Source organism: Pseudorca crassidens, chromosome 14, assembly GCF_039906515.1.
Source record: "Pseudorca crassidens isolate mPseCra1 chromosome 14, mPseCra1.hap1, whole genome shotgun sequence".
NCBI classification, from domain to species: domain Eukaryota; kingdom Metazoa; phylum Chordata; class Mammalia; order Artiodactyla; family Delphinidae; genus Pseudorca; species Pseudorca crassidens.
The window spans coordinates 2137984-2282162 of NC_090309.1; the positions used below are offsets into that span (position 1 = coordinate 2137984).

At 46.6% G+C, this 144179-nt stretch overlaps 1 protein-coding gene and 1 pseudogene across 5 annotated transcripts; one reads left to right on the forward strand and one right to left on the reverse strand.

Moving 5' to 3' along the window:
* Positions 1–29812: 29812 nt before the first annotated feature.
* LOC137205775 (transmembrane protein 14C pseudogene) lies at positions 29813–30536 on the reverse strand (annotated as a pseudogene).
* Positions 30537–47631: 17095 nt separating this feature from the next.
* Positions 47632–111563, forward strand: ST6GAL2 (ST6 beta-galactoside alpha-2,6-sialyltransferase 2). 5 transcript variants are annotated; one of them, XR_010934301.1, is made up of 7 exons: positions 48023–48339; positions 84033–84956; positions 92284–92381; positions 93830–93931; positions 96498–96672; positions 106767–107721; positions 107943–111563. XR_010934301.1 is itself a non-coding variant. In XM_067704012.1 (6 exons), the coding sequence occupies exons 2-6, from the start codon at positions 84089–84091 to the stop codon at positions 107018–107020; spliced, it is 1497 nt and encodes a 498-aa protein (XP_067560113.1). In that variant the 5' UTR covers positions 47632–47909; positions 84033–84088; the 3' UTR covers positions 107021–111563. The 5 variants fall into 5 exon arrangements, 4 of the variants coding, with proteins under 4 accessions (XP_067560113.1, XP_067560111.1, XP_067560114.1 ...); XM_067704012.1 differs by lacking the exon at positions 48023–48339 and adding an exon at positions 47632–47909 and having other exon boundaries at positions 106767–111563; XM_067704010.1 differs by having other exon boundaries at positions 106767–111563.
* Positions 111564–144179: the final 32616 nt, after the last annotated feature.

Consider the following 144179-nt stretch of genomic DNA (forward strand, 5'->3'; position numbering starts at 1 on the left):
GCTCCCATCAGGGTTCACCTGAAAGGCTATCTGGCTTGTCCCCCTGTCCCCCATGCCCCGTAATGTGACATGGGTCCAGCCACCACCAGGCAGACTGTCTGCACCACTGACAAGCCTGATGTGCCCTGAACGTCCCTGTGCAAAACCCGGATTCCTTAAAATCCCTTATTTCCAAGACTCAGAATCCTAAAAGGGGTGACATCGGCAGAAATACTACAAAGAAATTCTTGAATGTTTTCAAATATGAAATCTGACTCTTATTAATCATCAGTAAGTTAAAAAATATAACTTTAAAAATGTTTCTACTATAAAATTATTAAGAGGTAAAAACTACTATGGATGCAATGAATAAGCTACAAGGATATATTGTACAGAATGGGGAATATAGCTAATATTTTATCATAACTTTAAATGGAGTAGAGTCTATAAAAATTGTGATCACTAGGCTGTACATCTGAAACTAATATAATATTGTAAATCAGCTACACCTCAATAAATTATGTATAAATCTAAGCTGACATACCATGTAAAGGCAGGCTTTTCCTTTCGGAAGTACCCCCTGCAAACCTGTCATTGAGATTCTGTGGCTGTTTCTACCCTAGACCTAAAAATGCCTGGAGAACAGAAGCCGGGATCTTGTCTCTGTTTTGACCCGGAAGCTCAGGAGCTGGGGGCTGGGGTTCAAGGGCATCAGCCACTGAGACCGGAAACGAGAAGGGGGTGTGTTACCTCACCCGTCCTTTGTCCAAGATTTTGCCGGATAGCCTCAATTACGACAAACGGAGCAAGCACTCTGTACCTTGGTTAGACTGTATGTCTGCCGGTGCTCCTATGTACGGTTCAGAAGATAGGAAAATATTTTCACTGTAGGTACGAAACGTAGTGAGAGCCCTTTCCCTAAAATCTCCCCTTCGTGATCATATTCGTAGAAACTGTGGCTCTTCACCCATTGAGTCACACCCAGCGATGAGAATCTGATGCGTTCCTCTCTCCACAACCAGGCACAGGGAACCTTCCAAAATTTCAGACACTTCCAGGGGCCTCATTGGCTTCAGGAGTTCCCTGCGCCCCTTGGAGCCCGGGACGAGAATCCCAAGCTCCCCACCAGGGGAGCACCCCGACTTTCTCTGACATGTACAGGAGACAGTGTCTGCACCCACTGTGCCCTGTGCCCTACGACCTCCATCACTCAGTCGCCTCGGCGACATTTGGAAGCCCAGCGGCCTGTAAATAGATTTAGGTGCATGAGCACTGAGTTTCACAAGCTATTATCTATTGCATGTGTCCCCTGTCATGGAACATTGAATGTGTCATTATAAAGCTTTCTGAGATGCTTTCCTCCCAATTACATATATTTTAAGAAATAAAAAGGGGACAAGCTAAGTATAATCTCATCACAGCAATTGATGGTAATGTTCTACTGACAGTATCTACCTAATCAACCAGCCTGCAAAGATCCATGACAAAAAGCGATGTCTAGTCTCCCAGTAACCCAGGTCTTGTAGACTTTTCATTGTTAGAGAAGAAGATAAAACTCTGCCGTAGGCGCGAGAGTTGACATTTGGTTCCGACCTACCCATCTTTGGAGAAAGTTCTTCAGGTCTAAGTAAGATTATTTAGAGAATATCACACAGGAGATGATTCTCACCAGGCTCATCACTTAAGAAACTCTTGTTCCTCCCCATTCAAGAAATCTCCCTGATTCCCTTCACCCGTGTAATTCCTGCTGTGATGCTATAAGAACAGACAATCCTGCCAGAGGAAAGTCGAGCTGTATTTCAGGAACCATATACGTTCAGTTGCCTCAAGGAAGCCACCCACGAAGGTGCAACCCGCACATGCTCTCTCTCTAAAATTCCTAGGCACCCAGAGTTCACAGCATTCCTTCAAACACTGAATTGTATAAAATTTGGTTTTAAGCACGGCTACCATGAGCCCAACCCATTTGTATATCTCTTGAAGACTGAACTCCAGCTATGGAATTTCCACTTCAGGGATATTCAAATAATTAAAAATGAATTTCTGATCATTCAGAAATGTATCAAGAATAGAGAGTTCGTCCACAATGCTATCAATTTATTTTATGAACAATAATTGTGAATTTTTTATCATAATGGATGTGAATTCTCTCAATGCTGACCCAAGTTGAATTGCTATCTTATTTAAAACCATTCTTATAGTATGATTTAGTAAAATATGGTTTAGGTACTATATATATATCTACTGTGGCCTCCTGAATATATATAGTATCCTGGTAAGCATAGGCTAGAGATGTATGACTAATTAGGTTCTGAGTTTGACAGCCTACTAAGAATTGGTAACTCATTTATATAGCATTCTGGAAAGCTCCCTTCCCTAAATTAAAAGTTATTAAAACATGCTACTTATAAACCAGTGTATGGAAAAATAAGAAAATAAATATTTTTATTTTAAAGTGTAATCTGCAGAAAACAGAGATGAGCTCGAATATTTATACATAAGAATATTTGTTGTCAGATTATATATGATTAAAAAAATGGAAAACATAAATTTTCAAGAAAGAGTTAATACAATGCAATATTATACACTCTTGAGAGTTTTAGATTTTTTTTTTTTTTTGCGGTACGCGGGCCTCTCACTGCCCTGGCCTTTCCCGTTGCGGAGCACAGGCTCCGGGCGCGCAGGCTCAGCGGCCATGGCTCACGGGCCCAGCCGCTCCGCGGCATGTGGGATCTTCCCGGACCGGGGCACGAACCCGCGTCCCCTGCATCGGCAGGTGGACTTTCAACCACTGCGCCACCAGGGGAGCCCTAGGAGAATTTTTAATAACGTGGTAAAATGTTCGAAATTATATTAAGTTTTAAAAAGTAGGTTATATTGGAAATTCCCTGGTGGTCCAGTGGTTAGGACTCAGCGCTTCCACTGCAGGGGGCCTGGGTTCAATCCCTGGTCCAGGAACTAAGATCCTACGAGCCGCACAGCACAGCCTTAAAAAAAAAAGTAGGTTATAGCATTATGTACAGTATGGCTTCTTATTTATTTTAATAATAATAAAAATCCAAAGGAAAACAATATTTTAAATATCAACTGTGATTAGCACTTGCAAATGAGAATTTGTATTTAAAATCTGTATTTAAACATTTTTCCCCAGTGCACATATATGACTTTTGTAATCAGAAAAGAAATAGCAAGCATGTTTTCAAAAAAATTGATATTCTGTATTGGAAATACAGTTTTTAAATAAATTCTGATTCTAAAGCATAATTTCTATTAACAGCCAGAAAAGTGTGAACTCATAAAATTTTCTCTGAGATTTAAAATAGATAAAGTAGAATTCACCTAGCACTCTGATTTTGTTTTCCAAATACTATTCTCCAATAAAAGAAACCAGGTATTTTTAGGGGTCGAATTCCAGGGACTGAGACAGGGAAAAGTCAAGATGAACTCTGAATATCTTAAAAAAATTTTTTTTAATTTTCATTTTGCACATATTTTTATTCTTAATTTCATAAGCATTACATGCAGAAGTAGTGCTTTGAATGAAACATATCCGAGAGTCCATACTGACATAAAGATAGATGATATAGATAGATGATAGACAGATGATAGATAGATAGATAGGAAAACGAGGGGGAGGAAAAACGCTTCCTTACTGTAGAATTCCAATTAATAAGTGAGCTTTTAGTAACTGTACTGTGGTTACAGAAAATGCTAACATTTGAGAGGTTTGATGAAGGAAGACAAGAACTCTTTGTTCTAGTTTGACAACTTCTTTGTAAACTTAAAATTATTTCAAGATGAAGGGTTTAAAAATTAGGATGATTTAAATAATAAGGTATAATTATTTTATATTATTAAATTAATATGTCATGGTTGTAGAAAATGGAATAGGAGACAAAAATATCACAACTCATAGATCAGTCAGAGAAGGATTCATTTCTATTGTCTTTACTCTTTAATGGATAGTTTTGAAGACACTTGAAGGCAAGAGCTGTGTAGATCTAATGAGAAACTTGCAATGCCTGCTGGGTTTATTCCAGTATCTGACCCTGAGCTCTTACAAAGGACCCTAGACAGACATCTTTGCAAGTGTTCTGACTCGGAATTAAAGCCACATGTTGAAACATGCGAGGACAGTGGGCCAGTATCAGACATGCCAAAGAGGGCCTCTTCCCAACCACGCAGAGCAAGCTTCCGGCCTGGAAACCACCATCAGCCCACCCCATCTGGAGAACATTAGCAGGAATTTCCATTGGTAGCATCAAAACTCCCCTCCAGGCATGAAGGGGCCTGAGGACAACCAGGAGATGCTAACAAGATTTCCAGCAGAAGAGAAAGGGCAAAAATTATGTTTAAATTATGTAAAACTGCTTGTCTTAATATAGACTCTTGATCAAAAACCAAGGCATCTGAAGTAATTACAAGGCATCTACCTGGTAAGGCATCGTTACTAACTTGGAAGGAAACAACAAGAGGCAGCAACAAGGACATGCCTTCCATTCAAGCCACCAGAATTTTGGTACCATGTTACACGCCCCACTAGCAATGACGGTTTATAGCTGGACGGGGAGGGGAAAGCAAGCTCAGAGTCCCATGTGAGCCAACACAAGGGATCTGGTCTCTCCAGCTGGAACTAGGCTGTTGCTGTAGCAACCACCAGATGATGGACAGATTTTTGAATGTGCAGGGGTCTGGGATGATAAGCGCTTCCGGGTTATCCAATAAGCATTTTCAAACCTCCTAAAATGTGTACACTGTGGAAAGATACTAAATGCTATGTTTCAAGATCAATTTTAAATGCTTTTCTTTTAAAAAAAAAATTGAAAGGATGGACAATCTGAACTGTTTTTAGTCCTAAATAACCATTTGCGCTAATACCAGTTTTATTCACATGTCAAGTCAAAACTCCCATTCTTTGGGCAGCTCTGCTTACTTGCTTTCAGGAAGGTTGGACAGAATTAATGAAAAAGTATAGTAGCCCTAGATCACAGGAAGTTCTTTCCGAGGTGAATTTAATGCCAGGAGTTGGACAGGTTCTAGAAATCAACATAGTAAAAACACAGTGGGATGCCTTTGAACTTCACTTGCTGTATATACTTGACTCATTCCCTTAAGAAAATACTGTATCCACAAAGCAATTTCACTTTGGTTGAAATAGGAGTGAATAATGCCCATACTACAGTAGCATTTCCAGGCAACCAAGATTCAATTCTCTGAGTTTTATGCAAAATACCCTTGACTTCAATACATCTAAAATGCTTTTGACACTCAACATTTAAAAAATGCAGTGAGATGCCTAGAATTACTGGAATTTGGAGCAAGTGGTTTCCTCAGATCCTGCCTGGAGAAGACCCTGGTAATCACGTAACCCACAGCCAACGTCTGAAGGAACAATCTTAAAATCCAGGCAAACCTTTTAGTGGGTTTATAATTATAACTTAAGCTTCTTTGATTGAATGTGGATTGGCTTTACTAAAAAACCTAAGCTAAAAGTCATCTATTTCAATGACCTTTTCATGGAAGCATGTTATATTCAGGTAGAGGGATGTACCTAAGTGTAATCAGCTCAACACCTGTGTAACCAGCACCTAGAAGAAGAAACAGGATGTAAGAGAGAACAAGAAGGCAGAGGGACCTCTGCGTTCCTCCCCGTCACCGTTCCCCAGTGGCAACCAGACCCTGACCCCATAAACTAGCTCCCCTGCTGCGAGCTTTACACAAACAGACTCACACACTGTGCGCTGTGTCTGGCACCTTCAACTCAACTGTTCTTCCATGCTGTTGCTCGTAATGATAGTTTGTTCATTCTCATCCCGATACAGCATTTGATCTATCCTTTCCATTAAAAAGATGCTCTGGATCTACTTTCACATGACCCATTCTAGGAAATAGTTACAATTTTCAAAGTAACTTCTTCTCAAGCTGAAAATCAAACAAGATAACAGAGAGCGGGGGTGGGGGTGGGGTGACACAAATGTGTTTTTCCTTGAAATGTGAGTGATGATACTTCTGTCGTGTTGCTTTAATGGGATTAGAATAAACATCAAACACGATTGCCTCTGAGCACTGAAAAGCACTGAGAAACAGTATTTTCAAAAGTCACCATAACTTTCTGTGTACAACACGTTCAAATCCCGTATATTTTCTTCCATTTCTGAAACCCACCCTCAGATTTGGTGGAACCGTTTCAAGGAGGTGCTAATTGATTCCGTCTTCCTTTTTTTTCAGTCTAGAAGGTCTAAAATGATTTTTGAAAGGAAATTAAAACACACTGCCAGCATGCATATTTTCAAATATATGACCAGTCGGAAGAGGCAGAAATTCCATGCCTCTGTACCAGGAGCATATTTTCAGAAAAGTCCCCATTTTTATTACTGCTGGGGTAGTACTGGGACCATCTGCAGAAGCCCTCGAGCAAACACATTATCTTGAGAGCCTGCAACATCTTACCCAAAGCACAGCTCTGCTTTCAGATTGCTTCCCGGGAAATGCTTCCGCACACCTCCCCACGTCATCCAGATGAGAGCTTAACGTGGTCACCGCATCATTCAAACGCACGATCTTCTCAAGCTCATTTCCATGAAGAAAAATGCAAGCTCTGCCTCTAAAGGCAGATACAGACCAAGGCTTAAAAGTCCAAATTAATTCTACGTTTTACACTCTGCTGCATTAACTAACGAATCAAACCTAGATGACCTTTTCTTTTGAAAAGGAGTTTTAGGAGCTTTGACATCTGAGGAGAAAGAAACCAGCTAAAGCTTTTATCTTACATTTACTCCAAAAGATTGAAAAAGTAGTTCAGAATGTTCAAAACTTAGAAGTATGTCTTTTTAGCCAACTGATATTCCTTTACGCCTGCTAACCCTTACCCGAAAACATTGTGTATAAAACACGAGGAAGATCTAAGCTGATTTCAGCCTCAAACTTCACACGAACACACACGCACACTTGTGGTTCTGTGTGTATGCACAAGACATATAACACGAAATCTAAAACCGAGCTGCTGTCAGGAGTGTCCAGCTGGTCGAGAAGGGCCAAGACCAACCTTGACAGCCAGGTCTGCAGGGGGTGGGCCGGGGCACATCTCCCCAAGGTCAGGATTAGCGCTGAGCCCTCCGTTTCTCTGTCTCTGTTTCATTTTTTATACAACTCAAAAGGATCTGACTACACAGTCTAAGTTTCTTTCCAGAACTAACAGGCTTTGATTCTTCTTCAGAAATAAATCAAATGGTGAGAGGCAAGAAGGACGTCAAAGCAGAGGCCAGGAGCTGGGTGATCAGAGTTAGAGGAGGTTGGAGGCCTGGCTGCTGGTGAGGAATAAAGGATCAGATCCCCAGGGATTTCTGGAAAGGCCTCCGGATCTAGGAACAGCAATAACCCACAGCAATGGCCCAATCCTCATGCCTTTGCATTTCCTGCTGACTAAGGGCAGGTGGGGGAGACAATACAAGAGTCAGAGTCTGTCCAGAGGGAGGGCAAGTTCAGGAGATGGGCATCGCCAGACCATGGGGCTCCCCACCCACTTCAGAGAAGGCAGCAATTCAGGGGAGAATATGGTATTTGGATTTTTAAATAAACTTTTAAAAATTCTAGAATAGTTTCAGATTTACCTAAAAACTGCAAATTTTTGCACTCTGCTCAATGATGGATAAATAATGTGAATGAGTAATAAACCTTTGTTCAATTCAGTTAGATTAAACTAAACCCCTGCCATTTTAGGGCCCCTTTTACTCTGTTTCTGTTGTAGGATTTACCTTTGTTTTTTCCCAGATGCTTGTCCAGTAGTATCATCTCAAATTGTTGAGTAGTTTGTCTCTCTTCAGTTACCATACACAAAATTTGAATTAGGGTCAGGTGCTGGACTGTTTCTTTTCTAACTGATTTTGTTTTCCATTGGTCTGTCTAGTTATGCAGCAATACCATGCTGTGTTTTTTTTGTTTTTTTTTTTGCGGTACTCGGGCCTCTCACTGTTGTGGCCTCTCCCGTTGCGGAGCGCAGGCTTCGGACGCGCAGGCTCAGCGGCCATGGCTCACGGGCACAGCCGCTCCGCGGCACGTGGGATCTTCCCAGACCGGGGCACGAACCCGTGTCCCCTGCGTCGGCAGGCGGACTCTCAACCACTGCGCCACCAGGGAAGCCCTACCATGCTGTTTTAATGTATCTGGCTTTACAAGTAACTTTTTATGTCTCCTAAGCATAATTCCTGTCCATCAGTCTTCTTTTTCAGAGTTTTCCTCAAATTCTTTTTTAAAATTTTTTTCCATGGGCAATTTTGTATCTTTCCCTTGTATCTTACGTCTACTCCTAAATATGTCAGTTTTAAAACTGTGATCCTTGGACTCCAGTTATTACAAATAAGATAGCTAATTTTTCTCAATTTCCTTTTCTCTTTTAACATTTCAATGAGTATAAAATCCTTAGCTCACTCTTCATTTCTTTGGATGTCTTTGTCCTGTTGCAAAAGTTCCTGTGGAAAAGAACAAAATAAACTTCATTCTCCCCCTATGTCTTAGTTTGCCCTGCTGCATTAAAAGTTCTTTCTTTACCCTTGAAGTTATGTTTTTAATACATTTTTCAATTCTGTTATTTTGGTTTCCTTTTTCAGCAACTCACATGTTGGATCTCTTTTGCCTCTCATCTATATTTATTTTTCTCTTTATAATTTTTTTTCTGATAAAATTTCAAGCATACAGAAAAGTTGCAAGAGTTGCAGTACTCTTATTTTCCCTTTACCCTGGTTCACCCATTTTTTAAATATTTTGCCCCATTTGCCTTATGGTTTGTGCATTCTCTCTCTCCTCTCTTTCTCTCTCTCTCTCATATATATATATATATATATATTTATTTATTTTTATTTTTTATTTTTTTTTATTTTTTTATTTTTTTGCGGTACGCAGGCCTCTCCCGTTGCAGAGCACAGGCTCCGGACGCGCAGGCTCAGCGGCCATGGCTCACCGGCCCAGCCGCTCTGCGGCATGTGGGATCTTCCAGGACCAGGGCACGAACCCGTGTCCCCTGCATCGGCGGGCGGGCTGTCAACCACTGCACCACCAGGGAAGCCCCTCTCACATATATTTTTATTTGCACTCCTTTACCTTAAATATATCAGTATATTCCCTGACAACAAGGCTATTCTTTTATAAAACCACAAAGCAATGTTCAAATCCAAGAAATTTAATATTGATACAATACAGTTATGTAATTCACAGTCTCTGTTCAAAGGTCATCAACTGTCTCAATAATGTCTATCATAAAGACCGCCCCCCAGCCCTGCCCAGCCCAGGGTTTCATAAAAGGCCACACATCATAGTTCATCATCATCTCTTGCGTCTCCTTTAAACTGAAGCATTCTTGCACTTCACTTTCTTTAATAACTTTGACCAGTTGTCTTTGAGAACATCATTCAGTGTGGGCACTTGGATGTTTTGGTGTGATTAGTTGCAGGTTTTACATGTTTGGGGCAGAAACACCACAGAAGTGATGTTGTGATCTTCGCAGTGAATCATAGCAAGAGGTACTTGATCTCGCTTTGGTGCAAAGTTAACTTCCATCCTTCAGGGAATATGGTGTCTGCAAGGTTTCTTTGTCTCTAATAAGTGTCTTGTGGGGAGACACTTGGATGGAAACAAGATGTTTACAGGCTCAAACTTTCTCCCCCTGGTTTTGACCCGAGTCAATGGCTGTCCAACAGTGATTTCCTAAGGCCACTGTCCCTTCCTCTTTTCTCTGTTGGTTTTCTACATGAAGAAGGAGTGTTTCCTTCTCATTCATTCAGCGATTGACTGATTCTCAGCTTATCTGATGGATAATACTTTCCTTCCCTTGTTATTTATTTTGAGGCTCAAATGGTTTCAGAATGGACCGGGGGAATGTGTGTGTAAGCTGGCTCGTAGGGCCTTTTGGCAGGTCTCCATTCTCTGGCTCCTTTCTTACTTTGAGCACAAAAGGATGCTCTGTTCCTCATCTTGTACTTTCCTTGCTGCAATCCTAGAATCAGCCACTTCTCCAAGGAAACCATTTTTTTCAAGCCTTTTGTTAGAGGATGGTTTGCAGAGCTCAAGATGTGGGTGCCTCTGGTGCTGAGAGAGCTGGGGACTCTATGGAGAGAGTCACACATGTGTGCACCTGCACATGTGCGTGTGCATGCACACAGTCGTGAGGTTACAGACACCTCCAATTCCTCTGCCCACAATGGGGTCCGTTTTAATTTCCACCCTCTCTGTACTTGTAGCTCAGCCATCCAACAGGACATGAGAAAGTTGAGGCCAAGTATCCTCAAGATATTTACTTATTTTCTCAATCCTAAAATAATCAGAGGTAGTTTCAGAGTTAGTAACCGAAATGACTGTGAAAAACACAGTCGCTAATCAGGATTCCATATGTATATACCATTTTTATCTTCAGGCTGAGGTAAATAGTCAAAATATCGTGTTCAAAGTTTTTTGGGCTAGTTTCCTGCTCGCCTTTGTCCTGTAATGTTTTTAACACTTTTTCCCCTGTTTTCTTTTGAGCTTTCTCATTTCTACTCTTCATGTCACTTCATTTTTTTTTAGTGTTTATTTGCCCTTAGACTCTATCCAGTTCCATCCTCCTTTTGGCGATGATTTGTGTTTCATCATCTTTCACCTGAGTTCTTACATTTCTGCTTCATTGTATACCTTTTAAAATAGCACTTATTTTAAATTAATGAAAATTTTATTTTTTACAATTTTCATCTCTTCCAAAGCAATGATTTTCTGGAGAATCCCCTTCCTCTGTTGGTTGTCTTCACTGTCTTTTTTTTCTTTTGCAGCATCTTTGTACGGGTGCTGTACAGAAAGGTTCTCCTTCTTTTTCCATCATGCTGGTCAAGTGAGTGGGCATTTGGAGCCAGTTGCCTGCAGGACTGAGTGAGGGTGAAGCGGGTGTGTTTCCACAAAGCACGTGCTCTACTCCTTGGCCTCCACACGCAGCTCCTTCTGCAAAATTGCTGTTTCTGTGCAGTTCCACACACAGTCCACCTCCTCTGCTTTTCTTTGTATTGTGTCACCTTATTCCTGTAATTGTTTTTCACAGTTTTTCCCTCAGGGTGAGAGCCACATGTCCTCAAACTTCACTTTTGTGAGCCTCTTGAAAATCTGCTGACACTGGGCTCTGTCTTTGCGAACATTCACCCACAGGTCGTTAAATCGATAGGCTTGGTCTCATAAAAATTCTATTTTCTTAAGAGCCCGGCCACTCATGTTTACAGCTGCATGCTGCCACCAGCTAGTAGTTTTTTCCCAGGGAACTCACTGAAGTGCATTCAATGGATTCCCCTAAGACAGGTCCGGGCGTGCTTTTTACGGACGTGAGTGTTCAGAATTCCCTTAGCCTGGTTCCTCAGAGAGCTTACGTGTTACTGCTTTGTTAGGAAGTGAGATCTCTGGAATCAGAAGTGGGAAAAAGGAAGAGGAAGCAGGGAACGGGGGAGAGGCCAGCAGAGTGCATGGCAGAGCTGCCCGGCTCCACAGCAAGCTTGCTCCACTGTCCGTTCATCCACCACCGTCTTGGAGGGGCCCTCTTCCTACATGTGTCAGGGAAGGAAGAGGAAAGACAGCGCGCAGGCTCCCATTCCCCAGTGATCACCGCTTTGCCCCACCAGTGGTACTTTCTCACATTTCCAAGCCGAGGCCACGATTCTTACACCTCAGAGTGGACAGGCAAGCCCTGATAAGAGCTGCAGGTGGGCAGGCAGGAAACACCACTTTGTGCTGACTTAGCTTGGCCGTCCGTCCTGGTTCCCCAGATGTTCCCCATTTGAGTCTTCGGTCCCAAAGTACTTATTAAAAGCACCTCCTGTGGTTGAAAGAAATGTTTGGGGATGGATGACAAATGACATGGTTACATGGCTGCACCAGGAACAATGCGCCCAGCTCCCTGGAGACCGGTGAGTCTGACAGGTCCCCTGTACGCAGAGGATGTACACAGTCTGCAACATGTGTCTGGAGGTCTTGCCTTCAAGTACGCTGCCTGGTCAGTCACTCGCTCTGAGAGGTGAGGATGGCTTTCTCCTTTGCTCAGAAATGTTCCTCTTGATGTTCTGGGGACCTAATTCTCTCCTGCATGTGTCTGCTAATATTCAGATATTCAGATATAAGAAAAATGGCACAATGCATGGGATGGTACTGACCTGATAATCCTCAGAGGAGGAGACGAGGTGTTTATTTAGATGAGATATCCAATATGACCTGAGGAAATAATGGGGAATGTAACATTCGACCTGAAAATTGTCACCTGTCAGTGTCACTTCAGTGGTGACACGCATTGATTGAGTTTAATTAACTGGCCCATAATGTACTATTAAAAAGTCTCTGCTCAATGCAAACTAGTTTATATAGGATGGATAAATAACAAGGTCCTACGGTATAGCACAGGGAACTATATTCAATATCGTGGGATAAACCATAATGGAAAAGCATATGAAAAAGAATGTATATATGTGTATAACTGAATCACTTTGCTGTACAGCAGAAATTAACACAGCATTATAAATCAACTATACTTCAATAAAATAAATTTTTTAAAAAGTGTGTGCTCAAAACTACTTCAAGAACATGCATGTAATTTAGAAATTGTTACAGGGTGCTAACTTCAGCCACATCTAAAAAGAGCATTATCACACAAAATTTATCTTCCTAAATAATCTCTAAATATTTTCAAACAATCCAGTCCTAGTATCCAATGTACCGTTCTGCTTCTTGTAATTTTGGCTTCAAAGGTAAAAGTTAATTGGATATACTGAAAACCTCAGTGACACCCCAGAGGTAAAAGTCATCCATTTTAATTATGAAATGTTCAGAGCACATCATGTGAGCTGTGGTCAGCCAACATCCGAAATTCAGATCATGAGTCATCCCAATATGCAAATCACAAAGCAAGGGGCAAGGTTTTTCCAAATGTTTTCTCTCCCACAGGACTGAACTTGCATCTAAAATCACAAAAATACATTTCTGAAAGATTCAGTCACAACACAAGCAAGAGACACATTAGCTGTAAACTGTTCTTTGCTAAGGCGCCAACAAGAGAGCTGGGAGGGGCAGGCCACGGAGCCCCTTCGCTCAGTGAGGTCAACAGATCCAACAAGAGAGCTGGGAGGGGTAGGCCACGGAGCCCCTTCGGTCAGTGAAGTCAACAGATCAGAAAACTGGGATTTGAGTTTAGAAGAAAATGATTATAGACAAAATACTGGAAAATAAAAACTACAAGAAGAGTCTGTGCTTCCTTATTATACAGATGTTTGCTATCTCCTTGATTCTCTGACACCCTCAAAAAGAAGCTGCTTCATCAACTTAGTAACAGACTTTCGGAGAAAAAAAATGTACATATGTTTGGGTTTTGTGCTTATTGTTTGACTAAACAAAAATAACATACATACCACCTACTAACTCATTATTCTTTCCTTCTGTTGTTACAAGTTTCCCTACTTTCAGAAGTGAAAGATTATTCTAGAAGACTTTTGGTCATCACTAGCCATAGGTAAGATTATGGTGGCACATTGTCTTACAAAATCCATCCTTGTTAGTGTTTTTGACCAATTTAGCTGTTTTAGAATCAACAGCATAATTTTGAAACATGTCCAATAACATTATGGTTTTGTCTGAATTTCCTACGATTAAATGTATAGCTTAAGTTTTTGTCTGACTTGAATCATATTCTGCTGAAAGTTAAGCAGCTCTTCCTGACAGACATTTTGACAGACAGATGTTCACTGAGTGACAGGAATATGAATTCATTATGCCAACCATCCCAGATTCCTACTATGAGACTCCTGGCAATTCCTACAACCTTTGATTATATTGCCTGTAAGGTGACAGGCATTTTTTGGCATAGGAAGTGGTTGTATTCTTAAAGTTATAGTTGTAAATTTATGTTTTAATATATCTTAAGCAATGAATTCCAGATCCAAAACTGAGTTAACTTTCAAAGGCTTCTACTACTACCATTTCAATTGCCAATAACTCTACATATGTAGAGGATGGACAGTACTTTCTAGGGCAAATCCATGAGTGATAATAACCAATAATCAATTACAGAGAAGTTCTACTTCTGGTTTGTAGCAGACCCATGCTCCTACCTGCCTACAAGATCTGGATTAAAATTCATTGAAAAATCCTTCTGAAGGAACTGGGGAGCAGCTGTGACAAGATTTGAGAGGCCAGATCTTGGAGAGAAGGGAAGTTCTTAAGGGGTACTTACCTGTCTGCGCGTAGCTCTTCTTCTCAAAGCGTGTTTCGATCCATGGCTCATGGCAAGCGTGTGAGATGCTGGTCAGTGGGAAGGTGTTGGGAGGCTGAGAAGCCAGTAAAGCTTTCAGCAGCACCCTAAGCTTAAAGGACAGATGTGGAGTTTGGGCCAGCCAAGGTCGCTGAGGTGGGTTCCAAAGAAGCAACATTTGAGTTGGCCAATTGTCTTTATCACTTGCCTGTTTCCGTTTTCAGTGATTCCTGCTCTGCCTGCTTTCTCTCATTAAGTAGCATAGAGTCAGCTCTGCTTTGTATCTAGTCTGAAAATCTCAGCCTTTTAATTGGAGTGTTTATATCATTTACATTTAAAGTAATTATTGATAAGGTTAAGTCAAGGTAACCATTTTGTTATGCCTCTTCTATTTTCTTTTCTGTTTTTGGTCACTCTGTCTCTTTTCCTGTCTTCTTCTAACATTGTTTTGTTCTCAGTCAGAGAAAAAGCACTTTAACTCAATATGCAATCCAGGAAGCTATGAAATAAATAAATGCAAAAGGGCTTGAGTAGAAAAAACTTAGAACCTATAATGCATTTGCCCAGGACACTCTTATCCTGGAGAGAAGAAGGGTGTCAGAAAGGGAACGGGGAGTAACCAGGGACTGACTCCTACACCTAATCATTCCACCCTGTTTACAGACCTTCGCTCAAAGCCAAAGTAAAAATACACTTTGTGGCAGCCATTAGTGCCATTTAGAAATATCCTGGTTCTTCTCCTTATAATGACACGGTAGGACTGTACTTCCCTCACCCTTTGAAACTGGGTGTGGATGTGTCACATGCTTTGGTCATGAAATGCGAGTGGAATAAGTATCACTTCTGGGCAGAAGCTTTAAAAGCCAGTGTCTGAATCACAACGCTATCCCCCCTCCGCCTCAGGAATCACAAGCTGTTTGAAATCAAAGTCTGCTGGGATGAATATGTGAGCGAATGTGACAAATCTGCTGACTGTGTCAGAAACGAGTGTAGTGAGAAATAAACTGTGATGTGGTGAGCCGGTGAGATGTGGGCTTGCTTGTAATGCAGCACGACCTAACTTATCCTGATACACTATCTACAACTTTTTAGATGAGATGATGCAGATTTTATAGCTATGCATCCGCACATATGTACACATGAACACAATGTGAGTGTCTTCTTAGCTGCGGTTGTATGTTTTATTAATATTCAGGTTCTGATTTGTACTTCTAGCCTCAATTTTATTTAACACAGAATTTAGTTTTTGCAGTACAGTAGAAATTAACACACAACCATACTTCAATAAAATAATTTTTTTTAAAGAACTTAATTTTTTTCAAAATTATCATATTATATGTAGAATCACATGCTTTTGATTATCATTAGTGGGTTTTTCCAGTCTTTTTTTATGATTACACCTTTTATTCTCAGCATTTAATCTCAAATTATTCATTTTGGGAAAGACTTGGGCTAATCCGTTAACAGGGAAGTTATGGGAAGGCTACTTAATATATATCCTTATATAATGTTTTACATTTCCTCAAACTCAAGCAACTTACTAGAAATGGATTTTGTGGATGAAAAAGGCTAAGTATTGGGTTCATTAAACAAGGGACCCGGACTCTATCTTACCTGTTATTTTTATCAATGATTTTTAAATTGCAGAGTAAAATCCCTTGGTTCACACCTGCCTAAGATCTGCTCTGTAGATAAGAACAAGCATCCAAACCAATAAAAATGACTTGTATAAAATCATAAAATGATAACCCTTTTTTTACTAACTCAACATATATTTATCTGACATCTGCTCTATGCCGGGCCTTGGGGACACACTAGCAAATCAAAGCCTTTGACCTCATCTGCTTGCATTCTTATAACAAATTTATATTTTTGTATAGAACATACAATATAAAATCTCAAAGATCCTAGGAAATTATATACGCTCAGAAGTGTGAGTTTATCTCCACTTTGCCTGCACTGTGTCCACTGTGCTTCTGCTCCCGTTCACATCTCTGGCACGTCCCGCCCTCTGACAGCTGGCTTTCCTCCTCTTCCACCCAGACACTGGCTCTCCACCACGGCTCTGGTTAGTCATAACGTTTGTTCCTCAGAATATCACCTTCCTCCAGGCTCACAGTCTATCTCACGGCCTTTCTTGAAGCATCCTAGTAGCCTGGTTCCAGCTACCTGTATTTCTCCGTATTTCTCAGCTTAAATTCCCAAGACACCGATTCGGACTTGTCCAGCGAGCTGTGGCATAAGCCACTTAAAAGGCACGTAGACCCACCCAGATGTGGAGGGAGTGCCCACCCCAACTCAGCCAGGGCCTGAGAAACATGCCTTCCCGCTGCACAAGAATGGACGAGGACGTTTCCTCAAAAAGCACCAGGAGTGGAGACGGTTCCCTTGAAGAAGCAGTAAGCATGGTTCATGATTATTTTGCTATTTACAAGTGTTAAAAAAACCCACTCTATTTAGACCACAGGTTCTTAGCTCTTAAATCCCCAATAAGGATGAAGAGTCAATATAAACTCCTTATGTTACAAAGACAAACTAAACTAACATAGACAACACTCAACTAACATAAATTGAACTAAAATTAAATTAAGTTAAAGCCAATGCAACGAATGTTGAGGGTGTGGAGAAAAGGGAGCCCTTGTGCGCGATTGGTGGGAATATAAATTGGTTCAGCTCCTATGGGAAACAGTATGGAGGTTCCTTTAAAAAATTAAAAATAAAATTCCCATATGATCTAGTAATCCAACTACTGGGTATATAGTCAAAGGAAATGAAATCATTAACATGACGAGGTATCCACACCTCCAAGTCCATTGCATTACTTAAAATAGCCAAGATACAATGTGGAATGTGTTCACCGATGGATGAACTGATAAAGAAAATGTCATATACGTATGGCTCACAGCCTCTCTCAGAGCACCCAAGCCCTGCACTTTATTCCACCATAACTCTTCCCCATTCCTCTCTCTGCCTCCGAGTCTTGAGTCTCTGCCGAAACACAGTGACAGTGCCTAACTCCCAGCCATAAAAAAACAGCCTCTGTTTTCATTCAGTGACCTTTGTTTACTACCACAAGAAAAAAAAAAAAAACAAGTTTGGGAATTAAGATGATAAATACCTATAAAATCAGAAAGGATCTGAGTAGGGCAAGCAGAGACTTAACCAGTACATTTTTGTCCTTTGAGAAGGACGTCGTAAGTTACTCAGTGTCATTGAAACTTAAAGTCAAGGTCAGGAAATGTCCCCTATGGAAACAATCATAACAAAACAGACATGTCAGGTCACCATGAAGGAGCCCATCTTAGGAGATTATTTGTAAAGTTGATACTTACTAAGTACAGTGTTGCCTCTGTTTCTTCCAAGGTCCCGCTATCAAAACAATTTGACCAATAGCTGAGTAAGTAAGAAATCCACAGTGAGAGGCAAAAACTGAGATATTTGAGGGTCGGCTCCCATCCACATCCCGCCTCTTCCTTGAAGCTGGTGCAGATCCTTTAAGCACACTCAGCTCTCTGCTTGCCTCCAGTATCACCCTCACAGCCCACGAGAGCCCATGACCCTGAACTCCATGTTCTGTCTGATGCATAGTTAAGTAACTACTGTCCCTGGTCTTGCTAGGGTTCCATGAGTTAGTATCAGATCCCTCAAGCAACGGTTAATTTTCTGAGGGCAGAAGTATAGATGTACATCCTGGACCACTCACTGTGGTAGCAACACAACTGGACTGACCACAGTCACAAGTCCTCGTGAAGCGCCTATGTCTTCCTACATCATAGCTCTTCCCGTAGTGTGTGCAGCTGCCTGTTTTCTTAGGTGTCCACCACCCAACTAGAAAGACCCTAGGGCAATAATTGCGTTCTTTCATCTTTACATCCCTGGTGTGTAGCATAGGAGCTGGCTCATAGTAGGGCTCGATGCTGATGTCTCCTAGGCTGTCGACTCCCATCTGAGAAACAGCTACACGTGAGTCAGCAATGACCTGGCCGAGGTAGCAGTGGCGTGTTTAATATACCAGGGGTTGCAAAGTTTTCCTTAAAGGGACAGATGGTCAGTTTTACATGTGCAGGATACGGGGTCTCTGGTGCAACTACTCAACTCTATCCTTTTCAGACAGAGCATTCCCTAGACAACAGAACACAAACGAGCATGGCTGTGTTAATACCACTTCCTTCACAAAAACAGACAGAGGGCTGGATTTTGAGACCAGCCACAGACCTACCTTTGACATAGAATGTCAACACCTCAAAGGGCTACGAGCATCTTAGAAACATCCAACGAATCCAATACTTCAGCCCAAGGCTCTGTCTCTGGACCAACCTCAAAGGCGATGTGATTTGTTGCCTGCATTCACAAAGGAAGGAAGCGCAAATTTTCACATCAGTTAGGGCAGAGGAAAGTGGAGGCTGGGCGAAGAGCCTGCCCAGGGAGGAGCAGAAGGGACCGTGGTCTTCAGTCTCCACAACGACCGTGAGTGAGGCTCCGACCCCCTCACTTAATGCTCAAAGGGCACACTACAAAGCAGGCATTGTCATTTCTAGTTTGCACCTAAAGAAACAGTGATGCAAGTTTGCAAACTGTCTTGTTTGAGAACACAAGGCTCCTGGGAGGAAAAGACAATGTCAAGTCCAGGTCTACCCACTTGCAGTAGCCCTGGGCTCAGCTCCAGGACTGGAGCCGGTGTCTCAGGACAGGAGCTGTGTGTATTTACAACCGTGACCTGCAGTGACCAGACAACCCTAGCCTCCACTCACAATATGACGTTTGATATTCTCTTAACTCTGGAAATCTGTCACCCAAAGATGAGAAGAAACCTTGTATGATGGAATTAAACAGCTTGGATTAGCAACTGCCCTGAAATTATCATTTCATGATCGATTATCAAATTCATGATCTCAGCAAAATGCAACCCATTGCACGTCTGTAAAGAAAGAAGTCTTCGTGTTAAAACGGTTCCATCTATTTCAAAAGTAGAGAATATAGTTTTTCTATAATTAAAACAGACTATTCTTATTACTTAAACACATTTTAAAGGTATATAAAAGTTCTAGATTTCAAGTTCTCACTAAGATGAGGCTGAGCTTATTTCTGGAATGAACGCAGATCCACAACTTGCTGTGTCCTCTATTTCTGGTGGACCTTACCTGTTCCTCCTGGCCACAGCCTTTCTTTATACAGATTCCATTAAAAAGAAGCATGAAGATTTGGGGAATCAAAATCACACACACAAAGCCTGTTAATATAACTGACTCAAAATATACACTAAAAAGATGATAAAAGTTCATTTGTTCTCCAGCGGATTTTGACCTAAGCTCATTGGCTGTCTCCTTTCAAAAGACGCAAACTTTTTAGAGGCAGTGCAGAAACAATGGCTAGATTCTCAAGTGTGCCAGTGGAGGTTTTCCTTTTGAGATGCTGATAAAGAGGTTGTTTTGTTTGTTTGTTTCTCAAGTTTTAAACACACACACACACACACACACACACACACACACACACACACACACCAATGGCTGGAACAAATTCCTTGTTTGAGTTCAAGGGCAGCGAAGCTCTCATGCTTCCTCTCAGAAAGTCTTTGCACTCACTCTGCCCCTGCCCCCAGACCCTCTCCTGTGCTCGGGCATCTCAGAATCTCCCCGCCACCAGCTCTCCAGAGGTTTCCTGGCCCTGTTAGCCTGTCCTGGAGACTTGAAGAAATTCTTGGCTATGGTGTTTTTCCTAGGGTTTTAAAAAGTCATTTTCTTAAAAAATAGCAATTTAACATTCAGGTTATTTTGAAGCCTTTGCAGTCAAAGACTGCACAAGCAAAGGTTCTTATAGCACTCTCACCCACATGTCCATATGTTATATGTTGGATAGCCAAGATGTTAAACATAAGCTTTAATAAATGCAGCGAGGCTAAATGAAGTCAGCAGGCATGACATTTGCATTTACTGCTTAACCATGACTTAGCCTCCCTGTTCCAAATGCAGACAGACAGGCTTGAGCGTGAGAGGGGAAAAAAATCAGTCTCCCTGGATTCCTACCAGTTTGTGGACATATATTATAATTTTCAAGTCTACCATCTCATTTCTAGTGTTTTTTTTTTTTTAGCTTTTTTCTTACCTCATTTTTCTTTCTTCATAACCTCATTTCGTGGCTCAAATGAACACAGAGGAAGTAGGGAAGGAATATTGCAAACAATACCTCTCAGGTATGTTTGAGATAAGATTAGAACGCAGAGGATCAGGCTTGCCTGGGACTCGTGATCACGTGATGTAAGTTACCATCCTGATGACTGCGGCTTGTTTTGTAAAACACAAAGTCTTCAAGAATACTCATATGATTGGGTAGTCAGAGGAAGAGCTACAGAAGAATACATCTTTGTTACTTGATTTCAAGTATAATCGCAAATAGCTTTCGACACTGACAAGGGAGCAACATTCACTCTCTCCTTGTGGAGCCGAGCCAAACACCTGGATGGAAACTGAAAAAGAAAAATCAAGCAAATTACCTGTCATTGAATTGTCATGAAGTGAAACACTCAGGTCTTTGGAGACATCAAACACAACCTTTTGATGAGTGGATCCCTCTTCAGAGCTAAAATTCTCTTTAAAACTGCCTTGTGTTTCTTACATAAAAGTCAGAGTGTCTTCAAATGAACTTATCTACGAAACAGAGACTCACAGACACAGAGAAGAGACTTGTGGTTGCCAAAGCGGGAGGAGGGATGCAGGAGGGATGGATTGGGAGTTGGGGATTAGCAGATGCAAACTATTATATATAGGATGGATAAACAACAAGATCCTACTGCATAGCACGAGGAACTATATTCAGTATCCTGTAATAAACCATAATGGAAAAGAAGAATATATATATGTATATACATGTATAACTGATCACTTTGCTGTACAGCAGAAATTAACACATTGTAAATCAACTATACTCCAATAAAATTTTTTTTAAAAAGTCAGAGCATCTTACGTCACAGAATGGCGCAGAGTTCCAGAGACATGGAACAGCCGTGGGGAGAGCACTTCGGGGGCTGGGCTGTCCTCCAGCAAGAAGACAGGAGGTGAACTAGGACACACCACCAAAGACAGACTGACAGCCAACATCTCTGAGGATTCACTGCAACAGGTGGGGGCCGAGTAATTCACCTCATTAAGCGTCTAAATACCCCCAGCATGTAATCTGTACTGCTCCTAGGATACTGCTAACGCTACTGCTAAGAGCAGCTATGCCTTACTGATTGATTGTTGTATATCAAGAACTGTTCTAAGCACTTCATGTTTACATCTATGCATTTAGCCCTATGGCAACCTACGAAATCAGTCCCACTTACTAGATGAGGTCAGAGACCTGCAGAGATCCACTCACCCCATCGACATGCCTGAAGCCGTGTGGAGGGGTGGTCCTGCAGAGGGCGACCATGTGGAACATGTCCCCTCGGTCTCTGAAAACCAGCAGCATTCCAGTCTGGAGTGTTCTGCCCGGGGATCCCTTCCTTCCACCCAACACGTGACTAGTTGAATAACTACTGTTTATCGCTCTAGGACGGAGCCTGTGCCCTGTCGGTCTTGTCTTTTTCATGGGTCCTGTTTATAAATGCAGACACAAACCATCTGATGACCGTGAACATTTCAGCTGTTCTTTTCCTCTGCTCTCCGTTTACATATATCTCAGAACCCACAATCCCACTGCTCAGCTACTAGCTGTCAGCAATAATGAATAAACTGAGAAGGACACAGAAAAATGCAGAGAAGAGAGGGATGCTACTGCTTACTTTATTCACCATGATCCTGGCAACTAAAACTTTTTTTTTAAATTTTTATTTTATAGTGGAGTAGAGTTTATCTACAATGTTGTGTTAGTTTCAGGTGTACAGGAAAGTGATTCAGTTATACATAATACATCCATTCTTTTTCAGATTCTCTTCCCATATAGGTTATTACAGGGTACTGCTAGAGGTCCCTGTACTATACAGTAGGTCCTACTAAAACATTTTTAAGTGTTAGCATGTGGTGCTCTAGCATTTGGTATTTTTACCCTGTAATACATTAATATAAGTTTTTTCATTCTAAGGATGAGACCTTCTGGTTTGACCTTTTAGAGAGAACCTTATTTCATTACAATGCTGTAACTATCTATCTTTTCTGCAAATGTCTTTCAAATATTTATATCAACCTCAGATTTTCACAATTCACGTAAAGTTTGGGAACAGGAGTTCATTGACCTGGAGAAGGTAGCATCCCAGCTCACTATAACCAATTAGACAACAAAGGCAACGCGAGTAGTGAGTAGAGAACTACGTTTAACACTGTCATCTGACCTCCCCATTTGTAAAGAAAGCAGGAGGATGACAAGGGAGGTGGTACCAGAACCATCCCTTCAGCTAGAGAAGGGATTGGAAGCAACACCTAGGCCAGCAGCTACCCCGACACTCCACAGCTCTGAACCTGCTAGTGTATGATGATGATGTTTTTCTAACTTAATTGTTAAAACCAAGGCAACATAAGCCATTTTTCCAAAAATGGTTCAAATCATTATGCTTTGAATTGTTTGTCTTTAACAATAAAGGGATGCATTATGCCACGTAATGCGAAATCAGGGGTCAGGTGGTTTGACAATTGGAAAACAGAGTCACAACAACTTCCCCGGAGATCTATGTTCTTTCCACCTTCTGTTTTACCATTCGGTTGTCTTTTACCCACATGCTTGTCCCCTCATGACTGCAGAAAGGCTGAGCAGGTCTGAGCATTCCATCTTTTTTTTTTTTGGCAGACTTCATTGTTGTTTTATTTTAAGAAATTTCCACAGTCACCCCAACCTTCGGCAACCACCACCCTGATCAGTCAGGAGCCATCGGCTTCAAGGCAAAGCCCCCCTACCAGCAAAAAGATTACAACTCGCTGAAGTGAGCATTCCATCTTCACACAGCGGTAGCCAAGACCTGGGGATGGAATGGTCCTCCTTTGCACCACTTTTTCATAAAGAAGAAAACCTTTTCAGAGACCCACCACCAGCAGCAGCAATGATGAATTCTGTTCAGAACTCTGGCCCATTTTTTTAATTGAATTCCTTGTTTTCTTACTGTTTTTAAAAGTCTGTGAATATTGTGAATACCAGTTCTTTCTCAGATATGTGTTTTGTACATTTTCTCCCAGGGGGTCTTTACATTCTCTTTACAGTGTCATTCACAAAGCTAATTTTATTTTAATTTTAAAGAAGTCCACCTTAATAATTTTTTCTCTTTCATGAATCATGCTTTTCATCTTGTACCTAAAGCGTCATCACCGCAGAGGGCAGTCAAGATGGCAGCGTGGGAAGACACGGAGTTGGCGTCTCCCCACAACTAGGGCGCCTGCCGGCCGCTGGTGGGGAATTCTGACGCCCAAGGAGACGGGAGGAACCCCAAAGTGAACCAGTAGGACGTGGGGTGACTAAGGGGGGAGGAGAAGTGGAGGCCAGGGAGATCAGGAGAGGCAGGTGGGAGGGGCCCTCCGCGACCGAAGGAGCAGGAGAGGAGAGGAGGGCATTTGCCCCGCCCACTCGAGCCCAGGAAGCCTGCTGGGCTCCCAGGTGAGGTCCCCTGCCCTCTGAGACCAGGGATGGGGGGCACGCCTGGGCCCCTTCTGTTCCTTGAGCCTAAGCCCCACCCCGGACACCCCCAGGAACTTTTCCAGCCCTGTGGGTCCTGAGTACTGGCCCCACCCACCACCCAAACCTCACCCTTGCTTAGGCCCCGCCCTCCACAGCTAAGGCCTCCCCCCCCTTTTCTTTCTTTCTTTTTTTTTTCTTTTCCCTCCTCCTCTTTTTTACTATTGTGGTACTGGTGTACTTTCCAGTTGTTGATTCATCTATATTTTTATTTTTACATTCTTTCTAGCATATCTGTTAGTTTCCTCGTCTAATTTTATTTTTTACTTTGTTATTGTCCTTTTGTTTTGTTTTGTTTTGTTTGCCACCCCACGCGGCTTCTGGGATCTTGGTTTGAGAGCCTGGGGTCGGGCAGAAGCACCTGTGGTGGGAGCTCTGAGTCCAAACCACTGGACTAACAGAGAACCTCAGACCCCAGGGGATATTCATCAGAGTGAGGCCTCACAGAGGTCCTCATCTCAGCACCAAGACCCAGCTCTACCCAACAGCCTACAAACTCCAGTGTTGGAAACCTCAGGCCAAACAACCAGGAAGGCAGGAACACAATCCCACTCCTAAAAAAAAAAAAATGAGACAGCAAAAAACTGTCACAGATGAAGGACCAAGGTAAAACCTACATGACCAATTAAATGAAGAGGAAATAGGCCACCTACCTGACAAAGAATTCAGAGTAATGATAGTAAAGATGATCCAGAATCCCGGAAACAGAAGGGAAGCATGGATTGGGAAAATACAAGAAATGTTTAACAAAGATCTAGAACTAAAGAATAAACAAACAGAGATGAACAACACAATAACTGAAATGAAAAATACACTGGAAGGAATCAATAACAGAATAACTGAGGGAGAAGAACGAATAAGTGAGCTGGAAGAAAGAATGGTGGAAATAACTGCTGAGGAGCAGAATAAAGAAAAAAGAATGAAAAGAATTGAGGACAGTCTCAGAGACCTCTGGGACAACACTAAACGCACCAACACTTGAATTATAGGGGTCCCAGAAAAAGAAGGGAAAAAGAAAGGGTCTGAGAAAATATTTGAAGAGATTATAGCTGAAAACTTCCCTAACATGGGAAAGGAAATAGTCACTCAAGTCCAGGAAGCATAGGGAGTCCCATACAGGATAAACCCAAGGAGAAACACACCAATGCACATATTAATCAAACTAACAAATATTAAATTCAAAGAAAAAATATTAAAAGCAGCAAGGGAAAAGCAACAAATAACATACAAGGGAATCCCCATACGGTTATCAGCTGATTTTTCAGTGGAAACTCTCCAGGCCAGAAGGGAGTGGCAGGATATACTTAAAGTGATGAAAGAGAAAAACCTACAACCAAGATTACTCTACACAGCAAGGATCTCATTCAGATTTGATGGAGAAGTCAAAAGCTTTTCAGACAAGCAAAAGCTAACCAGCTTTTTTTTAACCAGCTTTACAACAAATGTTAAAGCAAATTCTCTAGGCGGGAAACACAAGAAGAAAAAGACCTACAATTACAAACCCAAAACAATTAGGAAAATGGGAATAGAAACATACATATCGATAATTACCTTAAATGTAAATGGATTAAATGCTCCCACCAAAAGACATAGACTGGCTGAATGGATACAAAAACAAGACCTGTATATATGCTGTCTACAAGAGACCCACTTTAGACCTAGGGACACATACAGACTGAAAGTAAGGGGATGGAAAAAGATATTCCATGCAAGTGGAAATTAGAAGAAAGCTGGAGTAGCAATTCTCATATCAGACAAAATAGACTTTGAAATAAAGACTATTACAAGAGACAAAGAAGGACACTACATAATGATCAAGGGACCAATCCAAGAAGATATAACAATTTATATATATAATTTATATAATTTACAATTTATATTTTTTATTTTATTTTATTTTATTTTATTTTTTTTTATATATTTATATAATTTATAATTTATAATTATATTTATAAAATATAATTTATAAATATAATAAATATGTATGCACCCAACATAGGGCACCTCAATACATAAGGCAAATACTAACAGCCATAAAAGGGGAAATCGACAGTAACACAATCATAGTGGGGGACTTTAACACCCCTTTTACACCAAAGGAGAGATCATCCAAACAGAAAATAAATAAGGAAACACAAGTTTTAAATGACACAACAAACCAGATAGATCTAATTGATATTTATAGAACATTCCACCCAAAAGTGGCAGAATACACTTTCTTCTCAAGTGCACATGGAACATTCTCCAGGATAGATCACATCCTGGGTCACAAATTAAACCTCGGAAAATTTACGAAAATTGAAATCGTATAAAGCATTTTTCTGACCACAACTCTATCAGATTGGAAATCAATTACAGGAAAATAACTGTAAAAAACACAAATACATGAAGGTTAAACAGTGCGCTACTAAATAATGAAGAGATCACTGAAGAAATCAAAGAATAAAACAATACATAGAAACAAATGACAAGAAAACACGATGACCCAAAACCTATGGGACACAGCAAAAGCAGTTCTAAGAGGGAACTTTATAGCAATTCAATCTCACCTCAAGAAACAAGAAAAATCTCCAATAAACAATCTAACCCTACACTTAAAACAACTAGAGAAAGAAGAACAAAGAAAACCCAGAGTCAGTAGAAGGAAAGAAATCATAAAGATCAGAGCAGAAATAAATGAAATAGAAATGAAGAAAACAAAACGAAGATCAATAAAACTAAAAGCTGGTTCTTTGAGAAGATAAACAAAATTGATAAACCCTTAGCCAGACTCATCAAGAAAAAAAGGGAGAAGACGCAAATCAATAAAATTAGAAATGAAAGAGGAGAAATCACAACTCACTGCAACTAGAGAAAGCCCGCGCACAGCAACAAAGACCCAACGCAGCCAAAAATCAATAAAATAAATAAAATTTTAAAAACACTTTAAAAATGAAAGAAATCAAAGATGACATAAACAGATGGAGAAATATACCATGTTCTTGGATTGGAAGAATCAATACTGTTAAAATGACTATACTACCCAAAGCAATCTACAGATTCAATGCAATCTATATCAAACTACCAATGGCATTCTTCACAGAATTAGAACAAAAAATCTTATAATTCGTATGGAAACACAAAAGACCCTGAATAGCCAAAGCAATCTTGAGGAAAAAAACAGAGTTGGAGGAATCAGGCTCCCTGACTTCAAACTACACCACAAGGCTACAGTAATCAAGACAGTATGGTACTGGCACAAAAACAGAAATATAGATCAATGGTACAGGATAGAATGCCAAAAGATAAACCCACACACATATGGGCACCTAATTTACAACAAAGAAGGCAAGAACATACAATGGAGAAAAGACAGTCTCTTCAATAAGTGCTGCTGGGAAAACTGGACAGCTACATGTAAAAGAATGAAATTAGAACACTCCCTAACACCATACACAAAAATAAACTCCACATGGATTAAAGACCTAAATGTAAGACCAGACACTATAAAACTCTTAGAGGAAAACATAGGAAAAACACCCTTTGACATAAACCACAGCAAGATCTTTTCTGACCCACCTCCTAAAGGAATGGAAATAAAAACAAAAATAAACAAATGGGACTTAATTAAACTTAAAAGCTTTTTCACAGCAAAAGAAACCATAAACAAGACAAAAAGACAACCCTCAGAATGGGAGAAAATATTTGCAAATAAAACAACTGACAAAGGATTAATCTCCAAAATATACAAACAGCTCATGGAGCTCAATATCAAAAAAACAAACAATCCAGTTAAAAAATGGGTGGAAGACCTAAATAGACATTTCACCAAGGAAGACAGACAGATGGCCAAAAGGCACATGAAAAGATGCTCAACATCACTAATCATTAGAGAAATGCAAGTCAAAACTACAATGAGGTATTCCCTCATGCCGGTCAGAATGGCCATTATCAAAAAAGCTAGAAACAATAAATGCTGGAAAAGATGTGGTGAAAAGGGAACCCTCCCACACTGTTGGTGGGAATGTAAATTGATACAGCCATTATGGAAAACAGTATGAAGGTTCCTTAAAAAACTAAAAATAGAACTACCATGTGACCCAGCAATCCCACTACTGGGCATATACCCTGAGAAAACCATAATTCAAAAAGAGTCATGTACCAAAATGTTCACTGCAGCTCTATTTACAATAGCCAGGACATGGAACCGACCTAAAGTCCATCATCAGATGAATGGATAAAGAAGATGTGGCACATATATACAATGGAATATTACTCTGCCATAAAAAGGAACGAAATTGAGTTATTTGTAGTGAGGTGGATGGACCTAGAGTCTGTCATACAGAGTGAAGTAAGTCAGAAAGAGGAAAACAAATACCGTATGCTAACACATATATATGGAATCTAAAAAAAAAAATGGTACTGATGAACCTAGTTGCAGGGCAGGAATAAAGAGGCAGACATAGAGAATGGACTTGAGGACATGGGGTGGGAGGGCAAGGCTGGGGCGAAGTGAGAGTAGCATCGACATGTATACACTACCGAATGTAAAACAGTTGGCTGGTGGGAAGCAGCAGCATAGCACAGGGAGATCGGCTCAGTGCTTTGCGATGACCTAGAGGGGTGGGATAGGGAGGGTGGGAGGGAGGCTCAAGAGGGAGGGGATATGGGGACATGTGTATGCATATGGCTGATTCACTCTGCTGTGCAACAGAAACTGACACGGTATTGTGAAGCAGTTATACTCCAATAAAGATCTATCTTAAAAAATAAGTTATACAATGAGAAAAATGCAAGCACTGTTTACACCCTTGATAAGTATTTTACAAAGAAATAAAACTTTAAAACTCTAAGAAAAAAAAAGTTATCACCAAACCTAAGGCTATCTAGAATTTCTCAGTGTTATCTATTAGAAGTTATATAGGTTTGAATTTTACAGCTATGGTTCCTCGTACTGGTAATTGCTGTAGAAATGGGCAGAAACACATTTGCCTTCCTACAGCAATCTCTGGTCAGAGGTTGGCATGAACTTAATTGGTTTTCACTACTGATTTTAAACTTCCAACATTTGAATTACCTAGCATATTAGTCAGGTTGAGGTTGTTCAGAGAAACAAAACCAGTAATGTGTGTGTGTGTGTGTGTGTGTGTGTGTGTATGTGTGTGTGTGTGTGTGAATAGGAATTGGGTCACACATTCATGGAGGCAGGTGAATGCTAAGTCGGCAGTGTGGGCTGCTAGGCTGGAGACCCAGGATGGTACAGTTCCAGTCCAAAGGTAGTCTGATGGTCAGATTAGCCAAAGTTTAAAAAATCCATGGTATTCTGTGATGGAGAGAATTTGGGGAGAAAAGGGCATGTCCACTATTATCTGGAAAGTGTGGATTGTAAAATTTTTTGCAAAATAGTCAAACAATTTCTATAAATGTAAAAGTCACCTATTATTTGAACAAGCTATCATACACTGTGGAAATCAATTCCAGGAGTTTCGGACTGTAAACTTTTTTGTTGAAAAATTAAAGAATGAAAGACAGAATAAGGAAACAATATGTGTAAATACAGAGAAAGGTTTAGAGGAATATTCTCCCAAATTATTAAAAGGCTGTGTTGGGGGGGATATTGAAAAGATGATATTAAATTTATTTTATAAAAACAAAACAAACAAACAAAACAAAACAAAAAACCAAAGGTAGTCTGATGGAGAATTCCAATTCCCCCTTGCTTGGGTAAGCAGGTCTTTTTGTTCTACTCAGGGTCTTCCATTGATTAGATGAGGCCCACCCACCCTATGGAGAGCAATCTGCTTATTCAAAGTTCACCAGTTTAAACGTTAATCTCATCCAAAAACACCCTCCAAGTTGACACATAAGATTAATCATCACACCTGGGGAGCTTTAAAAAATACTGATGCCTGAGTCTCATCCCCAGTGATTTTGATTTCACTGGTCTAACATGTGTTCTCAGCATCCAGATGTTTATCAGGGGCCCCAATGGTGACACCTTACATTTTATCCCTGGAGATTTCACCTACAGATTCAGAAAGAAAAGCTAACACCAACATACAAGAATCAAACTGTATGCTTCTACTATAGGAAGAAGCTCTTGTGTTACACTCTACCCACCCCTTTAGGGTTGTAATGATAATAACTGCCTTTTTTCTCTGCAAAGTTGGGTTTTCTTGGTTTGTTTTTGTTTTAGGTAAAATGTCAGAACATGTGAAAATGCTGTACTAATTTATCTTAATATGCTAAAAATAGTGAAAATTTAAAATTCTTCATGAGTCCAAGCTGGGCCATGACTCCCACTGACGGGGCTTACCCAACGCACTAATTCCAAGTCTGGCGACCATCCTCAAACTGGCACCTGCAATTAAGGCTGCAGGCATACATTTTCCAGAGTGGTAGAACCTCATTCCCGTAATGCCAGCCAAGGTTCCAGATGTAACTAAGAAAACCCAAACGTTCCTTGGATCCTGAGACAGCTGATAGGCACGCAGGCCCACTAATCCACCCAAGGGGAGCCTGGCAGCCAGGGACGGGACACTGCCTGCTTCTGCATAGCCCATGATCCACCGGAAGCAACCAGTGCTACACAGCCAAAGCCAATCCAACGTAAAGGCGCCAGTGGGCCGGAGTCCTCTGCATTGCTCTTCACTCCGTCCAAACGAAGATCACACCAGGCCTTCACCTCCTTTCCCAAGGTCTGCATTTGCCGACGAGGGTGCACAGGCCTAGGAAACCTACTGTTTCTGCCACAAAGTTTAACAATATTTTCTTCTAATTCTATTCCTCATCAATTTCCCCATTCCTCCTTGTTTTACACGTGGCCACTTTAATTTATATTTGTGGTAATTAAAAATAAATTAGATTTAAAATTCAGTTTCCTAATCACAACAGGACTTTCAACGGATTCAACAGCCACCTGTTGGCTACTGTCCGTGGTGTCAGGCAGCACAGATACAGGCTCTTTCCATCTTCGCAGAGTTCTGTTGGGCAGCCTTGATCTAGAACAGCAAGCTTAGCTCAGCATGCTCTGTGCCAAAAACTGAGATTACTGACACACAATCCTGCCCTCACAGCACTTAATACACAACTGAAGAAATAATGCATGTGCATACATAATTATAATAAAATGTGATATTAACAATCATAACATATTCATGACACAAATACTTGGGAATCGAGATCCACTTCTTTTTTAACAATCCACCTTTTAAAACATTTCAGTCCCACTTTTCCCCTTAGGTATTAAAATTGTATTTCCATATACTTAAAAAAAATAAAGAATGTTTATAAGCAGCAGTAACAGGGGTAATGGGGTAAAGAGATGTTTCTTAAGGTAATTTCCTGCCCTATAAAAAGCGACACCCCCCGCACCGTCACCAGGTGTAGGAGGTGACCCAAAGCACCATGTCTGTAAAGTGTGATAGGACCGGAAGTACCGTAATTAAATGAATCCTCGAGAAGTGTAAAAGGAAGCGAGAAGCATGAATCCTGAAGTACGACGAGCAGAACCGGGCTTGTTGGTTCTGCCTTAGAAAGCCCACAGGGCACAGAAATATGCAGCCAGCACGCCAGCTCTCATATTTACAGTCAAGCAGACCACAAAATTATGTCAGCCCCACTGCTGAATTCTCTCCCCCTTGGCGAGTTGCACGAGAAGCCCAGACATCAGAAGTTCATTTGTGCACGTGGCATCAGAGTTATTCCTTGGAGAGTGAAGTGGTGGCCTGGGGTGTCTACAGCCCCAGAAAGGAATTACTGTCAGGCCGTGTAGACATGTCAAGGAAACAGGGTCTCAACACATGGAACAGAGGAGCTGATCAACTTCGGGGGTTTGGTTTCGGAGCCGCTCGGAAAAGTCTCTCCTTTACTCTTCTTCTGGTAACTGACCCCCTCTTCCCCTGGATCCCTCACCTGAGAACTGTGTTCAGAACCTGGGGAAACCCGTCTTCTCCTTGCTCAGCATCCGGACTCGCTCCACGGGCCCCTGCAGAGGCTACGGGGCAGTCACGTGACACTGGACCAGCCCATCAGCCTTGAGGGGAGTCCGCGGAGGCCTCGCCACCACCCGACCCCAGATCCCAACTCAGAACCTGGAGCCCTCGCCCCCTGCCGCCTGCAGGACGCTTACTGCACCACAGAGAACAGCAGGCATTTGATTTGGAAACCTTCAGACGGGTTTGTAAGCTTTTAAACAACGTCGTGTTCTCAAAGAGCAGAGATGCTGGAAAGGGAAAATGTAAATAAAGAATGAAAAGGTGTTTGATTTTCTGATATAGCCTCATTTTACTACAATTTTAATCCAGCGACACGTCTTTAAAAAAAAGAGAGAGATGCCCCAGTGGACTGAACGGTGGTCCCTAAGAAGATATGTCTAGGTCCTAACCCCCCCGGAACCTATGAACGTAACCTTGTCTGGGAAAAGGGTCTCTGCAGAGGTAGTTGAATTAAATATCTCAAGGTCATCCTGGATTATCTGCCCTAAATGCAATGACCGTGTCACAGAGGAGGCGGCCATGTGAAGACAGTCTTCAGAGTGGTGCGGCCACAGAAAGCAGTACCTGAAGCCGCCAGAAACAGACAGGTGAGGAGGGAACCTCCGCAGAGCCTTCAGACTGAGAGAGGCCCTTCCCAAACCTCATTCCAGACTTCCGGCCTCCAGAACTGGGAAAGGATACATTTCTATTGCTGTAAGTCACCACGTTTGTGGTCATTTGTTACAGCAGCCCCAGGACACTAATATAAATGCTAAATTAAAAACTTCATTGGGCTTCCCTGATGGTGCAGTGGTTGCGAGTCCGCCTGCCGATGCAGGGGGCGCGGGTTCGTGCCCCGGTCCGGGACGATCCCACATGCCGCGGAGCGGCTGGGCCCGTGAGCCATGGCCGCTGAGCCTGCGCGTCCGGAGCCTGTGCTCCGCAACGGGAGAGACCACAACAGTGAGAGGCCCGCATACCGCAAAAAAAAAAAAAAAAAAAAAGTATTTGCATTGTTTGGTTTTCATATTCTTATATTACAGGCCAAGATAAAACAAGAAGAATGGGTAAAATTGCTATTATTCCTTTCAGGAAATAGAGGACAGTCTCCTCCATACATTTAAATTGGCTTCTTCATATTTTTACATTTTTCTAAGGCTTCTGGCAACCAAGGAGCAGAAATAGTACTTCCCTCTTGTAAAGCATCACATGGTTCCCAGCAAGGAAAGCATCCTATTGATTATAGGGAAAATTAAACGATTGTATTTTCAATTGATTCTTACAATGCCCGAGTGCGGCAGCTCAAAATTACTTCCCACCAAAGCATTCAGTGGCTCAGGAAAGGACAGACCTCTGCCTCTCAGGGATCTGTATTAGAGCACCAGGATCTCGTGTGAATTTACTCATTCACATGGCTCCCCTGTTGAATCAGATCTTCGCAGGGGCGCTACTTGTCCTTCAACCGAAGCCAGGAGGCTGTTCCCAGAACAGCTGTAGGAGGAGACCCATTTGTACTTACCGCTGTTCCCCTCCCACCCTGCAGCGGGCAGCCTCTCTCAGCGGCTCCGGTGCCTGGAATTGCCCTTAGACACGCGTTCCTTCCCTTCTCAGCCTGGAGTGGTAACTTCTCAGCGTGGCTTTGTCTGAAGTTGCCTTAGAGAGAGGAGACCTGGGATCACTCGAGAGCCCTGGGACCTGTCCTCAAAGAAGATGGGAACAGGGAAAGTTCTCACAAGGGCAGTGGAGATGCTGAAACAAGACCCAGGGAAGATAAGCATCTTCCCGAACCGTGTTCCTGCAACAAATACAGAAGAAAAACAACATGGAGGGAGGGCCCCAGCTAAGAGAGGCATTTTTTTCACTGGGTGTTTCAGATTGTGCCCAAGTGCGCCAGTGCAGCATTAGGTCCCTTCTAGGTACCTGCTAGGCTGGTGTGAGGATGCTGTCAGCACTCTGCTTGTACCCATCAGCCCTGGCCACGTCAGCGCAGCAGGCTGACTTCCGACTGTCACCGTTTCATCCCTGTGCCCGGGGACTTCTTCTGGCAGCTGGAGTCTTGTTAGGCAGCATCAAGGAATTAACACCCCCTCCCCCACCCCTCCCCCACGCAGCCCTTGAACAGAGACTGGCAGAAACTAAAGCCTAAAACCCCTGGCTCCATCATGCTCTGAGCTGAGTGCGCTACGCTGGTGCCCACGGGAGCCCCGCAGGATTGAGCTCCGCGTGCCCACACTGGTTATCTTCTTGACAACGCACTCTTCACTGGCTGCCTCTGCGTACAGGCCTTCCTTCCCCAAGCCCCCTCCTACGGATGTCTCCTGGGCTCTCCTCCAGAAAAACTTGCACTTGTCTCAAGGTCTGCTTCTGGGGAAACCAAACTAAAACAACTGGCAAAGTTATCTGTAAGAAGAACCTGCCCTCTGCCTAGCGGCTGCTAGCTCTGCATTCACAAAAGCGCTCCCTGTCCATAGCACCATCTCATTCTCTCAAGAAAGAATCAGCCAGGATGGTTATCTGGTCTAAGTACATGGTTACCCCCTTGGCTTGTGAGTTGATTGTTGACAGAGAAGTAGTTTAGGTCATTTGCAGTACACCAAGAAAGAACAGTATACCAGGCACCAAGGTGGCATCAGCAAGAGTCCTAGGGGGGCTAAACCCTCACCCCCAACCCAGAAATCCAAGGAGTCAAACCCTGCCCCCAAGGAGGCCAGGTGGAGAATCTAGACTTTCACCACCACCTGGAAGTCACAGGGTAACACCCCCTGACCCCCACTGGAGTGGTATCAGAGGAGCCCTACCAAAACACTAGACTTAAAGTTAGATCCTGAACCATACACTGCCCCAAATATCCAGGTTTTAATTTTTTAAAAATCACTTTTCATACAAAACATCAGGAATATCTCAAACTACATGAGAAAAGACGATCAGTAGACATTAACACCAAGACGGCACAGACGTTAAAATTATCTGACAAGGATTTGAAGCAGCCGTCATAAAAATGCTTTGCTGACCAAATATGAAAAAGTCGAAACAAATTTTTAAAATTGAAAATCTCAGAAAAGATGTAGAAGATATAAAGAAGAACCAAGTAAAAAGTTTAGAACTAAGAAATGAAATAGCCAGAATAAAAAGCTCAGTGATGGGATCAACAACAGAATGGAGAGGAAATAAGAAAGGATCAGTGAACTTGAAGACGGAAGAATAAGAATTACCAAATCTAAACAACACAGAGAGAAAATAGATGGGAAAAAATTGAATAGAGTCTCAGGGACATGTGGGATTATAACAAAAGGTCTAACGTGTATGTCACTGGAATCCCAGGAGATCAAAGAGAGGATAGAAATAAAAAATACTTAAAGAAATAAAGACTGAACACTTCCTAAACTTGCCCAAAAGTGTAAGCCTACAGATCAAGAAATGAGCAATCTTCAAACAGAATAAAACCAAAGAAACACATGCTAAGACACATTATAGGCAAACTTTTGAAAACTAAAAACATGTGCGAGACACCGCTTCCTTCAGGCGTGTGCCTGACGCGCTCAGCTGTGCTTCAATGTTAATGGGTCGACAATATATATTAAACAAGATGTCTTTAAACAGAAACACAAATTTAAAAGGTTATCAATTGATCGGCTCATGAAAATGTTGTGGTCAGGAACTTGCAAGACCCAATCCTGTGTTTCACATGGCGCTGTGATTCAGTATTGCTAATCCACGGTTCGTGGGGACATTCTAAAACATTACTACTACAAATAACTGAGAACCGAGTGTAGCTATGTGAAAAACAATACCTATGGATGGAAGAGAAAAATACTTTTGCTTCGTTCCTCAATATCCACGTTACTTAATACTCTGTGTGCCTGGCAGCTGCGTGGCTTCCCAAGCTTGGGATCAGATGGAGGAAGGCTGTCTCCATTTCTGTTTCCACTTTGGTTCTCACATGATACTTGCTTTTAATCACAACAACTTCTGGAACCGCAATTTCTAAGAGATATGATATCGTCAGTGACAGTGTAGCACGCTGTAATGTTGAGGCTGTCAAACCGTGTTATCCCACAGGCATCAAGTATCACTGTGTTTCCCTTGAAATTTTAAACTATCCTGCAGCCTCTCAGTGAATTTCTGTGCTGTCCGGGTCACCTCCACACAGTTGGAGAATCACAGGTCTAATCAGGGAAAGAATAAAGACACAGTGAAATTGAGTATTTTATTTAATAAAGAACAAACTTTGTTTTTTTCCCAATATGGAAAAAATTGCATTTCCTTTTTTTTTTGCAGAAAATAGGCTGGGAAATGAGGTTTGAATTAGCAGACGAAGGGCTTTGAACAACACTTTAAATGTGTTTACCTTTTATTCTGAAGGCATTAAAGAACCAAAGATGGCCTTAAAGAGGGAAAGGCAGGTTGGCAAATCTGTACATAATGTTTATATAATATTGATATGTAGATTTATCTATGCATGGAGATAGATAAGTTTATATATATTTGTGTATAATATAAACATAATAGGCATGAATAGTATATATTTAATGTAAACAAACGTATAAATATATAAATAATGCCTGCATAAGTATATAAATAAATGCATATATAATTATATAAATAAATAAATATATGTATTTTTATATCTATTTATATAAATAAAATAAATAAATAAAAATAAATAAATATATATATATATATGTATTTTTTAGGAACACAACGTGGCGGCCATGAAGGACAGATTGAATTGGGGATAAATTAGAGGTAGGAATGAGGTAGGAGATAGATGGGCCCCTGGGCCGGACAGCTGGTGTTTCTCAAGTGGCGTTAACACAGAAGCTCTGTTCTCACCCAGACACTCCAAGGACAAAGCTAGTGGCAGAAGCTGAGCTCTGCTGAAGTAAAGGGATAAGATAAGCACTCCTGAGGTCAAGGGAAACTTCCCTGTCTGCACATGCGCAGGAAGGCTCCTTGGGGGTCAGAAAGGGAGGGGCGCCACCCCATAGTAAGTGTGGACATGCATCCACAGGCCACTGTGGTGGGATCCATCCTAGCAAAAAGTTGCACACACATGTTGGGGAGGGTCTTAGGACCCATCAGGTGTGAAAAAAGAAACAAGATAATTAGCCAAACAAAGACCTGGAAGGACTGTCCTATGTAAGTGATTTTAATCACCTATTTACTGGGCTCCTTATTGGGCGGACGCCCACACCCTTTCTCTCCGGGTGTGCATCTCTGCCTAGCTTCCGTCTTAACTAAACAAACTGCTTCTCTGTGTGTTCTCCCATAGGTTGTGCTGTCTCTCTGCAGTAAGCTTTGTACCTGTTTTTACAGTTTTTGCCTCCTTGAAACATTCTTGCTTTCAAACAGGGGGCCAGAGAAACTTTACCTCTAGCCTTTAGCCCCTCGTGGTCTAGTGGCGAGGATTCCTGGTTTTCATCCAGGCTACCCAGGTTCAGGTCCTGGGAGGGAACTAAATCTCCCTTCAGGACCACTCACTGCTGTCCCTCTGAGATCAGGAAGACCAGACTGTACAGTAGTTTCAGTGCAAGATGGGAATAATCCGACTCAAAGCAATACGCTTTTAAGAGACAGTGCAGAATTTAACTGGACCTTCGGGGGGTGTGTCTGACGTCCAGCTTCCTAGCTGGGGTAAACTGGATGGAAGAGGATGCCGTTCGCCTGGGCTGGGTTTAGATGTCCCTGCCCTAGTGATGGGTGAGCCGGAGGAGGTTTAGCCTGTGTGCCCGTCAGCTTGTCACACCACTGCTGAGACCCACCACCCTCATGCTTCTGTCAACGTGAACCCCCATTTAGTGCTGATGGCCTGAAACACTGCTGCTTTTAGAGTTTGAGAGACCTAAGCCTGAACATTCCAGGCCATCTTCAGATATTAAGTCAAGCCTCCCTAAGTCAAATCTCTGCCCCTCAGTGAATGCACTGAGGCAACTGTTCCGAGATTAGCTCACAGGGGGAGCAGGGACAACCCATCTTCCCTCAGGAGCACAGACTCTGATCGTGGAAAACAGAGATGGGTCACCTTGGGGAAGGAGCATGTTTATGGGGGGAGGATTGCTATGGACTGGGTCCAAATCCATAGGTTGAAGCCCCAGCTCCCAACGTGATGGCATTTGGAGGCAGAGTCTTTGCGAGGAAATTAGGGGTGGATGAGGTCATGAGGGTGGAGCCCCTGACGGGATGAGTGTCCTGATAAGGAGAAAGAGACCAGAGCTTCCTCTCTCCACCCTGTGAGGGCGCAGCAAGAAGGCAGCCGCTATAAGCCAGGAAGTTGCTCCCCCCAGGAACTGCGTCCGTGGCACCTTGATCTTGAACTCCCCGCTTCCAGAACGGTGCGAAAGAACTTTCTGTTGTTTAAGGCGCCCAGTCTATGGTAGTGTTGTGATGGTAACACCGGGGTGACTAAGACAAGAATGATGATTGACCCGTAGGCAGGAGGAGATCCAGACACCCTGAGGGCAGGCGCGTGCCCGGGGCGGGCCTGGGGAAGAGGTTAGTGGTGAGGGAGGAAGCATCATCTTACCGGCGCTGCTGGTGCCCTGAGGATGCGGGCTGGAGACTCCGAACCAGCCCCTGAGTGAGGAGAGCCTGCATTCAAGGACGCGTTGAGGGGCACGACCCAGAGAGATTACAGGAAGAGCAGCCAGATTCTGGAGCAAGAGGACGAGCAGTTGGTGACCGTGAAGATGCGCGGCGCGGGGCTGAATGCGGGGCGCGGAGTCCGGGCACAGTCAGCGCGTGCACGTGGCATCCCCCTACACAGAGGTTTACGCAGCGCTGAACGCGACACACGCGTCTTTGCTTCTGTTGATTCAAGATGTATAGTAAGTGGCTTCCCTGGTGGCGCAGTGCTTGAGAGTCCGCCTGCCGATGCAGGGGACGCGGGTTCGTACCCCGGTCCGCGAAGATCCCACATGCCTTGGAGCGGCTGGGCCCGTGAGCCATGGCCGCTGAGCCTGCGCGTCCGGAGCCTGTGCTCCGCAACGGGAGAGGCCACAGCAGTGAGAGGCCCGCGTACCACACACACACAAAAAAAGATGTATAGAAAGTCCACATACAGACAAGGTTTATGTAGAGATGCCACAGAAAGTACATGGTAGAGTATCCACGTCCTTACCGTATTTATTGTCATTGCGACTCGCTGTTGCCTCTCCTCCTGGTCCGGGTCCTGCTCTCGCTGGGTTTTGCGCGATTTGCTTCACAGTCTCGCGAGGCTTCGCGTCATCAGCCTGAAAGCACCGTTCCCAGCATTTTCCCTCTTCCTTCTCCGCTTTATGTGTCCCTATGGCTCTGGTTATCACCGGCCACTGTATAATGTAGGTATTTCCTTGCTTATGGTCTGTCTCCCCCGCACCCTGCACCAGGACGGTAGCTCCACGAGGCCTGGGATGCCTTCTGTGATTGCTTTCGAGCATCTAGAACAGGTCCCGGCATTAACATTTGACCAGTGTAATTACAGTTTTGTTACGTGTGACAAAAGAAAAGCACTATGTGGCATGAAGTTATACTTTTAAAGGACTTAGCTTGGTCTGGGGTGTCGGTGAGTTTTCTCTAAGCTGAGATGTGAAGGATGAGAAGAAAGGGGCTGCAGGGGGCGGAGGGCGGACACCAGGCAGAAGGCACAGCGAGCGGGGGAGGGGACGCAGCAGGACGGCCAGGCCAGCCTGGAGGGGCGAGGGCAGGGTCCGGGGCACTTCCGTGGCGGGGGGGGGCGGGAAGCGGTGAAGCAGAAGACAGACGGGTGGTGCCCAGGCTACTGTCCGCCGGCCAGGGAGCCCCGCCTTCGAGAACATTTTCATGGGCCAACAGGCTCCAGCCCTCCAGCAGAGGGATTCTCCACCTTTTTCATTTCAGGACTTCTTTCTGTTCTTAAAAACTATTGAGGATCCCAGAGAGCTTTTATTTATATGGGTAGACCTATGCATTTCAACCATATTTATTTATGTGGGTTTTATCTATTGCATATTTCCCATAATTAAAACTAAGAACATTTTAAAACACTGAATTCACTTAAAAATAACAATAACAATAAGCTATCACCTGTTCACGTAAGTCACACACTTTTGTGAAAATGTAACTGTTTCCCAAGACAAAGCAAAACAAAAAAACTAGGAAAAAGAGTCACATTGCTTTAAGTTTTGCAAATTGCTTTAATGTCTGGCTTAAAATACAACTGAATTTTCACAGCTGCTTCTGCAATCAATCTGCTGCAGAATCACGCCACACAGCCTCTGGAAAACTCCACCATACACTCACGAGAGAACGCGAGTTAAAAAGGAACCTAATCTCTAGCATTATTACGAAGATAGTTTTGACCTCGGGAACCCTTCTTGAGAGGGTCTTGAGGCCCCCAAACCTGAGCCACACTCAGGGTCTCCTGCTCTCATGTGGGAAGGTGTCCGTGCAAGACAACCTGCCTGCATAAGGACAACCCAGGATGCTGATGGCTCTGAACTCTTCCTCCAAGAAGGCTCATAAGTGGATGTTATCATTCTCAAAAAAAAGTAAAGTCACGAGTGTGCTTTTATCACTTTTCCTTTTATCATTTCTCAGTGATTCAATACATCGGGAACATCCTCTGCAACCCACGTAAACTATAAAGAAAAAGAAGATGAAATGTTTAAAGTGCTAACATTCTCAGAAGAACAAGTATGACATCAATGCTGCCACCGTAAGTTACAGCTGAACTAAAAGGCAAAAGAGATCAATCTGTCCCTCTACTATTTTTTCACGTCACGGGAGAATTGGTTCCCCTCAGATAAGTCACTCAAAAATTTAAAATTTATTTCTTGCATGTAATGTAATACCGTTTACCTTGGCAGTTCCTTTTGATTCTTGTTGCTGTTCGAATTAAGAAATGTATGGCTATCCAAATGTATGTGCTATGAATATATAACCTACCGCCCATCCCAGTTCTGTGAGAATTCTCTTGGGAAGCAAGTATTGATTTTTTTAACTTTATTTATTGAAGTGTATTTGATTTACAATGTTAATGTCTGCCGTACAGCAAAGTGATTCAGTTATCCATCTATTTACATTCTTTTTCATGTTCTTTTCCACACTCCCAAAGACATTCTGTGAAGCCACCAAGCCAGACAAAGACACTAGTGAGAAAGAAAATTACAGGCCAATATCTTTGATGCATACGGATGCAAGTGTTGATTTTGAACTGTGTTAAAGGAGACCTAGAAATATGTTGGAAAGAAGAGCTTGAGTAGAACAAGAGAAGTATCAGAAAACTTAGTACTTCTTTAAAAAAAAACTACTAGGGTTTTAAAAATGGTCCAAAGTTTCCACTTTGCATTCATGCTTCTGCTGTCTCTTAAATTCGTGCAATTATTACCCATTAGTTTCTACTAACTAAAGCTGTTTTGTACCATTTCTATCACTGGTTGAAAAAATTTTGAGTTGCTGTAGGATTTAGACTTCAGAAATGGAATACTGTTTTAAACTCGGTGGTAATTGTGTGCAGTACAGCCTGCTTCACCTTAAAATGATGAGTGTTTTGTGAAAGATAACAAACTGCAGAGCTCATCAACGGGAAAATTACTCAGCAGTGGAGGTGGGTTTTAATTAATGATACTGCTCGCTTGTTAGGAGAGGTCTTTGGAAAGGTAATCAAAGAAACATCACATATGGGCCATTTGTTCTCGTAAGACTATTTTTAAAAAGGGAATTTCTTGACTAGTTTTCGGTCCATCTCCAAATCCTCCTAAGGATTAAGGATGGAATTATGTGTCCCCTGGCAACTTTCTGATGGGTCTCCCCTCTCCCTGTGTGGAAATAAATGAAGACCACACAAATGAGAACCAGCAAAGGCTGATATGCAGAGCTGGCAATAGCGAGGGAGTCAGCCACCATCGCTAGGTTTTGACAGAGACTCAAAGGCAGGCAGAGGACTTGGAGAGCTTGACAGTGGAAAAAATGGAAGGTTTCAGGGATGCCCTGATTGGAGACTGCTGGTCTGGGGAGGCTGCCTGTGGGTGCATTCGTTTGCAAGAGTTGCCGTAGCGAAGTACCACAGGGTGGGCGGTTATTTTCCCACATTTTGGTGGCTGGAAGTCCAAGATTAGGGTGTCGGCACAGCTGGTTCCTTCTCGGGCCTCTCTCCTTGCCTGGTAGACGGCCATCTCCTGGCTGTGTCCTCGTGTGGTCTTTTCTCTGTGACATGGTATCGCTGGGGTCTCTCTGTATTATAATCTCCTCTCCTTATAAAGACAGCAGTCTTGCTAAATTAACACCCACCCTAACGATCTCATTGTAACTGAATCTCCTCTTGAAAAGCCCGATCTCAAAATACAGTCACTTCCTGAGGTACAGGGTGTTAGGCTTTACAGTACAAATTTTACGGGCATGTAATTTATCCCGTAGTCATGGGCTAACTAGAAACGGGGCATCCTCCGTGGTTGGTTAGGGGAGCATATGTGGCTTTCTAGGGATGCTGTAGGTCGGAAGTGAGGGCAAACATTTGAGAAGCTGGCTCTTATTAAGCCCTGACTGTACACAGGCTGGGTTTGGCTTCCTGGTCGGGGTGCTGCAGATGTTGGGGCAGAGTTTCATTGTCATATACGGTCTGCTGTCATGGGTTTGTATATTCAGTCTTCTGTGGAAAAAACAGAAGCACCTGTTCTGTTACGACGTCTGTGTCTGCCGGTCTGGAACTGAACCTGGCTGGCTGAGCGCTGGCACTCAGCAAACAGTGGCTGAAGGAGAGGACTTGGGTCAGAATGCTCTTCTGTAACAAGCGTCCCTCTCACCCTCTACCACCGGCTTTTCTTATCTACAAATGAGCACACTCCACCCTCCTAACAACAGCCGTTTACTGAACAATTACTAGATGTGCGATCGGGGTAGAGGCACTTTGAAGTCACACTGAACAGCCCTAGGGATGATTATTCTCATTTTACAGATGAGGAGATGGTTTCTGAGTTATTATCTTGCCAAGTTTCTTCCATCATTGGATGTGTGACCCAGGACAGTCCGCTCTCTTTGTCTGTGACCTTTCAGTTTCCTCTTTCAAAAGAGGGAGAAAAAAAACACTGGCATCAGAAGCTTGTTATGAAATCAAGAAGTGGGGGAAATGTAAAAAGCTCTTCCTTGTGGCAAAGTGCCAACCACTCCGTGCAAAGGGAGAATGGAACTAGGAAATCATCGTCATTGCAGGCGAGAATCACGATCAGAGGCTTAAACCAGCGAGTAAAAGTTTGAGGAGAAACGGAACATTTATATACTCTCCACGTATCTCCGTATCTCCGCACAAATTACTTTTAATTATAAAGAAAGGAACAGTAAATTCACTGTGGAGAAACCTGGCAGACGCCACCTTAACCATGTAATAAAAGTTAAGCTCATAGTATTGGAACAAATGAACCCAGTATGTAATTTTGAAAAGATGCTCTGAGAAGGATATAACACTGGGGTTATTTCTGGCCAAAAAGAAAAGAGCATAATCTGAGGTTAATCCGAATTTGATTGTGAGGAAACAACAGACAAGCCCAAATGGAGGGCACTTAACACAAGAAATAGTCTGAACTCTGCAAAAATGTTAAGGTTAAGGAAATTCTGTTCCAGATTAAAGAGATCGAAGAGAAGAAATAACTAAATAGAGCAGATGATTCTGGATCGGGTCCTGGGCTTGCTTTATTGTTTATTATTATTATTTGCTGTAAAGGACATTCACAGGACAGTTGGTAAAACGTGAATAAAGTCCGAGATTAGATCATAGTATAACAATATTATTTCCCTTATTATGTAAGAGAATGCCCCTGTTATTAGGAAAATAAAATAAAGCACAGTTGCCCCGCCCCGCCCCCCACTCTCTGAAAGTAGAGCATTCCCAAGGAAGCTTTCGTAAGCCAAAGAAGTTACCTTAGGACAGGTCTTGCTAGCTGGTGCACAAAATAAAGAGAAAAAGCACAGATGCTCACAGATGTGCTTCACAGCCCTGGGGGCTGGATGCTGAGTGTGGTTCCAGGAAGGAGATTGGCGGGGCCACTCGTGCAAAACACCTGGACGCAACTTTCACTTTTTGCCTTTTTTTTGTAAAAGTGAGAAATCCTCCTAGGATTTCTTCCTGTTAGTGAAAACAGGCACTAATGTAGGTTTTTTTCTAAAAGCGAAGTGGCTTAAAGCGAACTTATGGAAAGCGGGGGATCCCTGTATTTAGGGGGAAAAGGGCAGGACAAAGCAACTTGCCCTCCAGCAGTTCAGGACAAAACAAACAGAAATGAAGGATGATAAAGCAAACCTAGTCAAGTGCCAACCTTTGGGGAATCTGGGGGAAGGTATTGCTTATCCAATCTTCTGTGTCTGAAATTATTCCAAAATAAAGTTAAAAAAAACCACCCTTGTTATGAGTAGTAAATGAGGTAATATTTATAAAGGACTTAGAACATAGGCCTTAAAATGTCAGTGTTAGGTGTTATTACTGTCACACAATTCAGAAGTGGCAGGGCCACCTCTAGATGGCCTTTAACCCTCATACCTTCACTTGGTAATTCGGAGTTGCGGGGCAAAAGCCTTTACATAAACTGTGAAGTGCTGTACCCTTGTGCATGTCTGTGAGCTTGTGATGTGAGCTCAGGGTCTCGTAGGTGTTTGCAAAGCAGGCTTAGTCTGCGTCACTGACAAGGTCATTGAGGCAACACAAGGTTCAAACAGCTTCACGAAGGTGACAGGTTGGAGGAAAACCCAGATCTCCCAGATTTGAGTCCTGTCCCTTTCACTTTAGGTTGTGGACTGCAAGGGAAAGTTTAGGAAAGGGGAATTTCTTTCACAGCCGGACTTGTTTTCCACCGGCTCAGTCCTACAAGTGTGGCTGTGACCCCTGACCCCGCCGGAGGCCAGGTCTGCCTCCCAGTGGACCCCTAGGATGGGGAGGTGTGGAATGGAAGACAGCAACCTAGGGACAGCCAGTCACACCTCAGTGTCTTCTCATCTGTATCGGATGCTGAAAAGGCATCTTACATCTGATGCTAAAAAAGATCTTTTTCTCCCCATCTGAAAATACTGTAGGTGTTATTAGCTGGTGTTAGCTCCTGCACGTCCAGGGTTCTGGCGGCTACGTGCACCCAAGATCCTGAGCCTGTTTCTTCTTAATAGTGGTCATCTCCCCATTAACATTTCTAAAGACTACATGACAATTTGAGAGAAGAAAACCTATGAGTCGGCTGGGAAAAAAATGTTTCTTCACAAACAAGTGAGTATCTGAAATTCATGTTTGCACTGCCCACTAACAGATTTGTTTCACTGATTAAGTATGAAGAACACGTCTGTAGGTTATTTTCCTCCCTGAGGTACGAATTTCATTTACAAAATGGCAACTCAGGTAAATCAGAACCTGAAGACATTACACTTAGGGAAAATGATCCAAAAAAAATATATATATATATAAATATAAATATACACACACACACACATATATATATATGTCAGCCTCAGTTTCCCCATCTGTAAAATAATCTGGGGGCTTATTGTGAGAGCTGAATGGCATAATAATAGGAGAGAAATATTTTCTATGAACCGTAGTTAAGTGAAAACAAATACCCCAGATTCAGTTATGGTACCGTTAGAAAATATTTCCTCATTTCCTACACAAACCCAGATACTTCAGAGCTGGGAGACTCGCGGAACTTCCCGATTTGACTGCTAACCAAAGACAAGGTTCAGAAAACAGAAGGAATGTTCCCTGTGAGCACAGCCCATCATCCGTCCACAGTGGATTGAGAAAAAAGGACAGTGGTGAACGCTGAGTTTAAAAACAGAAAAGGAAATTCAGGTTATTAGGAGCAAATGGATAATACCAAGTGGGTTTCTGATGCTTAGGAATAAGTTTATTCGGGTTTTTTGGGTTTTGTTGTTATTTTAAGAAAGGAATATTAAAGTGACAGAAGAGGCTGGGAATTCCTAGCAAATCCGTAGACCGATAAAAAAAGTTACATAATCTGCTCCTACTTCGGGTGCCGCTAAGCAATTAAAGGGTGTCAAAACGGTTTATTTGCACAGAAACAATCATCAGCTGATAGCTTTATATATATCAACTATCTTTGCGATTTCCTTAGGAAGACAGAAATTAAGTCCATTTAGCCCCACGTCACTGATTACCCCAACCATAAATAATCAATTCACTTAAAATTTTACAACAGTGATTTGCGTATTTGCCCGCAGGTGGTAATTCTTCTACAAGCATAAAGTTATTGGGCCACCCTTATTGAACTTCTCATTAAATTTTCCTGAAGGTAATCAAGGCGTCAACTTCGGCAGCATTTAAACACTAAAAGAAGAGCATATAAATTATTTTTCTATTTCATGGTTAAGGCGTTTTAATAGTGGCACTATTATTTATTAATTACTACAATTATTAAATATCACATTCCAGGCACTAAGGAGACATGTCAACACCTGACCTCTACTCTTACCATAAACCTTGAAGGCAGGTGCTGTTACGCGCCTTACACAAAACACAAAACCAAGGCCCATAGAGTCTGCGACCTGCCCGGCGTCCCTCGGGGGATATGGGGCGGATTCTTCAGCCTTACCCCCATGCCCTCTAGCCCCAGGATTCTATCACGCCACTTTTCTGTAGCCGTATTGTCCCTATTTCACTGTTACGAAACACTCTTCCTTAAGTCCGTGTGCCAAGTTGTCCTCTGAATGCAGTTGCTCCGAATTCCGGGTGTCAGAAACTGTCACCAGAATTGGGGCAACACGGAGGAAGCGTTTTCGGCCCACACTTTTGATTGACGGCAGCGCGTTTTGCCCAGTCGGTTTTATCAATGGTTGAACCCCTGTGGCGTTTTAAATCTCCGCAAGCTTCTAGAGGATAAGGCAAGAGATTCTACTCACGTTCGCGTGGCTGCTACCCGACCCAGAGTCCCCAGCACACAGCGGGCACTCAAGTGCTGAATGAACTGGGTACCCAGCTCATTGCTTTTTCCTAAGAACCCTCAGTGAGGTCAATGAACGTAAATGCCTACGAATTTTAAAGTAGTATTTTTAATGAGGGATTTGTGTCTCCAAAAAGCCCTCGCAGCGGCCAGGGACGGAGGGGCCAGCGGTAACCTTCGTCCCTCTGAGGCGGGCACTACCTGGCAGTGTCACTCAATTCCGCAACACAACCTTGCTCCACCCGGGGGTCCCGTCAACCCGCACCCCAATAGCTCTGTCGGTCCGCGGGAGGACCCCCGCGCAGCCGCGGCCCACCGCCTCCCACGCACACGCTGGGAGCGCCTTGAAGTTCAAAGACGCGTGTTCACCAGCAAACAAAGGGCGGCGCGGCCTCCGTCCCGGGACCAGCTGCGGTCCCCTCGGAAGGGAAGAGGGCCGCAGGGACAAACGGGCGCTCCGCACGCGGGCAGACAGACATCCGATCTGCGGCCCCATCCGCGGCTCCCGCTCCGGGTTCTCCGCGCGCCGGGCCAGCAGCCCGGGTGCCGCGGTCCCGAGAACTTTGCCGGCCCTCCCGGGGCCGGGCGCGGGCGGCGGGGAGGCCGGGCAGACAGGGCACTAGGGAATTCCCGGGGGCAGGTGGCCCACTCCCGCTCCAACCCCGACCCCGGGCGCCTCGGAGAAGCTCCCGGGAGCGAGCGCCGGGCGGCGGCGCGGAGCCCCGGCCGAGCGGGCGGAACAAAGGGAGCCAGCGGGCCGGGAGGATGCTGCGCTCGCCCGGCTGCGCCCCACCCGGCCGGCTCCCGGGCTCTGCCTCGCGCTCAGGTAGCCCGGCCTTCGGCGCCGCGGGAGGGTGTGCCGGAGAGGGGCGCACAAAGACTCACTTCCGCGGGGCCAGGCGCCCCGACACCCTCTCTGCCACTTACAGCCCGTCCTCATCCCTGCATCCCTGCCGCCGGCGGGGCCCGAGTGCCCGCGGGTGCCACGCGCCGTGCCGGGCGGAGCCTGTGCAGGTGACCCCCGGAGGACCGGGGCTGGCAAGAGGCGGCGGCGGGGACAGGCGTGCCTTTTGAGGCCGCCGCGCCGCCCGAGTCTGCGATCGCTCTGTGTCAGAAGCGGGGCTCGGCGTGCACCCGCTGCGCCGCCGCGGCAGGCAGCGGGGCCGGGGGCGTGGGGAGCCGACGGGGAACTTCCCGGGGCCGGTGGCCGCCCGCTAGGTGAGCGGGGCCGTGAGGGGAGGCCGGAGGCGGCCGCGGAGGCGGAAGGGCCTGGGGGCGGGGCGCGGCGCAGGCTCGGCGCGGGGGCCAGGAGCCCAGAGCTGCCGCCGGGAACAATGAGGCGCGCGGCGCGGGCTGAGCGCAGCTCCGCGCCGGCCGCCGCCGCTGCCGGGCGCCGAGCGATCCGGACCCGCGGAGGCAGCTCGCCGGGGCTCCGGGGCGGCGTCGGGAGGCTGCTCGGCGGAGGCAGGCGGGAGCCGCTGAGCCGCGCGCGTCTGGCGCCCGGGCCCCGGGTCTCCGCTCCAGTTGGCGCGATTGTGGGAGCGCGTGGCGCGCGCCCGAGCGGCCGCCGGAGAGGAAAATGTGACACGCTCGTCCCCGGCTCCAGCGCCTCGGGGTCGGGCGCCAGGAGGCGCGGCGTCCGGAGAAGGTGGGCGACCGGGGGCTCGGTGTCGGGCGGTGCCAGGCGTCTGCCGCGGGGTCGCCGCAGCCCGGGGGCAGCTCAAGCACCGGGTTAGACTCGGCGACCCGCACCCAGACCTGTGGGCGGGATGTTGAGGGCGGTTTGCGGGGGAGAAGCAGGAAATTCTTGAAGAGGTGAGACCCCCGGCAGGCCTGCGCTTCGGGGACAGGAGGACCCAGTGTGCCCCAGTGGCTCAGTAACAGTGATCTTTTCTTTGGGCTCTGGAGGGGAATCGAGGTCTGTAATTGTCTTTCTCGACCCCGCCCGCAGGCAAAACTGAGCTTCTTAAAGCTTAAAGTGCGTTCCACTGATTTCTAGTTTTCTGTAGCTGAGGCGTTTAGGGGCAGAAGGGATCTTTAGAATCCTGAATACCCGGGTATTCATCCTTGCGCCCTTGGCGCGAGGAAAACTGCTTTTGAGTTGTTTTACTTTCCACTGTGTGCCGAGGGGAGATTTAATGCACTGGGGGTACGGAATGGAACATCCATCTCGTTCGGATTTTGCGATGCAGGGGGACAGAGTGAAGTTAAACTCCTGGCTTGAGTGAAGCAAGTGATGTCTCCTCCCAAAGCGATCTGAATAGCTGTTCGAAGAAGCCGTGCTTTCCAGGAATTTAAATGAGACTTTTTGTGATCGCCTTCCAGGTCTCTCCTCCTAGTACCATATTTGTTTTGTCAGGCTGAACTTTCAAAGCTGTTTTATAATCCGAGAAGCACTTTGGGAGAAAAGTAATGCTTGGGTGGATTTTTTGTGAACGTATTTTTAGTGGTCATGCTGAAAATTTGAGGAGAGACGAACCGTATTTGGACGAAATCTTTGCTTTCTGTGCGGTTGCTGTTCTAACGGTGAAGGGGCCAGCTGATCCTCAACGCGGCGGGCCGTCTGTTCGGTGAGGACATTGTTGGCGGACTCGGAAGGCATTTTAAGTACTTTCTGAACATTTTAAAAAGCCTCACGCGGGTTGCTTGCTATTTACATTTTTTGACATTTTGGTCAACATACTTTGCCATATTGAACTAAAATTCGTGACCCAGGAGTTTCAAAAAATTGAAACTCTGTTGTAGCAAACTCGGGGCTAACATTTTCTTTTCAAAGGAGAAGTGATGGCCTTGAACTTATTTTTACCCTGTTATTTTTCTGAAACTGGCAACCAAAATGTTTACAACACTTGAAGGCTGGCATTTCCCACTAATGCATCAGGGAAACTGTTGACAGCAGGGGAAGGATATTGTGATCAAAATGGGGAGTGTTCTAAAATAATGGGTGAATAATTGCCTTGAATTTTACAGCTAGGTTACAAAAAAGTCACCGAAACATGTCGGAATTCTTGATACAATTTTTGTTGTGCGTGATGGAAACGAGCATATTACCGTTTTGCTTGGTGCAGTTGAAGCTTCTGGAGCTCTGAGCTGAATCTCCGTAGAGATTGTGGTGTGAGCCTCGGGTCTTGGTGGGGTTCTGAGCCCCGCAATTTAGACAGAAAGGGGAGATGGTGGAAGAGAGTTCAGAGCGGAGACCAGCATTTGGTGAGCGTATTACGTACGCGATCTGGGAAGTAGAGACAAAGACATGAGGACATTTAGACTGGAGGATTCAAGCTGAGATAATTTAATATTTGAAAAAATGTGAATGGATTTATTATGCAGAGAAGGGCAATCAACTGTTCTCCGTCTCTGATGAGGGTAATTAAGAGGGATAGGGTTGCCTCACGGCGTGAAGACTTAAGTTGGGTCTGGGGAAGGATTTGTGGGTAGCCAGCGAGACTGGTTAAATAGGGAAGTGGTTGCTGAGAAATTCCTGTAGATGTTTGTTTCGGGAGCTCTTTTTCTGAGATTCTCCTCTTCCTGAGATGATGTAAGTGTGTGAGTATCTGATCTAATGGTTATACTAACTGAGACTTTACACTCTGGGTCTACAGTTGATCCAAGCGTTTCTCCAGGACTCCAGCCCGCCCTACAGTGACAAACTCATCTCCAGGCTTCTGTACCTATCATTTCGGTAAGCAAATGATTGGCTCCTTTCCAGAAACTTGGAGAGATTTGCTCGTTGAGAAACTTTTAATTAATTTTCGGATTTGGTGAATTTTCTATTCTAATTTTGAATAGAAATATCTTATGCATTGATAATTGGGACAGTCTTTGTTTTTTGTCTGTTTTTGCGGTACGCGGGCCTCTCACTGTCGTGGCCTCTCTGGTTTCGGAGCACAGGCTCCGGACACGCAGGCTCAGTGGCCATGGATCACGGCCGGGCCGCCCCGCGGCATGTGGGATCTTCCCGGACCGGGGCACGAACCCGTGTCCCCTGCATCGGCAGGCGGACTCTCAACCACGGCGCCACCAGGGAAGCCCCAGTCTTTGTTTTAATATTCACGTCTCTTTAAGTGTACAGTGTTCTTCCCCCTCCTGGACCTTCTGTTATGTGATCTTAAATTTTAATTGATTAATTAAGTGAACTACTTGCTTAAATGTCTTAGTGAAAGATAGTGCCTTCAAGGCAGGTGTATGTTAAGCTTTGAGATTTTAAGCATTGAAAGCGTCTCCTTAAAAAAGAACTATGGGATGAAATTGACAACTGACAGTAAGAGATATAATTACATAGAATCAGATACTAATTTTGGAATCAGTACAGTGCGGGTGTAATTTACACAACAGTTTTCAACGTTCTTAACAGACTGGTGTCAAGTCCAAACCCTGAATGTGCTGTAGAAGGTGACCAGCTACTGTTAGTGTATAAACGTCAGACTCTCGATTTAATACATCTGCCATTTTTCTACCTTTGAGAGATTAATTTGTAAATATTATGAAATACATAGTGCACGGGCAGCAACATGGATTTATTATGACTCTCCCCGAATCCGATCATGATCTGAAATTCCAAGCCCCGCCTCCGAATTGATGGGGTAGAGTTGCAATTCAGAAGGCTTGGAGCCCACCTGGCCTGCGGGTGCAGTGGTAGTCAGAGTATAAAGGGGTGAGGTGTGGCCTGGGCCGTCCTAAGCTAGTGGTTTGGTCCAGCACTCGCATCCGTCCTAGACCTGCCACTTGGTAAAAGCTGGGCCCCAGCAGTGGTCTGGCTACTGTCTTCACTCGGCCGCGTGCAGGTTGTGGGCTGTCCCCCAGCACCAAGTCCCTCCTGCTTTGGGGAGGAATTGCCCTGTGGATGGGAATGACGTCAGACCACTGCCCACTCTCAGGGACTTGTGTGCACAGACCTGTCTGTGCCCCTCCTGGTTTCTGCTGCCCGCTGTGGTCTTCTTGAGGAAGGAATTCCCAGTTCCAGGCAGATGTTGTTTCTGACAAGGGTGTGAGGACTGGGGCTGCGGATTTGCACTGGACTTTCTCAGAGCGAAGCAGCAAGGAGGCCTCCTGGACGCAAGTCCTGCGGTGACCGGCGCGTGGTTTCCAGGGCTGCGAGGTAAAGACTCAGGTTAAACCTTCTGCAAGGTGTCCTCCAGCGCCGGGATGGCGTGGAATTGATAACGGTGTATTCTGGCGTACCGAAAAGCGGATTCCCCTGCACAGAAGAGAACGAGCATTTAGTTTTCATGCTGGACATCCCTGCCAACACCACATAGCCCCAGGGAGAGCAGTGCTTCCAAGAATAATGACAGCCACTGCTTCGGGGTCTGCACAGGGCACCAAGGGGTACCTTGGCCACAACCTGGGGGGCGGGGGTTATCATCCCCATTTTACAGATGAGGAGACTGATCTCAGAAGGAGGAAGTGGCTGCCTCCAGAGTGGGAACGTGGCAAAGCTGGGATTTGAGCTTGGGTTCCTGTGTCTCCAAAGGCCGTGCAGTCAGATGAGGTCCCGCCGCGCAGAGGAAGGGGACAGACTTGTCTCGCTGTCCTGGAGCCAGACGAAGACTGACCGGGAGCTCCCAGCCTCAGCCTCAGAAGGTTTTCCAGGCTGCAGGTGGGGGAAGGGGAACCTATGTCTTCCAGAACCTGGAGGCCGAGGGAGGCTTGAGCTGCGGTTCAAAGGTGGCTCCTGCCACTTGGAATAGCCAGGCTGGCAGTGTTAGGATGAAATTCAGGCTCACAAGATGATACAGCAGTGAAATTTCCAAGGAAAAATTTAAGCTAAGATTCAAGAGAATTACCCCTGTGCTTTGAGTTATTGGGAAAGGGAAGAGCACAAGCTTAGAAAGTAGTCTCCTGGGACATTTAGAAATGGATTGGCTAAAGCATTAGAGAAAACACTGTACAGAAAAATCCTGCAATGTCTTGATCAGAAGCCTCTGTTTCCAGAAGTTTATAATTCACACATCTAGTCCTACGCTAGGCTGCTTCTAGGATTTGAGCCTGAGAGGAAAATGCGTTAATAAATTTAGAACAATTGGTTTTGCATGTTCAAATTATACAAATTTTTCAAGTAGAGGTTCTTGCATGTTGGTAATTGTGGCTTCTAAAATGACTTGGATGTAAATTAAATTTGGGAAAGAGTAAATCTCGTAGATAATCCAATAGCTTTCCTGATTCAGAAATAAATGTGGGGACTTCCCTCGTGGTGCAGTGGCTAAGAATCCGCCTGCCAATTCAGGGAACACGGGTTCGAGCCCTGTTCCGGGAAGATCCCACATGCTGCGGAGCAACTAAGCCCAAGTGCCACAACTACTGAGCCTGCGCTCTAGAGCCCTCGAACCACAACTACTGAGCCCACGTGCCAAAACTAGTGAGCCCGTGCGCCTAGAGCCCATTCTCCGCAACAAGAGAAGCCACCGCAATGAGCAGCCCGCGCACCTCAACAAAGAGTAGCCCCCGCTCACCGCAACTAAAGAAACCCCGTGCGCAGCAACGAAGACCCAGTGCAGCCAAAAATAAATAAATGTGTGAAAAGAAAAAAAGAGAAATCAATGTGAAAAGCAGCTTCCTCGAAAGTGTACTGGTGACTTTTTTGAAATATAAGTATATTATGTGTTAAAAACCTATATTTGTACCTCTGGCCACAAATAGGTAGAAAAAAGTACAATTAATACAGGATTTGTTTTCTAACTGATACAGTTAATACAGTGACAGTGTCAGACTCAAGGTGCATGATTAAACGAATGAATTTGTTTTTACTAGTAGAAGAGAGATCTTACTATGTAAATTATACTTCACAGTTGGGAAAACTATATCCCCTGAGAAATCTCAATACAAAAAAAAAGGACTGCCTTTTAAAAGAACCCCACGAGCACACACACACACATTTGCACACACTCACACTTCAGTGCAGGAATACATCCCTGCATTGATATGTTTTTACATCAGTGATGAGGGGAGAGAACTTGAATTGGGACACGTAAGTATTCATGGCTGGGATTCACAGCTGTTGAGAAACAAACGGAGGAAGCACTGAACACTGGCCTTCTCACTGAGAGAGCGTTCTTTATCCTATGTCACTAATCTCTGGAGAATTCCAAATTACCAGTGGGGTAGGAAGATCTCAAAAATGTTTAGTGTTTAAACTGTACTCTTAGTTTATTATAAGTAGAATATGTGTGGGAACACATTTATTTCTGTGTGTGTGCAGTGTGAGTGTTCTTATAACGTCAGAGTCTTCAGGTACCCAGGGTGGCCTGCAGGATGTGTTTGATCCTGGGGACTGACCACCAGAGGCATCTCTAGCAGGGCATCGGGGGCGCTGGGCCGGGCCAGGTGACTGGAATCCTGGTATCAATTAGCTCCTGGCTACCGTGAAAGAGGTTGGGCCATTTTAGGTGTTCCAGGTCAACTTGAAGTTGGCCAAAGTGGATGTAAGTCCTTCTCTCTCCTGGGGAACAGCTAACTCTTTCAAGTTACCCTGAATCGTAAAGTCCTCTAATCACTTCAGACTTTAGGTAAAAGAATTAAGACCATACGCAAAAGTGTTTTGTTCCTTTTTTTATTTTATTTTATTTTATTTTTTATTTTTTTTATTTATTTTTTTTTTTTGTGGTACGCGGGCCTCTCACTGTTGTGGCCTCTCCCGTTGCGGAGCACAGGCTCCGGACGCACAGGCTCAGCGGCCATGGCTCACGGGCCCAGCCGCTCCGCGGCATGTGGGATCCTCCCGGACCGGGGCACGAACTCTTGTCCCCTGCATCGGCAGGCGGACTCTCAACCACTGCGCCACCAGGGAAGCCCTGTTCCTTTTTTTAAAAAAAAATACTATACCCGCTAATTCCCAAGGTATTAATACTTTTTGAGCAAATGACAAATAATGGGAAGCTGACGGTGCAACATGGCTTACTTGATGTTAACATACACGTGTATGTACATGTATGTAATGTGTATGAAGTATATAATCTCAATATTCCACAGGGCAGTTTTCCCCCTTTGAGTCAATAGTGTGGTTACAAACTGTATTCCTCTGCCCTGTATTCAAATTTAGTAGCTGAGAGAGTTGAGCTAATTAAGTAATTTACCTGACTCGATGCTTGGTACTTTATAAAGACCGAATTCAGAGAGGGCCATTAAAGAGATGATCTCATTAACTCTCTGAGGGGGGAGAGTGAGTGTCAGAACTGTGTTGATAGTAGGAGCGTGTCTGTAAGGTGTGCTGGCTTCTGTAAGTTACCCCCAGGCATTTCTCTGCTGGCCTCACTCTATACTTTACACCGCAAAATTCAAACATACTGTATTAAATATAATCATATCCTAGTAATACCCCACATACTGCTATCTGATACAAACATAGGAAGAGCAGAATTAATTTTTGCTTTGAGGTCTTTCTCAGTATTTTCATGACTGGTAAGCATAAGGTTAGATGTAAAACCAGAAGTGGATTAAAAAAATAAAACTTTAAATTGTATTAATTATTGTGCCGCTTAAGGAATAGAGGAATCCGAGACCAGGGGGCCTTTGTGTTTCTAGATGGTTCGTGGAACCCAGTTATCACATGGAACTCCGTGGGTGTGATCAGATGCGTGGTGTGCATATTTTCCTGGCAAAATGAAACTTGCTTTGCCCCAAATCTCCTCCATGTGGGTCCCTGCTTCTCAGTTGCCCAAATAAGATCTGTACTGAACTTATCACACCGTATTGAAAATGAGAGGTGAGTTTATAACGTGGAAAAAATGAAGGGACCCTGCATGGTGGCCAACACATTTGGGAATAACTGTGCCCATGCAATGCAGGGCGACAGCCCTACATGCTTGGGGTGACGGCTCCAGCCGGCAGCCAGGTCCCTGCACCCCTGGACCCCAGCAGCTTGGCTGGAGGGCCATTCCTTAGAGCCACTGCTCGCCCAACTGAAAGGCACGCATGGATTGATTAATTTGCTTTCCAGGGCATATATTTCCTATAAGCCCACGGACTCTTTTCTCTCAAGTGAAAATTCAAGTTCTCTATGTGCGGAAAGGTGGACATAGGACAGGATTCTAGGAGGAAGGTCAGGTGTGTGTGTTGGTTTGCTTTATATTGTATTTTTACACCGTGGGTAAAAGCGGGATTGAAGGTTACAATTAGGTATGCAGACATGCCCCTTGTTACCCTGTGTACTTGCCAAGGACATTTTTCCTTAGAGAAACAGTCCAGTGCCTTGGAACGTCCAGTCACCCGTGTACCTCAAAATTAAATGTCCTTCCCTTGGAGCCGGCGGTGTGCAGGGTGGACAAAACACAGCGACTGTCATGGCCCCATTGCTTGTGTGGGGAGAACAGGGGAAAGGATGGTAAAGTTCACCCCAAGACGCTCAAAGCCTCATGCGTTTGTTGAACTCCAGGTGCCGAGGGGAATGACATGGAACACAATGGGTCTAGAGCATGTCTGTCTTTTCTCAACTTTTTTTTTTAATTCACAAAACTACGCTGACCTTCCTGTGACGTTGTTCCTGTCAGCTTCATGTATGCTCATGCATCAGATTTCATCAACCTCAGGTACAAAAGGTCGAGGGGAAACAATGTCCCCAGCCACCTCCTGGGATCTCAGAAGGATGGGGAGAAGCAAGCTTAGGGTCCCCTTGCCAATTGGAGAGGCCACGCAAGATTTGCCAAAGCATCCTGATTTGGGACACTGGCCTTCATGCCTCTTTCCTTACTGGTCCTCAAAGAAGGAGTGGGTGACATCCAGTGGGATTTGGGAAGAGAAAAGAGGTGCATAAAGACCTGACATCCCCATCTCACCTCACCTCCCGCTGCCACTAGTTTTTTCCTCCCAAGAGTTCAAAACTCGGACTTTCTTCTTCATTCCTGGGCTTCCCGCATCCATGTGTATAGTTGGGAGGAGGCTGTTCATTTCTCCTAGGTTCAGTTTTACGCCTGCTTCCTTCAGCTGTGTCTCTCTAACCAGAGGATTGCTACGTAGGAAAGTGAATTATTAAATCCTTTGCCAATGCCAGCTGTGCACACACAGATGAGAAGTGTAAAGTTTGTGACTTTCCGTCAACGGAATCTATGTGTGTCACTAGCTAGATCAAGAAACATTACCACCATCTCAGAAGCCTCCTTGTACCCCTGTCTGGTCACTGTCCCCCAAAGATAACCACTCCCCTGATTTCCAACAGAATAGATCAGCTGTGTGTCACCTGCTTACATTCAAGTTTAAACAAAGTAACTTTTTAACAATTTAGTGTATGTTTCTGGAGTCAAGGCAGAGTTAACCTGGGATGAAATACTTGTTATGCTGTTAAAGTAGGAAGTTTGACGTATGTTCATCCTTGAAACTTCTGTGCTGCATGGTGTGCATTTTGTTGTTAATAACATAGGAGCTTGGTTTCGCCATTTGTTGGGCGCTACAGACCTTTCTTTCAATTCATGTCAACCACAGGGTCCAGCATAAATTTTAAAATTGCTAAAAGCTAGTGAGTGCCTTGTGCTCCACCCTTGAAGACATATTTACCATATTTCAGTTTAATAAAAATAAAGGTGATTCTATCACATTTATATAGAAAAACAACTTTAAAATGAAGTTTTCCTGACTAACTGTACTTAATTTCATTTGGCGCTTGTAGCCTCTGAACTGTGAATTGGTATACTTTAATATTGCAAGTGGACACGGGTAGATGGGTAGTTCTAGGAAACATTTTAAACGATATCATTAGACTCTCTTAGGAAATGTTCTTAAGGAACCAGCTTGCAGGAAAGTTCAGCGGGATAAGCAGCAAGGTCCTCCCGTACAGCACAGGGAACTACATCCAATCTCCTGGGATAAACCATAATAGAAAAGAATGTTTAAAAAGAATGTATAAATGTGTAAAACAGAGTCACTTTGCTGTACAGCAGAGATTAACACAATGTTGTAAATCGACTATACTTCAGAAAGAAAAAAGAAAGAGGGACGGAGGAAGGAAAGAAAGAAAAAGGAGGGAGGGAAAGAAGGAAGGAAGGAAGGAAGAAAGAAAAAGAAAGAAAAAGGAGGGAAGGAAGGGAGGAAGAAAGAAAGAAAGGGAAAGAAAAAGGAAGGAAGGAAGGAAGAAAGGGAAAAGAAGAGAGAAAAAGGAAGGGAGGGAGGAAGGAAAGAAAAAGGAAGGAAGAAACGAAGGAAGGGAAAGAAATGAAGGAAGAAAGGGAAGGAGAAGGAAGGAAAATTCCACAAGACGTGGAAGATTAAAGTTCTATAGATTCTTCAGGGTTTTTTGTCCTCACAGAGATAGTCTACACTGCAATTTGGAAACAATAAATAAAAATCTAAAAACTAGAGAAATCTGAAACCTCAGTACAGGCTCTTAGTGGCCTGGGCTGCACTTGGAGTACCCGGAGCAACTTTGAGAGAGGTTTCCGCTGCACCAGATGCTCAGGTTCAAAGGGATGTAAAGAAGAGCTAGAATGATGTCTTCAAATGTGTGGCAAAGAAGAGAATAAGTGACTGAAATGTGACTTTAAAAGTAGAAAGGGTAACAGGCAGATGGCTTCATAAAGAGCTGATGTACTCAGACGGTATTGTGTAAGTTCGGGATTTCCCTAAAGCCAAAGAGATCGGCTTAAACCCAAGCCAGATGCCGATGGAGCCAGGTGGTGTGGGGCAGCCGCGCCCAGAGGGTGTGCAGGGACCTGCCCCTGACAATGCTGGCTTTTCTACGGGGCGCCCCTGGGCGTGTGCTGCGCCCCTGACAATGCTGGCTTTTCTACGGGGCGCCCCTGGGCGTGTGCTGCGCCCCTGACAATGCTGGCTTTTCTGCGGGGCGCCCTTGGGCGTGTGCTGCACCCCTGACAATGCTGGCTTTTCTACGGGGCGCCCCTGGGCGTGTGCTGCGTCAGTGGCTTCAAAATGTGTGACTCTGCTTCGCGTACCCGCCGGAATCTCCCTCCTGATGGAGACGCTGGCCTTTACAGTATCTGGAGGGTAAAGGGTGTCTATCATATTCTTTACAGAAAAGTGGAGGAGCCTGCAGTGTCGGTAGTGGAAGGAGCGTTTTGTCTTAGCATGCGTTTCACAGGTGTCTCATCCCTTCTCGCTCGCCTCCTGCACCCCCGTCCATCGTCCTTACTGGACAAACCCAAAGCGCGATCGTGACCTTCCCTCTGCTTAGCTGCCCCAGGAGCCCGTACTGCTTCCAGGACACAGTCTGGGATGTTCAGAGCATCGTGTGCTTCTGGATTGGCCCCCGGCTTATGGTCTCCGCCCTCCCACTTCTAGGCTCCGACCACATTAGGCTGGATGTAAGGACAACCCTGGTTCTTCTCCCTCCATCACCAAGGCTTCCGTTACACACGTGCGCGCGCACACACACACACACACAGTGAATGAGTCGTGCCCCTCCGTCTACAGCTCTCGCATTCCTCCTTACTGTGAGGTCCTCGCAGGCAGCCCTGAAGCCGCACCCAGAGCACCTCACAGACTGAGCTCCCATGCTCGACGCACGTCAACTGACGGCAGCTAAGATCCTATCAGAGTGAAAGGACCACCGTCCGCTCCCTAAACGTGATTTCTGGAAGCAGAGAAAGGGCAGGATCTTATGTCTTGTTTTCGAGTTGAGTCCCCACGTACATAACTCCTTCGGTTCTAGCGATCCAGTGGTAAACAGGACCTTGTCAGGACGAGGGACCGTGGGTCGGGTGGACCATTCTGTACATACATTATCTTTCGAGGTGCAGTTCATCCCTTTGGAGAAGCACATTTACAAGCTATGTTAGGAAGTCAGAGTTAAACCATTCAACCGTATTATTTTTATGCTTCTGTGAATCTCAAAGAGAAAACCTGAAATTCACCTTTCTTTTCATAATTATCGCAAATGGAGTTGAACATCTTTGTTCTTTTTTTTTTTTTAACAAAGTATTCAGAAGTGAGGGACATGTGTAATTGGTCAGTAATTAGTAAATAAATTGGGTAGGATCTGCCCACGGAGAGTTTATAAAAGCACTTGTCTCGGATTCATAAATATAAAATTCTAACAGTTAGAGCCACATATGTTATCAGCACCTGCTGTGATAATAAGGCTGCTCCCCAGTGATGGGCTCGGTGGTGTTTGTGTTTGGGCCGTGTTTTTTCCTGCCTGCCCACAAATCATCTGTGAATAGATATTAAAATTTGGAAAATGTCCCTCTAGGGGAAAGCATAAAATATCAACTGTCTGTGAAAAATTGTAAATTCAGTGCCTTGACCCTGAGTTCAGACCCACCAGGTGCATGTGGGGAAGCTGACACACACTCTCGGTGGGAAGCCGAGGACGGTGCTGTGTTGTGCCTCCCCTCCCGTGTGTCGTCAGACGTGGCCGTGACCTTAACCTGCCAGCGCTTCCACCCGGGCTGAGGGCACCTTGCAGTGACAGAGCGACAGCGTGTATTTGGGTCATTAGAGTCTAGACGGCGCTTCCTGTATTTTCAAAGCATCATCCTGGACTCACATCCTGTGTGCTAAGCGCTGTGCATTTCTCTCCCAAAAGGTCAAGTGAGAGCTCGCGGCAGGCCTGGGTGAGTCAGTTAATTAAAGGGACCCTTTCCCTCACTCTGAGCCCAACTAGAATTAAAACTAAAAACGTTACCAGTGGTGGGCTTCCCTGGTGGCGCAGTGGTTGAGAATCCACCTGCCGATGCAGGGGACGCGGGTTTGATCTCCGGTCCGGGAAGATCCCACATGCCGTGGAGCAACTAAGCCCATGCACCACAACTACTGAGCCTGCGCTCTAGAGCCCGCGTGCCTAGAGCCCGTGCTCCGCAACACGGGAAGCCACCGCAATGAGAAGCCCGCGCACCGCAACGAAGAGTAGCCCCCACTCGCCGCAACTAGAGAAAACCCACGCGCAGCAACGGAGACCCAATGCAGCCAAAGTAAATAAATAAAATAAATTTATTTAAAAAAAAAAAAACAACACATTACCAGTGGTTGAATTTAGGGACTTCAAGTGATTCTCAGTGGGAAGTAGAACACTGCAGTAATTTCATGAAAACACACGGAGTGTCAAAAAAAATACATGGGACATTTGAACGTACTGTTCTCTTTTTCCACTTACGTATGCTCCAGATACAGGATATCACTTGCAAATGAAGAGAGAGGAACCTAACTGGCTTTCCTCTCACCCAAGGAAATAATTTTTCAATCGCTTTCATAATCTAGTTAAGTGGATTTTAATGATTTCCTGTGTGTTGGCTATTAGCCGCCATGCTGCTGGCTGTGACACCTGGCGGTTCCACCTGGTGACACCCTCTCCCCACTGCCCGGGGTCTCCACAAAGTCACACAGACTGAGGTGTGTCCTGGAGACACACACCCGGCAGAGGAGGCTTTTGGGGTTGGGTCCCAGAGCATCAGGTGTTACTGACATTTATGGTAATATATTACAATGTGAAAAATCTGTGAAAAGTATTCCATTTTTAAGGACCTTAGCTCTCTGCACACCCTCGAGCCCTTTTAATTTTCCTTGTGAGTCACGCTGTACCAGCTTAGTAAGGTGTGTGTTATCGGTTGGTTTCTCTGCACTTTTTAATTATGTTGTTGTCCTGCGCAAGGTTTTTGATAACTGGATGTGGTTAGAACATTCTGTTACCGGTTTCTGGAATTCCGGTGCCAGCCAGGAAGGCCTAACCCTGTGATGAAACCAGCCCAGCTTCTGTTGTGCTCTTCCGGGGACTCAGAACCGTCGGGTAGTGAAACTGGTGTCCAGTGGATCCCAAGCTTTTAGGAGAGAGTGCGACCTCAGCCTGGACCTCGGCACCGGGCTAGCTGTTTTGCTTGTTTATTTGTTTGGTTTTCTTTTTTCCAACTGATTTTGACTCCTTGAGAACTTTACTCTCAGGCAGGGAGCCTCAAAGTCAGGACGATTTTGTGACCTCCGAGAAACTGATGATGAATAACTCGGATCTAACAAAAGCCTTTCCCTTGCTTACACTTCAGGAATATCTGAAGTAGGTGGAAGTTTCAACATTTGAGGCCCTCTTAGTGAATTACTGTGTTTGCTCACCAAAAGAATCGCGTCCGTTCTGTTTTTGGAAAGAAAGGCCTTGTTCTGGGTCCGGCGGAGGAGGTGATACGCACGCTGGCCTCAGCTCTCGGCCGGGTGAAAGGTGGGGCATCTCACTGTGAGGCGGTCGGGAGGGTTCTTCATCACGCGGTGGCCGAGTGACACCCCCAGCCCCCAGGTGGCTGTGCCGGTGGCTCTCCCTACCCCTCCCCACTGACCGTTTTGCAGACGGGCCCCCTGACAGGCACCCCAAGCCCGTTGACCACACCAGGCAAAGGGGGACCTGGCTCCACGCACGGTGGCCCCAGCGCAGTCCTGACAAACAGGTAAATAAGGGTGATCTGTCTCCCAGGCGCAGAGGCCCGGCATCCCCTGTGTCTAGACCTCCTGCGTGTCGGGGAGCGGGGTCCCCCGGAGCGGGGGGGGGGCTTCAGCGTCAGCCTCAGATCCCTGCACTGCTGAGAGCAAAGCCTTGGCTGTCAGTCGAGTGAATGAGAAGCACTAAAAAGCAAAGAGATCCTTTCTTCCCTCCCCAGGGTTCTTCCGCCTTCTGGAAGGGTCTGACTGACAGCTCTGAAGTTGCCCAGGGACGGGAGACGGCGGCAGGGGCGGCGGCCCTGTGTAAACGCAGCCTTTCCCTCCCTGACCTAGAAAACAGGGGAGGGGTCCCTCTGCCCCCATCTCAGCGGGCTCCCCGGGACCAGCACAGCACAGAGTACAACGGGCAAGTGTTGTTTAGGGGCTTCTGGAGGAAAAGATGGAAAGAGGAGGCAGAATGTGTTTTCTGTTTGCCGGAGGAAATGAACAGAGTCGCCTGGGTTTGGTATTTCCCGGAGTGTCTGAGTGGAAGGGGCGAAGCTCTGTGCGCAGGGAGCTCCAGACACGCGGCCGTCTTCCCCTGCTCCCCGGCCGCCCCCGCAGGACGGTGCCCTTCCAGACCCAGATCCTGACCCAGACCCTGATCCAGATCCAGAATCCTAGGGAGTCAGTTGGGACCTCCCTCCCCAGGACTGTCTCAGCGCTGTTCACCTCTCCTGTGGACCGTCCTGTGCTTGTGGGTATCCTGGCCACCTCCCCAAATCCTCTCCAACACCCCCCCACCGACCATTCCTAGATGTGGGAGCTTATCTAATTTACTTTTGTGTCACCAGGGGCTGGAAAATTCCTCCTGTAGATATTTGCTGAATCAAAGACATTCCTTTCATGGCGGGCATGGAGCTCCACCCACCGACTCTTTTTTTTTTTTAATGATTTTTTAAAATATTTATTTGTTTGTTTGTTTTCTTTATTTTTTGGGCTGCATCGGGTCTTAGTTGCTTGCAGAACGCAGGATCTTCGTTGAGGCATGCGGAATCTTTCATTGTGGTGCGCAGGCTCCTCTCTAGTTGTGGCCCACGGGCTCTGTAGCTTGTGGCATGCGGGCTTCCTCACTGAGGCATGAGAGCTCAGTAGTTGTGGCGCGCGGGCTCAGTAGCTGTGGCACGCGGGCTTAGTTGCCCCACGGCATGTGGGATCTTAGTTGCCCAGCCAGGGATGGAACCCGCGTCCGCTGCATTGGAAGGTGGATTCTTTACCCCTGGACCACCGGGGAAGTCCCACCCACCGACTCTTTGTCCCATGGCTCAGGTGTCTTAGAAAGGGATGGATGGCTCTCCTTCAAGAATTCTGCGTTTCATAGGGTCGTTTTTTACTGCACCCACTGCCTGATTCACGCTCTTCAGCCATAACTAACACATGTGGGAACAGGTACATTCTGAGGTTAGAAATTTCCTTCTTAAGAAGAGAAGCAAGTTGGCTTCTTGTGATTGTCTCTGAAGCCCCCAGACTCTACCCTGAGGGTGGGTGGGCGAGGCTTTTCGTCCTGGATTCTGTCCTCGCCTCCCCTCAGCCTCTCTCTCTGTCTTTCTCCGACACATCACGTCATCGCATCCGCATCAACACAAGCTCTGTGGAGACGCGGCCGGGGGATTCCAGGGACTGATCTCTGCTTTGGGACTTGTACACAGATACTTGGTTTCTTATGGCAAGTGCTAACAATTTATGACCTGTGAGAAGTTTCTCTGCAGTGTAAGGGAGGTCAGAATTGGACATTTAATCTGAAATCCACATGGCCCTCAGTTGAGAGTATGGGTGTTGGGGAAAAGAAGCAGAAAGACTTGGAAGTTACATGAAACTCATCAGTTCTTTGTTTTTAGTAGGATTTTTAGAAATGCCTCAGCCATCCTTGTCTCTGAAAGTAGACGCTTTGCTAATTCTCCGTTGGGTGACATAGTTGTGTGTTCCTGGGTCAGAGTGATGATTTGCTCAGTGAATGGAGAAAATGCAGCTTCAATGATGCAGAGAAAATAAGAAAAAAAAGGAAAAAGTCAAAGGGGGTACACACATAAGGGTCAGGTGTCCAGATCGCTAACGGTGGAATCACGACAAACATTTTCTGAAACTACGCGAATCCCGCGGCCCTTCGAGGGAGGCTGAGGGAGATGCTGCCAAAGCCAGTGGGATGTGAGGTCAGCCCGGCTCCACCCTGACTCTGCCACTTAGCAGCCATGTGACAGTGGGCCGGCTGAGGGACCCAAGGGAGATGAGAAAGGACATGGTATGGGCCCTTGGTCGATTGCGTTTCTTTCCACTTTTGGAGCAAGCTCTGGTTCTAACAGGAAGCTTGGCCGCCCGGGGCTCTGGGGTCCCCCACTTAGTTCCAGAGGTGACATGTCACCGTGCACGCACTCTGAGTCTTGCTGAACTGCCAGGCACAGTGGCGCCCGGGGATCCGTGCTCCTGGGGCATCACGGCTGCTGCATGTGGACGAGGCGCAAGGGTTGGTGGTCACACGTGGGACACGTGTGCTGTGCACGTCTGTTCTGCTGGAGCACATGCTTCGTGGTCCCGTTCTCCCATCCAGCTTCACGTAGAACACACAGACTCAAAGACACAGCTGTGAAGAACTCCAAGACAGGGAGAGGGAAGCAGAAAACCAAGGCTGGCCCTTTGCATGTGGGTTCCCATGGGGCTACCGGCCACGTGCCCGTGAAGCCGGCCCTGGTGATGTCGGACGGATTCTTAGCCTCTGTCTCCTCTTTGTAACATCGAGGCAGTAACAGTACCTACAACTCACAGGCTGTCCTCAGGTTTAGTGACTCCATTTACTGCTGACACAGTGGCACACTTGGCCCCGGTGGACTTTACCCTCTCAACTGCCAAGCGAGGCTTCAAACACAGACGGCCTGATGATGCAGCCTGGGGCACTCGGTGTCACGTCCAGAACCGAGCAGGCTGCACGGAGGCTTCCGTAAGTCACGGAGGATAAATCTCATTGCCCTTTGGAAATGAGTCAGTGTCTGTACAGATGAACAGCAAATAAAATAGAGCGCCTAAGAGCTTCCCTGGTGGCGCAGCGGTTGGGAGTCCGCCTGCCGATGCAGGGGACGCGGGTTCGTGCCCCGGTCTGGGAAGATCCCACATGCCGTGGAGCGGCTGGGCCCGTGAGCCATGGCCGCTGAGCCTGCGCGTCCGGAGCCTGTGCTCCGCAACGGGAGAGGCCACGGCAGTGAGAGGCCCGCGTACCGCAAAAAAAAAAAAAAAAAAATAGAGCGCCTTCAGTGCTTTGAAGAGCAAGCGGTTTCATATAAGTACAAGACCTGGCTTCCAGTCCCTGTCCCTTTCCCGGGGGAGCTGGCTTCTTCCTCTACACCTCAGCATCCTCACCTGCAAAGTGAGAGCCTCAGAGGCTTAGTGGATCCTGAAACTTGGACATCATTTATCTTAGGTCCAGTCTTACAAGGAGACTGGACCTAAGATAAAAGCAAAGACATAGCAGTGTATACAACAGGACGTGATGGGCACCAGTAAACCAGCTTTATCATCGCCGTCCTGTTGCCTGGGCCCTGGCAGCGGTAGAGCTGGAGACCCCCTCCCCACAGCCGGGGCTTTACCGGCAGAACCGACGTCCACGTGCGCCTGTCACTGCCATCCAGACAGCGGCTGTCTGTAGCTGTATCGTACCCACGTAGAAGGTCTGAGCTTGTACTTCCTGCGTTTGTTTAAAGGAGCCCGCGTGTGTAAAGCCCTCCAACAGGCTGCCCTGGCGTAAACACTGCACAGTCGGCTTTTTCTGGGTGGGGTGAGGTGTTTGCTACAGCTTCCTTGTCAATGTTCCGGAACTTCGTGAGCCACTTATTAAATTATATTAAAAACAAAGGTAGTCAGTTCTCAAAACTCATCAGTTCCTAATGATTTCGTCCCATTTCCTGTCCTCTCTCTTCCAGGAGTCCTTTACATCTATTTGCATCTGTGTGATACAAATACTGACCCGAGATGAGCTTCTGTGCATCTCTTCCCAACTCTGAGTTCAGTGACGACACGTCAGTAGTTTGGAATTGGCCGTGGTGGAAATACTTACACCACAGAAAGGGGCAGATGTTAAAAGTCAGATCAGGGCTTCCCTGGTGGCGCAGTGGTTGAGAGTCCGCCTGCCGATGCAGGGGACACGGGTTCGTGCCCCGGTCCGGGAGGATCCCACATGCCGCGGAGCGGCTGGGCCCGTGAGCCATGGCCGCTGAGCCTGCACGTCCGGAGCCTGTGCTCCGCAGCGGGAGAGGCCACAGCGCCCCGAGAGCCGATTTTAAAACTCTTATCAGCACATTACTGAATGGGGATGAGATTCAGAGAAGTTCCTTTTGGAAGGTTTGTTACAAGCTGTGTCTATTGTGGACTATTCCAGACCCACTAGAAAGTGTGGGAAAGGGGAGAAGGAAGAAGGGGATGAACGTTCTTGGAGCACCTTGCTGGCAGTACGCTGATTGGTATAGAATCTAATGAAAATCCTCTGGAAGTCCGGCTGAGCTGCACGATGGTACCTCAGCCGTGCAGGGGAGGAACCTGGTCTCTGGTTGGATAACTTGCCCTTATTTATACAGCTTATCAGTGAAGTCATGCATGTCGGAAAAGTATTTGAATTTAGGTGTTTGTGACTCAGCTCCTTAACATCTTTCTTCGGTAGAATGGAAATCTGAATATGTTTTGCAAAGGTAATAGTGTTCAGCGCTCTGGGAAAATTTTTCTAAGTATAATTACACTCTCTTTTTCCTTTCATTCGTTTATCTGTGCATCAGGCATGGAAAGTTCCGCCGTTGGTTCTGCCTGTAGGAGAAGCAGGCACCCGTGCGGCGCCGGGTAGCCCAGAAAGTGGCCAGGGAAGGATGCCCAGGCTGGTTCTTGAAAGGTGACAGCCCCAGTTTTCCTGCAGAGGAAACAGCCCTTGCAGAGGCACTTAGATGTGAGCTGGGCATTGCGTGTGGGGTGCAGGGTTGCAGGTGTCAAGGTGGAGGCTGGTTTGGGGAAAGGGGACGGGGATTGTGAGATTGTGGCCAGACAGGCGTCTATGGGTAGTTCTGTGGGTAGTTTGGGGCTTGCTGCGAAACCACCTCTTGACCGCTCGGTGGGGCAGAGGTGCAGGGCCTGTCCTGTCTCCCGCCCTTGGATTTCAGTCACTCACGCAACCCATCCGAGGGCCGACATCCAAAGGGAAGCTTCTGCAGTGCAGGTGTGTGGTCCCTGCCCCTGGGATTTTGGTTCAGCAAGTCTGGAGCAGAGCCCAGGAGGTTTCATTTTTAACATACGTGCAGCAGCACACACAGAAGTATCGTTCTACTTCAGTGTCTTCACCACCAGGAAGAGAGGACACACACGGTAATAATAAGGCTCTTCCCAGCTTCACAGCCCTCTGACACCCAGTCTCCATCTGTCCCCACGATCACCTCCTGAGATGTTCAGGGCCGTCGTTACTCCTTATCTTACAGTTGAGAGAGCAGAGACAGCAGAGGTTAATTAAGGAGCGCAGGTCCTGCCATGGCACCTGGGGGACCCACACGTCTCCCCATTTGCCAGTGTGTTTTCCTCGGGGACACAGGCCCCAGGAGTCCTGCCTGTGTGCCCTGGATGCCACCTCGTGGCAGTCTGCTCCGAGGCCAACCTCAGAACCACCGTGCCTTGAACGGGGGACCACCTGGGCTCCCCAAGATGTCTTGAGCTCCACTGGGATGATTCTACAGACTTTCCAGCATAGTAATTTGATTCTCAGTGTTCCTCCTATTCAACTCCCGCAGCATTCTGTTCAGCTACTGAACTTTATAAAATTGTGGAAGTAGAATCCATGGTCCGATCTATTTAGTATCATTAGACGACAAGGAGTGTGATGCTAGTAGAAGAGATTTCTGTGGGTTTTAGGTATTTCCATCTATTTCCATCTCTTAATGGCAGAGAACAAGACAGAATGAGGGTGTGAGCTTGAGCCCGGGGACCTGCGTTCTCATTCTGCCCACCACCAGCCAGCTCTGTAGCCGCAGATGACGCACTGCCTGTCCCCAGACCGTGGGTACCTCAATGCAAGAAAGAGGGAGTGGGAGTTTTTGTAAGGTCTCCCCCAGCTTTTGTGAAAGCTCCCAAGTCTCCCGGGTGGAGGGGAAAAAATTATCAGCACGCATTTCATGTTCTGTGGCTTTTCCAAGACAAACACCACATTTACATTGTGAACAATGAACTCATCATTCTATCATTGTGTTCCTCTATTTGGGGGGGGTAAAGTAGAAATATATTTTATTCATCAAATTAATTAGATTTAAAGTAGTTCAATGATGTATTTTCTCAAGTGTTGAGTCACTTTTCTCTCCTGCCCTTCTCTGCACCCCTCTAGAAACTCGTTCTTCTTATGTGACCCACCTGTTTAGTCCCCGCGTAAAGGCACTAAATGTAAAAGATAATAAAATTGCATTCATCTCGGTCCACGCTTCGCAGTTGTCTTCACTTACAACTGATACTTTGTTTTACTGTAGAAGTGGGACTAAAAATGTATACTCAAATGAGGAGGGCAACCAAGTGAGAGGTGCTTTTTTAGCGAGTAATGCAGAGTAGACCCACAGGGGCCATACATGGCTGAACTTGAACTTGACATTCTGAGAAAACCAGAACATAGTGTATTCTTTTCCTTTGAATTCAAGGTAATAACTGTACACTGTTCAGAAATGAATTCCGATACAGATTTTTATCAAACTCATCTGACATTTTAAATAAATTTTAGGCCGATGAATTCAGTGTTTCTGTGATAAAAATTGTAAACATTTTCCTTTTTCAAAAAGCAATCTGGGAGTGTATATTTATACTGGAGTTAATGCTGTGTTAAGTCATTGTAACATAGCTGCTGCAAACATTTGTAGAACAAAGAAAAAAGCCTTTATTTAAATCTCGCCAAGAGCAGAAATAAAATGAACAAATGCATACTGGCAGGCGAGGCAAAGGAAAGATTGGAGCTGTTTGATCACCGTGGTGCCGTGGTGCTGGCGTCTTGGTTAAGCTGCATGTACTAATATGGTATGACTGCTAATAATCTTAGGTCAGAGTGCTTTTTATAAGAGACGTTTGATGAGTGAATAAATGTTGGAGCAGTGATTTTATTTTTCTCTGCTACAGAACTTTCACTTAGTATGGAAAGTAGATACAGAGACCCTAATTATAATAGTACTTGTGTATTTACATAGAGTAAGAAAGAAGAAGAAATGAACATCATTTCCACTTAATAGTGAAACACTCTTGGCTGACACAGGCACCATGAAGACAGTGTTAGCGGTTATTCTCTCTAAATTATAGAATCACGGAGGGTAAGACTGTGTCGTATTGTCCTTTTAATCCCCACCGTCTAGCACAGTGCCTGGACATATAATAATTGCTCGTACATTGTGTGTGTGTGTGTGTGTGTGTGTGTGTGTGTGTGTGTGAATTCCCATCAGGAGTGGATGGGCAGCTTATATGCCAGACTTAAATAAGAATTAGAAGAAAGCTAGAAGAAAGCTTTTCCAGGCCAGAGAGAAATTACAGTAGCAGGAGGGAGGGGCTGGGCTGGGCTCGGGTGGGGAGATTCCCAGATACTTGTTTGGCACAGATAGTGAACCAGGATTCAGATGATGTGACCCCATCCATCACCTCAGAAACTCGCAGTTTTCAGACAGCATCCTTCCTCTCCTTTGCTGGACTGTTCCCCTGTCATCCTAGCTGGCTTTCGGTTCAGATTCCGATGACTTGCCACAGCTGCGGTCTCACCCTTCTGGTCTTCCTTGAACTTCTGCGCCTGACCTTTCCTGAGCTGGGCAGGCCTCTCGCCGGGGCGGGTCTGGGTTCCGGCGTTCGGCGTGGGTGCACCCTCAGTGCCACCACCCCGTCCCGCTGAAGCCCTGCAAAACTTTTGAGCCGTCGGTCAAGGCTGGGGCGTGTAGATATATTATTACGTTCACTTTTCTCTCCTTCCTGGTTCCGTATGTCACAAAGTAAACGTCCAGAAGTCGTACGTCTGAGTTCCCAAATCTCAGTTGTGTGTCGTTCGGTTTTAGCTGAAACGATCTGCGAGGGAAGGTTTTTACTGAGCTCGGACGGGGAGGTTGAAACCCACTGCATTTTACTGCTGTCACTGGATGTGATGAAGACACTAAAATTATAGTGTTTCTCACAAGTTCTTGTTAGCATATTTCACAGAGGCCGGTGTGTGTGTAGATTAAGGAACAGGTGGTTTGAACTTTATGGGAGGTCTGTGATCTACCCAGAGGCTACCCAGATTTCAGTCCTCAGCATGCTAACTCCTCCCTGCCCTGCCTCCACAGCTCTTGTTCGGTGTGTGATGCACCTGGCGGCTGGGTACCTGACTCCCCATCATCAGTTTATCCTGGGCTAATACCTCACTGCCTGCACAGGACCTCCCCAGGCCCCCCATCTGAGCCGTGCCCTGAAGCCCTGGTCTCCCAGTCCTTCATTCTTTACATTCCCCGAGTGGTTAAGCATTTAGAAAAGACAGGTCTGCCTCCTGGTGCTCAGGGCCCCCTGAGCCAAGTGTGGGAAGTGAGGTCAGAGAGACAAGCAGGACACGCACTCCGTGTACCTCGTGGAGGTCAAGACCGCACGTGTCTTACAGGGGGAAGAAGCAAGGAGGGTTGAGAGCAAGCAACCAGCTACATGAAATCTCCATTAAAAAGTTCCACTCTGTCTCCAAAGAAGACATCCAGATGGCCAACAGGCACATGAAAAGATGCTCAACATCGCTAATTAATAGAGAATTTCAACTCAAAACTACAATGAGGTATCACCCCACATCGGTCAGAATGACCATCATCAAAACATCTGCAAACGTTAAATGCTGGAGAGGGTGTGGAGAAAAGGGAACCCTCCTAACACTGTTGGTGGGAATGTAAGTTGGTGCAGCCGCTATGAAGAACAGTAGGGAGGTTCCTGAAAACACTACCAATAAAACTACCGTGTGATCCAGCAGTCTCACTCCTGGGCATATATCCGGAAAAGATGAAACTCTAATTCGAAAAGATACATGCACCCCCCAATGTTCATAGCAGCAGTATTCACAATAGCCAAGACATGGAAGTAACCTAAATGTCCATCAACAGATGAATGGATAAAGATGTGGTACATATATACAATGGAATCTTACTCAGCCATAAAAAAGAAGGAAATAATGCCATTTGCAGCAACATGGATGGACCTAGAGATTGTCATACTGAGTGAAGTAAGTCAGACAGAGAAAGACAAATATCATATGATATTGCTTATGTGTGGAATCTAAAAAACTGATACGAATGAACTTATTTACAAAACAGAAATAGACCTGCAGACGTAGAGAACAAACTTACGGTTACCAAAGCGGGAAGGTGGGGAGGGATAAATTAGGAGTTTGGGATTAACAGATACACACTACTACATATAAAATAGATAAACAACAAGGACCTACTGTATAGCACAGGGAACTCTACTCAATTCATATAGGGATAGAGATATATATACATGGATCACTGTGCAGTAACCTGAAACTAACACAATAGTGAAATCAACTAGACTTCAATAAACAGACGCACAGCACATGTGTCTCACTCTTCTGTTTCAATTCCTTTTCCATCAGCCCAGAGAGAGTTTTTATCTCCCCTTGGGCAAGAGAAACCGGCTCAGCAAGTATCCTTCCAAATTTTTGTCCTCCCCTTCCCCACCCCTTGAAATACAGCTTTTGAACTTAAACTCCAAGAATTTACGTACTGGGCTCCTGGTTCCTCTGTGACTGTCATCCTTGGGCATGGGAAGTCTTCTGTTTGTCCCTGTGAAGGGAGGAAAGTCAGGGGCAAAAGGGAAAGTGGAAACCATCAGTTAGGATGCACAGTGTCCTGCCAGACTTACTTAGGTACTTGGTGTCTGTCTTTCCCAAATCACTTTAGGCTCAGTGGGGGGGGTTTATTCTTTGATTTGCTCAGCATCGTACACCTGGAATCCAGCACGTAGCAGGTGTCCAGACATCTGTGGAATTTACGAATGAAGGAAGTAATGGAAGATCAGCGCTGTGCTCGTGGGCACACACACACCAGATACAAAAACAATTGTCTGGCTCTTGACATGGGCACAGTGACCCGGTGATTGGCCGTGACCCGGGGTGGGTGACAATTAGGGGATGTTGTAATGAGTGGCCAGTCCTCAGAGTTAGAAACTTCAGAAATGATTTCATAACCTGGAAACTTTTTACTGGTCTTGAAAATGAAAACTGGAGAAGCAAGCTAGAGAGAAAACATCTGAAGCATGTCTGGGCTGTCCTGATGTCCGCTGAGTCCACCCTAGCCCCTCACACCTTTGCACAGGGGGCTCTGCGGATGGAGAACTTGGCTTTGAAGCTCACAGGGCAGAGTTGAAAGCTCCACACTGAGAATTGTCTTTGAAGTCTCATGTTTTATATTAAATCTTCGGGTTGGTTTTCTATTTCACTCCGTGATATGTGTGTATAGGTGTTTTAAAACACAAAAATTAATGTGTTTCTCCCAGCCCACTGTGAGCTCCGAGCTCTTTTATGCCTTCGTAAATCACTTTAGCTTTTAAGTTTTTCTTTTCCAGACTGATAACATTGTCACATGAAAGTTTTAACCCAAGCTGGCATCTGGCGTACAATGTTCGATTTCTATTTTGTGCCGATGTATTAGCAGGAATCATGACCTAAAGGGATTAGGAAATAGAGACATAAGTATAAACACAATTAATGAGTTCTCTTTCTTGTTTTTACAACTTTCAGGACAAGTTTTATGTTGACAACTTTTGTTATGTTTAAAATCATAAGTACTTTAAGCCTGCGTAAAGTAGAGAAGATAGTAAGAGAGTTTCTGGTACCCAGATTGAATAGATATGAATATTTTGCCGTCTTCCTCCAGATCTTGTCTTGATGAGACAGTACGTATTTGAGTGATAACTCAGGATCTGCCCCTCCTGTCACCCAGGCTATTTCCCTCCCTCCCCAGCGGAGCTTCTAGCTGTAGCTTGTATCGGGTTGTCAGAGTTTACATAAACAGCAGGACGTGCTGTGTTTGTTTTTGCAGCTCCTGTCCTCCCGTCAACATTTCTCTGAGATTTATCCGCACTGGTCTTTGGAGATGAAGCTAGAGCAGTGAGCTTGGTTTTTTAAGAGGCGGCTTTTGCCCACATAAGACACTTTCCTTCTGACGGGACTCAAGTGCCGCGTGGGGTGTTTGAAGTCTCGCGAGAGGGGGTCTCCGAAGCAGCCTCTCGTCTCTGGGCTCTTGTGAGATGCCCCAGTTCCAGACTGCAGAGAGATTTTGGATTTTGAATCTTCAGTATACTTTTCGTTCCTTGGTCTGCTGCTCAAGAATTTAAATCTAATGCTCCCCCAAGAATGTACTTTATTTCCTCAAGGGCAAAGAATCAGGTGATATCTATTCAGTCTGACATTAGGTTTAATAAATATTTGTTGAATTACAGCTGCATAAATTAGAAAAAACTTCTGAGCAGGACGAAGCCATTAGAAGATATGCTCATCAGGTATTCAGTCCATGATGGGCCTACTTCTTACGACCGAAACGTCAGGCAGGGGGTTTACTGGGGCTCACTTAGTGCTTGTCCGCTTGATCGGGGCCAGGTGTTTATCTAAACCAGGGCACGTCCATTTGGGGTCATTGAAGGGATGCCCACCAGTGAACCCTCGAGGGTATATACATGGGACCAATAGTCACACAGTGAAATCCAGGCTTGGGTTACTTTTACAGAGATCCAAAACCTGGACTGAAAAATACTATTTCCTGAGCTCTCACTGTGAGCCAGTCACTGTGCTAAGTCTCGTAGACCAATGAGGACCAGGCTGTGTATGACACTCGCGGAATGCAGAAACTGAGGCTTAAAGGATTACCCAAGGTGACAAGGAGGATGTGAACAACCTGTCCCATCCCGGGGCCTCGTGGTCAGCCACACGCTGTAAAGGCATCCGTCTCACTGTGCAACGCGCAGAGTGTGGCCGGGGACGGTGGCCCTGAGCTGCCTCCTGCGTGGTACCAGCACCCCTCCCCACCGCGTCGCACTCCCTGCCTGCCCACGGTGATGCTCTGGACGCCTCTCGGGCGAGAAGGGGAGGCCCGCTCTTCCTAAGGAAGGGGGCTTCTGCTGGTACAGAGGCCTCCTTGTAAGAACCGCCTGCCGGACACCGGCACCCCCACTGCGAAGCCCACTTACATTTGAGGGATGGGGGGAAATTTTACATCTCAGTGGCAGGTACGCAGTCTCCCATCCTGACGCTTCAGCATGAGTGTGAAGCTAGTTTACTGCTGCAGCCGTGAGCCTTTGTGGCACATGGTTGGTACAAAGCGTAAATATTCCACTAATAATGATTGCAAAACAAACAGACCACCGTGTCTGCAACAGACGGCTGTGATGGAGGCAGCCAGAGACCCCAGCTGGCGGGCAGCTTGCACACCTCTGCACAGCCAGTGACGGGCATCAGGAACGCCTCCCCCTGCCCTGGAGCCCCTGCCGCCTCCCTGCAGAAAGCCCCGGAAGCTAAAAGCTGCCCAGAGCCGCTCGCCTTTGCCTTCTAAACCCTTTCCCATCTGCCCTGCCACCCGAGGACAGACCTTGGACTGCTGACCAACTGACCCAGAAAGATGGCCCCAGGACCTCAACGACAGGGCACATCCTTGTCTGGCTGGAGATCCCGTCGCTGCTGCTCACCCGTCTGCTCACCAGGCAGCCCTGGCTCAGGCACTGCCCTGGCTGGAGGTGGCTACCCCCTCCCACAGCGCGCTGTCCCTCAGTGCCCGCCTCTGGTCCCCTCCCCTTTGACGCAGCCCAGGATGACTTCAGTCCTGGTCGCTCCTCTGTACACTCACCCACCTTGGGACAGAGGAGGCAGTCAGAGTCATCGTTTGTCTTCCTACCAAGAGAGCAAATCCCCTGCGATCACGAGCCTTCACACCTGGAGCCTCTCTGGCAATGCCAGGGAGCCGGCCTCCCCTTCTGACTGGGCAGAAGCCGCGTGGTTGATGTGCCAGGCGAAGCTCTCTGCAGTGACCGCCAGCACGGAGCTGTGTGGTTCTGAGGCCCACCTGGGAGGATCGTGTATCCACTGAACGTAAAGAGGGATGTTAGGGAAAACGCGCGGAGCTAGGCTGAAATGCAGCATATGGTACTTTGTGGCAGAAGGGAAAAAAATTGCATTAAAATTTTAAGCGTGGTGCACCTTCCCTGGCTTCAAGATATAGTGCAAAAAGACAGGGTTTTGGAACAGTGTACGGGAAAGGAACCACTCAGAGCTGAATGAGAATAATAATGTGTGTAAAGGAGTTTGTTATAAAGGTTAAACTAAAAATGAAGAATTAAAATGAGACGGTGTAGATGAGGCCCTGGGTGCAGTGTCTGGCCCGTGGGGGCACCTGGTGACAGCAGGTCCACCACCCTGACAGCTACCGTTCATGATACCAACCTAGTCCGACCTGACCTAACCCGAGTGCACGACACCAGTTACTTTTGCTGGGAGCCTCTCACACAGCTTCAAGTAGCTCACACTCGTCTGCACTGACACTGCCCCAGCATCCAAATTTTGAACTAAGGGAAAGCCTGGCACTACTTTTTATAACTTATACCTTTGCCAAGCGACCTCCCTCAAGTGGTCCAGCCCTCGCGGCATCCTTCCCCCCATCCGGGACTGCTCCGTTCTTGCTGGGGCCTGGGGTCACGAGGAGACTGGCCAGAAGCTGCCAGCATTGTGGCTGCCCTTTCCTCCCCGAGGATGAATTGCAGTCCTGCGGAGGCGGGAGGTGCGGAGAAGGGGCTACCCTCCCACCACCACTGAGCTCTGCTCGACCCTGCTGACGTTTTCTTTCTGTTCTTGTAGACGTTAGCTTAAGAATGGGCTGGGATGGAGAGGGAATGCACTAGGGAGGGGACCCTTAGTGGCCTTGAGGACTCCTTGCATTTATAGAAAATGAAAAAAGAAAAGAAACTGGGTCCTTTGTGAAAGGACCCCCCTGAGGCGGTAAAGAGGCTGGGTCGGCACCCTCCCCGCGCTCTGCAGGCCGAGTGTGTTCTTGGACATGTGATGAGAGCTAATTTTAGAAAAGTGATTCTTGAAAGAAAATGACTCCTGAAGGCTATTAAGATCCATGAGTGCCTCACTATAGCTCACACACTAAATCTTCTTTATTATTATTTCAGAGCTAAAACAAATACTTAGATTTAACTGAGACAACTTCTATACACAAAAAAAGGCACGAGTGTTTCTCCAACCAAGAGAAAAGCTGGCCAGGTGGCAGTTGTAGCAGACGCACCAATCAACGTGTGTTAAAAAAAAAACTACATTCAAGAAAACCAGTGACCAAGCTTGTCAACCTCAGGGTGTAGGAAGGACATCATTCAAACGGGGCAGCCCGGAAGTAACTTCCTAACCTTTAACGAAATAAGAAGGTATTAATCCACAGCTGCATCGTACGTAATGTCTGTCTGTGGTGGTGCTTACATTTCATAATTTCATTGGACAGCTTGTCATAAATTGTGCCTTTTGGGGAATGTGATTTCTTTCTGAATGACTTGAAGAAACACTTAAATGCTCTTATGCTCCTCTAACATCTGTGCAGCAGTGGGACGCGTTTCTTTGAGAGTTAGTAGCTAAGATTTGGGCAGCGGAATTCCGGAGCAGGTAGAACCATCAAAATGATTTCTCACAGTGGGTCACTTTTTTGTTTTGTCTCTAATCATTGTCTCTGTGTTATCGTACAGGCTTCCTAGAGGCTTGGCTAGAAGGGCGACAGAAAGTGGGAGAAAGGTGCGATCAGAGAAAATTGGTTCAAGTAGGCAGAGACCATCCACTTGAAATCTGTGCCCTAGCACGGCCGGGTGGTAATGTTGGAATTGCTATGGGAGAGAAGAGAAAGCCACACGGCACAGACAAGGCATCTAACCTTGCCAGTCCTCTTCCCGGGAACCTGGCAGGACCTCGGAAGCCTCAGTCACTGTCTTCATCCCCGACGAGGCTGCATGAACCCGTGATCGGGGGCCCATTTTCATCATCGCCTGGGGGCCTCTATTTGTATCTCCCTGATGCAATTTATGTCCCCCTGCTGATGACGGAATGGAGCGGCAAGGGTAACAGATGCTACCTGTTTGAGCTGTATCATTACAGTATTTCAGATGTACTGTGCTAGTGGGGAAAGGTGTGTCTTTTCTGTTGTTTATCCAACATGTCTTCCTATTAGGCTCTTCGGTTATTTTAAGGAAAAGACTGGTCCGCGGCTCGGACTTGGACGGCATCCTCCACCTCTCTGTGTCCTGGATTTTTGCACAGATGCTGGTGACTGGGGCCATGACACATGTCCTGATTCCTACAGCATTTTGCTAGCAGAGGATTTGCGCTGCCTTGAGGTTTCCTCGTTTGGGAGGATGTTCCCGTAATTGACAGAGAGGTTTGCAGTGACAGAGGGTGCTGCTAACAGTTGAAGCCTCACCCGGAGCGGGGCTGCGAGCCCACGCCTTCTGGTATTACCGAGCACCAGGCAGGTCTCACCTGCTGAGAAGGCATCCTGTGCCTTGGTATGCTGTTCTTTTCTCAGCGTTCAAGGCCTCACAGACCCTGCCCTTTCCATCTCTCAGGGCACCAGGTGGAGGGGACCCCGTCTCCCCCAGAGTCCTGGCCCCTCACAGCCCCATCCGTCCTGCAGGGCTTTTCCTTTCCTCCCTCTGAGTCCCCTCCTCTCATTACTTCGCTCCCTTTCATGTCTCTCATCCCCCACGAAGGAGACAGCTTCTCGAGCCTTCGGCTGGGAGCCAGACGTTTCCGTGTAAAGCAGGCTCTGTGTGTGAGGCTCTGAGCCCTGCCCTGAGATGTGGCGGGTCCCCTCCCAGCCCAGTTCCCATGGCCTCCTGACCCCACTGAATGGAGGCAGCTGGGGGTCGGCTGGCCTAGGGTGCACTGGCCCCCAGCTCCTCCCGGCAGGTCAAGGCTTCCCCCACCACAGCCCTGAGTACACGCCCCACTTTGAGATTTAAAAATAGTCTCTCAAGCGAATGCTGGAATAAGAAACCTCTGTTTCCTATTCTTTAGTGATCCACCAGGATGAGCCTCAGAGCTGTTCTCAGTGCAGGCAGCCAGGTAAGAAGGATTCCAGCCAGAAAAGACTGCCTTTTAAATTAGCTACTACAACCTTGCTGTGCTGTAATGATTTCGTCTTTGTCCCAGTTCTAGGAATGGAGCTTCTAAAACCCTTGAATTTCCTGACTTACAGGAGTGTCTTTGTTATGCTACTGAAGTGACTCTTGGTGACCCCCAGGATGGGGGCCGATCACCAGAAAGGCAAACCCTGTGATGAGGGGCTTTGGGCCAGCCTGACCTCTGGGGATGGGAGGGGGACTGGAGTGCGAATTCAGTCACGTGGCCAACGATTAGCTCCGTGATGTGCACCTAACGAAACCCCAGCATAACTCGGGGGTCCACTGCTCAGGAGAGCTTTGTGGTTGGTGAACACATTCATGTCCCAAGAGGGTGACGTTCCTCCACACCAAGGGTAGAGGACATGGAATCTCTGCCCTTGGGATGAGCCCCACCCAGACCTTGGACTCTGTGTAGCCCTTCCCAAAAGACTGTGATCATTCGTTTAGCGCTTTCCTGAGTTCTGCGAGTCTTTTTAGCAAGTTTTCAAACCTGAGAGTGTCATGGGGAAGCCCCCAGATTGGTAGCCACACAGTCAGAATGTTACCAAGTCCGAGCTCACTGCTCACTGCACAACAGGCCCATGAATCGGAGACGAGGTGCCGAGGCAAGGAATACGACTTTATTCAGAAAACGGGCAGAGCGAGAAGATGGCAGACTAGTGTCTCAAAATAACCATCTTATCGGGGTTTGGATGCCAGTTTCTTCAATAGAACAGAGAGGGGGAGAACATGAGGAAGTAAAGTGAAAAGGCCGTAAGACTTGCAGATATCCCCTGGAAAGGCCAGCCTCGGGGAGGCTGGGTTCATTTGTGTTCATTTCTTCTTTCTTGCCGCCATCCGCAGGTGGACAGGGTCCGGATGCTTCCCTGAACAAAGGCACTTTGGTTTAACCTTCAGGCGGAGGGGCGGGGTTCCCCGAGGCAGGCCACTGTGTACAGTCTCCTTTCAGTGAACAAAGGCAGCGGAAAGCGAAGGTGAAAGTAAAAGAAACAGAGCCAACATGGAGTCGGATTTGACTCTTCCCCGTTGCAAGAAGCGCAGGTGGCCTGGGGACCCTGCTTCAGGCTGGTGTCGGAAGTGGGGGGGCAGTCTCTTGGGACTGAGTCCTCTCCCCGTGGGGTGCCCGCTAACTGCAGTGGTTGGTGTCAGAGCTGTGTTGCACGGCACTCAGCTGCGGGGGAAGCAGGATAACTGCTATTAAGTGTAATTTTGTGCTTTCTAATACAAATGTTGAAATCCTGGAAACAGCTTTTAGATCGTCAGGCTGGAGCATCACAGTTTGAAGCACTGGCTCCTCAATGGACAGGTTTAGGAAGATCATTTAGCAGATTCTGCTCAAAGTGTGGTCCCCAGGCAGTGCCCGCCTGCATACTGCTCACTGATGAGCTACGGACAGAACTTGGTGAGCCCTGAGAAGCTTTCCCAGCATGGGGACATTGCCGAGACGGTCAGGAATGGAAATGTGAAAGTATTCAGATTGCGACAGTTTAGGGCGAGAATGATCCTTCCCCACAGACAGCTTAAGAAGGCGTATTTAGAATAGATGGCCTCGTCTGGCACAGTCAGATGGAATCAGAACTTAGTGTTAAAAGTGTGAGCAGATGGGGCTTCCCTGGTGGCGCAGTGGTTGAGAGTCCGCCTGCCGATGCAGGGGACGCAGGTCCGTGCCCCGGTCCGGGAGGATCCCACACGCCGCGGAGCGGCTGGGCCCGTGAGCCATGGCCGCTGAGCCTGCGTGTCCAGAGCCTGTGCTCCGCAACGTGAGAGGCCACAACGGTGAGAGGCCCGCGTACCGCAAAAAAAAAAAAAAAGTGAGCAGATGGGTTTTTATGTGCTATCTGCTGCTTGTTATCTCTGTGGCTTTGGGCAAGTTACTTAACCTCTCTGGGCTTCAACCTCTTCATCTATAAAATGGACATCGCAGTATTTCCTACCTTACTAGGTGCTGGGAAGACCAAATGAGATAATCCAGAAGAAGTATTAAGTGAGCACAGGGTCTGGCACGGAGCAAGTAAGCTGCTGGCATTCTTTCTTTCTTTTTGATTTATTTATTTATCTATTTATTTATTTATTTTATTTTTGGCTGCATTGGGTCTTTGTTGCTGCACGTGGGCTTTTCTCTAGTTGCAGCAAGCGGGGGCTACTCTTCATTGCGGTGCGTGGGCTTCTCATTGCGGTGGCTTCTCTTGTTGCAGAGCACAGGCTCCAGGCGTGCTGGCTTCAGTAGTTGTGGCACACGGGCTTCAGTAGTTGTGACTCGCGGGCCCTAGAGCGCAGGCTCAGTAGTTGTGGCTCACGGGCTTAGTTGCTCCGCGGCATGTGGGATCTTGCCTGACCAGGGCTCGAACCCGTGTCCCCTGCATTGGCAGGTGGAATCTTAACCACTGCGCCACCAGGGAAGTCCCTGGCATTATTTCTTGTACGTTCTTTTTTTGGCATCGTTGTTTCTGGCTTCGTGAGACCACGTTCTGTATATGGGTTTGATGTCTGACTGCGAGGGAAATCTACAGGCTTGCTTTCACGTGACTACGGGGTAAAGCAAACACTGTTAAGTAGCCACAACTGAAACAGGTCACTGAATGTTGCTTTCACATAACCCTCGGAGGGGCTGGACTGTTGGATGCATTCTGGGTTCCCCTCATCTGGCATTGCTCCAGTCGTCGTTTCTGATGCAGCAGATCAGCTCAGACTTAGCGGCTCAGAACAGCGACCTGTCACGATCACTCCTGGTCCTGTGGGTTAACTGGGCTCCGCTGGGTTCTCACTTGGGGTCTGACGTGTGGCTGCAGCCAGAGGCTGGCCAGGGCTGAAGTCATCTGAACGCTCCACTGGGCTGGACTCCGAGGCACTGAGAGGCTGGGGCAGCTGGGCAGCCCGGGCTTGGCTGGACCTCTCTCGGTCCACGTGGCCTTTCCCACGCAGCTAGCTCGGGCTTCCTCACTGCATGGTGGACTCGGGTGAGAGAGACGTCTGTCTTTGCTGGTGGCTACCTCCCCCACCGTGAGCGTTTTAAAGGCAGGACATGGAAGCTGCTGCACCTGGGCCTGGTACCCGGTCAGAGCCCCTCCCCTGCTCAAGGCGGGGAGACACAGACTCACCTCTCCATGGGAAGAGGGCAAAGGACCCGTGTCCGTCTGTAACAGGCATGTGGGCTTCTCACTTTCGCACATCTTCTTTTCCACCAGAGACGGTGTATAGCGTCCCCAGGTGACTACACTGCCCTAGGGATCACCCACTTTGATTTCAGTTCTTATGTGAGTAAAACCCCTGCCCTTGCATTACGGTCTTGTCGTCACCTGCCTCCTGGTTTTCCTGGAGGCCTGGAGGTGGGGGAGGGTCCCCTCTACGAGCCCCTCCCATCAGACGGGCTTCCGGGGTGTCTGCTTGTTGCTGAGGCCCCCCTTACTCCACTTCCTCCCTCCTTCCTCCCTGCCCCCCACTCCCCTGAAAGCCCCTGCCACCAGCACCTCACACAGCACGTGGCCCCAACTTGCCAGTAGGCCCCCATCCCCACCCCCAAGGCTGGAAGGGCAGCTTCCCAGCCTGGTTTCCCCCCAAATGGTCTCCCCACTTCTTCCAACACCGTCACCAACACACAGCTATGCACACCTGCAGACACACAGCTCCCACCCTCGACGCGCGCACACACACACACACACACACACACACATCATTCTTTCAGCCAGTACTTATTCAGGGCCGGCCTGTGCTGCGCTCTGGGCTGTCCAGCTTAACGCTCCCGCAGCTCACTTAGTATTCCTTATGTTTGTCCTTTTCCAAGGCTTTGCTTGCATTACTATATATGTAGATCAATATATAATAGTTTGCATCTAATAACCCCAGACTCCTAATCCTTCCCTCCCCGTACCGCCTTGACAACCACAAGTCTATTCTCTATGCCTGCAAGTCTGTTTCTGTTTCATAGATAAGTTCATTTGTGTCGTATTTTAGATCCCACATATAAGTGATATCATATGGTATTTGTCTTTCTCTTTCTGACTAACTTCACTTAGTATGATGATCTCTAGTTGCATCCATATTGCTGCAAATGGCATTATTTCGTTCTTTTTATGGCTGGGTAATATTCCACTATATATATGTACCACATCTTCTTTGTCCATTCATCTGTTGATGGACATTTAGCTTGTTTCCATGTCTTGGCTATTGGGAATAGTGCTGCTGTGAACATAAGGGTGCATGTATCTTTTCTAAGTAGAGTTTTTCCTGACAGGAGTGGAATTGCGGAATCATGTGGCAACTCTATTTTTAGTTCTTGAGGACCCTCCATACTGATAGGAGAGGCCCCCTGTGAAGACTGGCTCATATAGGGACGGGGGAAAGAGCGAGGGCCACTATGACGACTCCGTGATCTGCTCTCAGCCGCGTTAGGTGCGTTTCTTATTGATATTTTGTTGTTTCCTTTAGCGCCAAGCACTGTGCTTGCTACCTAACAAAAAGGCGATCATCGTGGGCTGAGCCACTGAGTGGAGAAGAGGGTTCTTCTCTCTGACTCTGTTGTATCTTGTCCTTTCATCTCAGCCTCCTTCCTCACCCTTTCCCAGCTGGAGGCTCGCCTAGCTCTCTCATCTCCTCCCTTGTTTAGAATTTTGACATCTGTCCCTTTTACTCCATCAGAGGCTCACGGTGAGGGCGATTATCTGGGGGCTGCTTTGAGGTTCACAGACACCTCGACATCACCTTCCCCTGCAGCCGCAGTCCCTGGGTCATCGCTTACTGGGGCCCTTCTGGAAGTTTCCCGTGAAACGCAGAGCCCGCCGTGCTGCTGTACAGTATCTGAGCTGTGAGCCTGTGGTGGTCTGATGAGAGGTGCGAGAAGGCGGACTCCGCTGAGCCCTCCGGCCTGCTTCGCCAAACTGGAATCTGTAACCCAGCTGCGGGATGGGACTTGCTGGGATGGGCCCGGGTTAAGCAGCCCTCGGTGGGGAGGTGGACACATCACTGAGACGCCTCCAGAGGTTTTCCAAGGTGCACCCACCGCGTCTCCCCTCTCCCAAGACCCTCAGCTGAGGTGGCGGTGACCTCGGCTGGCCTCGGCCGGCAGCGGCTTGAAGCAGGGTTTCGGTTCCCAGCCAGGGATCGAGGTCGGGCCGTGGCAGTGAGAGCACGGACTCCAAGCCACGAGACCTGTGGTCAGTGACAAGGCCCTGGCCCCTCGGCTTTGCAGAAAAGAATTCCCACAAAGACAGAAGGTAGTGAAACAAGTAGAGTGTTTATTAGGAGGAAGAGGGTAAAGTACGCGTGGATAGACACACGGGCGGACTCAGAGAGAGAGTCGTGCCCTCGTGGCAGTTTGAATCACTCACATGGGGCATTTCTTCTGGGTTTCCTTTGGCCGGTCATCTTACTTTGCCTGGTTCTGAGTCCGTATCTGGTTTATCTCAGGGTCCTCCCCGTGTGTGTGTGTGCATCTCTTAGCCGAGATGGATTCTAGTGGAGAGGCCTATGGGTAGACTTGACATCACTCCCTTTTTGACCTCCAAGGAGCTTTCTAATCAGGGAGGTCTCCTGACTTCCAGAATGAGGAATCTGTGGTCTCTTCCCTTCTCTCTGGGCAGGGCCCAGCCTCCTGTCTCGATTGTCCTGCTATTCTCGTCTGGGAGTATCGGGCCCCAGGGGACAAATCACTTGCTTACCTTGGGGGGCGGCATCTACGTCCTGCCTCAGTGGGACCCTTTGTCTTGCAGATGTGAGGGTGGGGGGCGTGTGACCCCCGAATGTGGCCGAAGCTCCGGATGACCCTGGATTCTGATGCCCCTTCTAACCCTCCTGAGACCCTCTAAAGAGACTGTCCCCAGCGCTGTCCCGCGCACCTCACCGTGACACCCGGCTGTTTTTCAGGTCCATCCCGCCTCCCGCCGCCTCGGGACTCCAGGTGCTGACCCCGCAGACCTGCCATGAAACCACACTTGAAGCAATGGAGACAAGGAATGCTCTGCGGGATATTCGCTTGGGGTCTCCTCTTTCTGGCGATCTTCCTGTACTTCACCGACAGCAACCCTGCCCAGCCCGCGCCCAGCTCCTTCTCCTTCCTGGAGACCAGGAGGCTGCTGCCCGCGCAGGGAAGGCAGCGGGCCATCATGGGCGCCTCGGAGGGCCTGCCCGAGGGCGCGGACGCTCGCAGGGGGCTGCCCCGCAGACACCCGTATGGCCCCCTGCACGCGGGGCCAGGCGACCTGCGGGCGTGGGCCCCAGACGGCTTTGAAAATGAAGACGACTTCCTTTCGCCCCAGACGGGGAGAACATCGCAAAGCGCTTTGCCGCCGGAGGACACCGCTCCGGGCACGTCGGGGGGCCCGGAGGGAGCTCTGTTAGCGCGCCGCGCCCGGGGGCGGTGGGCGAAGCGAGGGGCCCGGAGGCAGAGCCGGAGCGCGGCGCCCTGGGTGGGCGAGGACGGGCAGCGACTGTACTCGTCCACGTCCCGGGCGCTCCTGCGCCAGCTCTGGAAGGGCGACGCGTCGGCGCGGATGCTGCACCCGCGCCTGCAGAAGGCCATGGGCGCCTACCTGCGCGCCAACAAGCACGGCGTGAACTTCCGGGGGCGCCGGGCGGCCGGGCGGAGCCGCGCGGAGCTGCTGTGCGCCCTGCGGGGCCGCGTGCGGGTGCGCACCCTGGATGGCAGCGAGCCGCCCTTCTCGGCGCTCGGCTGGCGCGCGCTGGTCCCCGCCGTGCCGCTCGGCCGGCTGCTCCCGCGCGGGCTCCGGACCTGCGCCGTGGTCACGTCGGCCGGCGCCATCCTCAACTCGTCCCTGGGCGAAGAGATAGGTGGGTCCCCGCGGCCCCCCGCCCCCAGGGTGGCCGCTCCTGCGCTGTGTTTCCGGAAAGTCTTAGGTCTTCTTCCTTCCCTGGGACTGAATGACCCCCGGCGGGTGGAATCCCAGCAGAGGTCTCCTTTGCAGAGACTCAGAGCAGAGACGGGCATCCTCCGAGGAGCTGGGGGCCCGGGAAGGGGAAGCCCGCGGCCCTCTCACCGGCCCGGTCTCAGGACCCACCTCCTGCAGAGCCCACGTTGTGCACTGACAGCTCCCAGCCGAGCCTGCACCCCTGATGACCCCTTAATGTGGCAGGAGCAGGAAGGAGCGCAGGGGAAACCCCACCGGGCGACGAGCCTTAGGGGGCAGCTCCAAACAGGAGTTTGCAGGATGATAATTGTCACTCGTTCAAGGACTAAATCCCTGTCCCTGGGCTCTGCGGACAGCTGGTGAGAGCACTGATCTGGTGGGCACCGTCACCTCCAAGGTTGGCACACACCCAGCCTCTGGGCCCCAGCTGCAGCCTGGGCTTCCATCTTCCCTTCTGTACTGTCTTCAAATCCATTCCTGAGCCCTGGAGAACACCCCTGTTAGTCTGGCCTCTCGAGGGAAACAGACCGGTGGGATACGTGTAGAGAGAAAGATTTATTTTAAGGCCTTGCCCCTGCCGTCCTAGCGGCTGGCAGATCTGAAGTCTGCAGGGCAGGAAGGCAGGCTGGCTGGAGATGCAGATGAGAGTTGATGTTGCTGCCTGAAGCCCCACATCTGCGGGGCTGGCAGCTCGGGAGGGCCCCTGCTTCCCCGGGAACCTGCAGTCTAGTCTAATGCCCCTGAGTCCCCTCAGTGCCCAGCCCACCCTGGTGCTGCCCTCACACATCCTCACAGGTGGCTGACCTGGCCGTGACCTTCAGGGGGCACTGCCCACTTGATAGAAAGGAATCGTTGTTCCGTGTCCTCGAGGAGTAGCCGATACTCCAGAGCCGTCTTGAGATGGGGCGACACCCTTATCATCAGGTTGCACAGCCCAGACCTCCTCCCACTGGCTCTTGGGAATGAGGCTGAATGTGAAATTTTTAAGAAGTTGAAAAAGTAAGGCCCAGGTCTGGACTCGCAGCCTGGGGTGCCAGTGTCCCCGAGCTGACGTTAAGTAGACTCGTAATCACGCTGTGTGTGTGTCACACAAGCTTGCGGCCAGGCCGAGTCGCGGCTGCTACCAATTAGGAAGGAGCATTGGTTCAGAGGCCCCCAGGGCCAAGTAAAGCCACACTTCTCCCTGGTTTTCGAAGACCATGATTAATCATGGCAGAAGGAATTTAAGCAGCTTTAGAGCAGGTGGTGACTTGCTTTGGGATTTTTTTTTTTGCTTTGCTTGAAGCCCCACTGCATCATAGCTGCACATCGCCTTGCGCTCACCTGCCTGGGAGAACTCCCTTGCTCTTTATTCTGCTGTAAATATCCCTGACCGGCGTCTTGTAAACTCTCCTCTATTCAGAATTTGGAAGAGAGTGTGAGAGAGACTGGGAGTTCCCCATTTCTGGGGAACATGACACGTCAGTTATCTTTGTTAGTTTCTAGTATCCGCATTTAATTGATAGCGTCTGCACTTATACAGAGGTTCACGATTAGAATCGTAGAAAGGTAACTGAAGAACAAACACACTCAGAAAATTTTTTAAATTCTCTATTGTTTTGCCTCAGTTCCTTTGAGTCCAATTTTATAGCCATCGATACCTTTTTAAGAGTATGTAACGTAACACAGTTCAACTCGTAAAGACAAGAAGTCTCGCTTTTTTAGAAGCTGGCATCTCTCAGCATCAGCCCTTGTGCCTGCCATGTGCTGACATTTCTCCTTCCGACTCCCCTGAACATACAGAGGCTTATCAACACACAGTTGTTAACACCTCTCCTAGTGAGAACAAATTCACAGAGCAGAGTCCTTCAGGAAGCTCGGAAGCGGGCATGCTGTACTATTTAGCTAACTCTGTCTTCATCCCTAAGCATCTACTTGTGAATCGGCTAAGTGAAGATTAGAAGTCTTGCACGAGGTCGTGGTTTTATGAAAAACTGAGGGCAGAGCTAGAAAAGTTCCTGCGGGTTGCCCCATCTGCCCCCCCTACCCTCCCTGCCTGAGGGCTCAGCCCCTGCCCCCCCCCCCTCCTGCCAGGGGACCAGGGAAGCGCCAGGGTTGCAAGTGGCTCTGCTGGCTGCTGCCTGGGCAGTGCCATCCTGTTTCCCAGTTCTGTTAGACTGAGTCATACCTTGTAATTGTTTAAACACCTCCACTTTGAATATGTTATTGGAAAGCAAACTGAACTGTTTTGGAAACATGGAACATTCTTTTCTAGAGTGGTGAGATGATCTTTTTTCAGCCATTCCTGTAAATAATAATAATTTGGTAGTGAGATCAGTAGCAGCAATCCCGTGGAAACACACTGCAGATGAGAAAAGTACTCTGAACTTACAGCTGTCACCTTGAATGGGAGGTCAGGATCTGTTACCTGAAACTAGGATTCTGGGAAGTGTGTGGGAAATGGGAGGGTAGGGAGGAGGCTGCGTAGGGAGGGGGCATCTTCCCGTAGCGAGCTTGGGATTTGGCGTCCTGTTACCTTAAAAAAAGCAAGAAAGCAGGTCATATAGTCATTCAACAAGCATGGGTCCCCAACTCTCCACCAGATACTGTGCTCGCCACTAGTGATAGAAAGATGGATGAGGCCCATCCCTAACCCTCAGATCCTCTGCTTGCTAGTGGGAAAGACAGACTGTAAACAGACAATTCCAATATCACGGTTAGAAGGACAGAAAGATGCGCAGACAGACAGGGAAGACATGACCGCGGAATCCCACCCCACCGCGAGGGCAGACGTCTGAGGAGGGGAATCCAGGCCAAAGGCCAGCAGAGCAGTTGGATGAGAAACAGCACAGTGTGTGGGTGATAAGGGCTGGGGACCACTATGGGCTGGGGGTAGAGAGCAGACAGGTAAGTTGGACGGGTGGGCAGGAGGTCAGCCACTTCATGCTCTTGGATGTCATTCCCCAGAAATTAGACTTCTCATAATGATTGTAATAATAGATAGCACTTAGAGGGTGTTTACTGCAGGGAAGTTCTCATCCTCAGTGCTTTTATCTGTGAACAAGCCTTGCGATGCCAAGTGACAGACACGATTATTCCTGTTCTATGGGTAAGGAAACCAAGGTACCCAGAGACACAGAGGGTAGAGCCGGATTTGAACTCCAGTCTGGGTCCCCGAAACTCCAGCTCTGGCCCCTTGGCCTCGCGGTGCAGAGGTACTGAAATCTTTGAAGCAGAGGAGTGATGGGTCAGTGTTTCATTTTGGAAAGATTGCTCCAGAGCCTAGATTGGAGTAAGCACGTTGCAGGAGCCCCAGTGAGGTGAGACAGACCAGGGCGGTGGGTTTGGGGGAGAGGAGAATCATCTCTTGGGCAGGCCATTCCCCGTTCCCCAAAGACAAGGCGCTGGCCGCCCTTGCAGATTCCTGCGCTCGGGAAGGGAAGGGAGCGGTGGGGACGCAGTGCCCAGGGCTGGGCAGGGATTTCGTGCTGCTATGCCTTCTGGCTGCTCCTTGCAGGGTTTTCATCTTTCCTCAATGATGCTCTTAGCCTGGCTCTGCTCTCAAGGTCAACGGGAAATGGCTCTAGCCTGGAGATGCCGTCTCCAAAAACGACGCTTTGCTTTCCTCCCCTGTGCTGGCTGTCTGATCATTCCTCCCTCTCTAAATGTGAGCGGACGGCTTAGTTTCGCAGGTGGTCACCTGGGAGAAGCACGCCCAGGTGCACATTTACGAATGTGTCCATGTGACGGGCTCTCTCAGCTCGTCGTCCCCACACGCCCCCTCCCATCCTGGTCCCTCCTTCTCCCGGCCAGCAGGGGGACGGTCAGTCTCGTCCACAGCAGCCCCGTCCCTACCTACCTCTCTGTGTCCTCCATGAAACGGACCTTTTAACTCTTCAGCCTCATGCGACTTCCAAAGGAGTGAACCTAGATTACCTTTCTGCGCCCTGTCCTTTGTCAAGTTGTTCTAAGGCTTAAGACACACCTCGGTGTAGAACACCAGCTTTTAAAAGCTGGGACATTGTCCGGGGTGATACGATTCGTTAGGAATTTCTACGTAATCAATTAGAAATGCACCCACTGCTTGGCAACCTGTTCGTTCACCTTACCTCTAGACGGAGGCGGTATCTAAGGGTGGCGTGGTTCGGTGGGAGCACTGGTCCAGCAGTGCCAGCATCCTGCTTCCTGCCCTGGTGCTATCCTGGTTACCTCTGAGTGCCGGGAGGCCACCCCACTGTCTGGGCCCCCCTCACTCCCTGCCTATGGGAGAGTTGCCCCAGGTGAGCAGGTCACATAGTGTCTGGCCTTTCGGGGGCTCAGAAGGTGAGAACAATTTTCATCATAGTACTCGGAGGTCTTTTTAACTGTTGACATCGGAACGGATGATGCAGGAGCAACAGTGGATAAAACTGCTTCTTAGCACAGATCGAGGCAGTGGTACCCACTATACTAGTCCTCACGGGATGTTTTCCTGCCAAGCTTAGCAGTGAGAGCAAAGCATGCCAGCTCCACGTATGGATGTCCTTAATGAAGCAGTAAAAATGGTTAGTTTGATGAGAGTTCAGCCTTTGAAGTACATGTGTTTTTAAGACCAAATGGGAAATAACATGAAAGCATTTCTGCCAACCAACCCCCGACGGAAGGGCACCGATGTGATTGAGCTGTGAGTGGCACTAGGCGCTTTTGTCACCAAACACAACCATACTTGAAACAGCCTGACTGATGGACGCACTTAAATTAGACTTAGGCATTTGGCAGGCATTTTCTCAAGAAGGAAGGAAGGAAGCCTCGACTTTCAGGAAAATAACTGACAGTGTTTGTTGCCAGTGATAAAATTAAAGCTTTCAACCCTGAGCTTGGAGGCTTCCCAAACTTAAGTGATGAGATCCATGGCGACATTAATGATATTTCATGCTTTATAATGAAATGCTTCAGTATTTGAAAGATCTGCATTACTTACTGAACTGATAGCTTCCAAATGACCGCTGGACAGTGTTACAAAATACACATGGATGAATCATCCTTTATTTTTTTAATTGAAATATATTGGGTTGGCCAAAAAGTTCGTTCGGGCTTTTCCATAACATCTTACGGAAATTTTTGGCCAACGCAATAGTTGATTTACAATGTTGTGTTAGTTTCTGCTGTACGGCAAAGTGATTCAGTTATACATACATATATATATATATTCTTTTTCAGATTCTTTTCCATTATAGGTTATTACAAGATATTGAATATAGTTCCCTGTGCTATGCAGTAGGTCCTGGTTGGTTACCTATTTTATATATAGTAGTGTGTGTATGTTCATCCCAAACTCCTAATTTATCCCTCCCCCACCCGTTCCCCCTTTGGTAACCATAAATTTGTTTTCTGTCTGTGGGTCTATTTCTGTTTTGTAAGTTAATTTGTATCATTTTTAAAGATTCCACATATAAGTGATATCATATATTTGTCTTTCTCTGTCTGACTTACTTTACTTAGTGTGATAATCTCTAGGTCCATCCATGTTGCTGCAAATGGCATCATTTCACTCTTTTTATGGCTGAGTAGTATTCCATTGTATATATGTGCGACATCGTCTTTATCCATTCATCTGCCGATGGACATTTAGGTTGCTTCCATGTCTTGGCTGTTGTGAATAGTGCTGCTGTGAACATTGGGGTGCGTGTGTCTTTTTGAATTAGAGTTTTGTCTTTTCCAAATAAATGCCCAGGAGTGGGATTGCTGGGTTATATGGCAACTCTATTTTTAGTTTTCTAAGGAACCTGCATACTGTTCTCCATAGTGGCTGTACCGACTTAACATTCCCACCAAACAGTGTAGGAGGGTTCCCTTTACTCCACACCCTCTCAGCATTTATTACTTGTAAACTTTTCTTTTTTTAACCTTTGGCCGTGCCGCACTGTGCAGCACGCGGGATCTTAGCTCCCTGACCAGGGATCGAACCTGCACCCCCTGCAGTGGAAGCACAGAGTCTTAACCACTGGACCACCAGGGAAGTTCTTATTTGTAGACGTTTGCATAATGGCCATTCTGGCCTGTATGAGTGGTACCTCATTGTACTTTTGATTTGCATTTCTCCATTAGCAACTGTTGAGCATCTTTTCATGTGCCTGTTGGCCATCTGTATGTCTTCTTTAGAGAAATGTCTGTTTAGATCTTCTGCCCATTTTTTGACTGGGTCGTTTTTTGTTTTTTGGTTTTTTTTGATGAATCATCCATTTTAAGAGCAAGATTAACTAATGGATTTTAATGTAACAGCACAAAAATTGATACTGTTTCACATTCCACACTGCCACTAACCTTTCAGAAACTAGCTCTTGTGAAGTTACGATGAAGTATCAGAGGAGAATATTCCTAGTCATCTGGAAAGACTCTTGAAATACTCCCACCATTTTCAACGGTATATCTTGAGTCTTCATATACTTCAGCTAAAGCAATCTATTGCAGCAGATTGAATAGAGAAACAGGTATATGAAACCAACTATCTTCTAAAAAGCCAGGCGTTAAAGAGATTTGCAGACATTTAAAACAGTGCCCTTCTCACTATTTTTCGAAATGTAGTTATTTCTCATAAAAATGTATTTTACAGATAAATTAATAAATAAACATTTACAAGTTTTCTATTTTACTCACTAATGTGATATATTCTGAAATCTGTAATCCAGATAAACAAAAGGCCTCTGGGTTGTCAGTAATTTTCAAGAGTGTAAAGGCGTCCGGAGACCAAAAAGTGAGAACCGCTGCTTCGGGTGTTTGACGAATCAGAGATACGTGATCTCACTTCTCACTCTCTCACAGACGGGCTTTCTTGTTTGCTCCAAGTTAAATTAGGAACGTGCATGGGGTTTTTGAAGCTGAAGAAATCGCATAGAAATTCCCTATTGCTGATTAACTCTGCTTTCAGCCCTGTTTCTGGGAAACACATTAGACTCCACAAAGCAGTCTAGATACACACATATGTCTCGAAATTTCCTGTGTAAAGCATGTCTTTAAAGACCGTGAGCACATACCAAGTAGCTAAATATAACTTAGAGGATATAGGGCCACTTGTAATGGATTGATGTGTTTTTATGTTTATTTGCCCCCAGCCAGGATCTCATCCTAAGTAAATAGGATGCCAAACAGTGTGTGTGTGGGTATCTGAATCTTGTTGGGGTCTATTAGCTTCAGGTATTGAAAGGTTTGCTTTAAGATATTTTCCTAGATTATATGCTGATTTTTATGCAGAGGGAAAAAAAGAAGTAAGTTTGTCACTTATGTGCCCTCAGATTCCCACGATGCAGTTTTGAGATTTAACTCTGCTCCTACACGTGGCTACGAGAAGGATGTTGGAAATAAAACCACCGTCCGCATCATTAATTCCCAGGTAAGATGGGTGGACTGTTTTATAGGTAAATAGCTTAACTGGGTGAATGAAGAGAAATCACCCAGTTATCCATGACCACGACCTTGCTTATTTCTAAAAGTCTTGTAATTATAAAGAATTAGTGAGGAAAAATGCAGAGAAATGGGAATTCGTGTGTGCTGTGCATAGGAAAAAAGAGTAAATAAGATCAAAAGGAAAAATCAGAGTAGAGGTACAAATATATATATGTAGCACATTGCATTTTGTGAACTGAGGAAAAGAAAGGTAAACGGAGTAAATCATGGGGATGGAGGGGAGAAAAGCAAAGGAACAGAATTCAAGGGTCAGAAGAACAGCTCAGAAACTTTACTTTGTTATTGAACATTCTAAAAAGGAAAATATCTCTTTTTTGTATGTTCTCAATGTTTTCCAAAATTCATAGCAAAATTAGCCTCAGAACAAACCACAGCAATTTCTAGAGTTTCAAACGGTATTAAAAAAATGGGGTGATGAGCGATTTAGGGTGAGTTTGTTGCAGAACCAAAGATCAGCTTTCTTCGTCGGGCTCTGGGCTCACAGCCTACAGAGGTGAGAAACAGGCCCCGGGTTCCTGAATTCAGAGACGCCACTGATTGAAGATTCCTCATCTGCTTGATGACAGCTTTTAAGAGAGGGGGTGATAAGCCCCAGCAAATTAAAATACAGGCCCCTTGTGAGATACTCCCTAACTTCAGAGATACTAAAATACAGGTCCCTTGTGAGATACTCCCTAACTTCAGAGATATTAAAATACAGGTCCCTTGTGAGATACTCCCTAACTTCAGAGATACTCAAATGCGAAGCAAAAGAGGGCATCTCAAACAGTGTGGGAAAATTCCATCTTAAAAAGGAAGCAAGTCAAATGCATCCTTTTCCCCCCAGACTATAGTTGACAAAAGCTGATTGGCAGGTGAGACTGAAGGACTCACTCAGGACCAGAGAGGGCCCCAGAGCGGGGACACGTCTCCTGGCCTCTGGGCCCCGTTTGTCCTGAGGTTGGCAGTCGGTAGGCCTTCCAGGCCTGCAGCTGTCGTTGGCGGGGGCTACTCAGCCGGGAGCTGCATCGGGAGCTGGGGTCTCTAGGTGACTCCAGGGCTGCTGCTTTGGGTGGCGCCGCACGGCTTGCGGGATCTTAGTTCCCCGGCCAGGGATTGAACCCAGGCCCTCGGCAGTGAAGGCCCAGAATCCTGACCACTGGACCGCCAGGGAAATCCCTGGTTCTTTTCTTAAAAAAGAAAGCCCTCCTTTGTCTAAATATCTCCTGAGTGCCTTAGCGTGTAAAGCCTGCCTCTCTCCCTCCCCCAGAAAGTCTGAGGAACATTTGTTTTTTCTTGCTCCAAAACTCCTTTTTAACATTTTTGCCTCTTTTTAAAATGTAATTGTGAAGGCCCAAAGCCTCGTTTTGAAATGATTCTGCTACGTATTTGCAGATTCTGACCAACCCCAGGCATCACTTCATTGACAGTTCGTTGTATAAAGATGTCATCTTGGTGGCCTGGGACCCAGCTCCATATTCTGCAAATCTTCACCTGGTGAGTACTTCCTTGGTGCCCCCACCCTTGAGGGTCAGACAGCGCCTTTGACCAATACATAATGGGAGTAAGTCAGGGATTAAACTTCGACGGGCAGAATGAAACCAATTGTGGGTGCGAATTAAATTCACATATGTTCACACGGTTTGAGTCCCGGTTGCAGTAGCACCCTTGCTGAGCGAAGTCCCTCTGATGCTAAAGTGTTTTTCTGGAGGATTTAAAAAACAAAAACAAATGTACAATGTCTAGATGTTCAGAAAGTCCTAGCGACACCAGAGCTTGGGCTGCTTAAACTCCGAATTTTTCCATTGTGAGATGGTTACATCACCTTTCAAGTAGTTACAAGACCTTTTGAAATACATGGGAAGTTCTTGGCAAGAGAGGCTAACCTTTGCGAATCCTTATTATTGAAATGGAACGTGTCACGGGCTTTCCCTGAGTGTGCCACTCTTGGCTTCTGCCTCCAAATCTTTTTAATCTTATACGATACAGTGTAAAGAAGGTTATTACTAGCCATTAAAATATAAGCAAGTGGGCTTCCCTGGTGGCGCAGTGGTTGAGAGTCCGCCTGCCGATGCAGGGGACACGGGTTCGTGCCCCGGTCCGGGAGGATCCCACATGCCGCGGAGCGGCTGGGCCCGTGAGCCATGGCCGCTGAGCCTGCGCGTCCGGAGCCTGTGCTCCAGAACGGGAGAGGCCACAGCAGTGAGAGGCCCGTGTACCGCAAAAAAAAATATAAGCAAGTTATCGATACACTCACGGCCTCTCTACTTTTGGTGAAACCTGGTATGGAGAGCCAGTGCACTTGTTCTGAAAGGGGGCTGGGAAGATCGGTTACAGTTTAGCCCCGTGAGCGAGGCTGTCAGCTGTGCCAGTGTCTGTGGACTCGTCCTGCCGTGACCCGAGAGGATGCCAGCTTCCTAAGATGAATGTGGGAACAGAGCTCACCCCACCAGGGGGTACCTATCCAAGAGAGCTTCCCACAGTCGACGGTCCCTCCGGAAGGAGCATTCTGTCACCATGCGTCCTAAGACAGAGGCTGGACACACACCTGGAGTGATTATAACTCTTCTCAACCAGGGGTTCACATCAGCATCACCTGGGGCATCAGTTCAGAGTATCCGTCAGAGCCCGTTTCCCAGGAATCCGGGCATATCCAGCCTCCATGTGTGGGTTTTTTTTGGTTTTTTTTAATATTTATTTATTTATTCATTTGGTTGCACTGGGTCTTTGTTGCGGCAGGCGGGCTCCTTAGTTGTCGCATGCGAACTCTTAGTTGCAGCACGCATGTGGGATCTAGTTCCCCGACCAGGGATCGAACCCGGGGCCTCTGCATTGGGAGCACGGAGTCTTCACCACTGCGCCACCAGGGAAGGCCCCCACGTGTGTTTCCGAGAGTGCTCTCTGCTTGATTCTCCTACACACCGTCTACTGAGAACCGGCATCAAGTGGGTGTTGGCACTTGTCAGCTTCCTTCCAGCCTGAGGTTCTGTGGTTTTAAGTTCTGACAGCTTTCTTGCTGTTGGTGGACCCACGAGAGGCTGTGGCTGTTGGCCCCTGCTTTCCCTCTCCCTGCCCCGGGGTTTGGGGGCACAGTTCACTAAAGATGATCTGGCCCGTCCTTGTCAAAATTTTTAAAGCCACAGACCCCATTCAACCAGGGGCTATGCCTTGCGGTCTTCATCCAAGCCCACCTTTGCCCGAGGTGTCGTTTGAAAGGACTGTCGGAGCCCCGTGAGCTGAGCCCCTCCCCACACACCTCCAAATCCCGTTTCTCGGTGGCGCCTGAGACACTTCTGAAGCCTTGTTTTTTAAATCAACCTTATTGTTTATTTTTTCCTTACGGTAATTTTTGTGTAACCGATGTAAGTGCACATTTTGATGGGCAGTAGCAAGTGTATACGGTCCTGTATCCAGCACCACAATTAAGGAACAGAATCTTTCCGCTGCTGCAGCGTCCCCTGCGCCCACCCATCCGTCTCCCAGACCCGAACCAAGACCCAGGCAATTACTGACATCTTTCTGCGCTAGAGATTAGATTGGGAAAACATATTTCTGAAATACAGCGATTGAAACTATGGCCATGGGCCATCCGGCCATGTTTTTTTCTTTCTTTTTTTCCTTCCTTTTTTTTTTGTTTTTTATTTTCTTCTTTTTTTGGGGGGTGTGCCCCTGTTTTTGTAAATAAAGTTTTATTGGAACACAGCCTCGCCCATTCATCTGGTACCCTCGGTGGCTGCTTTCCAAGTAAATACACAGCAGAGCCCAGTAGTAGCAGCAGAGACTCTATGGCTCTAAAACCCTGATGTGTTTACTATCTGGCCCTTTCCAGGAAAGTCCAGTGACCCCGCCCTAGCCCTTCTCCCTCATTTTACTAAAGAATAAGGCACCAGTCCCCCAGGCTAGACCTTGCCTCTGTACTCACCCCCTCATCCAGTGTGGGAATGCCTGCAGAAGAGGGGGTCCGCATCCCCTCCCGGCCCGGCCCCTCAGCCTCTAAATACCCCGCAACGTGGGCGCTGCCCGGCTTTTCACGGCGTGGTCCTCTGTTATTTTTTCCTCTTAGTGGTACAAGAAGCCGGATTACAACCTGTTCACTCCGTATGTTCAGCACCGGCAGAGAAACCCAAACCAACCGTTTTACATTCTCCACCCCAAGTTTATCTGGCAGCTTTGGGACATCATCCAGGAGAACACGAAGGAGAAGATCCAGCCGAACCCGCCGTCCTCGGGCTTCCTTGGTAGGTGGATGCCGGAAGGTGGGATGGCTGGGCAGCGGGGTGAGGCTTAGGGGTTAACAAGTATACATTCACGTTACATGATAAGAGCGCCTAGAAGGTGGCTTTACAGGGAAAACAGATGAACTGAAAACAGCGCAGACACTGTCCCAGTTCCCAGCGGGCATGTAACACGCCCCCCAGCCCAACATTTCCAAGGGTGAAACGAGGACTGCTTTACCCTCCCTCGTGACGGGTGGGTCAGGATGGGCCCGGCTGGGTGACCCCTTCGTTCCACAGGCCTCGTGGGGTCACGTGCAGGTATTCAGCTGTGCCATGGGGTGGCCTCACTCCCCTGCCTGGCCCCTCGGCGGGGACAGCTGGGAGGCCGGCTCAGCTGGACTGGTGACCGTGTGCCTGCAGGCGGTGGCCTCGCGGGAATTGGACCCTTGACGGAAGCTCAGGGCTCCTGGCAAGTGTTCCAATGACAGGAAATCGAAGCTGCGGTTTCTCAGGGTGGAGGCCTGGGGACTCTCTGTGGGTCACCGAGAGACTCAAGGGCCGGAGACCCCAGGGCCACCTGGGACCTGCCACCCACTTGCGTGCACATTGCTGATGTGGGCCCGGATGAAGGATGGGAGTTTGTGGCCAGAGGACCACACCCCAGACGTTGCAAGTTTCCTGGTAGGTCTGGGCTTTGCGTAGCCGGATTCTAGAGCCATGTCCCACTGTCTCCAGCAGACCCGCCAGCTGCAGTCTGAGAATGGACTTCCTGTAACGAGGGCATCACACTTGGCCCTTGTGTATTTTTCTGTAGCCAGGCTCCAATCCACAAGTTTGTGGTCTTAACCCACCTCTCTTCCTGTGTTTCAGCCTCTTGCCCCAACATTTCCTTGGTTTTACCTGAATAGGGTAATATTAAGGGAGGTCTTAGATCCCCTTGGCCATATGAAAGCTACAGTGGAACCAGAGGGTAGTGACTTCGTCCATAAACCACTGCTAACGTTCTCCACCCTAACTTCGATGAATTTACACCCTGCCCCTTAACTCGGGTGCACAGTAGGTCCCCATGACTAAAGGAGCGTCTGTGGAGGTGACACGGGGTGGTGAGGGATGCAAGGCGCCGGAGTATCCGAAGCGAGGCTTGCGGGTTTTGAAGCGGGTTCGAGGTACTATAATAATGTGAAATATTTTACGCAGAATTCGAGACAGATTAACGACGCTGCGTGCTGCGTTCCTCAAGCGTAGCTCCTCCCACCCATTTTATGTCGTGCAGTCAAGATGCTTTGTTTCCAAGTCACTTTGCGAAACCCTAAATGCTGGAGCTTTTTTTGTTTTTGTTTTTTGCGGTACGCGAGCCTCTCCCTGTTGTGGCCTCTCCCGTTGTGGAGCACAGGCTCCAGCCGCACAGGCTCAGCGGCCATGGCTCACGGGCCCAGCCGCTCCGCGGCATGTGGGATCTTCCCAGACCGGGGCACGACCCCGCGTCCCCTGCCTCGGCGGGCGGACTCTCAACCACTGCGCCACCAGGGAAGCCCAAGTGCTGTATCTTTTGTGCGGTTTCACGGACTCCTGCGGACTTAGGGAAGCGCGTACAACGGGGGTGGAATGAGGCTGAGACAGCATTAACAGGACGCGGCCACCTGATCAAGCCTCTTTCCCATCCGTGCCTCCCCGTGAATTCCTGTGGCCGATATCTGATTACAGCAGGAGCTTGGGAGACCAGTGAGGGCTGTCAGGTACCCTTACTGTCGACCTGCAGTTTGCAAGTTTCCACTGACATAGTCGCAGCTGGAGAACACTATTTCCTCACGTGTTGAAAGAAATCCTGCCACCTGTGGACAGCTTCCTTTCACAGCTGTTTGCTGAGCGTTTGTTTGGAGTTTTCAGGGGCTGCTGCTTGCCTGGGTGGCATCTTTTCCGGGATGAAGGGGACTGCGGTCGGATGTCACTGCAGGGGTGGCGGCTGGGCTGAGCGACAGTCCTTCTCTGTCACTGGGTTTCCAACCATGGGCGAGTCACTTACTCGTGTGAAAGTCCCTGTGCTCCTGGGAGAAAAGGGAGTCATAACACCACCTTTCTATCGGGCCGTTCGCAATCGTTATTTTCTAGCACCGTCCTGTCCAGTATGGCGGCGACTAGCCACGGGGGGCTGCTTAGATTTCAGTTAATTAGGATTAAATACAAGGAAAACTTCTCTTCCTTGGTGCACGAGCCCCATTCAAACTCTCAAAGCTGTGTGCTCCCGGTGGCTCAGTCCCAGGCAGTGTAGACGGAGACCGTCTCCACCACAGGGAAGGTTGTGAAGGACAGCACCGCCACGTCCTGCTGACCACAAAAAGGTGAAAGGGAGCTCATGGAGAAGGTACCAGGGTCCCACTGGACACTGCCCTGTGGGTGGGGACACACGGGATAGAAGATGTTTGCTGTCATCAATCAGATCTCCTGAAGATAAACTCCCAGGAGTATGAGTGCTGAGCAAAGGGTATGGCGTGTCGATCATTGTTGGGAAGCGCCGACTTACCGCTTTTTCTTTGAATTCTGACCAGAGGCCATATTTGTCCTTCCGGGTCACAGAAGGACAGCCTTACAATAGTAAGTGCATCAGAGACGTATGCCGTGAACCATCCGCTTCTCCAGAGCAGCAGTGAAGGGATTCTTACCCCTCTGGCACTGCACATGGATTTTTTAAATTAGAGGGAAGTAGCGCGGACCCAGGCGATTTCGATGCTCCGTGGGACCGGTTTTGTTAGAACCCTCGCCCTCAGCCCGCTGGGAGCTGCTTGTTCACACATGAGGGACATTTCTCTTTCATCCCCAGTTGGATACTGGAGGTTTTCTCTCGTTCTTTGGTACTAGGAGGTGGGTTTTACCGCACCGTGGCCTGAGGACAGGGAATCGTTTCCTTGGAATCCCATTGTTGCGGTGTAGCTCTCATCCAGACGGATGTTGTCCTAGAAGGTCCGTGAGCTCGTCTGGGGTCCTGCAGCCTGGCCGGATGGTTTTGCCACCGGAGGTGGTGGGGCCTCCAGCCAAGCACGAGGCCCAGCTTCACCCCCCGGGGCTCGGGGCTGAGCGTCGTCAGGCAGACGGGCCTGGTGCACCGGCCCGACCAGCAGCATAGAGCAGGGACTCCTCTAGCCTACAGGTGACAAGGCCTTTATTGTACAAACCACCAACGCCTCGTCCTGCCTCTACTGATTATATCATAAGTGATGTTTCTAGAATTCACCGATGCAAACGCTATAATTTCAGCCTAGTTAATACATGCACAAGAATAATATGCTTAAAAACCAGTCATAACTTCCTTTCCTTTCCATTTTATTTTGAGTTTGGGGTTCTAATTTTCCAATATATCATCCAAACTCAGATGTTAACACAAAATAGTAACACATTAACCCAAACTAATAAGCCACTTAACATCCATACTTGTGAGTGTGTCAAATCGATCACATTATGCTGATCAGGAAGTTTATTATTTACATGTTTTACACTTTACATTTAAATTCACTATTCACATTAAACAGTGAGTCCTGATCAAATACAATATAAATGAGCTAAAAACGTGGCTTTCAAGTATTATTTATGCATTATATGATTTGACTTAATATAGTAGATGCTTCTTAAATTACTTTACTTCATGAAATGCAAATTTCCAAACCATCTTTTAATTACAGATATTTTCTGGAATTATCACTTAAAATGTCATTTGCGCTCCTTCAATAATCTTCAATATAGTTCTCATAATTTTCTATCTTGTGATGGCCTTGCGGGGAAACCACAGAATACCTGCTAGATTTCCATTAGGTCAGCATATTCGACACACTTGACCTTTCACCCTCGCCCCTCATTCAGAAACATTTTGCAGTGTTTATTGGACATCCTCAGAAATTTCTAGTTTACCTCACATGTGGTTATGTTCAAGTGTTACCTGCAACGGATGAAAGCCAGTATTTTTCCCGTCACTTGCATTAGGTTCTGTTTATATCCATAGCTTATTTTGTTATTCGTTCATCAAGGAAAAAATTCTCCTACTGTGAACGATTTGGGGTGTTGTTACTTTAAATATTTTGCCAGGTGCAAAGTAAGACAATTTTCGTTTGAGCACAATTAAGGTAAAGGCTCGGTGATTAAACTCTGCTGGACTCTGACGCATATCAAAGGCATCTCTATATGTGCAAAGTAGAGTTTTAGAGGGAACCTCATTCATTCAGGATCTGTGATCATCTGAACATGGGTGGAAGTTTGCTTTTTATCCAGGTTTTGGACAAATAAATGAGTGTACATACTGCTTGTTATGCTGAGTCATAACATGTGACATTTTATTAAGACCAGTGGAAATGCTTTTTAATTGGTTTGATAATTATATTGAATTATACAATATTTTAAAACCCATAATTTGGCAAATGAATGCCTCTTGAGTCATAATTGCCCAGGAAAATTTGCACTTTTTTTTCTTCAAATGAATCCCTCCTCATTTGTAAAAACTTAACCTTAATTGAATTACGAATTATGTTCAAAGATTTTTAAGAACTGGCTGCACACCCATTTTGATTGGCTTCGAAAAATACATTAGAAAGTGTCTCAGTATTGATCCGCCCATCAAAAAGTCTGGCTCCGCATTGAAAGCAGTAAAATTTTATTAGCGATGAAAGCAGTTACTTTTTGGTAGTCCATAAACAAAATTATGTAACATAGAAGTTCCTTAAGTGATGGTTTAAAAAAATCCTTTACTGAATAGCACAGCCTTAGATGGTCTGTATTCATTTCGCTTTTTGGGTAATCCTGAGCAGTCCTAAGAAAGGAAATGAAAAACACACAAAAAGACATTTTTAGCATAACCAGCTGTGAATTCCCCATGTCGGCTTGGCATGGGGAAATGATTAGGAGCTAACGTGATACTGTGAATTTCCAGGTATATACGGCATCTGTGCAGAAAAGAGCCACCATGGCAGGCCTGACTGCCTGCAGGGTTGCAGGGTTGGACCTTGGCTGGCATCTGGGAGCCTGGGTTTGGGGAGGCCCCCTTAAGTGCCAGGGTGGGTCACTGTGCCCAGATGCTTATGCGGCAGTGGGTCCACGCCCAGCACCTGCTTCCTTCCAGAGTCTGGAATGCTGGTGTGCGTCCGGCACAGCAGGCCTGTAAGAAATCATCGGCTGTGTGCTGCGTCTGGTGGTCCTCCTAGCAAATCATCAAACCCAGAAGTGAGCTGGGGCCTCCCAGCACGGCACCTTGTCAGTGTACCTCAGAGAACATCTGAGGACCACGTGTTGGTGTTGACGTCACTTGTGGGTGACAGGGCCCATCATCACAGCACGTCAGACGTTGTTCTCAGTACGGTAGTTAAGACGCTTTCTTCAAGTTGTCCTAAGAACTGTAGGCTATGAGCTTGCCACCTACTGTGAAACTTAAAGTTTCATTCTTTAGTTGGATTTACTTATTTTTTCCCTTAAAGAAACTTTCTCCAAATTCCCAGTTTTCAGCACTGTGCCCAGTTGAATACATGTGTGAGTTTAACTGAAGAGGCTTCTAACCGTGCTTGACAGCTCTGGTCTCTCCCGGTCTGGTCCCAACCCTATCGGTCCCGCAGTCTCTCCTCCCCACACACATGCCCCGAGCTGTGCCAGGACTGTTACACCCCTCCTGACACTGAGGTCTGCCTAGGCCCCCTTTGCAATACATGAAGAAGTTTCATCTTCAGGATTCTGTGTGTGACTAAGTACTCTTAACTCCTAGGAAAAGTGATGTGCAGACATAACCACATTTAATAATGATTTTCAGTATTTATTATATGGCAGAGTCTGAATCTAAACTCGTTTATGTGTGATGTCGGCCTTAATAAATTAATAAGCAGAGCACGCGTGTGCCAAATGCAATGACCACGCCGTCCACAGAAATGTAAATAAGAGAAAATATCCTCCACCTTTGCGTCCATTAACCTTGTCCCCCTTTCACATGTGCCAATGAGTTATAAACTGATTTCCCTTCCCTTTGAAGGTGCTGCCACGCCGATTCTGCTGTCAGTACCACAGCTGGCCGTCACTTGATTACTCAGAGCAGACTCGGCTCTAGCTTAAATTTTAGGATGCTCTGGACCAAGGCTAATGGTGATAGGAGCCCACAAGTTCATACGGAAGCACAAAATGAGATGCAAAAGCCAGGAGGATGCACACAGATGACTCAAAATAGACACTTCCTGAACCTGTCGGCCTTCAGTCTGGACGGCTGTGAACTACCTAGCAAATGTCAGTACTTCTGAAGCTCTAGTAGTCACTTTAAAATATAAAGTATATACGAAAATGCAAAAATATACCTATTTACTCACAGTGAAACCATAACTTTTTGCCCAGTCATAGGACGAAATCTATATTGTCTATTTAATAAATACGTGATTTAAAATGTATTGATAGTAGTTCACTAGCAGTAAGAGGAAACGTTGTCTCTGGAAAACTTTCCAGAAAACAGTAACCAGATTCGAGCACTTAGTAGACCTTTGAGGCCAAGTAGATGGCAAGGACACCTAGAGAAATTACTCAGACTTCTTACTTGGGTGGGAGTAGCAGTTCAACTCCAGGTTAGTTGTCTAACATGCAGAATGGTCAGCTACTAAGGAGACACTTCCGGGATCCTTACAGCAGAGTTTTTCAAAGAATACGTGTGTGAGACCATCCCGGTCCTCCAAGCATGGTAAGCAGACCAGCACTGGTCCAGGAACGTTTGTTATTAGTCTACGACTAGATCAGTGTAGAAACTGAAAGTATTTGGAAGGTTTTATAGCAATTTGACATAGCATGGCAACCTAATATGTGATCATTCTTCTCGTAGTTCACTGTTCGCGTATTTTACAGAAGTATTGGTCTGTGATGGATGGGAATTTTTTTAATGGCCCTTCACCACAGGTTGCTTAGGAATGCTTGTTAAAAATTCCGTTTCCGGGGCTTCCCTGGTGGCACAGTTCGTGCCCCGGTCCGGGAAGATCCGACGTGCCGCGGAGCGGCTGGGCCCGTGAGCCATGGCTGCTGAGCCTGCGCGTCCAGAGCCTGTGCTCCGCAACGGGAGAGGCCGCAGCAGTGAGAGGCCTGCGTACCACAAAAAAAAATTCCGTTTCCTTGGGAGTTCCCTGGTGGTCCAGTGGTTAAGACTCCGCCCTTGCAATGCAGGGGGCATGGGTTCGATCCCTGGTCTGGTCGGGGGAGCTAAGATCCCACATGCCACGAGGCATGGCCAAAAAAAAAAAAAAATCCATTTCCTGGACCCCAACATACACCAGGGAACCCAGGTCTCTAGGGACGGGGACAAGCCCGGGAATCTGCATTTTAACAAGCTGCCAGGTCGTCCTTTCACGCTGAAGGCTGAGAACTGCTTTCGAGGAAGGATAACAGCATCTCTCAGGAATGACAGTGGCTTCTCCCACTTGGAGACCAGAGTTGCAAAGGCGACGGCTAGTGCACGCAGGTCGCAGCCCCCGTGGATGAGGCTGTGTTCTGGGCTGACAGTAACGGGAGTGTGGTTTCCAGACACAGTTCCACGCTCATTTATCAGAAGCTTTTGTGCAAAAGACACCCTTGAAGGGGACTTCCCTGGTGGCGCAGTGGTTAAGAATCCGCCTGCCAATGCAGGGGACACGGGTTCGAGCCCTTGTCCGGGAAGATCCCACATGCCACGGAGCAACTAAGCCCGCGAACCACAGCTACTGAGCCCACGTGCCACAACTACTGAAGCCGGCGCACCTAGAGCCTGTGTACGGCAACGAAGAGTAGCCCCCGCTCTTCGCAACTAGAGAAAGCCTGTGCACAGCAATGAAGACCCAACGCAGCCAAAAATAAATAAATTTATTTAAAAAAGTTACCCTTGAAGCCTCTTCACTGCGCTGCAGGAAAACCGTTGTAATAAATATACGGAGGGAGGACGTTCAGGGATGAATCCTTCATGAAGGATTCTGGGATGCTTTGATGTGGTTCCTCGGGCACAGCTGGCCACACGCCACGCCCAGGGAAGGGAAGGGAGGGCGGGCGGCCAGCACGAGCCCTGATGGGCAAACACTGAAGCGTCCTCAGCTCCACAGACACAGGCCTGTGACTCTCACCCAGAGACACACATGGCAGAGGCGGCCTTGCTCATCAAAGGTTTAAAGTCACAGGAATAAACGAATGTAATTCTCCGGGCACGTGGCTTTCTCATCCACTGTGTCAATTCCTCACGGGTGATTTTGTGATGATGAAGAGAAATGTACACAGAGCAGGGATACCAGGGGGGAAGGAGGGGGCAGGACAGTTCGGGAGTTTGGGATTGACGGGTACACACTGCTATATTTAAAAGAGATAACCAATAAGGACCGACTATAGAGCACAGGGAACTCTACTCAGTATCCTGTAATAACCTAAGTGGGAAAAGAATTTGAAAAAGAATTTAAAAAAACAAGAGGCAGAGATCTTATCGCCTGTGCGAGGCTGGACTGGTGCCCACCCCCTCGGTGACTTGAAGCAGGCGCTGGTCCTCGGTTCTCTCTTGGCTTCTCCTGGATCACGGTCACGGTGGGCGGGGCCCACGGACGCGGGAGGGGGGAAGGGAGCCCGCAGAGCTGGGAGGAAGAGGGGGACTGAGCAGGGGCTTGAAGTTTCGACGCAGCTGCTGGGAACAGCGTCACTTCCTAGCCCTTGACCTGAAGAATCTCTCGTTAGGAGCGTGGTTTACTCTCAGCCACAGCAGCTTCGTGGCCCGCAAGGCGCATCCTAACGTCTTCTCAGCGGGACCCCAGGGTCCCCTCTGTCGTCCTTTCTGCTTCCCATCCTCTTCTTCCCCCCACCCCGCCCCGCCCAACATGGTCCCTGCGGCTTCAGGCCTCACCTCCCTGGGGACTTTTCTGGAGTCCCAGGCAAAACCAGGCCCTTCCCACTGCTCCCCTGGGCCCCTCGTGCCGCACTTTCTCCAGCTGTGGGGATTTCCATGCTGCATGCACAGCTGATTAATTAGAAATACAATCGTCCTCTGCAGAGAGGCCTTGTCTGTAACAGGAGCTGTGTGACTTCATGTGTTTTTCATAACAAGGGATATCCTTTCATAAAAGTGCTAAGCATTATTTTTTTCTTTTCTTTTCCTCTTGGGTTTTTTTTTTTTCTTTGGCCGCACCACGCAGCATGTGGGATCTTAGTTCCCCACCCAGGGATCGAACCCACACCCCTTTCATTGGAGGCATGGAGTCTTAACCACTGGATCTCCGGGGAAGTCCATATGTTTTTTAAGTTTAAAGAATGTTAACAAAGATGATGGTGGAGCTAGGAAAAGAAAGCTCTTTAGTATAGATCCAGAACGAGATCTGCTCAATGGTCATATGGTTTTATAGCTATCTTGAACATTAAAAAAAAAGAAAGCAACTTTAATATTGACAGTTCCAGTGAGAAAAATAATTTTAATATTAATTTTGAACTCTGTATCTCCATCTCTTTCCGTTGAAGCAACTATTTTGCATCTGTTTTTTTATAACATGTGTTTCTTTGTTATATCACAGTCCTGCTGCACATTAGTTGGACCTGCATGTCGAAGGTGGTACATGATATTCTGACTTGGGGAAGCAGATCTGGCGCTGACTGTCCTTTCCTTAAGTTTGATCACTTTGTCTTTTCTTCTCACATTCCTGGGCCCCCAGCAGTCAAGTAGACGAGTGAATGTTTCATAGCATCACGTCTTAACACGCCCCCAGCCCCCAAACCGCATGCACGCCCCTCACTGGAAGTTAGAGCCACAAAGTGAAGCCGACAAGGAAGGGGGCACAGAGCAGGAATCTCCTGCCCCAGCCGTGCCCCTCCGCCCCCGCCCCTTCAAAGACGTCCCCCACCTCGTTACCTTTAAAAAAGCAAGAAAGCAGGTCATATAGTCATTCAACAAGCACGGGCCCCCAACTCTCCACCAGATAACTGTGCTCGCCACTAGTGACAGAAAGATGGATGAGGCCCAGCCCTAACCCTCAGATCCTCTGCTGTCTGGTGGGAAAGACAGACTGTAAACAGACAATTCCAGTGTCACGGTCAGAAGGACACAGAGATGCGTAGACAGACAGGGAAGACACGAGCGCGGAATCCGGATCCTGCGTTGCTCACAGCTCCGGTCTCTCCTGCAGGCATCCTGCTTATGATGAGCCTGTGCGGCGAGGTGCACGTGTACGAGTACATCCCGTCCGTGAGGCAGACGGACCTGTGCCACTACCACGAGCCCTACTACGACGCGGCCTGCACGCTGGGCGCCTACCACCCGCTGCTCTACGAGAAGCTGCTGGTGCAGCGGCTCAACACGGGCGCCCAGGGCGACCTGCACCGCAAGGGCAAGGTCGTGCTGCCCGGGCTGCGGGCCGTGCGCTGCCCACCGGGAGCCTGAGGGGCTGGCCGGGCTCCGAGTCCTGGAGATGCTGGAAGGTGCCCTGGAGGTGGCGCAGCCTTCGGTCGCCAGCTGTGACTTCGTGGTGGCCACGGGGGTCCTTCCCTTTCTAAGCCATTGAGTATTTACGACTGCTTTGAATATAGAAGTGGAACTCAAAGAAATAAACTCAAGAAAGTTGCAAAAAACTTTTGTAAAGAATAGCTAGGAAAAAAGCAAATGTATAACAAATGGGTAAATAGCTCGAAAATGTTAGTCTTCTCTTTACTAGGGCTGGTTTCAGCAGGTGTCAGGGATACACCTGATAGATGACACAGTTTGTACCTGGAAGCACCCATGCTGAGGGACAGCACATGTCCCATCAACTGTGCCACGTGTACGTGCACTTGTCACGAAAGAGCCTAGAGTTGCTGACGAACGTCTGGATTAGCGCCCAGGCATGCTTACACCAACAGCAGAATCCGCGGTATATCCTTTGAGGGCTTTCTAGCCCTCGGCATCCCCATCTCTGCTCCCAGCTGCCACCGAAGGCTTTGCTCTTTGTGTATCAGACACATTTCTAAAACCATAAAGCCTTCCTCCTGCGCAATCCAAGAAAAAGCCAACCCGGAAGAGCAGCACAGGGGAAGCACTTTGTTTTCCTGCAATATTTCCTTTCTTGACTAGGAACGCCCCCAGGTGGACAGGAACATCCCTGGCAGGTAAATGCAAAATCGGGGGCTGCAGGGTAGCCCAGGGCAGGACGGCCCCGGGCCGCCACTTCTCTGGCCGCCTCACCTGCCAGCCCTCCCCATAGTCTTCTAACCACAGGTGCTGACGGTTAGGACACCCCCGGGGGAGGTGGGAGGTGGCTTCCAGCCTCTAGCTTCACCCTGTGCTTCTGGGGATGCACACCTGTCTCTCTCATGCTTTTTTCTTGCAGGTTAATATCAGCTATTGGGATCCTGACGGTGATACACCGGTTTTTCACTAATTCTTCCTACAGACAGATGTTTAGGAATCCCACCCTTGTTTTCACCTACCTGTTTTATGTCAGCAACATAACAAAGCCATGTAATTAAATACAGTTGTGTGAAAGCATTGCTCTTTAACAAATAGGAAAATAAGTATTAATACACGCTTCAGAGGGAGAGGCAGGGAGAGGGAGGAGTGTCATCCCAGTGTGTTGGCTGGGTCAGTTGCTTTTGTTGTGATCTCAACTTTTGTCACTGATACATCAAAAAACAATTTTTTTTTTTGGCTGTAAATGTAGTGAAACAGAAACGCTTTGGAATACCTTTTAGTGAAACATGCGATTTCAATCTATAACTAAAACCTATCTGAGTGGTACAGTTAAGACTTCTTGGCCATGACGAGAGCAGCTTAATTAAATCTGTCGTCTTTCGCAGTTGTGTGAACGTCAGGAGAGTTTACTGCGCAGGGTTTTCTGTTCCAGGATCGGTTTTTTTCCTGAGCAACCGTGGCTGACAGAAACCAGACTCAGCAGCAATCGGGTTGGGTCCCAAGCATCTCCTACAGCTTATTGTTACAGTGAAGGAGGGTGTCACTGAAAAACTTCAATCGTGACTATATCCACCAAAGCCCACTTTGCGAGCTTTGCTTCTGGATCTGTGAGGAGGGATGGTAATTCTGTTCAGCACGTTGGCTTACGTCTGAGATGTGGCCAGGCCACTTTTCTTCCTGGTTTCCTGAAAGAGCGTGCTCCTGTCCAGTGTCCGGTGAGTAACATTTCAGTGACTCTGGGCACTGGGAAGTGGCTGATATGGGGTGAGCAGTCCAGCCACCCTTGTTCCCCCCCAGACCCTCCAGCCTCTGCCTTCAGAGGCCCATGACGCTGATGGTTCTGTAATAATCTTCCTACTGGATTTCCCTACCGGCCTCCTTATGTCCAGGGCAGCCCCCTCTGGTGGCATGAGATCATGGGTAGAAGAAAATTTATGGGGGGTCAATGTAAATATTCAAGTTCAAAAGCCCCAGAAAACACTGCAAAGATCTTTAAGTATTGATACCCTTTGTGACACATGTACTTTTAAAACGTACTTTCAGTGTCACCAAGGTTACAAGGTTGAAGAGAGTAAAGAAAATTTTATTAAAAGTTTTGGATTTATTATGGCCTTAAAGACCCTTGGGAACCAAGGTCTGCTAAACATTGAGAAAATGGGGTACACGTATTAATACAACGCGGGCTGGGCATTCTCCTATTTAAAAGTTTAAATTGTTTAACTCCTTAAAAGTGTTAGGAGGTTTTAGTTGATGTGCCGGCTGCTTCTAGAATGAATGAAATCGGCCCTAAGAGGCAGTGTTTTCCCAGACATTGACGAAGCCCTCAAATGCCACGAACGGCAATAAACGCCCGGCTTTCCGCGGACCAGTTACAGGGAACGGCGCCCGGCTGCGTTTCTTCCAGGCTTCGCCTCTTCCAAGGCCCTTCACCCTCTGCTGAGGAGGGATGTTTGATGAGCCCAAGCCGTCAGGTGGCCTTCACTCTCAGGACTGAAGGAGGTCACGTTGCTTCACATCTCGAGGCAACTTCACTCGATCTTCTGTTGCTGCTACTGCCACAATGAAACAAACATGGACCAAGAATAACAACTCGCCTGCATCCAGGCCCTTCCCCAGCCCTTGCCCAGGTACAAGCGGAAGGTCTAACAGATGTGGCGCCCTCACTGTCCCCAGGGACACCCGTGCTGGTCCTGTGTGTCACCTTACAGGGCACAGGGCCCGCGGGTTGGCGGGTAGGAGTTGCAAGGAAGCATCCTCTCCCCTCAGAGCCCGCGCGGGGCTTAGGCTCACCTTTCGGTCCGTCCCGGGGTCTACCCTCGTCTGCGGGACGCAGGGCTCAAGGAACCTCGGTCCCCTCCTCCCCACGTGTCCCTCGCCCTCGGCCGGCAGCCCGACCTTCAATCCCCCCTGGGCTCCCCAGTAATCCTCTGTCATGGTAGCCGTAGCATCTGCACAAGGCAATGCTGAAACGAGCGTTAGCCTTTTCCAAATCGGGAAATGAAGTCAAGGGTTTAAAGCCGCCCCGGGTTACTCTGTTACATGATCATGAGCCGGTTCATTCTGGTGGAACAGATTAATACCTGCTGTTGTGGGCTGACCCTTCCGGGCAGGACCACTTACAATCACTGAATTAATTAGGTCCCATCTGGCTGCGGAAGTGGGATCGGGCTCACGTGAGTAATGGTAGGTGATGGAGGGATTTCGTGTGCGCAAATGACATAATGAAAGCGCTCTCTCTCCAGCCTTTCTCTTAGAGATCAAGGCACCGTGCGTGGCTGAGACCGGTAGCCAAAGTGACCTGGTCTCATTGCTGCTTAGCTGTGGGAAGAAACGGAGCTGGGAGGTGGGGTGACTATCGAGGAACACGTGACTGAATGCACAGGCCAGATGGGGTCTGGATACATTCACTCAGGTTGTCTGTGTCGACTTCTCACTTTCTGATCCTTTAGGACTCTTGCCCAGTGGTTCCACAGCTGACGAGGGCAGCTGGGTGTAGGAATTCCGTGCTTAGGGAAGGTGTACCTGAGTCCAGGCTCGTGCTTTGTACTCCAGATACTTCCTTTGTGAAATTATTCTGCATGTTTCTATCTCTCGGGCATTATTTTACACAATTGGTAAATGAAAGGTATTATCTTTCAAGGAAATAAACTAAGTTCTGATTCTTGCTTTATTAAGTGAGTGAAGACTTTTTAGTAAGAGGAAATCCAACAAATTTCTCTACAGGCTTTGGGCTAATGGAATTTAAAGAATTAAAGACGTTGATAGAGTTCTTACTCCTGTTATAAAAAGTGTGCATGTAGATATAGTTATATAATTGTATATATACATATCTACACACATGGTTGATTTTATATTGTCTTTTTCATCAAACTTTATTTCTGAAACGTTTACAATAAATTTTGTTTTAATTATGCAAACACCAATTTTTTAAGAGAGGTAAGCAAATGTTACATGTCCGTCTGTCAAACAGAAATCCAGTCTTCCCACGCACTGTCTTTCACACATTCCGGCTACATTTAAAGGTCTGGCAGAAATATTTAAAAGGTGCTGAGGGTAGAGCTATGACCTGAAGGTTGTATCATTGCCAGAAGTCTAGTTGAACTCTGACCTTTGATGGGTAATTGATGTAGAGTTCATGGCTTTTGCAAGATTAGGGGAAGAAACACTTATTTGGTTCTATGGAAAATAGTCTTCTTACTTGGTAGGTTTCACACAAATTAACTGCATCGGAACCGTTAAAACCTAACATTTATGATACCACACAGCCTGTTTTACTCTAGATAAAATCCTTATGAAGCTTTTCCGGTGGAAACCAGTGAACTTTTTTAACAGCTTAGGGAATTTTTTTGTATAATTTTTAAAATTGAGATGTGTACTCTTCAAACGAATTAAGGCTTGAGGTTTTCCAGGAGTCACCTTTTAAAAGTGTTTGTACACATTTTAACACTTTGATATTTTCTAGTTTGGTTTTGTATATTTTTACGTGTACACAGTGTACAGACTTTTTTCTTGTAAATAAAACGTTTTCATTTGTCTAGAAGTTTCTGTTTTAATTTGTAGAAGTTGCACAAAATAATGAGCCACCCCTAGAAAAAAAACGGCACAAAGTTGAGACCTAATTGGAAGACTGTAAAAAAGAGTAACACCAGGGCTTCCCTGGTGGCGCAGTGGTGGAGAGTCCGCCTGCCGATGCAGGGGGGACACGGGTTCGTGCCCCGGTCCGGGAAGATCCCACATGCCGCGGAGCGGCTGGGCCCGTGAGCCATGGCTGCTGAGCCTGCGCGTCCGGAGCCTGTGCTCCGCAACGGGAGAGGCCACAACAGTGAGAGGCCTGCGTACCGCAAAAAAAAAAAAAAATAACACCAGCAGGCCTTCAAACACTGAGTGTGGACACAGCCCGGCCTGAAACAGAGGTTGGGTCAGTGTTCCTCACCCAAGGGTTCACTACCAGACCAGGAGAAAGGCCACAGTGAAATCCAGCAGAAAAGGCAAAGTCAGGCTAGCAGGTCCTGATGCTGACTTAGTCGGCCAGCTTCTGAGTAACTTATTGCCTTGAGGGGTGCTGCCAGCGAGGCAGAGCTCTTAGGCTTAGAGAATATAAGTAAGTTATTAGAGGGAAGACTCACCCACTACCATGTCACATTAGCCCTGGTATTTTCACACTTGCCACGTGAAGGGAAATCAGTTAATTAGGCTCCTGGAAGGGAATTCCCAGAGTCTTGTTGTTTCCGGTTAGATGTGAAGAATCCTTGAAGGGGAGCATCCAGGGTTCTGTGTGAGGAAGGATGTGAGCAGCTGGGGAGCCGGGGGCCCCAAACCCCCTCTGCAGGACGCGCTGGCTCAGAGGGGACACCCACACCTTGGCTTGCCATCATTTTTCTTTCCCCGCAAGATGCCTGCTTCCAGGTAATTAAGATGCAGGCCGGATTCACAAGCACTGAAGATGGGGCCCCTGGAAGGATGCTGGGATGCGGCAGCCCGGGACCAAGGTGTGTGCACAGGAGATGTGGCAGCAAACAGAGGAGCAGGGGGGCTGAGTACCTCTGCCTCAGGCTGGCGACGCATCGGGGTGATGGCCCTGGGCGCTCCGTGCTGTGCTCACGAAACCCCAGGTGCACAGAATCCAGCAGAAAGGCCCTCCGGCAGCAAACCTCCGCTGACCCCTCATCTGAGCGGGGGTTGGCAAACTGTGGCCACAGCCTTCTTCTGTCAATAAAGTTTTATTGGGCCGCAGCCATGCTCGTGTGTTGACATCCTGGCCACGGATGCGCCATACAGAGTCAGGCAGTTGCAACAGAGGCCGTGTAGCCGCCAAGCCTAAAGTATTTATTACCTGGTCCTTTACAGAAAGGGTCTGCGGAGCCCCGAGTGTAAACACAGTATATGAGACCAGTTAGGCGAGCCCTGTGGCAGATGGCCGGCAGGCAGTCCTCACAAACCACCTTCTAAGGTAGGTATAATGTTAGCTTCAGGAAAGCCGGGGTCAGCGAGGTTATCCATCAGCCTGCAATCCCACAGCCAGGAAAAGGCAGAGCCCGGCTTGCAGTCCCCGTCTGACTCAAAGCCCCTGCTTGGAACCCTTATGTCAGGTTTTTTAAAATTATTTTATTTTATGTTTATTTTATGTTAGAGTATAGTGGATTTGCAATGCTGTGTTAGTTTCCGGCGTACAGCAAGGAGACTCGGTTATAAATGTACGTCTGCCCATTCTCGTCCGGATGCTTTTCCCGTATAGGTCGCTACAGATTTCTGATTGGTACTCCCTGTGCTCTCCAGTAGGTCCTTGTGGACAGGCTCCTTAAAGCGGCCTCGCCCTGAGGCACTGCTCTGCTTCTCAGATACCCCACGGACTCCAAGGGCTCAGCTCTGGCAGGCTCATTATACTTTGAATATTTTGAGAAATTGTGCTTTGAAATTTATGGAGCAGAGTTCTCTAACTCCCCGGGACACTGACAGGTATCTGAGCAGCACGTGTCAAGGGCAGTTTCTATCGTGTGGTCAGAAGCCAGTCTCTCTGTTTGTCACAGCCCAGTGGAAGGAGGAGGTCTGCTGTGCACAGAGAAAAAGCCAGCACAGGGGACTGGCTTCCATAAACTCCACTCCCAGCTCCCGTCCTAACTACACGGTGTCGTGCTGGAGAAGCAGACTTGGAAAGTGAGACACTAGGTGTAAAATGATCACAAAAGTCAAAGGGACAGAAAAGTCAATGACTTTGAAAATACATCGTCTCCTGCCCCGGCTGCCTTGCTGGTACACGGGAGGGCGGAGGAAAAAGGATTAGAAGAGCAGCGTGGCCCTTGTCTGCTGTAACGCGACGCGGGCACGAAGGGGTGCGGGATTGCTCTCATCTACGAAGCCTGTTTGAAGGAGCCCAGCAGGGCACCGGCAAACCCGGAGGAGACATTCGGAGGCCTTGGCGGCCACGCTGGGCCCCAGGAGAAGAAAAGCCAGCAGAGGTGGTACAGCCGCTGCCTCTCTGTAGGGACCAGAGAGGCTGACTCGGAGCTCATCCGGAATAACGGGCAGGCAGGGGGATCTGGACAGCTGTCATCTAACTACACCCCAGGTAGGCAGAAGAAATGCGACTCGGGAGGGGAGGGGAGAGGTCAGCTAGGAGTTTGGGATTAACAGATACACACTACTATATGTAAAATAGATAACCAACAAGGACCTACTGGAGAGCACAGGGAACTATATTCAATATCTTGTAATAACCTATAATGGAAAAGCATCTGAAAAAGTATACATATAACTGAATCACTCTGCTCTACACCTGGAACTAACACAACATTGCAAACTAACTATTCTTCCCATTTAAAAATGGTTACAAAAAAAAGAACTGTAACTATTTTCTCCATAACTAAACTTAATTTCTGTCTTGAATCCCCTTCTCAACACAAGGTGAAAACTACCATTTTTCATCTAATCTAAGACATCATTCAGCATGAGATGCACCTGTCTTTTGTGAACCACTACAAACAAAAATGCTTTCATCGGGGCTTCCCTGGTGGTGCAGTGGTTGAGAGTCCGCCTGCCGATGCAGGGGACGCGGGTTCGTGCCCCGGTCCGGGAAGATCCCACATGCCGCGGAGTGGCTGGGCCCGTGAGCCATGGCCACTGAGGCTGCGCGTCCGGAGCCTGTGCTCCACAGCGGGAGAGGCCACAGCAGTGAGAGGCCCGCGTACCGCAAAAAAAAATAATGCTGTCATTAAACTAGTGGACCCTTCGGCGTGTGCTGTGAACACAGCAGCCACAAGCCACAGGAGGATACTGAACAGCTGAGTCTCATCAGAACTGAGACGTGGAGTGTAACATACACCCTGGATTTCTAAGACTTAGTGTGAAAAAATGAATGTAAAATATCTCAATAATTTTGTTATATTGATACATTGAAATGAAATTTGAGATAGAAGGGGTACTCATGGTGCCGAGAGACTGGAAGGCAGAATAACTTAATAAGAATTAGAAGGCTGGTCCATGACAGGACCGCGATCTAATCCAAGCAGCTGGTTCCACAGCCCTTACTCATGTTGCTGGGATGCTTCTGTGTCACTGGCTGCTTGAAGGAGGCCACTAGGGCCCCACTAAGCTGCCAGGCCCACTGGACCACCACACTTAACGGTCGTCACGAGACAAATAATCAGACTCTGAAAGCCAGCCACCCTCACCCTTCCCCAAGGAAAAAGAAATCTGGAAAAAGGAATCAGCACTGAAGCTGGCGCTGAGCGCCCGTTGTGTAGCAGATGCTGGCCCAGTGTGATCCCGGGAATCCTCAACAACACCCTTGGGAGGCATCCTCACCCCCACTTGATACACAAGGAAACTGAGGCCCCAGGAGACTTTGGACGAAGCTCGTCGTGACAGAGCAGGGTTTGAGTTCAGGTCCTCTCAACCCAAAGTCTGTAATTGTTTCACCTAACCTTTCTGTCTAAGGAACAAAATGAATTCCAAGGAAAAACACTGGGGCTTGCCCTATGCAGAAGACATGGGGACATTCACCATGAATTCACAGTATTTCCAAGGAAATGTCCTTCACTCTTCTACAACCCAACTTTGCTGACACACCATCGAGTACAAAGCCTCAGGGAATTCCACACAGCTATGAAAACCACGGCTAAAAACACAATAAGATAGGAGAAAGTTCATGGTATAATGTTAAGGTCAACAAATAGGACAGAAACTGTATATTATAATTAAAATCTCTTTCTCATGTATGTACACACACACGCATATATTACTTACACATTTACATCCATATGCACATACGAGCCATACGTAAATACACAGATGACTTAAAAATACTTTAATATGCCAAAATAAGTAGAACAAGCGATTATCTCTGCATGGTGGGAAAATGGGTGGTTTATATCTTATGATCTTACCTTACTTAATTGTGCTTAATTTTACACATTTTTAAAAGATCTATTGAATATAATTACAAAAAGCAAATTTTAAAAGTATTTAGGAGGTCTTGTGCTCTAGTGGGAAGAGACGGCCTTTGACAGAGTGGCTGGGCAGAGAAGAAAATCCACGTCCTGCTTTGTGTTTATTCGTTTATGTGATCCAGGTATGCCAGGGGGTCAGAGCCCCCAGATATTCGCAGCAGTACAGGCTGGCTCAGCGCCCGGCACCCAGCGCTGTCAGCGCCAGCCGCCATCACGCCCTGTGGCAAGCACCTGGGGTCACGTTACTCATTAGAAAGGCTGTTTGGAAACTATCATCAGCTATTTTGAAGCTGATGATATATGTCAATATTTTAATGTCCCGTAAGTGGAAAAAAGAACAGAAGGGAGAAAGACCTTTACTAATAAAGTTACAAGGGCTCCTACAAGCTGCTCCCCGCTCCCCCCGGATTCAAATTCCCACAGACACCTGGCTGTATATCCCAGAAGAATTTAGCAGAATGAGTGTGAAAAGCACATATGTGATGTTTGAGATGTTGGCAAAATGACTGGGGTTCAAAACCAGATCAGTTTGACTAAAAAAAAAAAAAAAGCCCAATGACGAAACAAAACACACACACACACACAACTCGGGACCTTTTTAACCATAACATATACAAAGTTACTTCTTTCATGTTATTTAATAGCTTTAAGTATCTCAAATTCAATTTTGCAAACATAAACTGAATTTTTTCCAATATTCAAGTTCTGACCTTTGATTCCTCAGCCCAATAAGACCTTCTGCAGGAGCTCCCTCGTCCTTGAGCCACACTGGCTAGAAACGCCCTCAGGAGACGAGTCAGACAAATGCGATTTTCCTCTTTCAAGCGTCCTAGTCCCTCTGATTTTGGGGCGGGGGGGGGGGGGAAGAATGCGTGTGAAAAGGAAAGCTCTATTAAGTGAGAAATGCTATTCCTAAAATGAAAAATAAAGCAAAACTTATTCTTGTGTGGAGAATAACTGATTTAGAAGAGAATTTGCAGATCTGAAGGATCATTCCAGAAGCTGAGGTAGCAGAATTACTCACTGTTGCCTAAAATCAAAGTCAGCTGACATCGTCAACCTCATCCTTTAGGGATAATGAGTTTTTAGAAACCACATTTCTATATGTTAGCAAATAAAATATGAGGTGCCTCAAAACCCACTAAAAAGTTATCTTCACACAATCGGAACCGTGTAGAGACGCAGAAGGAAACGCGATACCAGAAGAAGGTCATCGCCCTTCCTGTGGGCTTTTTTAACCAGAAGGAAAATTTCCAGGTGGACTTGAAGAACGTCTAGGCCATTGTCTTTGTTACCTTTTTCTCGGACCCTTTCCAGCTGTGATGGAATAAGCGGGTGGAGGTGGAGGAAGAGAAACAGAAAGACAGTTTTCAGTTTTGAGCTGACACCATGGTCCCCACTACTCTGTCTTTCTCCAAGAAGTTGTGAAATGGGCATCAAGTAGAGGAATGGAAAGTCCTTTCCCCAGTACATTCTAGATTTTCATTAGCTCTCTCTGCTCATGTAGAGCACTAATCACAGTTCCAGCCTGCCTGGGCCAGTGGGGGAAGGTGACAGCGTCGTGTCTTCAGAAGGAAACTTCCACGGAGGGACGCTGTCCAGAGCCACTGCCTGGAATGTCAACGGGGATGGAAAAGTCTTTTTCTCTCAAGTCCAGCCTCCATCTTGTTCTTGTCCCTAATCCATCCCTCTTCTGCTGGGCCCACAACTGCACACACTGATAGACTCAGTATTGACGCGTGATGGGAGGTCACCTGCCGGTGAGCAGAGAGGACAGTGGATCCAGACAGGAGAGGAATGACACAGGTGAATCAGCCAGGGGTCATCGAGAAGACGTTTCAAACAGAGGCATTGAACTTTGTGAATCAGTTGCGCGGGCAGTGAAAGAGCTGAGGACCCAAAGCGTGGGTGGTCAGACAAACCAGGCGGTTTGTCCCTCCTTGGGCCAAAGGGAAACGGATGGGGTCCAGGATCCAGAGGCCAGAACTGCAGCCAGCCAGCAGGTGAGAACTGAGCCCACAGCCGGGGCCTTCCCGGGGCGCCCAGGCCCATCGAGGGGACTTGGTCCTGCCAGGAACGCCACAAAGCCGAGGGGAGGAGGGAAAACACCCCGGCATCACGCCCAACCCCCCACCTGCCCTCCAGTCTCGGGCAGGTGCCTCCCACTGGCTGAACCTGCATAAATGCCAGAGGCAGGGAGACCTGGGGAACATGATTCCCTGGGATGCAGAGCAGGGGGTGGCCCAGTCCCAGGGCAAGCAGGCAGAGGGCCAGCACATCTGCATTTGATGGGAAAGTTGGATGCCATGAGTTTGGACCAACATAGTGAAGACAAAGATGTGTTTGTGTCACTTTTCATCTTCAGTGGCTGCCCATCATTTATAGCAACTGTGGTCAATCTTTCATCTTCTGTGCCAATTCTGACCAATTAGTAGGGGTTGCCTGGAGACACGTGTTTCAAAGGACTTTGAGGCTAAGACTGGGCTCAGCGGAAAGAGCTCTGTGATCTCTTAGCGTCGTTTGGACTTGGTGCGGGCTGTGGTAGCGGGTGTACCCTACACTTGCCATTCATCGTCTGTGCGTTAAAGCCTACACTTCCTGCATCTTCTGCCATCACTGCTCCTATTCTCAGCTCCTCAGATGCAACCCCCCAATTGGGATCTCCAGAACCCCGCGTCAAGGGTGACTAGCCATCAACAAGCCCCTGAAATCCCCTGATCCTCAACCTCTCCCTTCCTGCCCGTTCCCTGCCTCACATGGACCAGGTCTTCGGGAAAGACCAGCAGATGAATATGAAACTGTTTCCCCTTATGTTTCTCCCTTACGTCTTTTAACTACTTTAAATTCTGCATTTGCATTTGCTCCCACGAACCTCTGCAATCTAGTGCTCTTCATTCACCTTGACTTTGAGGGCTTTTCCTCTGTTTGAATGTTTGTCACAGCGAATCCCTAGAATTCTTATCTGAGCATATGAAGAAACGGTCCCATTAATTTAAGTGGGAAGCTTCAACTGAATTGGTTGTAAAAACATCTCAGAGCAATACTGAAATTTTCACTTTATTTCCCCTTTAATGATCAACGGAAGTTTCTAAATATTTTTTTTTCTCTCTTTATTTTTTCTTGTCTTTTGCCACTCTGTGCAGCTTGTGGGATTTTAGTTCAAACTCGTGCCCCCTGCATTGGAAGCCTGGAATCCTAACCGCTGGACCTCCAGGGAAGTCCCTCAATGATTTACTTTTACTGTAATTGCTAGTTTAAACTCAAAATCTTCATAATTTCTAGTTTCTCCTAATTATGAAACAAGCAGTTGATCTGATTAGTGTACTTCCGTAAATATATTCCATGATATCCTCCTGGAATCCTTTCACATCTGCAAAAGCCCTTGTCACTCCCGCCAGGATAGGGGGGTGAGGCCTGCAGGTGTGAACCCACTACCTTTTGGCTTCCGGTCCTGCAGATGCTTCCCCAAGGCCATTGTCCTGGTGAGTAACTTTTTCTGTCCAGATCTTTGTTTTTATAAGATTTTCTTTGTGATGCAGGATTTTCCAAAGAAGTTCATCCTACTGGGAGCTGATAAGCCCTTTCCACACGCCACCCCAAGTCCTTCTTTTCTCTTTTGGAACACTCAAATTCTAGCCAGTTCTTCTGAGTAACGTGAATAGCCTCTCCTGCATTTTATAAAATAAATCCTTTAAAAATCATGTGTCTTAGCTCGAGAACCCTCTGTTCTGACCTAATCAAACCCCCTGAATTGCTCCTGGTCCTTCTTGTTGCCCGAAAGCTGTAACTTCTTTACCGGCTAAGTTTCAGTGGCAGCCCTCCCCCCCGCCCAAGTGCTTCACCCAGCCTCCCGCCTCTGATGGCCACATCTGCTAGGGGAGGGGTTTGTGCTTTTGCTTTTTGTTTCCCTCTTGCCTGCGTTTGGCTCTGTGAGTTTTTTTTTTTTGGTTAGACACTGCTAGTTGCCTTCCCTGTGTCCGCCTCGTTTTGTTGGGGGCACTGGTGTGCGCCCCCAAGGCACCAAGTTTCCCAGCCTGCCTCAGGAGGGAAGGCGCCGTCCTGGCCGGCGGGTGAGAGTGGGAGTGCTGGGCGGACAAGATCGCTGGCAGGTGCTGGCTCCCTACTCTTTCTACCAGCAGGAATGGTACCCGATGCTGCAGGCAGAGAAGCCACATTCTAAGCACAGGGAAAAAGCCCGTCACCTGCTCTGCGCAGGTCACCAGAGCAACGGAAAGAGCCTGAGTCTCTGATGACATCGTGAATCTTTGGGCTAGCTTTGGGATGCTGCCTCTGGTCATCTCGTTACAGGGGAAATGTAACCCCTAATTGGTTTAAGCCGCCCTAGATCAGATTTCTGTTACTCACAGCTGGATGTAGCCCTGAATTAATAGTCTCAGCTGTTACCACCTCTCAAGAAACCAGCCAGTGCTGGGAGGCTAGGCGATTTCCACTCTACGAGCCGCAGTGGACAAGCCGGCCCGTGGGCAAGCGGTTGTCCCAAGCTGTGGGCCTCCAAGGAAGCGCCTCGGTGTCCAGTTCTCCCGTGATGTACGTACCAGCCCCGACCAGCCCGACACACCGACACACAAAGTACCACAGGCTCGCACAGGGAGGGGGCTGGAGGTGGAGGGAGCCTTAGGGATGAGCGCTCAGGCCGCCATCCACATCTAAAGCCGCACTTCTCAGATCCAGTGGCCTTGATGGTCCAGCTGGTTTTGCTATTTAGAATCACTCACAGCACAACTGTGAACCAGATCTCCTTCTGAAAAATTCTCTGTATTGAACAGTCCTGAATTCCTTAAGATTTCCCTGCTTCACATCAAAGCCACAGGCCCATACTAATGAACTGCCTGGTCCTTTCAGAGACGAAGGGAACGAGCTACTTGATGTTTGATGTTCTTCCAAAAGCATAAATTACCAGCTCAGCCCACCTCTAGCACCCGAGTCAAACAGACTCAGAGAAAATGAAATGGAAGCAGACGAAACCTCATCTCCTGGCCCTCCACCAAACACCTGGGAAGTGGAGCAGGAAAAAGGCTTTCTCTGTAGGGGCTACGGTCTGAAGAATTCATGCAATTTCTTCCTTTTCTCCTCTGTTTTCTGAAGCCTTTTTTCCACTTCCTCGGTCAATAAAGAAACGCTGAGTGACAGCTGTTTCGTATCTTGCTCCTATAAATTGGAAATGGATTTTTAGTAACTCAGCAGAATTCTGTACCACAAAAATCGGTAAACCCCGCAGACTGGGGGAGAGGGACTTGACCTGTTTAGGGGAAGTGCTAAAGGATTAATGAAATACAGGGGCACGCCCTAGTACTGGGCGTGCGTCTCTGGCTTGGCCCGCTCCACCTGCCTGTCCTGCGCAGGGACCCAGGTGGGGCCGCCTCTCTATGTGCGGGCACGCGCGGGGCTGAGCTCTAATAGCTTTCACACCAGCCCCGCCCCCCATTCCCTGCATCTGTGCAGCGCTGTCCCCGCCTGAGCATCCCTCCCTCCACGGAGCCCCTCCCCCTCGGCATCCGGGTGCAGTGGGTGAACCTTTCCCGTGGCACAGGGCTGCGCTCGCTCCTCACCACCTGTCCTCTGCCTCCACTCCTGGGGTCCTTGAGGATGGAGATGACACCCCCATGGGAGCGGTTTTGAACTAATCACTTGAGTTCATCAGGATTGGCTGGGACAAGCACGCAGCCCTCTACTCACCTCCACGCTTTATCCATCTTGTTCCACATCTACAACACCTTCCCTCTGTTCTCTCCAGCTGCTCCAATACTAACCATCCGCTAAGAACAAGCTCAATTCCCACCTCCTCCATAAAGCCCTCCAGGACTACCCTCTGTTGATTCTTTTCCCTGAGATCCTAGAGCACGCTATACCAACCAGTTTTCAGAGGAAAATTCTTTGCCTCTCCTCCTGTGTGTTCATCTTTTCTCTCCAACTCGACTATAGGGTTCTTGAACAGAAATCAGTATTACTGAGTGACTGAATATACTTTTCACAAGTAAGAAAAATCAACTTATGGGCTTCCCTGGTGGTGCAGTGGTTGAGAGTCCACCTGCCGATGCAGGGGACAGGGGTTTGTGCCCCGGTCCGGGAAGATCCCACATGCCGCGGAGCGGCTGGGCCCGTGAGCCATGGCCGCTGAGCCTGCGCGTCCGGAGCCTGTGCTCCACAACGGGAGAGGCCACAACAGTGAGAGGCCCGCGTACCACAAAAAATAACTAAATAAATAAACTCCCAATTGAAAGCAAAAAAATTTTTTAATGGTTTATTTTTCTGACTGAAAATGAACAAAAAAGTTTATTTTTCTGAAAATTATGACAGCACTTCTCAGTTCAAGGCAAATGATAAATTTTGTGGGGGAATGAATTTGCAGGATCAGGATTACTAGTTTCAGATGCACAGCCTAACGATTTGATATTTGTATATATTACAGAATGGTCACGACAATAGACCTAGTTAACAGCTGTCACTACAAATAGTTAGACATTTTTTTCCTGTGATGGGAACTTTCAAAAACGTATTCTCTTAGCATATCAAATATGTAAGATGGTATTAACTATAGTCACTATGTACATGAAATCCCCATGACTTATTTATTTTGTAAATGGAATTTTGTACCTTTTTTTTTGTGGCACGCAGGCCTCTCACTGTTGTGGCCTCTGCCGTTGTGGAGAACAGGCTCCGGACGCGCAGGCTCAGCGGCCATGGCTCACGGGCCCAGCTGCTCCGCGGCATGTGGGATCTTCCCGGACCGGGGCACGAACCCGCGTCCCCTGCATCGGCAGGCGGACTCTCAACCACTGCGCCACCAGGGAAGCCCCAGGAATTTTGTACCTTTTGACCCCCTTCCCCCAGCCCCTGCCTCTGGCGACCACCAATCTGTGTCTATGAACTCTTTCTTTTTTATTCCACATATAAGTGAGATCATACAGTATTTGCCTTTCTCTCTCTGACTTGCTTCACTTAGCCTAATTCCCTCAAGTTCCATTCATGTTGTCACAAATGGCAAGACTTTTTCCTTTTTATAGTTGAATAATATTCATATATATAAAGAAAATGTTATATATCTATACATATGTGTGTGTGTGTTTTCAGCCACTGGTAGACACTTAGATTGTTTCTGCATTTTGACTATTATGAATCACGCTGCAATGAACATGGGGGCGCAGAGATCCTTTTGAGCTAGTGCTTTTGTTTATTTCAGATGCAAACCCAGAAGTGGAAATGCTTGATCACGTGGTAATTCTATTTTTAATTTTTTGAGGAACCTCCATACTGTTTTCTACAGTGGCTGAAGAGTTAATTCAAGAGCAGAATGTGCAATACATGAAAGAGAGCCTCCTTCAGAGTAATCCGGTTGGCGGAAAATGAGAAGTTCACATGCACACACAAATACTGACATAAGACTTTGAGGGAAAATTATTTCTTTGAAGTAGTAAATGCCAAACCCTTTCTATAACTAGAACCGTCTTACAAACAAACGAGGAGCTTACCACAGTTTTACAGATGATGCAAGAAGACACAAACTCCTGGGTCCAAGACAAACGATTTTACCACTGAGAGCACAGCAAGCAACGTAAACATTGGCCTACTCGCCTTTGTTCCCCAAACCCCGATTCTCACAGGGCCAGGTGAAGAGGCTCAAGTAATACCTGCATTCATCCCAGGATGCATTTCAGGAGCCCAGGTATTTTATGATGGGCATGACGCCTGCCTGAGCTTTGTCCCAGAGGGAGACATTACCTTCTGTAGTGGACACTGGACAGATCTGTCCTTGGCTCAGAGGAAAATGCTGCGCCTTGCAAAGCTCTTCACTACTCAGTTCAGAGCAAAGGCAGCCAACGCCTCTGCCTGCAGACATGAGACATTTGAGAGAGCCGTAAGGCGCTGTCTCCCAACAGCTACTTCAATCTTTCTCATCGCTTAGAAAACCCACTCCCCTGACCCCCTTCCCCCTTCAGTCTCCACCCCTCACTCTCCTTCCCCCGCACGTGACTGTCTGAGTTTCCCCTTGTCCACCATTCAGGCACTTCCCAGGACATTGCATCGTGGCTTTCACGGCGGCTCCTGAATGTTGGGGACCCTTTGCCATTCTCAGCCTGGCCCCTCAGCAGCCTTCACACTTAGGATGCCTCTTTCCCACTGGAAGCTCGCTCTTCCCTGACTTTCCTGAAATCACACACCTGCACCCTTCTTCCTGACCCTGGTCGCCCCCCCCCCCAGTCTTCTGGCTGATTCTCCTCTGGCCCATATGAAACTCTGGATTTCCTCCAATGCTGGACCTCTCCTGCGACTCTACACTCTGCCCCTGGGGGGTTTCATCCGCTACCACATCAGTGTCGTTGTCTAGGTGCTATTTCTTCCTATATCTTCATCTCTAACTGAATTTGAGTTGAATATATTCAATTGTCCTCTTGACTTTGCCACTGCACAATTTTAACAGATCAAAATTGAACCCGGGCTTCCCTGGTGGCGCAGTGGTTAAGAATCCGCCTGCCAATGCAGGGGACACGGGTTTGAGCCCTGGTTCAGGAAGATCCCATGTGCCGCGGAGCAACTAAGCCCGTGCGCCACAACTACTGAGCCTGCGCTCTAGAGCCCACGATCCACAACTACTGAGTCTGCGCTCCACAACTACTGAAGCCCGCGCGCCTAGAGTCCGTGCTCCACAACAAGAGAAGCCACCACAATGAGAAGTCTGCGCACCGCAACGAAGAGTAGCCCTCGCTCGCCACAACTAGAGAAAGCTCGCGTGCAGCGACGAAGACCCAATACAGCCAAAATTAAATAAATAAAATTTATTTAAAAAAAATTGAACCCAAGAACTTTCCTTTTTTCCAAAATTGTTCTGCCTCCAGTGAGCCTCACCTTGATGACCAGAATCATCCCCTTAGTTGCACAGATTTAAAAAGAAGTGCCCCTTGCACGAGACACTTTACTCCCACAATTGGAAACTTCCCCTTGCACGAGACACTTTACTCCCACAATTGGAAACTTCCCATGATATATTAATTTTATTAGGATAAAACACTACCTCCACCGGCTGGAAAACTCTTGTTATAAAAATAGGAAAATCCACGCTGTCAGTGGTATAAATGGCATCCTTTAGAAGCAACACCATCACTCGCTAAAGCACACCTGTCACCCTGAGGGACTGAAAGACAGGTGACAGCCCTGTGAAAATACTCTGCAGCATGTTATCCAGGCATTGGTCCTGCATGTTCACTTGACAGAATGAAATAATTAACCCGGCTACGTCCATGTTTATAAAAAAGGAAAAGACAATAAGAAAAACGAGACCTTGTTAAAATCACACTCTTGAAAGCTTCCAGACGTGAAAAGGAGCAGTGCCCAACATCCTTGTCACTGTGAAATTCGTCGCAAAGAAAATGAGGTCGTTTATCCATTCTCTATGTAATAGTTTGCATCTGCTAACCCCTAACCATCCCAGTCCGTCCCTCCCCCACCTCCCCTCCCCCTTGGCAACAAGGTCCTACTGTAGAGCACAGGGAACTATATTCAGTAGCCTGAAATAGACCATAATGGAAAAGAATACAAAAAAGAATATACATATATATATATAACTGAATCATTCTGCTGTACAACAGAAATTAACACAACGTTGTAAATCAACTACACTTCAATTAAAATAAAAGAGGGGTCTCTGAAAAGAGGGTTTTATCTTCTCTCCTTTCCCTGCCTGTCTCTTTCAAATGTAAATCTTGACACTGCAAACACAAAGCTGACTCTGAAAAACAAAATAAAAAGAGAGGGCCTGAAGTGTTCCAGCTTGAAAGAGCAGCAGACAAATAGCTATGATGATGCAGCTGCACAAACGGTGATTAAAAAGGCAACTGGAGAGAGCGCAGCGATGTTCAAAGCAACTATTAACACTGAAGGCCTAGGGACCTTCGGATAAAGCATAGCTCGAATGAAAGTCTCTTCCTGCAAATTCTAGCTGGATGTACTTGAATCTTCAGGAAATATTAAAATGCAAATCTCAGCAGGCTTTTCTAGCATCTGCATCTGTGTCTCAAAAACTGCGGGACCTATTCTGAGTAACATGGAGTGTATCAGTGAAGTGATGCCATCTTTGGAACTTTTTATTGATCCATCTTGTCATCGCCCCAGAAATCAGATTCATATTCCATCCCTTTCAAATTTGAATACATCATTGATTTTTGTCTATATTAACATTAGGTATGCAATAGTACTTTATGAACATGTACGATGTCATTTAAATTATAATAGTATTATATATTATGAAACACAACTATCAAAGAGGAAATAGGATATATTGTAGCTCATCTGCAGAAATTTGCCGATTTACACTTGGTTATGCTAAACCGCCACGTTCACGCTGGCCCTCTGCAAACACAGGAAATTGTTTGAGGTTGTCCAAGACCATTCACGACAGCCGTGCTCAGACATGTCCATTCCGAAAACGCACTTACCTTCCGCACTGACCGTGAAGAAATAACCACGCAGTAAGGCAGGGGTGGGTACCACAATTAAAGTTGCAACAACACATCTACAAGGAATTTAACTATGGAATGAACAGTGGGAAATAAGCTAAGAAAAAAGAAGCCGCACCGCGCACCCTGTGGTCATCTCAGAGTTTAAAGAAGGAAACAAGAGTTACACAGGAGGAACCAAAGCTTCTAACGAGGACCAGTGGGACCTGACTTCAAGATGTCCTGTAAAGCTACATAATCGTGAACGGAACAAACAGATGGACAGGACAGGACAGAGAGCCTGGACACAGACCCAGTGACAAGCAGTAGTCAACTGACCCTTGAGAAGCAAAGGCAGCAGAATGAGAAGGCGGGGGTGGGGTGGCTTCTCGACAAATGTGCCAGAACAACTGGATATCCACGGACCAAACAACTATTAGTAAGTATCTAGACACTGCCCTCACACCTTCCACAAAATTTAGTGCAAAGTGGGTCACAGACCTACATAAAAATGCAAAGTTGGGCTTCCCTGGTGGCACAGTGGTTGAGTCCGCCTGCCGATGCAGGGGACACGGGTTCGTGCCCCGGTCCGGGAAGATCCCACATGCCGCGGAGCGGCTGGGCCCGTGAGCCATGGCCGCTGAGCCTGCGTTTCCGGAGCCTGTGCTCCGCAACGGGAGAGGCCACAACAGTGAGAGGCCCGCGTACAGAAAAAAAAGGAACAAACAAACAAAACAAAACCCAGACTACGCAGTAATAAAATAAATCTGCACCGAAGTGGAAGAGGGATCACTATCTGCTGAGGCCGCACTAGGTCTTCACTGGAAAGACTTAGACGTGGGCATCAGAGCCCCGTGCCTGTCATTCATTGGTTGGATGTTAAGGTTCTTGGCCGGGAGACACTGGCTTCAGCTCCTCCTCTCCGGCAGCCTCAGCCGAGCATCCCTGCTCTTCTCCTGAAGCGTTTCCCTTGTGTGACGGGTGGACACGTGGAACAAACACGACCCCCTAAAACCGCCTTCCAATCCCCTTAAAATGCAAAGGGCCTCGTGAAAGGAAGCCCCCTGCAACCACCTCCCCGCACCAAGAGGAACCCCTGGGGTCCTTTCTGCCTTCTCCCTGGAGCCAGCTCCCGCTCACTGGCCCAGCTGTGGGAACCGCACCGGGGGCCAAGGTGTGCCTCTCTGCTGAGCCCCCTTTCAGCTCGGTTCTCACCTTTGCCGTGAGACGCTCTTCTCAGACCTCACGTTCCCGAGTCCAAGCTCATACTGCTCGCCGCACGACAGGCCAATAAATCGAGAGACAAGTTACTGGGGAAAGGAGTAGTGACTTTATCCAGAAAGCCAGCAGACCAAGAAGATGGCGGGCTCGTCCCCGCAAAGAACCATCTTGCTGAGTCAGACTCAGGCTCCTTTTATACTAAAAGGGGCGGGACTAAAGCCAAGCACTTCCTGGTTCCCGGCAGCCTCCGGAGGGGAGGTGTTAATTTCTCTCTCCTGCTGTCATTCACAGGTGGGCCTGCTCAGGAGGTTTCCTGGGAGCTAAACACAGGTATTTTAGCTGAATGCTCATTACCTGGGAGGCAGGGGTCCCAGAGATGGGCCGTTATGGAGAATTTAAGCTTATAGGCAGCCTCGCCTTAGAGATTAACTGGTAACAGGATACAGAGGTTCTTCCCGATTACCGTTACCCACTGTCAACGTCCAGTCCACAGTTGTGGGAAAAGGCACAAAGGCTGCCCGGGCTATTTCCCACTGAACGGGGGCGATGGATGTTCTTTAGAATCTTTAGTTGGTAGTAAACATTCCCCATTTTTGGAGACAGAAATTCAAGATAAAACACAAACAGCACATACAAGTGCTAGCCTTCAGAGAAGCAAACGAACCAGTTCACGAATCGGGTCAAAGTCCAACAACTCTTTCCTCTCTCCAACAGGGTACACCCCACTCCAATACGAAACAAACTGGCTTATTCCAGAGAAAAAGCCCCAAACGCCGCAAAAACAAAACAAAACGCCCCAAACGGAGAGGAATCAAGTTCCCGGCTGTACACACCGGAGCCACTTACCCTGCCGTACGCAGCCCGTCGGCTCCCAAACGTCGATTCCTTCCTTCCACTGCCAAGCGCTGGGGCGGCCGGTGCTGCTTCACAGAACTCTGAAGGCAGATCCCCAGGACAAGGGGTCCCGGCAGCTGCTAGGGTCTTACCCCAGAATTCCCCAGCCAGGGCTGGCAGGCCACGAGCAGCAAGGCTCCTGGGTGGCTTCATCAAAATTCGTTACCAAGTCCAAGCTTGTACTGCTCGCCACACGACAGGCTAATAACTGAGAGCCGAGCTGCTGGGGCAAAGAAGAGTGAGTTTACCTGGGAAGCCAGCAGAGCAAGATGGCGGGCAGGACGCCCAAAGAAGCATCTAGCTGAGTCAGCACTCAGGCTCCTTTTATACTAAAAGGGGCGGGACTAAAGCCAAGCACTTCCTGGTTCCCGGCAGCCTCCGGAGGGGAGGTGTTAATTTCTCCCTCGTGCAGTCATTCACAGGTGGGCCTGCTCAGGAGGTTTCCTGGGAACTAAACACAGGTATTTTAGCTGAATGCTCATTACCTTAATCTCTCGGAGGCAGGGATCGGAGAGATGGGCCATTGTGTAGAAGTTAAGCTTATAGGCAACATCCCTTTAGTGATTAACTGGTAATAGGATACAAAGGTTCTTCACTTTACACTCAGAGCAGGACGGACACCGGCACCACTGTCCCATCAAGCCACCCAGCAGCGAACTCCAGCCAGACCCACACCCTGTTACAGGAGGGGGAACCATGGGAGCAACATGTCTTAAAGAACGCTGGCTTGACAAAGAAGCTCATTCCTGATGGGAAGGTGTACACTTCTCCCGCCCTCACTCAACTCCTGCATTCATTTGTTTGTTAAAAGGACGTTCAAGTACTCATGGACCCTCCTCAGAGTTCAGAAACAACAGACAAAACAGTGAACAACACCAGCAAAATCTTGAAATAAACAAAAAGGAAGCGCCCTCCCTTTTTTAGCAGCTAATGTCCTGATGAGAACTCTTGTCAGAAATGATTCTCAGGTGACCTTCTTTCCTGAAAAAGCCTTTATCCTGATAGTCAAATTCTGAGGCGCCTAAGCCTGTGGCTTTTTTGTTCTATTTGAAACATGTAGGTTCCTTCCAGTTGAGAAATTGGGCTACTTTCAACTATATAAAAATGTTTGTATTATTTTTTTGGAAAAAATATATTTTCCTCCTTTTTGCTGTTCTCTTTCCAGAAATCCTATCACACTTTTGATCTTTGGTGTTGATGTCTTATCTTCTTTCTCTGATTTTGTACCTTCTCATCTTCTGGTCTGAGAGAGTTCCTTAAATCTACCTTCCAGGCTCCTACTGAATTTGGTTATTTGACCATTATATTTTTAAGTTCTATGAGTTTTCTCTTGTCCTTTCTTTCTATAGCGCCCACTGCTTACTGAATGGACATAATATCTTTTGGAATTTCCCTCACTCATTAATCATTTCCTTAAGTTCTTACTAGTTTTCTGCTTTTCTCTTTCTGTTCGCTTTTCTCTCATTTTGCAGACCTCCGCCTATGTCTGGTGACCCTTGCTGTCTGTTCAGACATAAGAATGACCGAATCTGAAGAACACAGAGTAAGTAGACTGAAAAAACTGAACAAAGCCTCAGAGACCTGCAGATTGATAACAGAAAGTCTCATATTCATGTCATTGACGTCCCAGAAGAAGAGGAGAAATAGGTTGGGGCTGAAAAGCATTTAAAAAATAATTGCTGAAATTTTTTCAAATGTAATAAAAGCCAAAATCCTATAGATTCAGGAAGCCTAGCAATTACCAAGCAAGATAAACTTAGAGAAATCCACACAAGACACATCATAGTCAAACTTCTGAAAACTAAAGATAAAGAAAACAGTGAGAGAGAAAGGACCCCTGACCTATAGAAGAAAAGCTATTAAAATGACAGCAAATTTCCTGTTGGAAGCAACAGAGGCCAGAGGAAGAGGCACGTTTTTGGAAAGAATGACTTCCCCAATATGAAATCATTTGAAGAGTCTTATTAAGAAAATTGAATTCATAATTTAAGATACTAAAAAAGAAATTTCCTGGTCCAGATGGCTTCAATGAAGAATTCTACCAAATGTTTAAAGAAGAATTAACACCAGTTTTACATGATGTATTCCAGCAAAGAGAAGAAAAGGGAACACTTCCCAATTCATTCTGTGATGTGAGTATGACCCTGATACCAAAACAAGACAAAGCAAGGGTGTCCGCTCTCCCACCCACATGCAACATAGGTCTGGAAACATGGTGAAAACATAAAACAAAGGTGTACAGATAAGAGATATCCATTTGCAGATGCCATCATGATCTGTGTAGAAAAGCCCAAGCAATCTACAAAAACTCATAGAACTAGTAAGTGCATTCATCAAGTCTTGCAGAAGATCAGCATATGCAAAACTCAACTGTATTTCTATATGTTAGCAATGAACATGTGGAATTTTAAAATACAACACACCTTATTATTGCTCAGAAATACTTCAAAATACTTACCCAAACACATACAGTATTTGCATGCTGAAAGCTGTAAGGTACTAGTGAAAGAAATCCATTAGTAATTTAGAAATCCTAATCTAAATAATTGGAAAGACGAGCCATGTTCGTGGATTGGAAAATTCAATGTAGTAAGGAGGGTAATTCTCCCCAAGATGATATATAGGTTTGATGAAATTCCTATCAGAATCTCAGCAAAACTTTCTGCAGATATAGACGAAATTATTCTAAAATTTGTATGGAAAGGCAAAGGAACTAGAACAACTAAATCAATTTTGATCTAAGAAGAAAGTATCCTCAATTTCATGACTTACTATAAGCTATAGTCATCAAGACTGTGTGACATTAGTGAAGGGTATAGACACACAGATCAAAGATACAGAAGAGAGAACCCAGAAATAGCCCCACACAAGTATGGTCAACTGAGTTTTGACAGATGTGCAAACACAGTTCAACAGAGGAAGGATAGTCTTTTCAACAAACGGTGCCAGAGTAATTCCATCAGCACCAAAGTGAACTTCAATACATTTTAGTCTTTATATAGAAATTAACTCAAAATGGATCATAGATTAAAATATGAAATATCAACCTATAAAACTAAAAAATTCCTGTAAGATAACATGGGAGAAAAGCTTTGGGACCTAGGGCTTAGTGAAGAATTCTCAGACATGATACAAAAAGAATGCTCCATTTAAAAATTCTGAATTGATCTTCATCAAAATTAAAATCTTTTGCTATGTCAAGACCCTGTTAAGAAGGTGAAAGAAGTATTTTCAAACCACATATCTGACAAAGGACTTGCGTCTAGAATATATAAAGAAATCTAGAAATTCAACAGTAAAAACCAAATATACAAACAAGTTGGAAAATGTGCAAAAGACATTAAAAGACATTTCACCAGGGGTACGTACAGATAGCAAATGAACCGTGTGAAAAGATGTTTAACATCTGGCCCTTAGTGGAATGCAAATAGAGACCATGACAAGCTATCCTACACACCCACTGAGTAGCTGAAATTAAAAACAGTGAAAGTACCTACTGCTGGCAATGATGTGGAGAAACCGGACCTCTCGCACCTTGCTGTTGAGACCGTACAATGGTACAGCGACCCTGGAAACTACCACTGGCAATGATGTGGAGAAACCGGACCTCTCACACCTTGCTGTTGAGGCCGTACAATGGTACAGCGACCCTGGAAAATAGCTTGGCAGCTTCTTTAGTGATTAAATGTACACTTAGCACGCAACTCAGCAATCCTATTCCTTGACGTTCATCCTGGAGAACTGAAACATTAGGCTCCCACAAAATCCTTCCCAGAATGCTCACCACAGCTTTATTTGTAATTGCCCCGAAACTGGAAACAACTAAAACGTCCTGCAAAAGGTTAGGCGCAGTGTAGGACATGCATACCGTGACCCTCAGGAATAAAAAGAAACTTTTGTAGAAGCAACGCCTTGAACGAATCTCAAGGATAGTGTGCTGAGTGAACAGCTAATATGGAAGGCTGCACAGTCAGCCTCCATTTCCGTAACATTCCCGAGATCAGAGTCACAGAGACGGAGAACAGATTCGTGGTTGTCAGGGTGCAGTGGGGACCACACACGGCTAACACAATGGAGTCTTGTGGTGATGGAATAGCCTTAATATAGTATAATGTGTAATCTAGTACCATAGTTGATTATAGCGACTACGTGAAACTAGACACGGGATGAAATGACACATTGTGCTAATGTCAACTTCCTGGTTGTGATGCTGTAACTATCAATATTTGATACTGTTCTATAAGAGCTAACCATTGGGGGCATCTGGGTGCAGGGTACATAGGACATCTCTGTACTGTCTTTGAAACTTCCTGTGAATCTGTAATGATTCCAAACTAAGGTTTTTGGGGGTCTCTTTTGTTTTTTGTTTTATTGGCTGTGCCACACAGCATGTGGGATCTTAGTTCCCTGACCAGGGATTGAACCCATGCCCCTGCAGTGGGAGCATGGAGTCTTAACCACTGGACCACCAGAGAAGTCCCTAAAACTAAGGTTTTTAAAAGTAAAACAGTCGAACAAATAATGAAGACACAAAGTGTGCATATTCCATACCCTTGGATGTCGGTGCACTGCATTGAGCGTGTGTCAACTTTGCTGCAGTCCAAAGAGCTCGTGTGCAACCACTGAGTTTATTGTTACACAATAATTGAGTTTTGCTTCCTTTTTTTCGTACGTACACATTAGTAAGGATAACTGCTGGGAAAATAATGAGTTGAATTTGCTCACATTAATGGAACCCATTAAGTGTTCTGAATAATTAACTGTCATATATATATATATCTTTACAGTAATTCTGCTTGCAATACAAGTCACCACTATTTGACAATTTAATTTTGTATTTAAATCTTTCAAAAGTATGACCACTTAAAATGGCTGTTTACTAAATAACAAAGTAGAAGAAACAGATATAAAATATGTCATGTGATTGATTTTATGATTACTTATTAACGGGAATTTACTAGAACAAAGTTTCCTATAACGCAGTAGAGCAAAGAGCGATGGACCCCGGTGTTTTAAATCTATTTTACACAATTTTTCTGATTTCTTTTAACTTAGTAAATATTTGTTGAAGACACTCTCACAGACTCTGTCTGGATCCGTGCTCAGAAAGCTTTTCTAAGTAGGCTCTGAACCAGTGATATTTAATAGAACTTTCCTTGACAGTGGACATCTTTCTCATCCGTGGTGTCCAACACAGTAGCTACCTGTTGCTATTGATACTTGAAATATGACCTGCTACAACTAAGACGCCTGATTGTAACTTTTACTTAATATTAATTAATCTAAATTTAATTTTTGACAGGTATATGTGTCTATGGCTACCATATTGGACAGTGTAGTACATATTACCAAATAGACCAGAAGACAAGACGGCACAAAATTTGAGAAGACAGATAAGACATAGAGGATGAACACCAAAGATCAAACATGTAATAGGATTTCCAGAAAGAGAACAGCAAAAAGGAGGAAAACATATTTTTTCCCAAAAAAGTACAAAAAATTTTGTAGAGTTGAAGTTATCCTTACTAATGTATAAGTATGAAAAAAAGGAAGTAAAACTCAATTATTGTATAACAGTAAACTCAACGGTTCCACACAGCTCTTTGTACTGCAGCAAAGTTGACACACGCTCAATGCAGTGCACCCCAAGTCCAAAGGTGTGTAATATGCAAACTCATCTGTGAACTTCAGGCCCATTTGTGTTCATAAGCAGGAACGTCCTGAGTCAGACTATTTCCAATGTCCACTCTTCCCTGCTGGCATCAGTGTGTGATATCAAGTCCAAACTGCCCCAGCCACCCTTGCAGTTGGGACACTGGCCAATAGCACAGGAAAGAGGGTCTCGTGGTGGATTTCTGAGGCAATCTTTTCCTCCCTGATAAAAGGAATTATAGTGAAGAGAAGGTCTTTTTCCTCTTTTTGATGCAGGGAGCTGCTGCAGCCCTCCTGTCACTGGCAGCCCTCTTGTCACCATGAGGGAACAGTGAAAAGAAAGAAGCGTAACCCTGACATCATCAAGCAGCTGAATTCAACCCTGGGTCCACCAACCTATGGGGTTTTTATTTTGTGAGAAAAACAAATCCCAATTGTTGAAGCCACGTTTCATTGGTATCCTGTTGCTTACAATCCTGTTTCCAAACTGAATGAGACCCTTAGAGCACCTGCTGGTGGACAAGGCTGTAGTGTGAGAAACAAGGGAGACAGGGAGCAGAGAGGAGGACGGAGGAGAGACGGGAGGTGCTTTAAAGAAAGACCAACAGTCTCCCAGCTCTTCCAGAGGGGAACTTGGGGGCTTGAGGCATGACAGACCTCCAAGCAGGAGTGGAAGGAACTCAAAGTGTGGCTAGAGGAGAAGGGGGAAGGAGATGGGAGACTGGAGAGATAAGCAGAGATCTACCGCAGACGGCCTGAAGGGACAGACTCAGGATTCTGAACCGATTCCTAACGGGCCATAGGGAACCACCGGCTTTAGGGAAGGAAGGGTGTGGATGGGGCAACACAGGAGGCTGAGGGATCAGAGAGCACATCCTATCAGGAGGTTATGACGTCAGTACAAGTCAGTACCCATCACCTCAAATTAGAATGCTGTTGTCAGGTGTGTCCATGTTGAAAGATACGATACACAGGGTTCTTCGTGGAACTTGCCAGGTTAATGCTAGCAGTTATAATAAAGTTGCAAAATATGCCATGTCCTCCCTCAGACCAAGAGGGAGAACAAGATCAGAGAACTTGCCAAATACCAAGATGTATTAAAGCAATAGTGAAAATGGTGTCACGTCAGCTTAGAGACAGAAAAATGGATCAGCGGCACGTCATGGGCACCAGGAACAAACTTACCCGTAACTAGAAACTTGAGAAATAAAGGGTGGCAGAAGAAAGTACTAATCAGGGACTTCCCTGGGGGCGCAGTGGTTAAGAATCCTCCTGCCAATGCAGGGGACACGGGTTTGAGCCCTGGTCCGGGAAGATCCCACATGCCGCGGAGCAACTAAGCCCGTGCGCCACAACTGCTGAACCTGCGCTCTAGAGCCCATGAGCCACAACTACTGAGCCTGCGTGCCACAACTACTGAAGCCTGTGCACCTAAAGCCCGAACTCCGCAACAAGAGAAGCCACCGCAATGAGAAGCCCACGCACCGCAACGAAGAGTGGCCCCCGCTCGCCGCAGCTAGGGGAAGCCTGCACGCAGCAACGAAGACCCAACGCAGGCGGAAATAAATAGATAAAATAAATTTATTAAAAAAATAAATAACGGAGCAACTAAGCCCATCACCCTGTGCTGCTGCCGAAAGCCAAGCATTACACTGAAAAGCCATTTTCCTCCTAGTTCCATCCTGAGGGCCTCTTGAACGGGTGCCAACGTTTTCATGCACAGGAACGTTCATAGCAAAATTATTTGTAATGGAAAAAAGCCCTGCAAATAATCCAAATGTCCCTGGACAGGAGAATAAAATTGTATCGTAGTCATAAAATGTAATCTGCACAGAATAATTTATTTCAGTGAAAACAAATCAACAACAACTGTATACATTGTAGATGAAGTTGAGAGAAAAACATAAGAAGCAAATGTAAACACACAGGGGAGGATGAATTGGGAGACCGGGATTTACATATAGACACTATTGATACTATGTATAAAATAGATAACTAGTGAGAACCTACTGTAGAGCACAGGGAACTCTACTCAGTGCTCTGTGGTGACCTAAATGGGAAGGAAATCCAAAAAAAGGGGGATGTATGTATACGTATAGCTGATTCACTTTGCTGTACAGTAGAAACGAAACAACATTGTAAAGCAACTATACAATAAAAATTAATAGAATCCAATAAAAATTAATTTAAAAAAAGGTAAACACACAGTATCACATCATTGATAGGGAGTTGAAATAAATTTGAAATGTAATGAGATAATCAAAGATACGACAAAGATAACATTCAAAATAGTGGTTGTCACGGCTGCCAATTCTTCAACCTAAGAGGAGCCGGGGCCAGTACTTTGCTGGCATGTTCACGGCTGCAGGGCTCATAATGGCCAAAAGATGGAAACCAGGCCAGTGTGCACCCACAAGAGAACCCCTGAGTTGCAGTAAAGGCACAGAATGGAACAATATCGAATAATACAATTTAATGAACCACCGCTACATGCAATACAATAATGCAATGATGGGTGAAACTTGCAAATAAAACTTTAAAAGGAGCGAGATACACAAAATACATCTAGCATGGGTCCACTTATAGAAAGTTCCAAAATAAACTATTTGGTTTCAGATTTATACATAGCTTATCCAGTTGTAAGCAAGAAAAGATTGCCATGAAATTCAGGACAGCAGTCACATCTAGAGGGGTGGGTGGTGTGGTGACTGGTGAAAAGCACGTGGTGGAAGGTGGGTGGATTTGGGGGGTGCTGGAGAGATTCTATTTTTTTTTTGAGATTCTACTTCTTGACTTGAATGTATGCCTTCCCCCCACCCCAAGAAAAATGGGTATGTAATCCTTTGGGCTTCTAACTCAGGCCACAATTTAAATTTTAAACAAAAATATATATTAAACATTTAATATGTCACAAAGAAATATGGTGGCAATTTAACAGATAAAAAATAAATCTTTCACCCTTGGTGTAACAGGATATGCATAATTCAATGGCCCCGGCCAGAGACACAGCCCTAACACAAATACACACTCTTTCGTCTTGTACCAGAGGAATGTTCTTCCTCTAAAGCCTTAGCACAGGGACTTCCCTGGTGGCGCAGTGGTTAGGAATCCGCCTGCCAATGCAGGGCACATGGGTTCGAGCCCTGGTCCGGGAAGATCCCACATGCTGCGGAGCAACTAAGCCCATGTGCCCCAACTACGGAGCCTGAGCTCTAGAGCCCGCAAGCCACAATTACTGAGCCCGTGTGCCACAACTAATGAAGCCCGCACCTAGAGCCTGTGCTCCGTGACAAGAGAAGTCACTGCAATGAGAAGCCCGCGCACCATAACGAAGAGCAGCCCCCACCCGGGGCAACTAGAGAAAGCCCGCATGCAGCAACGAAGACCCAATGCAGCCAAAAATAAATAGATAAAATAAGTTTATTTTTAAAATAAATAAATAAAGCCTTAGCACAATTAGAGCCCTGTTAAACATGAAGGGAACTCAAATACAGAAGAAATTGAGAAAATTCCTACATTAACAAGGTAGATTCTGTATTCAGAGCCGACTAAATTATGGTTTCAAGTGTCTATCTCACACACACACACACACAAAATGTCAAAATAAGAATGCTTAGGAAAAAGAATGTAAAAGCAAACTAGAAGTACTATTTGGTAAATAAACAGGACTCGTTTATCTACTAGTTGCAAGTTTGTTGAAAATAAGTCCTGAAGGGCTAACAGCATAGTGATTACAGGCAACAACACTGTGCTATAGAGTTAAAGTTGCTAAGCGACTATATTAACTATTCTTACCACAAAAAAGAAATAACAGTTATGTAACCCCATAAAGGTGCCAACTAACACTAAGATGTTAATCACATTGCAATATATAATTGTATCAAATTAGGGCATTGTACACCTTAAACCCACATAATGTTATATGTCAATTATATCTCAATTTTTAAAAAATTAAAAGAAAAGAACAAGCTATAACACCAGGGACTCCATTTTGTTTCAAGGTCTTAGAGGTGACTAAATTATAACCAATTCCCCATCCACCCACGAGATTACAAAAGAAAAGAACATACGCACAGCCAAACATGGCAATAAATAATCAAATAGTCACGTATCAAAGGATGGAAGGTCTATAACATGCTTCGTCAAGAGTCAATAAAATTTTTACAATTCTAGAAACTTGAGAGAAAATGTACCATACAGTCTTCCCCAACTGTCTGCTGAAAATGTAAAATGATATTGTTATTTGATTGTCATTTATTTTCACTTTCATCAGATTCTTGGGCTCTTGTGGATAATTACAATAGGGTGCAGCACGGCTGTTTACTTCTGTTTTGGAAGAATGAAATGTAAGATAAGTACTCACACCTTTTATTACCTAAGCCGATTAGCTGAGTTATTCAAAGCCCAGCCTCTTGCTTGGAGTGGAATGAAGATAATAGAAATTCAAAACAGTCCAGTCTCATAACAAAGCCTTCGCTTTCCCCCATTTTCTTAATCTCTGTCCATGCAGATGCTCACACACATACGGCTTCCCGTCCTTGTTAAGCCAATATAGTCAGCACAAAAAGTTGCTAGTCATCCAGAAGTGAATTCACTTCATTATTCTGCTGGAGAGTCAAGTCAACTATGTGTCTGGTCCTGTAAGACCAAGCCTAGAAGAAGTGGAGGCTCCAAACACCCTGGTGTCGGCGACTCTGTGTGTGCGCTCTGGAAAGAGGCATCTAAAACACACTTATAGAAGCCTGTGGTTTGATAAGACTTTACACAGTGCCTAGAAACCAACAATTACCACCGCCAATAATCTCAAACTGATTTCATAAGATTTAATTACTCTACAGGTGTGCATTCTAAATAGAAATGGTGATGCAGCTACAAAATTCTGTTGATAACACCAGGAAACTCCGGGACCGAACACCGTATTCTGCGCGACAGGAGCTTTTCACTGGCAATCTCTACCACCTCGTAAGGAAAGGAATAGTTGCTTCCAGAAAGTCGCTCAGTATCTTTTACTCCTCATACTTCATATTTTGAGCCACTTCACTGCTTTTCAATTCTTTTGGTGTTTCTTTTCTTTTCTTTTCTTTTCAGAAGGATATTTATTTATTTTTGCCTGCATTGGGTCTTCGTTGCTGCGCGTGGGCTTTCTCTAGTTGCGGCCACAGGGGGCTACTCTTCGTTGCGGTGCGTAGACTTCTCATTGCAGTGTCTCCTCTTGTTGTGGAGCACGGGCTCTAGGTGTACGGGCCTCAGTAGTTGTGGCACACAGGCTCAGAAGTTGTGGCTTGAGGGCTCTGGAGTGCAGGCTCAGTAGTTGTGGCTCACGGACTTAGTTGTTCCAGGGCATGTGGGATCTTCCCGGAACCAGGGCTCAAACCCGTGTCCCCTGCATTGGCAGGTAGATTCTTAACCATTGCACCACCAGGGAAGTCCTCTTTTGGTGTTTCTTATTTCACGATTCTCACCACAGCTTTATTCTACTTGGTCACTCCTGTAATGAGAAATTACCACTTGGACCGTGAGATGTACTTCTTTCTTAGCCCAGCTGCCAGAGTCCAAGCCCTCTCCCACATTGAGAATGTCTCATTATTTCCTTCCAAAGCAAGAAAATACACCCCAAAGGATCGTCTCTGCCTTTCATCAGGAAACAAGTAAGAAGGAAGATGTGTCAGCAGAAATCAATTTCTGGTCCCCGCAGGAATCTAAAGCACTGTTGTGGGACTTCCCTGGTGGTCCAGTGGTAAAGAATCCGCCTTGCAATGCAGGGGACGCAGGTTTGATCCCTGGTCAGGGAACTAGGAACCCACATGCCGCATGGGGCAACTAAGCCCGCGCACCACAACGACTGAGCTCACGCACCTCAACTAGAGAGAGAAAACCCCCGCACCACAACTAGAGAGAAGCTCGCGTGCCACAACGAAGAACCCATGTGCCACAACTAAGACCCAACGCAGCCAAATAAATAAATATTAAAAATAAATTGTTGTGAAGGGTAATTCGGTTTTAGTACTTCCAATTCTATAGTCCGTTCTAGTCTGGTTTAGTAAGTCTTTACTCTAGTTCCCAAAACTTAACAACTTAATTAGTGTCTTTGAGTTAGCTGCGGAACCCAACAGCTTTTTATAACATTTTTGTTTTGGAAAAATACATGCTAAATTTTAAACAAGTGATTTACAGACCATGTTTGGAATGTACCAGGTGTACCTATTCCGGCTTCTTTTTCATTATTAGATCCGTAGCTTCAAGTTCTTTACGTACACAGTAAAGATATATTCCTCCCAACTCATATAAAAGGCCCTCAAGAAAACGTATATACTGTACCGGTATACAATTATATACTATATTATAAAGGTATGTGTTTATTATTAATAATAATGCATTAATAGTTATTAATGCTGCCTGCAAGAGTCTCACTTCAGGGTTAAAGACACACGAAGCCTGAAAGTGAGGGATGGAAAAAGGTATTTCACGAAAATGGAAACAACAAGGAAGCAGGAGTAGTAATACTCATATCAGACAAAACAGCCTTTAAAATAAAGGCCATAAAGAAAGACACAGAAGGGCATTATATAATGATAAAGGGATCAATGCAATAAAAGGATATTACACGTGTTAACACATATGCAACCATTACAGGAGCACCTAAATATATAAATAAAGCAAATACTAACAGACATAAAGAGAGAACTTGACAATAAGACAATAATAGTAGGGTAACAGTAGGGGACTTGAACACACTACCGAAATCAAAGATCTTCCAGACAGAAAATCTAGGCAACAGTGGCCTTAAATGACACAGTAGAGGCTGGTTGGAGTTAATATATGTCTACAGGACATTACAACCAAAACAGCAGAATACACATTCTTTTCAAGTCACATGGAATGCGCTCCAGGATAGATCACATGCTGGACCACAAACAAGCCTCAACAGATTTAAGAGGACAGAAATAATATCAAGCTTTTTTTTTTTTTTTTACCACAACGGTATGGCACTAGAAATCAGCCACAGAAAGAAAAATGGGGGAAAGAACAGACCTGTGGAGACCAATTAACATGCTACTAAAAAACCAAGGAGTCAATGAGGAAATCAAAGAGGAAATCAGAAAATACCTTGAGACAAATGAAAATGGAATCAGAACTTTCCAAAATCTATAGGATGTAGCAAAAGCAACTTGAAGAGAGAAGTTTATAACGATACTGGCTTTCCTCAAGAAACAAGAAAAATCTCCAATGAACAACCTAACCTACCACCTAAAAAAGTTAGAAAAAGAAGAAACAAAGCCCAAAGTCAGCAGAAGGATGGAAATAATAAAGGTCAGAGGAAATAAATCAATAAATCAATATCTCTATTGTCTTCCCAAACAGGACAAAAAGGTTAGTAATAATTTCCCTCCATACTTCCCACACTCCTGGACCCCAACTCACATGATTTGTATTCTGTTATTTGTTTCTACATGGTGATACCATGGCCGGGTCCTGCACGGGCACAGTGGGGAGGGCGCTGGCTGGGATGGTGGTTTGGGAAATTCACATTCCACATTCTTGTAAAGTTCTTGGAAATTTACAAGAACTAAGTAAGAGGATTTGTTGCTCAAACCCAAGGAGCCTCTGGTTTCCCCCTTCGTGAGACAGAGGCTGTCTGGGGGAAGGGAACCTGCCCTGCTGTGTCCAGGGAAAATCACGGGGAGCGTGCCCGCCACAGTCGGACCCTTCCAGGCTCTCCTCTTCCGCTGTTCATGTGTCCTCCAGCATTGAGTTTCCTGTCCTCCAGCACTGAGTTTCCTGTCCTCCAGCGTTGAGTTTCCTGTCCTCCAGCGTTGAGTTTCCTGTCCTCCAGCACTGAGTTTCCTGCCTTAGTGCCCACCCGGGTTTCCACTTTTCATCTAAACCCTGGATTTTTGCTTTTGGATCACTTGCCCCAACTCAGACGTCGCTCCCTCTTCAGGACGCTGCGTTTAGCATTTGCGCGTTGGTTCCAAACATCAACCAGTTAAGAAGCCACCTCACTCACACCCAGGATATTATAGGCGAGGTCTCTCCATCATCTGACCAAAGCCTCAGATGATGGGGAGAGACACTGGATATCACTTATATAACGGGAATAAGAACAATAAAACGATTTCCCTCGATCTATTCTCCATTCTGCAACCAGAGTGATTAAAAAAAAAAAAGAAGAAAAAACCAATTATGCCACGCTTCCAATTAAATTAATGCTTCTTCCTACTTTATGATAAAGATCGCCAGTCCTAGCAGGGCCTGCCCCTCTGCTCCCCAGCTCTACCTTCCAGCTGCTCCCCGCCCCCCCAGCCACACTGGTCCTTCCTGACCTGCGCTTTCGTCTGTCTCCACCCAAAATCTCTCCACCTTCTGCTCCTGGAGACCAGTGTTCTCTCCGTCACAGCACCTGGCTCGCTGCAACTTTATACAGATCAAGGCTTTTGAGTCAAGGGTGTCCTTGCGCTGAGACTACTAGTTCCCCTAAGTCAGCGAACGCATCTTTTCACCTACCAGCATGTCCCCGGAGCCTGCGAAGTAGCACATCCTCCACTGAACGTTGGTTTTAAAAAACACTCCTCTTTTGTTTGATGGGCAAGAGAACACTATTTCTAACAGGCTCACTCGGAATGACAGCTCATATTAGGTTATTCATATAACATTAGTAGCACACACTGTTTCATTTGTGCAATTTTCTTAAAAAGATCGTTGATGGGGGCTTCCCTGGTGGCGCGGTGGTTGGGAGTCCGCCTGCCGATGCGGGGGGCGCGGGTTCGTGCCCCGGTCCAGGAGGATCCCGCGTGCCGCGGAGCGGCTGGGCCCGTGAGCCGTGGCCGCTGGGCCTGCGCGTCCGAAGCCTGTGCTCCGCGGCGGGAGAGGCCGCAGCAGTGAGAGGCCCGCGTACCGCAAAAAAAAAAAAAAAAAAAAAAAAAAAAAAAAGATCGTTGATGCCTTCTAAAACAGCCCTAAAAAAGCCTTTAAAAGCTATGAGCTTTCATATCTTGGGGACACACTAATAAAGAGAGCAAAGTGTGAAAAACTGTATCTTTTCATTACAGGGATCCTAAAGGGCTTACCTGGGGCCCAGATGTCTTTTATTACCTCACAATCTTAACCCACACAATGGGGGCCAGCGCCCCACACTAGGGCCAGGGTTCCTGACTGCAGCATGAGAGACACTTGGGCTGGAAAGTTCTTTTTCTTGGGGGCTGCCCTGTACGTTTAGCATCATCCCTGACTTCTATCCACTAGACATCAGCAGTGCCCCTCCCCCAGAAACAAACAAAAATGTTTCTAGACATTGTCACATGTCACACGGAGGAAAGAGTTGGGACTGTCCCCAGTTGAGAAACACTGTGCTGACCAAGGAACACTGATGTAGACCTGATGTCAGGCACAGGCTAGGGGCACAGTAAGGGTCCCCAGGAGAGCAGCTGGCTTCCATCACCACCATCACTACCATCACCACCACCATCACCACCATCATCCTCACCACCACCGTCACCATCATCATCATCATGACTTTCCTACACCTCAGTGACCCTGCTCCCAGCCCCTCCTTCCATAACAAAGGATTCCATCTTACCATCCCAGCTGCTTAGGGTACTTATGCTTTTTAGCATTTTTGTCACACTCACAAGAAAGCACCTTCTGAACTCAAGGTTTCACTATTTCAAGTCATATGCTTCAGGGGGAAAAAAGACATCAGTCTATCTGAGAGACGATTCTTTGCAGACAGGGAGAATCACCCAGGATGTTGCTTTCCAGAGCAAGGGTCAGTACTTGAAAGAAAAAAAAGTATATGAGACCAAGGATTTAGAAGGAGTATGTTTTCTTCTGTATGACAGTGAGAAGATTCACCTCTTTCACAGGCGCTGGTTCTAGGAACCATCAATTTATACACACACACACACACACACACACACACACACACATATTAAAAAAATAGTAATCCAAACATGTATATATGAAATAATAGGTTAAGCAAAATTTAACAAATCT

What these genes read in the sequence shown, in the direction of transcription:
- ST6GAL2 (XM_067704012.1), top strand. Translation starts at nt 84,089, where the DNA reads ATGAAACCACACTTGAAGCAATGGAGACAAGGAATGCTCTGCGGGATA. An exon ending in ATTCTGCAAATCTTCACCTG is followed by an intron (nt 93,932 to 96,497) that starts GTGAGTACTTCC and finishes TTTTCCTCTTAG; the next exon opens with TGGTACAAGAAGCCGGATTA. An exon ending in GCCGTCCTCGGGCTTCCTTG is followed by an intron (nt 96,673 to 106,766) that starts GTAGGTGGATGC and finishes TCTCTCCTGCAG; the next exon opens with GCATCCTGCTTATGATGAGC.